At 44.0% G+C, this 105,028-nt stretch overlaps 1 protein-coding gene across 1 annotated transcript; it reads left to right on the forward strand.

Annotated features, from left to right (window-relative positions):
- Positions 1-640: 640 nt before the first annotated feature.
- asah2 (N-acylsphingosine amidohydrolase 2) lies at positions 641-96,552 on the forward strand. Its single transcript, XM_078222924.1, has 21 exons — positions 641-746; positions 3,694-3,762; positions 6,167-6,255; positions 14,634-14,780; positions 19,578-19,754; positions 24,213-24,340; positions 27,806-27,883; positions 30,522-30,642; positions 34,280-34,405; positions 35,155-35,241; positions 36,282-36,386; positions 38,914-38,995; positions 39,210-39,325; positions 40,666-40,760; positions 42,432-42,471; positions 46,533-46,631; positions 56,794-56,889; positions 59,540-59,692; positions 63,055-63,114; positions 65,329-65,417; positions 95,988-96,552. Exons 1-21 carry the CDS (start codon positions 641-643, stop codon positions 96,169-96,171), a joined length of 2,247 nt encoding a protein of 748 aa, XP_078079050.1. The 3' UTR covers positions 96,172-96,552.
- The last annotated feature ends 8,476 nt before the right edge of the window (positions 96,553-105,028 follow it).

Genomic DNA, 105,028 nt, shown 5'->3' on the forward strand with positions numbered 1-105,028 from the left:
TCCAGAGCCCTGGGCTAATGATCGGGGATGTGGGTTCAAATCCAATTGAGTTCAAATTCAATTAAGGAGGAGCTAGGCCTGTAATAAGGATTCTGTGCTGGCTTTAGTTTCAGTTTTAGAATGGAGTTGCTTGAAGTCAGAGGTCTAGTGCAAGCTTCTGAAACTCATTCTCTCCCCCTCTCTCTTTGAAAGTTCCAAGACTATTAACAAAGGTATGTATACATGTATTTTGCTAATTGTGTTTAAAGTGCCTTTTTAAGTCTATAAGAGAAATTTTGCTTAATTGGAACTGAATGGTGATAGGTTAGCAGTTGAGTTGTTTTTCATTTTAAGCATTGCTCAACTGTTAAATGTTAAGCGAATTAATTTTTTATAGTTAGATTTTGTTGTTCGATAAAGTTTGTTTCGATGACAGCTCCCTAGTTTGTCAGTAGAATCATGCCTGGAGCGAAACATCATATTCTCACATTTATGCCAAAATGGAAAAATTGTTGGCTTCACACTATACATTGGGGTTTTGATTTGCACCCTAACACTATCAGTCATTGCAGAGTTGTAATGTAAATTGCCCTTTTTTGGGTGGATTAGGTTGCTTCATAGGATCTAATTGTTTTATTTCTCATCAGGTTGGATCTGTGGAATGGGTTCCAAATGTACAACACTGGAGATTGTGCTGAGTGTGCTGTTTACACTCATGACATTAGTGGCTGTGGCCTTCATTGCTCTTTTTTTGGTCAATGATGTGGGTAAGTAGGTTAGGGAAACCATTCTCTTAAAGTGTTTTGACTATCATGACTGGGCAAAAACCCAACAGCAAATTGTGCTACAAAGTGAAAAACTAAATGTTTGCATCAGGAAGCTATTCCACCAATAGTTAATACTGTATTGTCTAAGAAACAACAAACCTGCATTACTACAACATCTTATCAAATCCTGAGAACATTGCAAAGTGATTCACAAACAATTAGTTTGGAAGTGCAGTCACTGCTGATATCAATGGACACACAAGCCAATGTACTCAAAGCAACATCTCACAAACGCAGGAATGAGTGACCAAATCATCGATTTTTGTTTGTTGGTTGAATTTTACTCTGAAGCTAGTTCCGTAGAATGTTGTAGGTGCAACAGGTGATCAAGAAGGCAAATGGGATGTTGGCCTATATCGCAAGGGGGATAGAATATAGAAGCAGAGATGTCTTGCTGCATCTGTACAGGGCATTGGTGAGGCCGCAGCTGGAATACTGTGTGCAGTATTGGTCCCCTTATTTGCGGAAGGATATATTGGCCTTGGAGGGAGTGCAGAGAAGGTTCACCAGGTTGATACCAGAGATGAGGGGTGTTGATTATGAGGAGAGACTGAGCAGATTGGGTTTGTACTCGTTGGAATTTCGAAGGCTGAGGGGGGATCTTATAGAGACCTATAAGATAATGAAGGGGCTGGATAGGGTAGAGATGGAGAGATTCTTTCCACTTAGAAAGGAAGCTAGAACTAGAGGGCACAGCCTCAAAATAAAGGGGCGTCAGTTTAGGACAGAGTTGAGGAGGAACTTCTTCTCTCAGAGGGTGGTGAATCTCTGGAATTCTCTGCCCACTGAAGTGGTGGAGGCTATCTCGTTGAATATGTTTAAATCATGGATAGATGGATTCCTGATCGGTAAGGGAATTGGGGGTTATGGGGATCAGGCGGGTAAGTGGAACTGATCCACTTCAGATCAGCCATGATCTTATTGAATGGCGGGGCAGGCTCGAGGGGCTTAGATGGCCTACTCCTGCTCCTATTTCTTATGTTCTTATGAAGGTTAATCGGGGGTAAATAGGGAATGTCGAAATCAACACCGAGATCAGCCATGATTTTTTTTGAATGACAGCATTGAGTCGAGAGGCTGAATGGCCTACTTCTGCTCCTATTTCATGTTTGTATGTTCAGGAAACAGGCCGTTGTGTTGATGAATACACTGGAATCTTCAGTTTGCCTTGCCCAGTAAAGATATTCAGATTCCCAACTTTGCATTGGGCTGAGCTCATTTGCAAGCTTCTTTTATTTGTTTAAACTGGAAACTGTTGAATCATTGAAGTGGTCTGCCAAAAGGTCAGGTGACCTTTGCTTATTCAACACAAACTATCAAGCTTCTGGAAAGTTCCAAATTGAATAAGGATTGGTGGGGGCCTCCCTTTGGAATGGACGTGCCAAGATGAATGTTATCTGTGGAATTTACTGCTGCCATTCTTCGAAGCTTAGTCAAAGATGCAGAGTCAATGGACTCCCAGACTCTGTCTCCAAACTCACAGTTTAACAGAGGAAAGCTGGCGAGACCAGTTATCCACAAGTTAAGAATGATAGGGCATTGGGGGGAGTTACAGAGCAAAGAGATCTAGGGGTTCAGGTTCATAGCTCCTTGAAAGTGGAGTCAAAGGTGGACAGAGTGGTGAAGAAGGCATTCGGCATGCATGGTTTCATTGGTCAGAACATTGAATACAGGAGTTGGGATGTCTTGTTGAAGTTGTACAAGACATTGGTAAGGCCATATTTAGAATACTGTGTACAGTTCTGGTCACCCTATTATAGAAAGGATATTATTAAACTAGAAAGAGTGCAGAAAAGATTTACTAGGATGCTACCGGGACTTGATGGATTGAGTTATAAGGGGAGGCTAGATAGACTGGGACTTTTTCCTCTGGAGCGTAGGAGGCTGAGGGGTGATCATATAGAGGTCTATAAAATAATGAGGGGCATAGATCAGCTAGATGGTCAATATATTTTCCCAAAGGTAGGGGAGTCCAAAACTAGAGGGCATAGGTTTAAGGTGAGGGGGGGAGAGATACAAAAGGGTCCAGAGGGGCAATTGTTTCACACACAGGGTGGCGAGTGTCTGGAACAAGCTGCCAGAGGTAGGAGTAGAGGTGGATACAATTTTGTTTTTTAAAAAGCGTTTAGACAGTTACATGGGTAAGATGGGTGTAGAGGAATATAGGCCAAATGTGGGCAATTGGGATTAGTTTAGGGGTTTTAAAAAAAAAGGGCAACATGGACAAGTTGGGCAGAAGGGCCCGTTTCCATGCTGTAAACATCTATGACTATGAAAGACCACCATCTATCTCCAATTGAATATTGATGTTTTTTTGCCTTTTCTTACCCTTGGAGTGTGCATTCCAATCAAATAATGCAGCAGTAAGCTTTTGTGAGTTGAAAATAAAAGGTTATTTCTTCTCCAGCACTCATCCTGAATTAACATCGCATACTGCATACGGATAATAATGGTGCACTTTTACAGATTAATGTTAATCCAGTCTCTGATGTACAATTTCCCATCTCCCTCATGGCAGGCCGTTGGCTTCTGGAATGGATTTGATCATTTAAAGTTGAAGTGAGGATCTCAGGCCTTGTGAAGCACTGGTTTCACAGCAATTTGTGAGGTTTCTTATAGTGGAATATCCAGGAGGTTAGTTCTCAGGTGAACTTTGAAACTGGAGCAGTTTAGGTACTTTGGCTACTTGACGGTTGTGTAGTCAATTTCAGAGTCTGATTTTTCAAACCATTCTAGCTGGACAATGGCTGATGAAAATGTGAGCGAAACTGACTTTTGATACTGAGATCCTTTATTATTTCAAGACCCTGAAGAGACCTGGGCAAACTGCAAAAGAACACTGGCATGACAGCAGCTGTAATGGAAATCTTTGTCTTTGTCTTTCAAGAACCATCAGTTGTCGGCCAGTCTGACAATCGGGCTCTGAAACTAACTACACAACTGTCAAGTAGCCAAAGTACCTAAACTGTTCCAATTTCAAAGTTCAAACCAACCTCCTGGATATTCCACTACAAGAAACCTCTCAAAGTGAAACCAGTACTTCACAAGACCCGAGACCCTCACTTCAACTTTCAAGCATCAAATCCATTCCAGAAGCCTCCGGCCTGCCATGAGGGAGACAGAAAATTGTAAATCAGAGACTGGATTAACATTAATCTGTAAAAGTGCACCATTTTTATCCATATGCAGTGTGTGATGTTAATTCAGGATAAATGTGTGAGAAGAAATAACCTTTTATTTTCAACTCTCAAAAGCATTAATTGATCGGAATGCACACTCCAAGGGTAAAGAAAGAAACCCCTCTTTCCATATAAAACATATGGGGTAAGAAAGGCATGTCTGCAGCAACCTGAATACTCAAAGCCCTGTTGGTGTCGTCAATTAAATCCTGTACCAGGAGAAGCCTGCATTCCTAGTGAAAACCACAGCCCTCTGCCTCACAGTTCACAATGTTTTGAAGTTTCTTATTATCTGTAAATTTTGAAACTTTGCCCAGTACACCAAAGTCAAGGTCATAAATATATATCAGGAAGAGCAAGGGTTTGAACTCCACTGCAGTCCATCTGCTAGCCTGAAAACATCTATTGCGTTACATTAACCATTTCTCTTTGTTTCCTGTCACTCAGCCAATTTGTTTCCATATTGCTATTGTTCTTTTCATTCCATGAGCTCTAACTTTGCCCACAAGTCAATTGTGCAGCATTTTATCAAATGGCTCCTGGAAGTCCATGTATATCACATCAACTCCATTACTCTCGTCAACCTTCCCTGTTCATCAAAAAACTCCAGCAAGTTAGTTAAACCCGATTTACTATTCACAAATCCATGCTGGCTCTCCTTAATCAACCTGCATTTGCCCTAGTGACTAGTAATTTTGTCCTGAACTATCTTTAAGGTTAAACTGACTGGCCTGTAGTTGGTGGACTTATGAACAAGGGTGTAGCATTTGCAATTTTCCAGTTGTTCTGATCCTAGCTAGACCTCCAAATTGTTGACAAGATCTAGTTCAAGACCAATAACATTTTGTTTAAAATACACACAGTTTAAGATTTAAGACACTTACTCAATGAATAGAACCTGAAGATTCTATGGGTTTTGAACAAACAAAAATGAACTTCACTGCGCAAAGTCAGAAAGATAAAAGAATTTACAATATCAAAATTATACTCTAATATTCAGGACTAATATGTGTACAAGCAAACTGTGGTCAAACACATCATACTAACTACACAATAAATGGCAGATCCGACCAAGACAGAGGCCATGGATTTCTCAACAACCGCCCAGACGTTAGTAACACTGAGTCAACCAACCTCGCTGAAACTCTGTCTCTCTCTTGAGAGATTCCAGTCTCCATCTTCGAAGATCTAATCTTGGAATGCTCTCTGAGTCCCTCCAATTCAGATGCTATCAATGTCGGCCTACCTCACAGGGTTTCAATCTCGTCTCTCTCTCCCCTGCCTGAGACGCTTGCCGACAATTGCGTTCCACTCCAAGTTCCTGTTCCTCTTCCTGGACTGGTGTGCTGGGCTCAAAACATGTGAAAATGTCGAACTGCACATGTGCCACTCACTCCTGATCTGTGCAATAGCTCCAGGATCCACTGGAACTTGATGTTCCTGACCTCTGCTCTCAACCACCAAGGTAAGTTTGGTCTTCATGACACAGTCCTCTGGCTATACCCCATGTCAGTCCAGAAGAATAACAGCAGGGCAAGTGGAGAATTATAGCCAGTGACTGAGTATATGAGCTCCATCTATGATTGCTTCATTGAGGAATGCACCACAAATTGACCAGCTTAGCTAGTGTTTCCTTTTGCAGCCAGAATGACCTTGAGCTGTAGAAGGTCTGTGTTACAGATTGCAGTCAGTACTGTTTATGCCAGAATTGTCTACAATCCTTGCTGGTGAAGTGAAACAGTGAGACTCAAGTATAATATTTTTGGTCCTGTTCAGTTCATATGGTCTCTTAGGTCACCTCCCCTTCTTCATTCTTTTCCTCCAGCAGCAGCAGGTCTCTCTGCACTGAATGTAGTTGCTCCGACTGGCCCTCCAGCCAGGAGTAAAAATTCAATATTATCAGAGCAAGTTTGTTCAGAGTCTCTGGGCAGAAGCACAAATCAGTCTGGTATAAAGTTGTAGTTAACCACTGAAATATTTATCCTTTCAGTTTTCCCTCTCCTGTCGGGGGTATTCACAAATTGGTGACAAAATGCGATTCAGAAGATCTGTAAGGTACCTGGAAATGCACTGTACTGGATTACCACATGATCATCTTGGAAAACTGATCAGAATTCAGAGATTTTATTGAAATTAATATCCAATATGATGTCCTTTGAAATTCTTCATCTTGTGTTGCAGGTTCAAAACCAACAGAAGTACTGCAAAGTTATTATCAGATTGGTGCTGGCCGTGCTGATTGCACTGGTCCGATAGCAGACCTACCTTTGGTATGTTAGTTTGTTTGAACCACTATTTGTTCACATTAACTATTCTATAACAATATAGGCTTCCCTTTCACCTCTTGCAGACTCCCAATGCCATGTGTCCAATCTGTGTACCCTCCAATCTGCTCCATGCATGATACGCAGTGATTCTCTTCCTCTGTTGGAAACGGTGGCATCTTCCTCACTGCGGTTAGCTACCTGGGTGTGTGGTGAACCAAACACTTGCCCTACTGACCTTGTTCTGTTTTCCTTCACCAAAGGAAATAATTTCCCTTCATCTATTCCAGTGCATCTTTCTTTAAAAATTCATTTTCAATATCTACATTAGATCACCCTTAATCTTTTACAAGCCACATGTATACAATCTGTTTCATAATTTAACACAAGGTTCTGCTATATATCTGCACTGCATGACCTCTAAATTCAGTGAATCCTCAGTTGATTGAGTGTGGTGCCCAGAACTGAACATAATACTTCAGATGGGGATCTGACGAAGGCTGTTTGCAACGGGGGTCTCTCTTCCTCCCCATTGTATTCAAACCCCATTGAGATTTGTCCCAACACTCCTTTAGCATTCTTGATTGTCTTTTGTAACCATAACTTCTGGGGATTCTGCCCCCACCCTGCCACATCTCGCTATTCCTCCTCACTCCCAGTTTCTCAAATATAGAACATACTCCGATTTCTCTTACCTGACTGTGAGGCAGTTCTGGCAACTCCTTTAATCTTTGTATATGTCCGCATGTATCTTCTTCCCATCTGCAACACTTGCTGTGCGTCTTTATATAGTGTCATCTACAAACATGGATATACAATTTTTTATTCCTTCATCAGGGGAATTAGCAGAGTAAATATGTCAGGTTATGGGGTTAGGGCCTGGGTGGGATTGTTGTCGATGCAGACTCAGTGGGCCGAATGGCCTCCTAATTTATATATGTGGAAAAGTTGACGCCCCATTTCAGATCCGCAGGAATGCTGCAAATTACATGCTACCAATCAGCCTATTATTCCTACTTTGTCTCCTACCTTCCAATCAAATTCCACCTCGTATCACAAGGCTGCCTCCAATTCTGTACATTTCCTTCCTGCTCATAAGTCAGAGAATTTGAGAGCGAAGGACACCATTCAAGCATAACACCAGTGCTTGCACTATCTAATATAAGCCCAATTCGTTCCCATTTTTCAACGTATCCTTTCCAAATGCTTAACCAATTTTGTTTTAAATAATGTTCTGGTCCCAGTTTCAATAGCTGCGTGTGATTTAAAAAAAAAAATAACAGCACATGATAAAGCATTGTATGTTCTAATAACACACCAGTGTGGAAACATCTCTACATTCTGGTCTGCTCCAGCGATAATCCAGGGTTATACAACCTTGTCGAACATTTGTGAAAAGATTTTTTCACAATTTATCCTCTTAACTTGAGTTATAATTTTGTAAATCTCTATTGCCTGCCCACCCCATCCCACAGCCCACTCCCTTCAACTTTGCAATCCATCACTTAACCTTTTCTGTTCCAGCAATAAAGACTAAGGAAATTTGGCATGTCAGCAACTCTTTCCAACTTTTACGGATGCACCATAGAAAGCATTCTTTCTGGTTGCATTACCGCTTGGTATGGCTCCTGCTCTGCCCAAGACCGCAAGAAACTACAAAGAGTCATGAATGTAGCCCAGTCCATCACAAAAACCAGCCTCCCATACATTGATTCTGTTTACACTTCCCGCTGCCTTGGAAAAGCAGCCAGCATAATCAAGGACCTCACACACCCCGGACTTGCTCTATTCCACCTTCTTCCATCAGGAAAAAGATACAAAAGTCTGAGGTCATGTACCAACCGACTCGAGAACAGCTTTTTCCCTGCTGCCGTCAGACTTTTGAATGGACTTACCTTGCATTAAGTTGATCTTTCTCTACACCCCAGCTCTGACTGTAACACTACATTCTGCACTCTCTTGTTTCCTTCTCTATGAACAGTATGCTTTGTCTGTATAGCACGCAAGAAAAATACTTTACACTATATATTAATACATGTGACAAGAATAAATCAAATCAAGTCTTATTTTTGTCACTGCCATTGTCTCTTTCCTACTTTCATTCCGGCAAATTCTTGTACAATCCCTTTGACTCTAGAATTGTTTTATTTGAGATACTGTGGCCTGTTCAGTTGCTTTATACAAAATTTAGTTTATTTCCTTGTTTTTTTATTCATTGTTTGTGTATAAACTCAGAATCTCAGTTTTTCATTATTGTTCTGGCCGCCTTAACTCCCAGTTTTCAAACCAAATGTTTCCACACCTCCAGATCCTACTGCCCCTTCATTCTGTTAAGATTCTGACCAGGCAGTGTATAGGCGAACCTTTGTGGCTAAAAAAAAAATGAAGTGATAGCTTATACATATTTCTCTGCATTGGGTGGCACGGTAGCACAGTGGTTAGCACTGCTGCTTCACAGCTCCAGGGACCTGGGTTCGATTCCCGGCTTGGGTCACTGTCTGTGTGGAGTTTGCACATTCTCCTCATGTCTGCGTGGGTTTCCTCCGGGTGCTCCGGTTTCCTCCCACAGTCCAAAGATGTGCGGGTTAGGTTGATTGGTCATGCTAAAAATTGCCCTTGGTGTCCTGAGATGCGTAGGTTAGAGGGATTAGTGGGTAAATATGTAGGGATGTGGGGGTAGGGCCTGGGTGGGATTGTGGTCGGTGCAGACTCGATGGGCCAAATGGCCTCTTTCTGTACTATAGGGTTTCTATGATTTCTATGATTGTACGGGATACAGCATCTGTCAAGTTTGCTATCCTCCTGCGTTCTTCCTCACAGTTCTTAGTTCCGTAAATTTAGCTAGCATTATGTTTTTGCAGGGTCAGGGTGACTCCTTGCCAGAAACCTTGGATTGTGCAGGTGTAGTGAGGCACGGGGCATGTTGGACAAAGGATTAGGGCAATGCATGGTTTCTCCACACAGTAAATATATGAAAAAAAGATGTATTGGGGCATTTACAGAACTGAGCGAGTGATGTTATACATGCTATGCTTGGAACTGGGATAAGCACCAGGATGTGAGGGATCCTTCTTTGTGGAACATTCCAACTAGCCACCCCCTAGTTTAATATAATCAGCAAGCCATTATTCCTTTTGCATCTACATCCAAAACAGAGAAGAAAAGCCCTCATCCTTTGTCCAGAAGAAAAGACGTTGTGGAACAGCTTCTTGAGATATTCCACTAACTCCTGCTGCTCTTGGCTTGTGTTTTGTCCTTTTCTCATTGCTCTATCCAAGTCATTACATTCCTCTAAAGCTTTTATGGTACCTTATTAAGTGCCTTCTGAAAGTCCAGGAAGAAGAGAGACATTGCACTTGCTTTATACACTCTGCTTTGAAAGTTTCGAGTAAACCAGTCCAGCACAGGCTACTCTTTACGGTTCTGTGCTGACTCTACTGGAATGGCCCAAACCTTTCCACATTTTCACTAATTTCAAACAACAACAAAGAACAATACAGCACAGGAACAGGCCCTTCGGCCCTCCAAGCCCGCGCCGCTCCCCGGTCCAGGATTGAATCCTGAATCCAGGATCCCCGCCCAATTTTCCAGCCTATCTACATACTAATATCCTATCCCCGAGCTGTCCCTCACAGCTATGATGCTTTGTTCATCACAACCTATTAGCTCACCCCTACCCCCCCATTCCAGACCATGCGATCTCCAGGGAGAGGCGAAAACCCAGAGTGAAAACCCCAGGGCCAATATGGGGAAAAAAAAATCTGGGAAATTCCTCTCCGACCCCCTGAGGCGATCGAAACGAGTCCAGGAGATCACACTGGCCCTGATCGGAAAATGCTTCCCAACCCTATTCATTTCCACTTCCACGAACACCATATGAATTCCCTGCCCCCGAGACAGGTTCCCAACTATCCGCAGTCTCGCTCTGTACTGGCACCAGCAAGATGATCATAGAATGAAGCCTTGAAACGAGAAACAAAGAACAATTAGCCCGCGCCGCTCCCTGGTCCAAACTAGACCACTCTTTTGTATCCCTCCATTCCCACTCCGTTCATGTAGCTGTCTAGATAAGTCTTAAACGTTCCCAGTGTGTCCGCCTCCACCACCTTGCCCGGCAACACATTCCAGGCCCCCACGACCCTCTGTGTAAAATATGTCCTTCTGATATCTGTGTTAAACCTCCCCCCCTTCACCTTGAACCTATGACCCCTCGTGAACGTCACCACCGACCCGGGGAAAAGCCTCCCACCGTTCACCCTATCTATGCCTTTCATAATTTTATACACCTCTATTAAGTCTCCCCTCATCCTCCGTCTTTCCAAGGAGAACAACCCCAGTTTCCCCAATCTCTCCTCATAACCAAGCCCCTCCATACCAGGCAACATCCTGGTAAACCTCCTCTGTACTCTCTCCAAAGCCTCCACATCCTTCTGGTAGTGTGGCGACCAGAACTGGACGCAGTATTCCAAATGCGGCCGAACCAACGTTCTATACATCTGCAACATCAGACCCCAACTTTTATACTCTATGCCCCGTCCTATAAAGGCAAGCATGCCATATGCCTTCTTCACCACCTTCTCCACCTGTGACGTCACCTTCAAAGATCTGTGGACTTGCACACCCAGGTCCCTCTGCGTCTCTACACCCTTTATGGTTCTTCCATTTATCGTGTAGCTCCTCCCTACATTATTCCCACCAAAATGCATCACTTCGCATTTATCAGGATTGAACTCCTTCTGCCATTTCTTTGCCCAAATTTCCAGCCTATCTATATCCTTCTGTAGCCTCTGACAATGTTCCTCACTATCTGCAAGTCCTGCCAGTTTTGTGTCGTCCGCAAACTTACTGATCACCCCAGTTACTCCTTCTTCCAGATCATTTATATAAATCACAAAAAGCAGAGATCCCAATACAGAGCCCTGCGTTTCATCTGATATAATGGTCTGGAAATTACTCGATACTTAGACAAGCTGAACGGGCCTACATTTTCCTGGGTTATCCATCTCTCCTTTCAGGAACTGGCGTTTAGCACTTGCTGCTGCTATAGGGGCAATTCATCCTTAGGAAGATTTTTATGGTTTATGATTCCTGCCTCTACTATCTCCTCCTCAATCCCTCTCAGTCATCTCTAGCAGCGCGGTGGCACAGTGGTTAGCGCTGCTACCTCAGTGCCAGGGACCCAGGTTCAATTCTGGCCTTGGATGACTGTCTGTGTTGAGTTTGTGTCTTTGTGGGTTTCCTCTGGGTGTTCCGCTTTCCCCCCCCTCAGTCCAAAGATGTGCAGGTTAGGTGGATTAGCCATGGGGTTAAGGGAAGGGGCCTGGATAAGATGCTCTTGGAGAGTCAGTGCAGACTCAATGGGCCAAATGGTCTCATTCTGCACTATAGGGATACTGTGATTCTGTATGGCTTTACCTACACTATATGGACAATAATTTCAAGAATGTAGCTCACCGTCACCTTCTCGAGCAATTAGAGATGGATAATAGATATTGGCTTATCCAGTGACGCCCACATCCCATAAATTAATAGAAAAAGACACATGTTTAATAACATTTTGATTTTCCTTTCCATTTTTAAAAAATAACTTCATTTTGAATCTTAATGTTCATTAGTGGCAAAGTTGTAGCTGTCTCAGTCACCCACTCCCACACTCCTATTGAAAATGGAGGCAAAGTACATCACTCAAGTACTAGATACTATCCCCAGATTGTCCCACCCCTTCTTTGATGTCCTTTTACTTGTATTCTTAAAAAGCCCTTGTCCTCCCCACCCGCCCCCACCTTTGTTGCCCACTATTATTTTCACGTGCTGTCTCTTTGCTTTCCTAATCTCTCTCCACTTTGCATCTCTATTGTGCTGCTTTTTACTCTAATCCCCCTGTTTATCCAGGGAATCCCAGCTTTTGACAATCCACTGCACTGATTACTCGGAAGTGTTTACCCTGCCCTATATCCATCTGGTTATTAAATACCTCCCCCTGCTGGTTTGCTGTTTGTTCCAATCAATGATTCTGGGCAGTGTGCTCTTTCACATCACAGAAATAAACTCATTCCCAGTTCAGTAGAGTTATCTTGACTTTGTCTTTTCCTTTTTGTATTTCCGATGTGAATCTAGTTCTCCAATTATCTACCCAGTGGCCTCTTGTACGTCCTGTTTTCTGAGTATCAAATCTAACATTGTATTCTTCTTCTCAGATGTATAACGTGATTAAGGTAATAATCTAGGATGCATTCTAAAAACTTTTCCTACTTTGACCATAAAATTTGCTTCCAAAATAATACCCCGGCCATCACTGTGTTAATTCTATACAGATGGACTCTATCTGAGCAGCGTAATCAATTTAAAACCATCCTTTTAATTGCTTTATCAATATCCTTAAATATCCAGGCCATCATAACACCCTCTCCCTCCCTTGAAACTTATTTTGCCAGTTTAGTTCAGTCCTGTCTTGTTTCTGCCACCTTTCTACAAACAGTATATTATTTTTTAAAGTTTATTTATTAGTGTCATAAGTAGGCTCACATTAACACTGCAATGAAGTAACTGTGAAAATCCCTTTGTCGCCACACTCCGGCGCCTGTTCGGGTACACTGAGGGGAGAATTTAGCATGGCCAATGCACCTAACCAGCACATCTTTGGACTGTGGGAGGAAACTGGAGCACCCGGAGGAAACCCACGCAGGCACGGGGAGAATGTGCAAACTCCACACAGACAGCGACCCAAGCCAGAAATAGAATCCGGGTGCCTGGGGCTGTGAGGCAGCAGTGCTAACCATTGTATCCTGCTCTTGCAATTAGTGTCTCTTGTTCTCTATTTCTAACATTTTCTTCATAAATACATAAACACTGCTCAGTGCCTTTGCTTTATTCATTCATAATCTTCCATCTCAACTCTTTATCTACATTGTCAAGGTTCATTTCTTTCCTGTAAAACATTTGGGTTGACTGTTTCAGACTCTTTCACCCTTTCACTGTACCTATTTTTAAATGCTTGCTGCGCGGGGGTCTCTGACATACTCTGAATTTGGTTTAAAACTCCCATCCACACCTCTCTCTATTCCTGCTGCTAGGTTACTGCTGACAGCTTTGTTCAGGTGGAATCTGCCCTCTTTATCTCTTGATCTTCTGTACCAAATGTGTCCACTGATTTGAGACCCTTGCTCCCTGCTTCCCTCCTACAATCTTTTTCAACCATGCACTCAGCTGCTTCAGGATAGCCTGAGTGCAGTTTTAAACAAGTCATTCCGTGTTTGGAAGTAGTGAAATTACCCTGTCATTTTGGGCAGAAGATTTCCATTTTCAGTCTTTGAACCTAATCAACACTGCAAACGTACACATGCTCACATGTGTGAATCGGCATGCTTCTCACATGAGAGTATTGCTTTTAAAATAAAAATACCTCTTGCTTTAGACTCAAACCCTGCCAGCAACTCCTCTGACAATTTCCAAGCTCAAATCATGTCCGATTCTTCCAGTTGTCGGAGACGTATGGGTTGTGTTGAAAGCCATGTCAAGGAGGGGGAAGAAAAGTGTTTCTCCCACTATTGCACCTCACACTGTTATAGCCCCAGCTGATGCACACGGAGCCTTTGAAGCTTGATCGGCAATGGGCAAAAATGTATTACTTATCCGATACAGGGTTCTCTTAAGTTTCCCAAAGCTTATGTAGGGTCCATTCATTCGTTTGAACAGACGAGAGGACAGCACTTGATATGAAATTTTGAAATTTATTTTATTGAGCGGAAGTTAAAAGAATTAAATTAACATGACCGAAGCAGAAAAGAAAAAGCAAACTTGGAGAGATTGGCTTTTACTGTCCGCTCCTGTACTGATCACGCAGTTCCAAACTATATTTTAATCCTTGTCTTGTTATTGTGAGTGTCCTTTGCAGTCTGTCTCGGTCTGGAGAAAACGGGTCTTGCAGCTGATGTTATCAAAACTTGTTTGCCTGCTGTGTACTCTCAGGACTGCAGTGAATTTGCAGCTAATCTTTAGCCTTCTGAGTTTTAAAATGTAATCAAGCTTAACAAGGTTAGTTAACTCCTACAGTCTAGCTTTTAAATGTAATTGCATAGGCAGAAATATCTTAAAATGAAGTCTTTGCATGAATGTAGCAAACAGGGCTAAGCATACATAGGATCTCTCAGCTTACGAAATAGATTTCTCTGAACTTCAATTAAACCGTTCTGTAAATACCAGACTTGCTACACTTGACAGGAGCGCAGGTGACAGAATCAGCTTTTTGCACTGGCAGTGAGAACCACCAGGTGAACAACAACTACTAACAATATGAAAGGCCAATCAATATAATTCTGATGTGATTCAAAGGGAAGTGCCTCATGATTTTCATGCTGTAAACACTTGCTTTTGCTACTGTGTAGATGGGATATGCCAATCCGGAGCAGACAGCTGCAGGCCTCCATAACCGCCTATACAGTCGAGCTTTTATTGTTGCAGACCCAAGCAACAAGAGAGTTGTGTTTGTCAGTGCTGACATTGGAATGGTATCTCAGAAGCTCAGATTAGAGGTAAGCATGAACTCTTGTACCCATCTTGACTGAAGTATCTCCCGCTTCCTTTCTACCTCTGCAACCTGACCTCAACTGTACTTTAATGATTAGTGGGCCTTTCAGAGAAAGGTGAGCAAACCTTTCAAATGTTCAATTTCTGTGGTACCAGGAGAAGCAGAAGTGTCAGAAGAGTATTGCAGGTTGCTGTTGGCCTGGGCTCCCCCCCCCCTTTGAATTTGCCTCCATCCTCATCCAAGATCGAGTGCATGGGCCATAGAGTCATAGTGTTTACAACACAGAGAGGCTTTTTGGCCCATCATGTCTTCACTGGCCATCAAGCATCTATCAATTTCAATCCCATTTTCCGGCACTTGGTCTGTAATCTCGTATGATATGGAGTTTCAAGTGCTCATCTAAATGCTGCTTAAATGTTGTGAAAGTTCCCACCTCTACCGTTATTTGAGGCAGTGTGTACCAGATTCCCACCACCCTCTGGGTGAAAAAGATTTTCCTCAAATCCCCTCTAAATCTCCTGCTCCTTACCTTAAATCCATGTCCCTTGGTTATTGACCCCCTCCATTGAGGGGAAAGTTTCTTTCTACCTACCCTATCTATGTCTTCAAAATTTTGTACATCTCGATCATGTCCCCCTTCAGCCTTCTCTGCCCTAAGGAAAACAACCCCAGTTGAACCAACCTCCCGACATAGCTGAAACGTTCCAGCCCAGGTAACAACCTGGTGAGTCTCTTCTGCATCCTCTCTGCTGCAATCACATCCTCCTTATAGTATGATGACCAACTCAGAATTGGAACACAATTCCAAAACAATATTTCTCAGGGTAGTACTGGCAAGCTGCATTAATTGGGACACCCAAGTGGTGTCCAGAACTCACTGGTATTGTACAGATCAGGCCCCAGGCTAATGACTGGCAGTGGAGCTCCATATCTTTAAAAAAATAATTTATGCGGTTTGTGCGTCACTGGCTAGGCCAGCCTTAATTGCCCTTCCCTGATTGCCCTGGCCAGATTGCGCCACCCATTTTCTGCTGGAACCTGGAATGAGTTGAATTTCTTTCCCCAGCATTTCTACAAGTTCAGATGTGGCCATCACGGGATATTTATCTGTTTCTAGCATTGATACTGTAAAGGCTTCATGTGTTTTCATCTTGCCAAGCGGGTAGAACAATCTGCTTCATCTTTTCACTGTAGTTCGTGCATTCATTGATATTAATCTTGGACCACACTTTGGATTTTTAAATATATCCCAGAATTTCCTGCGCTTTTCCTCAGAGCTATTATAGACCTTTATCTGCTGAACAGTGTGAAAGTAGTCTTTATTGTGTCACTGCCTAAACATTAACAGTCATGGTGCAAAATACTGAGCTTGTCTTAGCAACTCTGAGTGCATTGTGCATTTACACCTTATTTTCGATGTTTCATGCTTGTTAATGTATGTATTTAGCTATTTTCCTCAACTATTGTTGTATTACATCAAGCAATGTCACTTATAATCTGGATCTATATACTCTGTTATATGTTTCTGGTGATCCATTCATAGAATCCCTACAGAGCAAAGGAGGCCATTTGACCCATTGAGTCTGCACCAACTCTCTGACAGAGTATCTTGCCCAGGCCCTCTCCCCACCCTATCACCGCAACCCCACATATTTACCATGGCTAATCCATCTGACCTACACATCTTGGGACACTAAGGAGCAATTTAGCATGGCCAATCCACTAACCTACACATCTCTGGAGTGTGGGAGGAAACTGGAGCACCCAAAGGAAACTCTGCGCAGACACAGGGATAGAGTGCAAACTCCACAGAGACAGTGACCCAAGGCTGAAATTGAACTCTGGTCCCTGGAGCTGTGAAGCAGCAGTGTTAACCATTGTGCCACCGGCAGCTGAATATTCTGGGGTATAAGTGTTTTAGGCGAGACAGAGGAGGGGCTAAAAAAGGTGGAGGAGTAGCGGTATTTGTTAGGGAGCATATTACAGCGGTGCAGAGGGTGGACAATTTAGAGGGGTCATATAATGAGTCGCTGTGGGTGGAGCTCAGAAACAGGAAAGGTGCAATCACTCTGCTGGGGGTATACTACAGGCCACCCAACAGCCCACGGGAAGTGGAGGAATGGATATGTCAGGAGATTCTGGATATGTGCAGAAAAAATAGGGTTGTTGTAGTGGGAGACTTCAATTTCCCTGGTATAGACTGGAAAGTGCTTGGGACTGGGGGTCTGGAAGGGGAGGAATTTGTAAAATGTGTACTGGAAGGTTCTTTGGAACAGTATGTAGATAGCCCAACTAGAGAGGGGGCTATACTGGATCTAGTTCTGGGAAATGAGCCCGGTCAGGTCGTCAAATTTTCGGTAGGGGAACAGTGGCAAATAGTGACCACAACTCTGTTAACTTTAGGATAGTAATGGACAAGGACAAGTGTTGTCCTAAGGGTAGGGTGCTAAATTGGGGGAAGGCTAACTATAGCTGGATTAGGCAGGAATTGGTGGCCGTTGATTGGGAGAGGCTGTTCGGGGGCAAGTCCACATCTGGCATGTGAGAATCTTTTAAGGAACAGTTGATAAGGCTGCAGGACAGGCATGTGCCTGTAAAAAGGAAGGATAGGAAAGGTAGGATTCGAGAGCCATGGATAACCAGGGAAATTGAGGATCTGATCAAAAAGAAGAGAGAGGCGTACGTTAGGTCCAGGCAACTGAAAACAGATGGAGCTCTGGAGGAATACAGAGAGAGTAGGAAAGAACTCAAACGGGGAGTTAGAAGGGCAAAAAGAGGTCACGAAATGTTCTTGGCAGACAGGATTAAGGAGAATCCTAAGGCATTTTATTCATATGTTAGGAACAAAAGAGTTGTCAGGGAAAAAGTCGGACACCTCAGGGACAAAGGAGGGGAATTATGCTTAGAACCCAAGGGAATAGGGGAGATCCTAAATGAATACTTTGCATCGGTATTCACAAAGGAGAGGGACTTGTTGACTGGGAGTGTCTCAGAGGGAGGTGTTGACCCGTTAGAGAGAATCTCCATTACAAGGGAGGAAGTGTTAGGTTTTTTAGGTAACATTAAAACTGATAAATCCCCAGGGCCTGATTGCATCTATCCTAGACTGCTCAGGGAGTCAAGAGATGTAATTGCTGGGCCTCTGACGGAAATCTTTGTCTCTTCATTGGACACAGGTGAGGTCCCTGAGGATTGGCGGATAGCGAATGTGGTACCGTTATTTAAGAAGGGTAGCAGGGATAACCCGGATAATTATAGGCCAGTGAGCTTGACGTCCGTGGTAGGGAAGTTGTTGGAGAGGATTCTTAGAGACAGGATGTATGTGCATTTGTAAGAGGGAGGTCGTGCCTTACAAATTTGGTGGAATTTTTTGAGGAAGTGACAAAAACGGTTGACAAAGGAAGGGCCGTGGATGTCGTCTATATGGATTTCAGTAAGGCATTTGACAAAGTCCCTCATGGCAGGTTGGTTAAGAAGGTTAAGGCTCATGGGATACAAGGAGAGGTGGCTTAATGGGTAGAAAACTGGCTTGGCCACAGGAGACAGAGGGTAGCAGTCGAAGGGTCTTTTTCCGGCTGGAGGTCTGTGACCAGTGGTGTTCCGCAGGGCTCTGTACTGGGACCTCTGCTATTTGTGATATATATAAATGATTTGGAAGAAGGTGTAACTGGTGTAATCAGCAAGTTTGCGGATGACGCGAAGATGGCTGGACTTGCGAATAGCGATGAACATTGTCGGACAATACAGCAGGATATAGATAGGCTGGAAAATTGGGTGGAGAAATGGCAGATGGAATTTAATCCAGATAAATGCGAAGTGATGCATTTTGGAAGAACTAATGTAGGGGGGAGTTGTACAATAAATGGCAGAGCCATCAAGAGTATAGAAACACAGAGGGACCTAGGTGTGCAAGTCCACAAATCCTTGAAGGTGGCAGCACAGGTGGAGAAGGTGGTGAAGAAGGCATATGGTATGCTTGCCTTTATAGGACGGGGTATAGAGTGTAAAAGCTGGAGTCTGATGTTGCAGCTGTACAGAACGCTGGTTAGGCCACATTTGGAGTACTGCGTCCAGTTCTGGTCGCCGCACTACCAGAAGGACGTGGAGGCTTTCGAGAGAGTGCAGAGAAGGTTTACCAGGATGTTGCCTGGTATGGAGGGTCTTAGCTATGAGGAGAGATTGGGTAAACTGGGCTTGTTCTCCCTGGAAAGACGGAGAATGAGGGGAGACCTAATAGAGGTGTACAAAATTATGAAGGGTATAGATAGGGTGAACAGTGGGAAGCTTTTTCCCAGGTCGGAGGTGACGATCATGAGGGGTCACGGGCTCAAGGTGAGAGGGGCGAGGTATAACTCAGATATCAGAGGGGCGTTTTTTACACAGAGAATGGTGGGGCCTGGAATGCGCTGCCAAGTAGAGTGGTGGAGGCAGACACGCTGGCATTGTTTAAGACTTACCTGGATAGTCACATGAGCAGTCTGGGAATGGAGGAATACAAACGAATGGTCTAGTTGGACCAAGGAGCGGCACAGGCTTGGAGGGCCGAAGGGCCTGTTTCCTGTACTGTACTGTTCTTTGTTCTTTGTGTCGCCCATTTGTTCTGTATTGATAAAATTACAGGAAACTCTAAAATTAACTAGATGCTAGTGTCTTATAAATTCAATCCCAGAAACAAGGAATTACGTTTGCTCTTATTTTGCTTTTAGGTTCAAAAATATATCACCAACAGGCTACTCAATATAATTTCTTTGAGCTAGTTATGTCATATCTAATCTAATATGAATACTGTTGTCTATTTTAGGTTCTAAAAAGACTGAAGAGCAAATACAGGGATCTGTACAGACAGGACAATGTTGTCTTGAGTGGTACTCACACCCACTCAGGCCCTGCAGGCTACTTTCAGTACACACTCTGCCTAATCACAAGTAAAGGCTACATCAAACCATCCATCAATGCCTTAATCAATGGCATTGTAAAGGTTAGACATTTTCCTCTGTGTTTCAGTGTGGAGCACTGGTTATATTTAAGAGTAATATGTTGTACAAATACTAACAGTAAATAATGGATGTTGATTAATTTAGTCAGATGTGGATGTACAGTACAAAACGGCACATTCCCCGATGGAATTGCTCATGGATAAAGGAGGAACATTCCAAAAAAGCATCACAACCAATTGATTACTTTTGAAATGTTGTCGCTACTGTTTGGCAGCAAGTTTGTACGGCCATGTCTCACAAACAGTAAATGAATAAATCCTCTGTTTTTCATGCTGTGAGTTGAGGGTAGAATGTGGGCCAGGGCATGAGAAGACCTTTCTGCTCTACTTCAGATACTAGCATCCAATTGAACAGACAGACAGGACGTCACATTAACATCAGAAAATGCAATGATCACTTTCATTGCAGTGTTCCTTGAGATTATGTGGACAGGTCTGTCGCACCACTTGAGCTCTCAACTTTCTGGTAAGGGGTTTACAACGTGCAATTAGGCCATGCTTGTATGTTGCACTACAGGCTGCCCGCAGACCTGCTACTTTCTGACCCACATGATTGCAGTGTGCAGATCAGTGCGAAACACATTTCTGAGTGTCTGCATGCCTGAGCAGGTGAACTAAAATTGGGAGAGGTCAGTTGCCAGCATTGCTTATAACCAGCCAGACCATCGTGAAGGGCCTTCTCTGGAGGTCCCCAACATCACGGGTGTCAGTTTTCAACCAATTGGATTCACTCCATGTACTATCACAAAATGGCTGGAGGCACTGGATATCGCTATGAGCCTTGACAATATTCCAGCTATAGTCCAGAAATTGCCACGCTCCGAGTCAAGTTGTTCCAGTACAGTTACAGCACTGGCATCTACCTGGCAATTCTCCAGGTATGTCCTGTACACAAGAAACAGGCCAAATCCAACCTAGCCACTTACCGCTCCATCAGTCTACTCTTGATCATCAGTGAAGTGATGGAAGGGGTCATTAACACTGCTATCCAGTGACACTTACTCTGCAATAACTTGCTCAGTGACGTCCAGTTTGGATTTCACCAGGGCCACTCAACTCTTGACCTCATTACAACCTAGGTTCAAACATGGACAAAAGAACAGAAATCCACAGGCCAAGTGAGAGTGACTGCCCTTGACATCAAGAGCACATTTGACTGAGTGTAGCATCAAGGAACCCTAGCAAAAGTGGAGTCAATGGCAATTGGGGGGAAAAACTCTCCACTTGTTGGTGTTATACCTAGCACAAAGGAAGATGGTTAGAGATCAATCATCTCAGCCTCAGGACATCACTGCAGGAGTTCCTCAGAGTAGTATCCTAGACCCAACCATCTTCAGCTGCTTAATCATGACCTTCCCTCCATCATAAGGTCAGAAGTGGGGATGTTCACTGATGACTGCACAATGTTCAGCATCATTCACAACTCCTCAGATACTGAAGCAATCCATGTTCAAATCCAGCATGACGTAAAAAAATGGTCAGGCCTGGCAAGTAACTTTCCTGCCACACAAATGCCAGGCCATGATCATCTTCGAGAAGAGAGAATCTAACCATCACCCCTTAACATTCAATGGCATTGCCATTGCTGATTCCCCGCACCACCAACACCATTCTCAAGAGTTCTAAAGAAGAATCATGCGAACTCAAAACGTTAGCTCTTTTTTCTCTCTCTACAGATGCTGCCAGGGCAGCTGAGTTTTTCCAGCATCTTCTGTTTTTATTTCAGATTTCCACAGTATTTTGTTATTGTTTAGTTTAACAGTTATGGATAAGGTTTGGAGTGTTAACTCGAGATATTTTCTCAGTTGAGCGCTTGCTCCCTATCAGCCAGGGTGTGTGTCCTTTCCTGTCCAGTATTAAGGTATGGAGACCAAGGATCCAACAGGAAATCCTTCTTTCTTAACTTCAGTTTAGAGCACATAGCAAACTCCCACCAACAGCAAGATAGTAATGACCTGATATTCTGGATGTGGAAGATCTCATGACAGCATTTAAAGAAAAGCAAAGGTGTCTTCTCTGGTATTCAATATTTATCCCTCAACCAAAATCTCTCAAACAGATTAAAAACAAGTTATTACCATATTGCCGTTTGTGGGAGGAGCTTGCAGTGTATAATTTGGCTTCTGTGTTTCCCACGTTACAAAGAACAAAGAAAATTACAGCACAGGAACAGGCCCTTCAGCTGCAAGCCTGCACCGACCTGGCTGCCGTCTGAACTAAAACCCCCCACCCTTCTGGGGACCGTATCCCTCTATTCCCATCCTATTCATGTATTTGTCAAGATGCCTCATAAAAGTCACTATTGTATCTGCTTCCACTACCTCCCCTGGCAGTGAGTTCCAGGCACCCTCTATGTGAAAAAACTTGCCTCGTACATCTCCTTTAAACCTTGCCCTTTGCACCTCAAATCTATGCCCCCTAATAATTGACTCTTCCACCCTGGGAAAAAGCCTCTGACTATCCAATCTGTCCATGCCCCTCATAATCTTGTAGACTTTTATGAGTGACTATACTTCAAATATGCATCATTAGTTGTAAAGTGTTTAGGAATATCTCGAGATTGTATAAAGCTCCCGAGAAGTGAAAGTGCTTTAATTTGCTTTCTTTTTTCCTCTCAATCTTTGTGGCAGTTTGCCACTGACAATAAACGGGATCTCCCTTTGGCATGTTTCTGATATTTAGTAGACTACCCAATGTTTGCAATACCCGATAAGAAATAATTCTCAAAGCTGACAGAACATAGGAAACTTAAAAATGCGTGGCTCAAACTTGGAGAGGTGCCAATCAAACATTGGCAAACATGGCATAAAATGCCTGCATTTCCCTTGAATGGCATACCCTCTTAAGATGCTTGACCACACACAAGAATTATATTTGTACCTATCGTATCAAACCAAGCTGGGCCATTTTAAAAAGTAAAGTTTATTTATTAGTCACAAGTAGGCTTACATTAACACTGCAATGAAGTTACTGTGAAATTCCCCAAGTCGCCACACTCCGACGTCTGTTCGGGTCAATGCACTTAACAGCACGTCTTTCAGACTGTGGGAGGAAACCGGAGCACCCGCAGGAAACCCACGCAGACGAGGGGAGAATGTGCAAACTCCACACAGACAGTGACCCAAGCCGGGAATCGAACCCGGGTCCCTGGCGCTGAGAGGCAGCAGTGCTAACCACTTCTGAGAGTGCGGCTGCTTTTTAACCCTGTGACTGCAGTGTTGCAGAGTGAAGCAAGACGTATCATGGGCAAGGTGGTCTCATGTTATGCCACCTACTTTGTCGGTCAGATGATGGCAACAACAACCTTCACTTTGTAATAAGCTAAAGGAAATTGTGTTTCTCGGATGACACTTCCAGAAAAGGAATGCAGCCTCAAACATTTTAAATGGAATCTTTCCTTAATTACCCATTGCTATCATCACTCAGAAAAATGATGATGGAACCAAACTGTGCTTCTTAGATATGGGAAAGCTTTCAATAAATTATATGCTAAATGGAAAAGGCTTATTGAGTCTAATGGCCATTTCCTGTTCCTACTAATTTGTACGTACATTACAAAAGTTATTTTAGATATAAAATCATCATTGTTTTTCTCAACAAAAAATATCTTGGAGAAAAGTCATCCTGATGGATGCAATTATATGGAAGGAAATTAGTTTTCAAATATGGTATCTTGCCAAATATGAATTGCCGCCTTCTCCGGAGTATCTTTTACGATGGAGACAATTCTCTAATAGAGAGGGCACGCACGTTGATTTTTTTTCCTGATCTTCAGTCACACCTCTGTTTTTCCAGCTAGTGGGGACTGAGGTGGGTGAGAACAATATGGATCAACTTTCCCTTTGATTGTCACTCCCTCTCAATTGAGGAGACTTTAAACACCTCTTGAAGCCTCGCTGAAATGTGAACCCTTTAAATATGGGGATCACAGGAACAAACTTCCATTCCTAAACACTCTGAACATCATTTCCATATGTCCAATACATCAAATGGTGTAACCTGAGGGCAATTTTGATCTTCAATGCATTAATGTAGCACTGTGGTTAGCACTGCTGCCTCACAGCGTCAGGGACCCGGGTTCAATTCCAGGCTTGGGTCACTCTCTGTGTGGAGTCTGCATGCTCTCCCTGTGTCTGCAATGTTTTTCTCAACAAGAAATATCTTGAAGAAAGGTCATCCTGGTGGATGCAAGTATATGGAAGGAATTTAGTTTTAAATGCTCCGGTTTCCTCCCACAGTCTGAAAGATGTGCTGGTTAGGTGCATTGGCCATGCTAAATTCTCCCTCTGTGTACCCAGCCGTGTACAGGCGCTGGAGTGTGGTGACTAGGGAATTTTCACAGTAACTTCATTACAATGTTAATGTAAGCTTACTAGCGACACTAATAAATAAACTTAAAGCGTGTTTTAAAATATATCTTTTCAATTCCTATTTCCTCAGAGCATTGATATTGCACATAAGAACATGAAAGCGGGAAGAATATTTATAAATAAGGGAAACGTTGAAGGCTGCAACATAAACCGGAGCCCCTATTCTTACTTGCAGAACTCTGCAGGGGAACGAGCCAGGTACCCAATGCAAACAGCAATCAGCTGAATACTAGGCTTAGCTACAATTGATAAAATAAGCAGTCTCACAACACCAGGTTAAAGTCCAACAGGTTTATTTGGAATCATGAGCTTGCGGAGCACTGCTCCTTCAACAGGTGAGTGGAGAGGTAGGTTTTACAAACATGGCATATATAGACAAAGACACAATTGCAAGATAATGGTTGGAATGTGAGTCTTTTCAGGTGAACAAGTCTTTGCAGGTACAGACAGTGCGAGTGGAGAGGGAGATAATCACAGGTTATAGAGGTGTGAATTGCCTCAAGCCAGGACAGTTAGTAGGATTTTACAAGCCCAGGCCAAATGGTGGGGGTTACACGTAGTGTGACATGAACCCAAGATCCTGGTTGAGGCCGTTCTCATGCATGCAGAACTTGGCTACCAGATGATTCCAAATAAACTTGTTGGACTTTAACCTGGTGTTGTGAGACTTCTTACTGTGTTTACCCCAGTCCAATGCCGGCATCTCCACATCACAATTGATAAAGAATTGGGAAACCTATATATGTGGTGGCAGCAAGGAAAATACTGTAACCATTGTAATTGTAACTCCAGGTCAATTCGTTAATGATGCTTGAGATAGCTATTTAGTAATCCATTAAAATGACTTTTAGATTTTTTTATCATTATAAATTTATATGAACGATACTAATATTGTGTGTGAAGTCTTTGTACATTCATTGGTTTCTTGATGAGCAATAATGTCCCTACCTGAGTGAAATTCATACCCCACAGGTTTTCAAGCCTATGGTGTAATGGACCAAATTATTTTCCCTTTTTTCGAGTTATTTTCCCTCTGTGGTCACTTGTCACTAACATTGCTCAGAACAGCAGGCCATAGCTCCATCTAGTGAGTTAATATTTAATATCTGACAATATAAACAACTTCTGTATTTATTGCTATTCAAAAATTGAACCCATTTCATTGGAACAAGATTTCCAAATTATTTACTTGTTTTGGAAAGTATTACATTTGAAAATGCGGACATTCCAGTCTTATGCATTAGAGGTCAGGATGTGTTGCATTGTATGTATTAGATGACATAGTAACAGTCAGACAAATCTGAGTCGAACACAGGGTCGGTTTAGTTCAGTTGGCTGGGCGCTGATTAGTGATGCAGAGCAAAGCCAACAACGTGAGTTCAATTCCTGTACCGGCTGAGATTATTCATGAAAGCCCTGCCTTCAGAACCTTGCCCCGCGCCTGAGGTGTGGTGACCTTCAGGTTAAATCACCCCCAGTCAGCTCTCCCCTCAAAGGGGAGAGCAGCAATTGGTCATCTGGGACTATGGCGACCTTGCCTATGTTCTGAGCAACTCCTAGAATCATCACTGCCTCATTCATGATTTAAAAGAAAACTAACTAACTTACACTGCCATTTAAGTTTGTCTTTACACAGGATCTTTAGGTGTCAACTGTGGCTCAGTCAATAGCTCTGACTCAGAGGTTGTGGGTTCAAATCTTACTTGAGCATCAAACTCAGGCTGAAACTTGAGTGAATTTTCCTACAGTACAAGAATGGCAAAACTTTAAAGGCACTTTGAGACACCCTGAGATCATGGAATACGCAATACAAATGCAAATCTGTCTGCCGCCTTTCTCATTGCTGTTTGTGGGGTGCTGCCGACACAGAATGGCCCTCATACTTGTTCAGTTAACATCAATTCACTTCAGAAATAATTTGGTTTTTCAGCATGTTGAGTTGCTTCCCCTAGCACTGCATTGTAAGGTGTATGGGAGCACCAGGGTAATTCACCACTCTGCTGCATTATAACTTCTTTTCCTAAATGTGGGACAGGATTCTCCGATCTTGTCTGTGGTCACCCCGTTGCCAGTCAGAATGGAGAATTTGAAAGTTCCAGACAAAACCCCATTCCATTTCAGCGGCACCAGAGAATCCCAGCCACGAATGAGGATGGAGGCTTTCGGCCGTGGTCTGTGTCTTCTTGCTAAGTTCCAATTGTATTATCCCCTCCAAGGTCTCGAATGTACCTGATCTGCGGACCAGTTCGAGGGCCCTCATAATTAAATGGTACCATAACCCCCCTGTGTGGGGAACCTTAATGTGGAGATGCCGGCGTTGGACTGGGGTAAGCACAGTAAGAAGTTTCACAACACCAGGTTAAAGTCCAACAGGTTTATTCAGACTCTTCACTCACCTGAAGAAGGAGGAACACTCCGAAAGCTGGATGGACTTTAACCTGGCGTTGTGAGACTTCTTACTGGAAAATCTTAGACAGCTCTGTACCATCATTTGGAAACTCTATTTCCATTGCTGCTGCTTCTATGCTCCACAACTGGGAGTAGTTTCAATCAGGAGTGGAGTAGGGAGAGTGGGGTGGGGTGCAGGTCGGAGAGTGGGGGGGAGGCATGCAGTTTCATGGATGGGGCATGTGTGGGGGGTGAAGGGGTGTGATTGAGTGCGAGAGAGAATGACGTTTTTCATTGTAATAGGGATGAAGCCCCACAGCATGGAGATGGGTTGGGGAGGGAGGGGGGTAGGGGCATTTAATAAAGCCCCAGTACCTGGAAGACGGATTCTTGGCTGCAGCTCACATTGACCCCTCCTTGGCCACCACTACCACCCATCCTCCCCTCCCCCACCCACAATTGTGGGGTGGCACGGTGGCACAGTGGTGAGCACTGCTGCTTCACAGCTCCAGGGACCAGGGTTCGATTCCCGGCTTGGGTCACTGTCTGTGTGGAGTTTGCACATTCTCCCCGTGTCTGCGTGGGTTTCCTCCAGGTGCTCCGGTTTCCTCCCACCGTCCAAAGATGTGTGGGTTAGGTTGATTGGCCATGATAAAAATTGCCCTCGTGTCCAGAGATGCGTAGGTTAGAGGGATGAGTGGGTAAATCTGTAGGGATATGGGGGTAGGGCCTGGGTGGGATTGTGGTTGGTGCAGACTCGATGGGCCGAATGGTCTCTTTCTGTACTGTAGTGTTTCTATGGTTCTTTCTAATTGAAGTCCCATCTTTCCTGGCATTTTCTCCCGAGGTGGGCTGGCTCGTCCAGGAATTTTCCCAACTCCCGTGCAAGGTAAAAGTAAAGTCACCATAGTCCCAGATGACCGTAGGCTGCTCTGCCCTTTGAGGGGGAGAGCTGACTGGTGGTGATTTAACCTGAGGATCACCACACCTCAGGCAAGGGGCAAGGTTGAGAACCTTAGCTGCTACAGGAATTGAACCCATGCTGTTGGCGTTGCTCTGTATCACGAACCAGCCGTCCAGCCAACTGAGCTAAGCCGACTCCCTCAACTCCCACGACCCACCTTGAGGATGAAAATCCAGCCCAACATTTTTCTGTGTGGGATGATTGAAGACTCAGATAAAGTGATTGATCTTTTTAAAAATTAAATACATTCAATTAAATATTTTTAAAAATAAAGTCTGTCATAACTTATTTAAATGATATCATTTCTACAGATACAAATCAAATACAGACAAAGAGCTGGTTCTGCTCAAAATGGTGGATCTGGATGGGCATGGCATTGGAACTCTCAGGTACAGGATTTCCACACCTTTACCGTCACATTCAGTTGTACTTTGAGACAGATGGTGACTGCAATATTCAAAATTCAATGCTCTGGATCAGCACAGACTTGATTTTAAACTGGTTGAAGGTTTATTTATTAGTGTCACAGGGTTTACATTAACACTGCCATGAAGTTACTGTGAAAATCCCCTCGTCACCACACTCCGGCGCCTGCTCGGGTACACTGAGGGAGAATTTAGCACGGTCAATGCCCCTAACCAGCACATCTTTCGGACTGTGGGAGGAAACCGGAGCACCCGGTTTCCATGTAACTATCTAAATGCTCAAAAAGCATTTAGATAGTTACATGGGTACGATGGGTTTAGAGGGATATGGGCCAAATGCGGGCAATTGGGATTAGCTTAGGGGTTTTAAAAAAGAAAGGGCGGCATGGACAAGTTGGGCCGAAGGGCCTGTTTCCATGCTGTAAACCTCTATGACTCCCGGAGAAAACCCTGCAGACACGGGGAGAACATGCAGACTCCACGCAGACAGTGACCCAAGCTGGGAATCGAACCCGGGTCCCTGGTGCTGTGAGGCAGCAGTGCTAACCACTGTGCCACCGTGCTGCCCTGCTTGACAGAGTTTGTTTATGGAATTATGTTCTGAGCTTGGTTTCTTTTAGCTTAGCTTGGTGCTAGCACTGTTCTGGCTGTGTGAGGTTCAATCTCCCATGATAGGATTAACCTGGAGTGAGACTCCAGTGCAGCATCGAGGAATTGCCACATTCTCCGAGACTCTGGGCTGGATTTTTTGCTGAATTACCACGACTTGGGCATCCTTTAAAAGTGGTTGGTGGGACTCAATTCCAGGGTTCTGACCCTCATTCCCATTTCTAGCAATTTCCGCTGGTGCAGTGTCAAGGACAGGCAGTTAGCCCACATAGAGGGCTCACACCCTTGTCAGCTCCATTTCGGGGATGGGCAGTTTAAACACTGAAAGGGGGCAGTGCCAGGATGACATGGCAGTGGCAGGGCAGTGCCATGGGGATGTCCCTTTCCCCCAGGGGCTATACTTACCTGTGCGCCTAATTCACATTTTGAAAAAGCAGTTGTAAACCTTGCCAACGTGATATGCCAAGAGGGGAATTCCTAACGTTGAGGTGGGGTGGGCACTTAGTGCTGCCAACAAGATTATAATTTTCTGCCCCTTACAATATTTTGCGCCCATGCGCTGTTTACGCTCGCAGTGAATGCGGGTGCAAAATCACAGCCTGGAGCTGAAGCATGGAATAGACATTTCAAAGCACGGTCAATAAAACTTACTGCACACATAGAGACTAATGTCATCCCTGCACCACTCTGAGATGTATAAACTATACGACAGTGAGATCACTGTGAGTATCCTGTATTTTAAATTTCTAAGAATAAGGTAGTTAGTCATTTCTACAAATATCATTTATTTGTTGAATTTAAATAGTTATTGGTTTAATTATAGATTGACGGTGTATATTAGAAACATAGAAAAACTACCGCACAAAACAGGCCCTTCGGCCCCACAAGTTGTGTCGAACATATCCCTACCTTCTAATAGAAACATAGAAAAACTACCGCACAAAACAGGCCCTTCGGCCCCACAAGTTGTGTCGAACATATCCCTACCTTCTAATAGAAACATAGAAAAACTACAGCACATATTCTCCTCCCTATTAAAGATGAAGGATCACATGGTGACGCGATAGATTCCAATAAGCTGGAGAACAAAGACAATGTTTGGTTAGAGCTTGGGGCTGGCTACATTTAGCAACATATTGAATAGGTATAGACACACTCTGATTTATAGGGCATGAGGTTCATGGCAGCAGCAGTGATCTATCTAACCGCTCAAACATGTTCTGTTGCTGTTCAGTCAGACCTGTGACTCCATGTATCTGCTTGTGTCCTGAATCCCTCCTTAACATTAGTTACCAGAAATCTATCAAGCTCGGATTTAACATTAATAATTAACCCAGAATCAACTATTTGTGGAAAAGAGTTCCAAATTTCTTTCACCCATTGTGTCGAGAGCTATTTTCTAATTCCACTCCAGAAATGCCTGCCTCTAATTATTTAGACTATGTGCCCTAGGCTTATACAGAGTTCCTCTCTTCTTACCCTGTTTTATTCTGTTAATCTCTAGTAAATTTTGATCAAATCATCTCTTAATCTTTTCAACTTCAGGGAGCACAAGCCTTAGTTTTTGTGATAGATCCTCAGGTTTTAACCCTTTGTGTCCAAGTATCTGCTAATCAATCTACACAGTATTCCCTCCAAGGCCAACATCTCCCATAGAATCCCTACAGTGCAGAAGGCCCATCTACACTGATTCTTCAAAAGAGCCATTCACCTGATGAAGGAGCAGCGCTCCGAAAGCTCGCGATTCCAAATAAACCTGTTGGACTTTAACCTGGTGTTGTGAGACTTCTTACTGTGCCCACCCCAGTCCAACGCCGGCATCTCCACATCATGGGTACATTGATATGTTCGGGGAGAAAGTAGCATCCGGAAGAGACCAGAAGCATAACGATACAACTTTACCTTTCAAACTCAGTTTGGAATCCCTATCAACAGCTACACTTGTTAACCATTTTCAACAATCACTCTTTAACTTCCTTTTGATTTATTGTAGCTGGTTCGCTGTCCACCCTGTCAGCATGAACAATACCAATCACCTGGTTAGCAGTGACAACATGGGATATGCATCTTACCTGTTTGAACAGGAAAAGAACGCAGGAGATTTGCCCGGGCAGGTCGGTACAACTGGAGTGCGTCAATGCTCTGCGGTGTTTCTGAAGGCAAATTTTAAGTTGGGAACCTTAAGGCAAATTTAGAGACACTGGGGTGGTGGTGGTGGTGGTGGGGGGTGGTGGTGGGGGGGGGGGGGGGGGGGGCGTTGGGGGGAACGGGGGTGGGAGGGAGGCGGGGCCGTTGGGGGGAATGGGGGTGGGAGGGAGAGGGTGAGGCGGTGGAGGGTGCTTTCCCACTTATCGGCAAAAGCTGATGTCGGGTGGGAACAACGGCTTTGAAGCCGCTGACGGCAATGGCGGCTTTATTCGCCATATCGTCCAGGACTTACAAAAAAACTTCAAGAGACAAGTCCCATGATGCATCACTAGTGAGGTGGCCTCTAATTTGCCCGCCTCCCCCACCCCCCAGCAACTTAGAAACACGAGGATTGGGGTGTCATTTTTAAAGGCTGCACAGTGCACGGCGACTAAACTAGTTAACCCTGGAACCCACCCGGCACTATCCAGGCACCCCCTGGCACCCCTTGGGCATTACCTGGGCATCACCCAGGCAGTGTCCGGACAGTGCCCTGATAATGCCCAGACAGTGCCAAAGCACCACCCAGGCAGTTCCTAAGCATGACTCTCTCCCACTGAGCGCTGCACTCGCCTGAGTTCCGCCGGGCGGTCTGCAGGCTGGGCGCACGCCTTCGGGGGGCCTGTTGAATTTCACACCGTCCTGCCATGGATGGATTATTTGACGGGACGGGGTGATGATTCTCGCATACGAGCCTGATAATTATAGGTTACTGTATTCAAGTGAGGAACCCAATGTCGAACGGGAGGAGGGGACAATCGCTTCATGCTTTGATGCTGCGTAAAACACAACTTTACACTTCTCGTGATATTTTCCTCAGCCGCCGCTGAACCCGCCCAAGGCAAACGGGAGTGGAACATCCTGGCCACTGTTAGTGGTGGATCAGTGATGGTGTCCTTGGCCCTCAATCAGATAACTCTAGATTCAAGTCCCACTGCAGGGACCTGAATGCAAAACCTAGGCTCATGCTCTTCTGCAGTATTGAGGGAGTGCTGCACTGTCAGGGGTGCTGTCTTTCAGATGAGATGCTAAACCTTTATTTATTTATTATTTTTTAAAATTTATTTTTCGATGGGAATTGAGGGTCATGGTACCCGGGAGGGTAGGGGGTTTTAGTTCAGTCGGGCAGCATGGTCGGTGCAGGCTTGGAGGGCTGAAGGGCCTGTTCCTGTGCTGTAATTTTCTTTGTTCTTTGTTCCTGGCCTGGTCTGCTCTCAGGTGGATCTAAAAGATTCCATGGAAGTAGAAAAAGAAGAGGGAACGACTTACCAATGCTTGTGAAAGGCAGTATATAAATACATTTCTGTCTGTCTTTCACACAAACAAAACATTTAAACTCCCACCCCGGCCTCTGTAATGGTTCAGCTTAAGTGCATTTCCAAAAATGAGGCTGAACTAATAAAGTAGGAAGATTATTGGCTCTATTTCTGGCATGCAGGGCGTTATCTTGTTTCAGCCTGTGTGACACCTGTGCTGCTATTGGCTTTGATGCTTCAGCGTTAGGGAGGGAAAAATCCATCCATGGTTCCATAGGATGTTTGATATTATCTGAGCACCCATATTGGCAGGTCAGAGAGACCATGGACCACACACCACGGTCAGTAAACCACAAAGTGGCAGGAGAGACCTACCCAGTGCCTCACTCGAGTCATATCCACAGTTATCAGCCTCACCAATCCATGGTTCCCAATACTGTGCTGCCGCCTTGAGAAATGGGAGGTGTGAATTGCAGCCTTCGGCTGTGCTTTTCATCTCCCTCCCTGTAGCCAAACCGCCCGACAATCCTCTCAATCTCTGCTCCAAAATAGAGACCGAACATACAGTGCTCAGAGACTCGGGGTTGACACCGACCCCATAAGCGGGCCCTGTGTGTGTGTCAATATCTTCAGAAAAAGAAAGGAGAAAGAGTAAGGGGACGATCTTACCAATAGAAATTCTAAGTGCTGAATGAGTGTGAAAACAGGAGAGAATTGTGCCGGTTTTTTGAAGGAGCTCCCAGTTGCAATCGTATGGCACGTAGTTTTTTAAAAAAATGTGATTCTCGCCAGTAGAGTGTGGGCAGAGTCTTTTCTCACTGGAAAGCCAGCTGTGAGCTCTAGGGGTGCCATTGCGCAGGCACCCGATCTCCCAGTGCACTGTGTATATCTCCTGCCACGCCGATCGACTGGCAGTAAGATCACCCCTTTAACAGTCTGGAATCCTTTGTTTGATGGTCTAACTATTAATAACACCTGTATAAACCTTAAGCAATTGTTTCCCTCATGAGTACACTATAAAAGATAATGATTAAAGGACTCCATTATGTTGTAAAACACCCTAGTATCTGAAAGGTGCAACCAGTTCTCACAAGCCAAGCCATTGCTGTTTAGCTGTGATGAGTTGAAGGCATAGCTATCACTATGTAGTAATCTATAACACTGTGTGTATTCTAAATTGCTCCCCAACACAGGAACTTGTCTGTTTTTACAGCACGATATGAATTTGTTAAATACATTTCAAAAAATAATAATTTACCATACACTGTGTGTCCTGCCTTACAAACTGCTGTGACTAGGGAGAGTTGAGCCTAATCTCTTCTTTAAGATTGTGGTTCCAGTGAACAGGCACGGAGGGCTGAGGATGTTATTCTCTTGACCATTTAGATGATGAGCTGTTAGTTGAGACCTCAGAGATTTTTGCACCAATGCGTAAGGTTGCAATGGGTATATCACAATTGTGATATGGCACAAGGTCGCTTTCCAGGAAGGGGAAATCGCAGGCGATGTCTTCAAGATGCTGCAAGTGGTTATGTGGAATAGTTTTGAAGTTTATTTATTAGTGTCACAAGTCGACTTACATTAACACTGCAATGAAGTTATTGTGAAAATCCCCTAGTCGCCACACTCCGGCGCCTGTTCGGGTACACTGAGGGAGAATTTAGCATGGCCAATGCACCTAACCAGCACGTCTTTCGGACTGTGGGAGGAAACCGGAGCATCTGGAGGAAACCCACGCAGACACGGGGAGAACGTGTGGACTCCACACAGACGGTGACCCAAGCTGGGAATTGAACCCAGGTCCCTGGTGCTGTGAAGCAGCAGTGCTAACCACTGTGCCACCGTGCCGGATAGCCCAATATGAGCAAATAATAAAGCAAACCTGAAAAGGTGACCTATTCACTCAAAATCCCAATGAGGGATTAAGCGGAGCCAGAGGGAGAGACAGTTTATAATTGGGGCTCAAGGAGCCCTCAATCCCTTCTTCACTGGAATGTGATGAAGGTTTTAGCAGCGTCTAAGCCAATTCTGTGCTTCCCTCTGCTTCTGTTTCTGCAGTCTTAATATGATTTGCAAATTTAATTATTCCTTCCTATAAAGCATAAAATATTAATCGAACTAATATAAATTATGTACACGATATTAACGTAAGTCTCTGAATAATTCAATTGTTTAAATGTCACTTATGTCCTTGGTTATTCACAATCCTCCCCCCCCCCCCCACACCACCACCCCTGTTTGCGGTACAGAACAAGTCAATTTGCACAACAGGTGAATCATTATTCTGACTTTATGTTCACATACACAGGGACCGTTTGTTGCTGCGTTCGCCTCCTCCAATCTGGGGGACGTCTCTTCGAATACATGGGGCCCTCACTGCGTGAACACAGGTGAAATGTGTGACAATCCTGACAGCACCTGCCCTATAGGAGGGGTAAGTGGGATATTTGCACATTTCTGAGCGCACATATTGGCAGATCAGTGAGACCATGGACCGCACATCGCGGCCAGTAAACCACAAAGCGTTCAGCAAGGCCCACCCACTGCCTCACTCGCAGTCATATCCACAGTTATCAGCCTCAGCTATTCAATAACATGTTCTCTCCCCGTTGCATCACTCAGCCAGCCAAATAAAAATAAGAAAATGGTCCTTACTTAAACAATCAGAGTTTATTTGTATGCTCAGTATGTATTTAAATATTTTTTGTTAGAGCTTACTAAGGTCTGGAATTCAACAGCCATGAGTTTGTGCTGAACTTTGTTCGTATGGCGGAGTTATGGCCCAGGAAGCCACTCAGTTCAGGGACAATTAGGGATGGGCAATAAATACTGGCCCAGCCTGAAGCGCCCACATCCCATCAAATAATTTTAATAAAATCTCTAGCTCCTCAGCCCTGTGACTGCTGTTCAGTTAATCTGATTTTAAACCAAGAACAAAGGCTGGAATTTTACTGGCCCGCCCGCCACGGGAATCGAAGTGGGTGAGGGGTGGAGCACGGGAAGGTCCGTTGACTTTGGGCAGGATTTTACGGCTTAGGGACGAGCGAGGCCATAAAATCCCACCCAAAGAGTTCCTGTTTTCTTCAGTTATCCCTCATTCTAGATCAGGCTTGTGCACTGACCAGTTTTGTAAATTCATCATTTGTGCTGATTTGATGCATGCTTTCACCTCTCATTTTACAGCCTTCAATGTGCATGTCTGCAGGTCCTGGGAGGGACATGTTTGAGAGCACGGCTATCATTGGACGCCGTATCTACGACAAAGCAAAGGTGGGTGCTCAGTGAGATTACAGTCCAGCAGCACAAAGTAACGTGAAGCAAATATCACAATATTGTTGGTCAAAGATAAATGGCCCGCAAGTAACCAGGCGGAAGAATTGCACTGTAACATTTTGGAAGAACCAACACGACGCTCTGATACCTGACCTGTGTTATTGAACTCAATAAGATTGCCTTATTTTCTATCAGAGGCACACTCTTCTGATGCTTTCGTGAAAGTTTTTGCAAAACTAAAAGGGAAGCACATACACAAATCTTGGTCAAACCCACTGACATCAGTGTTGTGGAATAGGAGCTGCTGCTCCACACTTCCTTTGTGTTAAGTCACTCTTCTGTCTGGCATTCTTAAAGGGTCAATGACCCTACTGCTTGGGGGAGGCACGTAACTGGGATTATGATCACTCGAGTAGAAATAGGTTGCTAAAGAAACACTGCCGGCGGTTAGCACTGCTACCTCACAGCGCCAGGGACCTGGGTTCGATCCCGGCCTTGGGTGACTGTGTGGAGTTTGCATGTTCTCCCCGTGTCTGCGTGGGTTTCCTCCGGGTGCTCTGGTTTCCTCCCATCGTCCAAAGACGGGCCAGTTAAGTGGATTGGCCATGCTAAATTGCCCCTTACTGTCCCACGCTATATAGGTTAGGGGGATTAGCGGGTTAAATAAATGGGGTTATGTGGTAAGCCTGGGTAAGTGTTGGTGCAGACTCAATGGACCAAATGGCCTCTCTCTGCACTGTAGGGATTCTATGATTCTAGACTCAGTTGGCAAGCAGGTACAGTATTGCAGTTTGTGGCACGATTCCTTTACATTTAGGAGAATGCCAGCAGTTTTCTGTATTCTCAATTGAAATGTTAGTTGTATGTTCTAGAATACAATGTAACAGTGATGTAAAGAATATCTTGTATATTTGAAAAATAATCCATGAATAAAAATATACATACAATCCATGAAGTTGCAGGCTCTGTGAATGAAAATAGAGAATTGCTGCTATCTTGTTTTGGAATTCCTGATCTTGTGTGTATTTTATTTTCAGGAGCTGTCCAGAACAGCCACGAGAGAAATTCGAGGTCCTATCAACTTTGCACATCAATGGGTCAACATGACGGATGTCACCGTCCAATTCAATTCAACACACACAGTGAGCACCAGGCTTTTTGTTTCATTTGCTGTATTATATATGGTTACCTTCACTTCGTTAGACAGAAGGGTCTTATCTGTTGTCACTAAGTTAAGTGAACCTTTATAACATGACCCTGGAGGGAGAAATGTCAGGGGAAACCCAGTGGGCATCAAGAGGATGAAATCATAGAATCCCTACAGTGCAGAAGGAAGCCACTTGACCCATTGAACCTATCCCGACAACCATCCCACCCAGGCCCCATCCTGGTAACCCCACGTATTTACTCTGTTGATCCCCTGACACTAAGGGGCAATTTAGCATGGCCAATCAGCCTAAGCTGCACATCTTTGGTGTGTGGGAGGAAACCCACACAGACACGGGGAGAATGTGCAAACTCCACACAGACAGTTACCCAAGGCTGGGAATTGAACCTGGGTCCCTGGCGCTGTGAGGCAGAAATGCTAACCATTGCGCCACTGTGCACTGAAAATCATCATAGCAAAAGATACTTTTTATCACAACCTGTTTATGGGATGTATTGGTTGAACTGCAACCTCACACCACTCAGCCTGACCCTGATGTATGATTTTGATGCTTGTCTTGTCCAGTGATAAAAATGAAGTCATTTAAGAGGGTCGAATATTGAACCTCAGTGGTTGTAACCTGTGAAGCAACAGGTTGAGGAAGAAGGAGACCATTTGTGTGGTGAGTTTACAGTGAAGAAGGTTAAAGGGGAAAAAAAAGAGCTCAAGGGTCTAAGTTCCAGAGATCCTTGTTGGTGGGGAATCTTTGACAAGGCAGGATTTCCGAATGTTACCTGTGGCCACACGGCCCGATTGTCCAACCGAGCTACTGAATTAGGGTTAGCTTATAAGTAGAGAGCGGGCGCTTCAGATGGGGAGGGTTCAGGAAGAGGGAAAACTGTGCGGTATCTTGCTGCTGTATAGTGTGTCAGAGTGCATGCAATTACAGAGAGTGCACATTACAGAAACAGGACATTCATACTGGTCTATGCTGGTAGTTAAACTTAATGCACATCCTTTACCAACCTCTTTACCTCTTCCTACCCTTCCCCAATATTTTATTAACTTGTTTTGGCTAGACAAACTGACTTTTGAAATTTGGAGTTCCTCCCTGGTACTCTCTTTCCTTGGTGGTTCTTGATGGTCGATGTTGCTTTGGTACAAATGATGGGAAATATCTCTCCTATTGAATTATGCCCAGTGATACTTACTGTGCGAGATATGCTCTCACGTGGCATCGAGTGTACTGGAGCTAGCAGGGACAGACAGCAGAGGTTTGACCCTCTCATTTCTTTAATTCCTGTTTGTTGCCAAAACTGACCAGGTTGAAAAAGAAAAGTTCTGTTTTTCTGACACTGCTGTTCCAATTTTAACAGACCTCCATTCAAAACTCCCATCTCTTTGTCCAGTGTTTGTCCATTAGATTTCTAATATTAATTTCCAAGATGCCTTTTAAATTTATAGATATGACTCTTAACCATATTTATATAACGCAACTAAGGCAGACATTTTCCACGCATCCCTTGATGAATTTGGACTGTCAGGCAATAATTTCATGATCTTTAGCTAAAAATTGGATGGACCTTTTTCTGCCCAGTTCAAAGGATTTAGCACAGCTATTGATACGGGATAGCAGAAGAAGAGGCGATATAACTGAGAAAGGGATAGATTCAGGTAGGACATAGGAATGCATTACTCCGCTGAGGGAAGTTAATTTTGGGGAACGAGCCTGTATAAGGACAAGTATCTTCAATCTCTTTAAGGTTGAATCACTGTGACTGCTCCAGAATTTAGAGAATTCTGGAAAACCACAACCAACGCATCCATTATTTTTTCAGCCACCATGTTTAAAAGCCTTAGTATGTATGCCATCAGGGCCAGAGGATATGTCAACGTTTAGTCCCATTGATTTCTCCAGTACTTTTTCTTTATTAGTATTAATTGCTTTAAGTTCTTCACCCTCCCCTGACCCTTGATTACCAATATTTCTGGCAAGTCTTTTTGTAATGTCTAATGGCAAAACAGATAGAAAATGAACATAGAAACATAGAAGATAGGAGGAGGCCATTTGGCCCTTCGAGCCTGCTCCACTATTCATCACAATCATGGCTGATCATCCAACTCAATAGTCTAATCCTGCTTTCTCCCCATAACCTTTGTTCCTATTTGCCCCAAGTGCTATATCCAGCCGCCTCTTGAATACATTCAATGTTTTGGCATCAACTACCACTTGTGGTAATGAATTCCAATGCAATCATGAAAATCTCGCTGTTGCGTTTTAATGCTGTCCACCACTTTTTTGCACTATCCCTTGGGATTTAATACCTGCCTGACTCCGTCCCCATGGGTAATGGAAGTAAATGTGGTGAGACTCAGTTTTAATGAACATACAATAAGAATGTTATCAACCACATGAATGAAATTTCCAAAGTGAGACTTTGTTGTTTGAAAATGTTTGCCCGGTGTTTAGGCAGTGAATATTGGGATCGTAGCAGCATATTTACGGAGCTTTTACCTTGCAGGGTCAGACGTGTAAACCTGCCCTTGGGTACAGCTTTGCTGCTGGAACAACCGATGGAGTGGGAGCCTTTAACTTTACACAGGGTAAGTCTGGGACCAAAGGCAGGAGTTTTCACACTGCTTTAAACCCCCCCCCCCCCCCCCCCCCCCCCCCCCCCCTCACTGTGGAAACAGCAAATGAAAAATTCGGCAGTCTGTCACATATATAACACAACGGGCAGGAAGGGGCTCGAAAATTCCACCCAATGACTTCCTCAGAGAATTGGTTGCGACTTGCATTGTGATGATGTGTCCACAGGAACAGTTGAAGGAGACCCGTTCTGGGATTCAATCCGTGACATGCTCCTGGGAAAACCCTCCAATGAAACTCAGGATTGCCACCACCCCAAACCGATTCTTTTCAGTACAGGAGAAGTAAGTTTCATCTTTCCTTATTTAATGTCCTGAAAGTTTGTATATTGAAAGATTTTCTCTCTCGCTCAATGTTTGCATACGGCATCACCAGTGTTTGACACACCTTAAAAGAAATTATGTTGGGCAACAATAAAGTGCAAATTATTAACCAAATTAATAACCCACATTCAACAGAGGGGTATCTTCAATCAAAATGTGCTCCCACTTCCAAAAGAATAAAGAAAAACAAAGTTCTATGTTTATTTATTAGTCACAAGTCGGCTTACATTAACACTGCAATGAAGTTACTGTGAAAATCCCCTAGTTACCACACTCCGGCTGTTTGGATACACTGAGGGAGAATTAGCACAGCCAATGCAACTAACCAGCACACCTTTTGGACTGAGAGGAAACCCACGCAGACACGAGGAGAATGTGCAGACTCCGCACAGACAGTGACCCGAGGCCAGAATTGAACCCGGGTCCCTGGCACTGCGAGGCAGCAGTGCTAACCCACTGTGCTGTCATGAAGTTACAGGAAGGATATTTAAAAGATCTAATCCATTCTTCTAAACATAAGTCGAGCTTTGCAAGGATTTCCTTCCTTTTACCAGCCTTCTGGAAACCAATTTTGAAAAGATGCAGATCAATCCCAATGTGTACTGGGAATTTAACATGTCTTTGCCTTTGCGCTTCTGGAGGCCAAGCCTATTAGATGCAATCTTGCATCACAGATACTGGAAACATTCATTCTGGAGGATGTGCAGATAGTTGGAGCTTCTTCGTCACTTTTGGCATTCCCACCTTGACAGATTTCCAGCTCAGGGTAGTTGTAGAGGTGAACTCTGATGGAGTGCTCCGAGGTCGACGCTGCAGACATCAATTTACATGAAAATGTAATCGTATAATTTCTGATTTGAAGTCCATTGAAGCATCGTAAAGCAGTAATCCCAGAGGGTGCCTCTTTCACACCAAGTCCCCTCCTTGACCTTGAGAACCGATTTTCCACAAGACTGGGTCGTTGAGAAATATGTCTTGGTTTAATGACCTTGTATTAAAGAAATAGACCGGGAATATAAACCTCCCTTTTGTTTAATGCTCTGTAATTAGATCTCACGATTACAAGATTGCTATTACTACCTCCACCCCAGCCCCCACTTCATAAAGACCTTGAGAAAATACCCTAATTTTGATGCAGTGAATTTGTTCTTCAATTATGAATTCATCTTGCCAAGTTATTTCCACTTGCCAGTAATTCCTCTCCATTTTTATGTGCAGTGCATGACTCTTCCTTCCCTTCAAATGTAACCTATTTCACAGCAGTGTCATATTTAACTGGCTGCTGCATCCTCACCTTTCAGATGATGAAACCTCTGCCTTGGCATCCAGAAATTGTGGACGTACAAATTCTTACTCTTGGGACCTTCGCGATTGCAGCTGTTCCTGGGGAGTTCACGTGAGTCGCCGCTAAGTTTCATAAGGCCACTTCAGACAGCAGTGGAAGGAAGCTCATGGTTTCAGCTGCTGTGTGATTCCTTTTCATACTTATTCTAGTAAACTCTGTTGTCCAAGACTTACACTCACTAACGTAATCCAGTTCCAGTAGTATTTAGCCGTTGGGTTTGACAAGATTCCCTTTTCCTGTCTGGTTACTTTTTAAAATGTATTTTTATGAAAAAGGTGGCACTTTTGTTTGTTTCTTAGTTGATGACTCTGGGGAAACCCAGTATATTGTATATATTGTATATTGTGCTAGTATGTAACAGTATATTGATTTAGCACTGCTGCCTCACAGTGCCAGGGACCTGGGTTCGATTCCCGGCTTGGGTCACTGTCTGTGTGGAGTTTGCACGTTCTCCCCGTGCCTGTGTGGGTTTCCTCCGGGTGCTTCGGTTCCCTCCCACAGTCCAAAGATGTGCGAGTTAGGTGGATTGGCCATGATAAATTGCCCCTTAGTGTCAGGGGACTAGCTAGAGTAAATGCACAGGGTTATGGGGATAGGGTCTGGGTGGGATTGTGGTCAGTGCAGACTCAATGGGCCAAATGGTCTCCTTCTGCACTGTAGGATTCTATGATTCTATATAGGAACAGGAATATGCCATTTAGCCCCTCGAGCCGTTTCTGCTATTCAGTAAATCAGGCTGATCTGTGAGCTATCTCCACATGCCTGCCTTTGTGCAATATTCCTGAATACAAAAAAATCAATCAATCCCAATTTTAAAACTGACACTTGATCTACCAACAGTTACCTAAGATAGCACCTTCCAAACCCACAACACCTATCATCTAGAAGGACCAAGGGTGGCAGGCACAGGGGAACAACACCACCTGGAAGTTCCCCTCTGAGCCGCTCGCTACCCTGACTTGGAAATATATCGCTGTTCCTTCGCCATCCCTGGGACAAAATGCTGGAACTCCCTCTTGAACAACACTGAGGGTGTACCCAAACCACATGGGCTGCAGCAGTTCAAGAAGGCAGCTAACTACCACCTTTTAAAGGGCAATTAGGGATGGGCAATAAATGCTGGCCTATCCAGCAACTCCCACATCCCGTTGGGGGATTTAAAAGAAAATTGTGGGGAGAGTTCCAAATTTCTACTACCCCTTGCAAGTATAAATGTTTCCTTTTTTCACTTGGACTATGCCCTCCAGTCCTGAAATCCCCAAATAGTGTCTCTCCATCTACCCTGTCTGATACCCTTGACATCTTGGGGGAAATAAAGGGGGTTGAGGGGGGGGGGGGGTGGAATCTCTTGTTTACGGTTACCTTAGAAAAGGAATAATCCTTTGCCAGGCAGATTGCGTCTGCTCTGTTGCAAGTGCCTGTGTTTGTTTTCATGTTGTCCATTTTAATAACACTCCCTCAGTGGCACTTTCCTATCATTCGCTGATGCTAATGCTGCCAGATAGCAGTCAAGTGAAATCAATTATTTGGATTGATTGTTTGTACATTGGGTGGAGAGGGAAGGTGGGGGGAGGGGTGTGATGGGGTGGGGGGGGGGGGTGGGGGGAGGGGTGTGGTGGGATGGGGAGGGGTGGTGGGGTGGGTGGTAGTGGTTAACCATCCTTGTGAAAAGGAGTGTTTTTAAAGTTCTCCAAATTTCTCTCTCTGATTTCTTTTCCCTAGCACTATGTCAGGAAGAAGACTGCGAGAAGCCGTGAAGCATGTAAGTGATTAATCTATGCCAAGTAACGCCAAGTACTTTAGACATGTTCAAGGGTGCTTAAGCTGAGAAGTACATCAAAAATAGCTCAGTTATGAGCTCCCCAATGATCCGGTGGATAAAGGCACAATTGATTGCGGCATTAAGCCAGACAGGTCAGAGAGTCCTGGGTGTGATTCATGGCCTCTGCTTTATCAGCTGATCTAAGCCAAGGGAGCATTTAAGGCATTTTATGCACCAAGTACCGAGTGCAGGTTAAAGGAACAATTAACCCAAGTTTCCTCCTAATTGCTATTCAGCGGTACTTGCCAATAAATGGCCAGTGTGAACGTGGGATGGGAACGGGATCAGGCACAGCTGTGATGCCCTCTGTGGTCGAATAGCTCACTGACACTCTGGCGAGACTTGAACAGGAGGGAGGGCCATGTGACTGAGGTATAGAGGCTGGAAAAAAACAATGCATTCATACTCACTGGGTATACAAAATCAAATCGCGGTGTACATCGATTCCTTATGGATTGCACACTATCCTTGCATACTATTGCATTCATATTTTCTATGTTGTCTCTGACACTTTATTATTGAAAAGGCCCATCCTGCTGAGAAACAGCGGTCAGTCTCCAGACCCCGCACTGCTTCTCTATTCAATCGTGTAAAACCTTTACAAAAATGGCCTGGAGCCATCTGTGACATTCCCCACCTCGTAAGTGCCTCTGCATGGTGCCTGTAACCTTAAACATGCTACACGAGACTTTCACACGCTGTCACTCGAGCCAGCTCCTTGAAACTCTAATACTACGCTTTGCATCAGTACATCCTCCACTTCAGTTTATTTTCATTGCTAACATAAACTGTCCTATTAAACCCTTAAGTGTTCCAATAAAACCTTCAAAATGTTAAAAAATCAATTGATAAGAAGAAACATCATGGCCAAGATTTGCCCCCAACAAAACAAGTGTCATAATAGTGAGAATAGTGGAGTGATGCATGGATCGCAATTGTCCCACACAGTCATTTTTTTCAGTTGCACATCAGTTTTGATGGGGTGGGTGGGTGGGGGTTGGTGGGAGAGGGAGGGGTGGCTAAACACACCAGTGAGCCTGGCTGCAAGCTGTTCGGGGACCAGTTTGAGAAGGCGCCCTGATCTCTCAGTACACTGAGGGGTCCCCTTCCCTCTCCCAATGGACATCGAGATCCCCCCTCATCGGTGGTATGTTTCTCCATATCCTTCCTGACAAAGATCGCTGGCATTGGGGCCTTCCATTGGCTCCCCTTCATGACCTCTGACATGCACCACCCCACTCATGTCCCCCTATACACTCCCCCTTCATGCTCCACCTCTGCATTGCCAGAGTGCCAGGTGGGTTCTGTCAAGCCATGCCCCCCACCACCGAGGGGCTTCAAAGTCCTCCGAGCTTCCTGGCATGGCCATTATGCCTGGTCTCCACTATGGAGACCAGTAGTGATTCTCACTGGTCTCGTGCCACGCCCAAAGATCAGAATGTCCCGGGAGTGGGAGAATCTGGCATCAAATGGGCTAAACATATTTAAATACTACTTAAAATATGCTAATTGGCATCGCTCCCTTCCTGGACGCAATCCGGTTTGCGGCAGTGGAAAGGGACTGGGACAATTGCAAACCATCTGAGCTGGGTGCAGAACCAATCTTTAGGCCTGCACACTATTGTCCGGGGTCGGTGTGCTCTGTGCCAGGTACGGCGAGGTCGGAAAAGCACCCCCTATGTTTTCTACAACCTCTAGAAATTCCAGAGCATCGTTTTTTTAAAGTATAGTCACTGTTGGAATGTAGCCACTTTATGCACAGCAAGCTCCCACAAACTGCAATGTTCAAATAACTATTTTTCATGGTGTTTGGTTGAGAAATAACTATTGGCCGTGGCACCAGGGACAGCTTCACTCTTTGAAATAGTACCATGGAAACCATTACTTTGAGTGGGCAGACAGCAGGGTCTCGTTTTAATGCCTCATTCAAAGGATGAAGGTGCACCCCTCCCTCAGTGCGGAACTGGAGTGCCAACCTAGATTTTGCGCTCAGGTCGCTGGAACAAGTTTTAAACCCCGAACTTTTGAGCACAGAAGGAAGAGGGCTACTCGCTGAGTTAAAGCTGACACCTGAGTTAAGTGTTATTAGGAATTATTACAGTTGACAAGTGTTCTCACTCAAGCAATGTTTTCTCTGGGACTCTGGTGTTTCAACAGACTAATGGATTTCTCGGTTCTCAGCCAAGCCTCATTGTGTCTTCTTGGCTGAGAGCCCAGACATCCATTAGAGTACTAAAACACCTGCCATTACTGCCCTCAGATATAGCTGCACTGAAAAAGTCACAAACATGAAGCTTCAAGTAGCATCTTTTTTAGTATTTTATTTTCCATTCTCTCTTTCAGCAGGTTCTGTCCCATTCTCCCAGAGTAAACATTAGATGGAATATCATTTAAATTTATAGGTGACACGTGCAGGGAATCTTCAGCAGGAGGAGATAAAATCCAAAAACAATCTTAAAACAGTGACTACACTTCAAAAACTACAAGTATTTAATTGGTTGTAAACCACTTTGGGGCCTTTTGGGTTGTGAAGGGCACTATATGAATGTAAATCTTCCTTCCTTTTCTACAAATGCCGAGTTTGTATGCGGCATAGCTCCAGACTCAGGAACGTTTCCTGGGTATCTTTATGTTCTTATTGGCTAAACAAGTGATTCTAATTCGATCAGATTGTAGATTATTCCAGTCCATTCATACAGATTCAGTCCTGTCTCAAAGTCACTTTTCCTTGTTGCTGCATCCTTTACAAATATACTAAATATCAAACATCAACCAGCTCGCCTCCCCGAACCCCAGTCGATGAACTTCCATGCTCCCAGCGACTTTTCTTGTTCAATGCAAATATTGGGCAGGATTTTTCTTTTGTGCACAGGCTGATTTCTGAATCTCGACCCTGCCTGTTCTCAGTGTGACACACCCAATATGATTTTGAAAGGAATTGGCTAATTCGTGAACAGAAGGAAGGTTTGCTGCCCAATTAAAGATGTTGGACAGGCTCTCATCATCCTCGCTCAAGATCTGGGTGCCCACTCAACACTTTCAAACTCTTTGAAAGTTAACAGAGCCACAGGTGCGAGACTGCATTTGCCAAGGAGAAAGCCTCCACAGAGCAGTTTGTGGCTGCAGCCATGTTTCTGGATTGGGTAGGGGTGGGAGGCTGGTTGAAAGCCCATCCTGATTGCTCGCTCCCTCAATCTGCTGCCAGGAGGCTGCAGCTGTTGTCCCACCAACCAGGCCTCCTTGAAAAGGGCCTGGAGGAGGCAAGCTGTTGGCTAGCCAGCATACTGCTCTCTGGCAGCAACTTCTCTGCCTGGCCACCTCTGCTTCTGCCTCTAAAATATGGCCCATTGAACCAGAAGAATGGAGGGAGCATACAATCCCTGACTAAAACCCAACCCTCCCTCAATAAATTCCCTGACTAAAACCCAACCCTCCTCCAATAAACTCTGATTAAAATCCAACCCTCCTTTAATAAACTTCCTGACTAAAACTCAACACTCCTTCAACAACCTTCCTGACTAAAACCCAACCCTCCCTCAATAAACTTCCTGACTAAAACTCAACCCTCCTTCAATAAACTCCCAGACTAAAACCCAACCCTCCTTCAATAAACTTCCTGACTAAAACTCAACTCTCTCTCAATAAACTTCCCGACTAAAACTCACCCCTCCCTCAATAAACTTCCTGACTAAAACTCAACCCTCCTTCAATAAATTCTGACTAAAACTCAACCCTCCTTCAATAAACTTCCTGACTAAAACTCAAACCGCCCTCAATAAACTCCCAAAACGTAAATCTCTGGGGCTTTGTATTATGCGTTGCCAGATATTATTTAATCATGTTTAGCATTAGAAGTTGCCCAGAAGCTTTTAAGACACCAATGAATGAGCATGAAGTGAATTAATTATTTAGCATTATTAATATTATTGTATATTATTATGAAACCAATTGCACTAATTGGAGCAGCACTAATAATAGATTACTTGCTTTTTCCCTGGCAGGTACTTGAATCCACTGGGTCTTTGAAGGATGTTGATGTTGTTGTTTCAGGCCTATGTAATGTTTATACACATTATATCACTACATATGAAGAATACCAGGTATGATGCCACTTTGTCTTCAAGAGGATGATTTAACAAAAGATATTCTTTCCATGTGGAAATCTAATTCATATTAAAGGAGTTTCCCAGGAGCACTCTATAGATACTTTTTTCTTTCATGATTTTCCTATTATAGTTTTTCCTATTTCCCATTTATAGTTATATTCAGGGTTAAAATCTGTTGGTGCCTGCAGATTTTGCCATGGAAAGCAACAATTTGACCCCAATGCCCACACCATCCAAAAGGCTCGAAACTCCACATGGAGCTCATCCTTCACAGGATTGAATTGTTGGCTTTCATGCCTATTCGGGAATGTGGAGGGCAATAGGAGGGGACTCTGGGTAGGCCATGGCTTTCGGGTGTACTGTTCAGCAGAAAGGAGCATTATTCCTCATTCTGGCTTGACATCTAAACTTAGAAAATATGCCTTCATTAGACATCTTTCTAGAGATGGCTGCTTGTCTAGTCCCATTCATGCCTGGACATCCTGAGCAGAGCAAAGTAGATGCTTTGTCTGCTCTGGATAGCCCAGTTTCCATGAGATGTCCTGAGATAATAATTGGGCCCCTTATTAGCACATGTAGGGGATTTAATGTTTCAGATGCTCATCCCGAGGGTCTAAAGCAATATTGCCAATTCAGTATCTTTGTGAAGGCAGGACAGTATAGGTCACTGACCTTTGAAATTGACCTCTGCAATTTCCATCGTTACTTCCCTCAGGAACCTAGGATGCATGCCATCCAGACCGAGTAACGTGCCTACTTTAAGGACCACTAGCCCTTTAAATATCTCCTCTTTATCTATTGTTATCTTGTGTATTATTGCTACAGCCTTCTCGTTTACCCATAACATTGGCCATGTCCTCTTCTGTAATGAAGGCAGGTGCAAAGTACTCATTTAGCAACTCAGCCCTATCTTCCAGCTCCAGTGAAGACTTATTTTGTCCTTTGTCCAACTCTCCATTTGACTACCCTTTACTATTTATATGTTTATAAAAGACTTTTGGATTCCATTTTGTTTTGGCCAATAATATATTCTCATATTTCCTCTTTGTTTAATTCTCCAATGCATGTTTTCTCTTCAGCTTGCTTTGAGTTTGCATCTATAATATTATTTAAATGAGGTTCAGTGAAGTAATTGGCAAAGAAAGAATTTAAACGGGGAATGGGGAAAGGCCAGGGTTGAGAATGGATGGCATCAGTTGAAGACCAAGCATCGGAATGATGGGCTGAATAGGCTATCTTTTCTTTGTCATTTGTGTAAATATGGAGAATACATGACCGACATCTACCACATAATTTCTTTACCCAGTGATGCAATTAGATTTAAAAATAATTGAGAACAACAGCAATAACTTTTATTAATAGCACCTTTAACATAGAAAAATGTCCGAAAGTGCTCCACAATTGTGTAATCAGGCAAAAACTGAATCCAAACCGAGAAATTATCATATTGCTTGGACAATATGATGCACCGGATGGTAAGGATTTTAAAAACTATTACATAGGAAATAGCATTATATTCAGACCATTAAGATGCCTGACAATTTAGGTGACTTATTCCCAGGAATGAAGTTCATCTTTATGCTTCAGCAAATAGAATAGATGGCCAGCTTGTTCAGAGTTGGATTTTATGGAGGGATGAGAGAGCGATGGGGAGGCATCGAGAGGAAATTATGGAGCATAAGGGCTAAGATAGCTGAAGGCACAACCGCCGATAGTGGAGTGAAGGATGCACAAACAGAGCTGGAGGAATGCAGAGTTTTCAACGGACAGTGGGTCTGGAGGAGATTCCAGAGATTGGGAGAGGGAAAATCCAAGATGAGGAGCAAGTGCTCATTGCGTGAGACATGACTAAAAGAAGACTTGATAAATTAAGATGGAGTGAGTTGGTGATCTCAAGCTTTTAAAAGCCTGAAGATTATATGAATGCACATGGGGTAGGAAGATATAAGACATAGGAGCGGAAGTAAGGCCATTCGGCCCATCGAGTCCACTCCACCATTCAATCATGGTTGATTTCAACTCCATTTACCCGCTCTCTCCCCATAGCCCTTAATTCCTCGAGAAATCAAGAATTTATCAATTTCTGTCTTGAAGACGCTCAACGTCTCGGCCTCCACAGCCCTCTGTGGCAATGAATTCCACAGACCCACCACTCTCTGGCTGAAGAAATTTCTCCTCATCTCTGTTCTAAAGTGACTCCCTTTTATTCTAAGGCTGTGCCCCCGCGTCCTAGTCTCCCCTGTTAATGGAAACAACTTCCCTACGTCCATCCTATCTAAGCCGTTCATTATCTTGTAAGTTTCTATCAGATCTCCCCTCAACCTCCTAAACTCCAATGAATATAATCCCACGATCCTCAGACGTTCATCGTATGTCAGGCCTACCATTCCTGGGATCATCCGTGTGAATCTCCGCTGGACCCGCTCCAGTGCCAGTATGTCCTTCCTGAGGTGTGGGGCCCAAAATTGCTCACAGTACTCCAAATGGGGCCTAACCAGTGCTTTATAAAGCCTCAGAAGTACATCCCTGCTTTTGTATTCCAAGCCTCTTGAGATAAATGACAACATTACATTTGCTTTCTTAATTACGGACTCAACCTGCAAGTTTACCTTTAGAGAATCCTGGACTAGGACTCCCAAGTCCCTTTGCACTTTAGCATTATGAATTTTGTCACCGTTTAGAAAATAGTCCATGCCTCTATTCTTTTTTCCAAAGTGTACGACCTCGCACTTGCCCACGTTGAATTTCATCAGCCACTTCTTGGACCACTCTCCTAAACTGTCTAAATCTTTCTGCAGCCTCCCCACCTCCTCAATACTACCTGCCCCTCCACCTATCTTTGTATCATCGGCAAACTTGGCCAGAATGCTCCCAGTCCCGTCATCTAGATCGTTAATATATAAAGAGAACAGCTGTGGCCCCAACACTGAACCCTGCGGGACACCACTTGTCACCGGTTGCCATTCTGAGAAAGAACCTTTTATCCCAACTCTCTGCCTTCTGTCTGACAGCCAATCGTCAATCCATGTTAGTACCTTGCCTCGAATACCATGGGCCCTTATTTTACTCAGCAGTCTCCCGTGAGGCACCTTGTCAAAGGCCTTTTGGAAGTCAAGTATCACACACATGGAGACACATTCCAGCGTAAATCTGTTTATACTGTGGTTATATACGGATCCTGAACATTCTAAAAAAAATGAAATAGTTTGGCAGCAGGTGGGAGAGATGCATTAATATTGGATTCCAAGGCAGATGGTGAAGTATGGAATTCAAAGAATATCTTTTCTTGATAGTTCCTTTGCTTCCAGAATTACTTCTGTCTGCCTCTTTCTTTCTAACCCAATCCTCTTTATAAGTCTTCAAAGTTTTTAATCAAATAATGCCCTTCACTTGTGTATCTAACTATATAATTAACATGCACTGGCATTATGTAACCCAACGATCGGTCTATGCGCAACTTGCCTTAATCTTATTCTTTTGGAAGTGATTTTATTTCTGCTGGTCAGTTTCAGTTATTTGGTTTTGTGTGGGTATTTCCCTATTATTGTTGACAGAGTTGATGAACGGATGTTAATGTACTATACAATATCCTGTAGAAAGGTCAGGGTTCTGTTGATGTACGATACAATATCCTGTAGAAAGGTCAGGGTTCTGTTGGTGTACGATACAATATCCTGTAGAAAGGTCAGGGTTCTGTTGATGTACTATACAATATCCTGTAGAAAGGTCAGGGTTCTGTTGGTGTACGATACAATATCCTGTAGAAAGGTCAGGGTTCTGTTGATGTACTATACAATATCCTGTAGAAAGGTCAGGGTCCAGTTGATGTACTATACAATATCCTGTAGAAAGGTCAGGGTCCAGTTGATGTACTATACAGTATCCTGTAGAAAGGTCAGGGTCCAGTTGATGTACTATACAATATCCTGTAGAAAGGTCAGGGTCCAGTTGATGTACTATACAATATCCTGTAGAAAGGTCAGGGTTCTGTTGATGTACTATACAATATCCTGTAGAAAGGTCAGGGTTCTGTTGATGTACTATACAATATCCTGTAGAAAGGTCAGGGTCCAGTTGATGTACTATACAGTATCCTGTAGAAAGGTCAGGGTTCTGTTGATGTACTATACAGTATCCTGTAGAAAGGTCAGGGTTCTGTTGATGTACTATACAATATCCTGTAGAAAGGTCAGGGTCCAGTTGATGTACTATACAATATCCTGTAGAAAGGTCAGGGTTCTGTTGATGTACTATACAATATCCTGTAGAAAGGTCAGGGTTCTGTTGATGTACTATACAATATCCTGTAGAAAGGTCAGGGTTCTGTTGATGTACTATACAATATCCTGTAGAAAGGTCAGGGTTCTGTTGATGTACTATACAATATCCTGTAGAAAGGTCAGGGTCCAGTTGATGTACTATACAATATCCTGTAGAAAGGTCAGGGTTCTGTTGATGTACTATACAGTATCCTGTAGAAAGGTCAGGGTTCTGTTGATGTACTATACAATATCCTGTAGAAAGGTCAGGGTTCTGTTGATGTACTATACAATATCCTGTAGAAAGGTCAGGGTTCTGTTGATGTACTATACAATATCCTGTAGAAAGGTCAGGGTCCAGTTGATGTACTATACAGTATCCTGTAGAAAGGTCAGGGTTCTGTTGATGTACTATACAATATCCTGTAGAAAGGTCAGGGTTCTGTTGATGTACTATACAATATCCTGTAGAAAGGTCAGGGTCCAGTTGATGTACTATACAATATCCTGTAGAAAGGTCAGGGTTCTGTTGATGTACTATACAGTATCCTGTAGAAAGGTCAGGGTTCTGTTGATGTACTATACAATATCCTGTAGAAAGGTCAGGGTTCTGTTGATGTACTATACAATATCCTGTAGAAAGGTCAGGGTTCTGTTGATGTACTATACAATATCCTGTAGAAAGGTCAGGGTCCAGTTGATGTACTATACAGTATCCTGTAGAAAGGTCAGGGTTCTGTTGATGTACTATACAATATCCTGTAGAAAGGTCAGGGTTCTGTTGATGTACTATACAATATCCTGTAGAAAGGTCAGGGTTCTGTTGATGTACTATACAATATCCTGTAGAAAGGTCAGGGTTCTGTTGTACTATACAGTATCCTGTAGAAAGGTCAGGGTTCTGTTGATGTACTATACAATATCCTGTAGAAAGGTCAGGGTTCTGTTGATGTACTATACAATATCCTGTAGAAAGGTCAGGGTTCTGTTGATGTACTATACAATATCCTGTAGAAAGGTCAGGGTTCTGTTGATGTACTATACAATATCCTGTAGAAAGGTCAGGGTTCTGTTGATGTACTATACAATATCCTGTAGAAAGGTCAGGGTTCTGTTGATGTACTATACAATATCCTGTAGAAAGGTCAGGGTCCTGATTGCGCACAGACTGAATGTGCTCAGCAATCAGGAGCCTGACCTTCCGGTTGCTGTGATGTGGAGATGCCGGCGTTGGACTGGGGTAAACACAGTAAGAAGTTTAACAACACCAGGTTAAAGTCCAACAGGTTTATTTGGTAGCAAAAGCCACACAAGCTTTCGAGGCTCTGAGCCCCTTCTTCAGGTGAGTGGGAATTCTGTTCACAAACAGAACTTATAAGACACAGACTCAATTTACATGAATAATGGTTGGAATGCGAATACTTACAACTAATCCAGTCTTTAAGAAACAAAACAATGGGAGTGGAGAGAGCATCAAGACAGGCTAAAAAGATGTGTATTGTCTCCAGACAAGACAGCCAGTGAAACTCTGCAGGTCCACGCAACTGTGGGAGTTACAAATAGTGTGACATAAATTCTGATTCTAGGATCGCATGATAAAGACTCAGGAGGAAAAAAGCAGAAATATTTATGTGAAATAGTGTGACATAAACCCAATATCCCGGTTGAGGCCGTCCTTGTGTGTGCGGAACCTGGCTATCAGTTTCTGCTCCGCGACTCTGCGCTGTCGTGTGTCGCGAAGGCCGCCTTGGAGAACGCTTACCCGAATATCAGAGGCCGAATGCCCGTGACCGCTGAAGTGCTCCCCAACAGGAAGAGAACAGTCTTGCCTGGTGATTGTCGAGCGGTGTTCATTCATCCGTTGTCGCAGCGTCTGCATAGTTTCCCCAATGTACCATGCCTCGGGACATCCTTTCTTGCAGCGTATCAGGTAGACAACGTTGGCCGAGTTGCAAGAGTATGTACCGTGTACCTGGTGGATGGTGTTCTCACGTGAGATGATGGCATCTGTGTCGATGATCCGGCACGTCTTGCAGAGGTTGCTGTGGCAGGGTTGTGTGGTGTCGTGGTCACTGTTCTCCTGAAGGCTGGGTAGTTTGCTGCGGACAATGGTCTGTTTGAGGTTGTGCGGTTGTGAGGTACACGGTACATACTCTTGCAACTCGGCCAACGTTGTCTACCTGATACGCTGCAAGAAAGGATGTCCCGAGGCATGGTACATTGGGGAAACTATGCAGACGCTGCGACAACGGATGAATGAACACCGCTCGACAATCACCAGGCAAGACTGTTCTCTTCCTGTTGGGGAGCACTTCAGCGGTCACGGGCATTCGGCCTCTGATATTCGGGTAAGCGTTCTCCAAGGCGGCCTTCGCGACACACGACAGCGCAGAGTCGCGGAGCAGAAACTGATAGCCAGGTTCCGCACACACAAGGACGGCCTCAACCGGGATATTGGGTTTATGTCACACTATTTCACATAAATATTTCTGCTTTTTTCCTCCTGAGTCTTTATCATGCGATCCTAGAATCAGAATTTATGTCACACTATTTGTAACTCCCACAGTTGCGTGGACCTGCAGAGTTTCACTGGCTGTCTTGTCTGGAGACAATACACATCTTTTTAGCCTGTCTTGATGCTCTCTCCACTCCCATTGTTTTGTTTCTTAAAGACTGGATTAGTTGTAAGTATTCGCATTCCAACCATTATTCATGTAAATTGAGTCTGTGTCTTATAAGTTCTGTTTGTGAACAGAATTCCCACTCACCTGAAGAAGGGGCTCAGAGCCTCGAAAGCTTGTGTGGCTTTTGCTACCAAATAAACCTGTTGGACTTTAACCTGGTGTTGTTAAACTTCTTCCGGTTGCTTGCCATTTTAACTCACGATCCTGCTGCAATGTTCCAGTGAAGCTCAACACAAACTGGAGGAACAGCATCTCATCTTCTGGCTCAGCACATTACAACCTTCCGGCCTCAACATCGAATTCAACAACTTCAGTTGATTAGCTCTATCCCACCTCGACCTCTTTGTTTCCATTTTATTTTATTTTTAACTGTTCCCTACGTTTTATTTCTTTATTGCCTTTATTTTTCTTTCCCCCCCACTCTTCCCCCTATTTTATCCCTCCTTTTTTACCTTTCCTCCCCCTTTGCTTCCCTTCCCCCTTTTTCTTAATTTTACCTCTCTCCCACCCATCTCCCTCCTCCCCCCACATCTTCATCTGTCACAGTTTGCCCTCTGATTTCAGCTTCTCTGTCATTTGGCCATTCACACCTTCTATTCTCTCTATGGACAGCCATTAGCACCTCTTAGTCTTTCCCCTTGGTTTCTGTGGCTATGACTCATCTTTCATTCCCTCCCCCTGCAGTATAGATATCTCCCACTTTCTATGCCTTTTAGCTTTGACAAAGGGTCATTTGGTCTCGAAACGTCAGCTCTTTTCTCTTCTTGCTGCCAGACTTGCTGAGATGTTCCAGCATTTTCTCTTGTGGTTTCAATTTCCTGTAAAATACTCAGGCCACTAGCATTTAGTGGCTTTGATGGTTAGCACTGCTGCCTCACAGCACCAGAGACCCAGGCTCAATTCCGGACTCGATCTGTGTGGAGTTTGCACTTTCCCCCTGCGTGGGTTTCCTCCGGGTGTTCCGATTTCCTCCCACACTCCAAAGATGTGCAGGTTAGGTGGATTGGCCGTATTAAATTAACCCTAGTGTCAGGGGGATAAGCAGGGTAAATATGTGGGGTTACAGGAATAGGGCCTGGGTGGGATTGTTGTCGGTGCAGACTCGATGGGCCGAATGGCCTCCTTCTGTACTGTAGGGATTCCATGATAAACTCTCCATTAACAGCTGATCTGTAGCTTTAAGTAGTGATTTGCCGTAAAGGTGGGGCGATTGGTTTATGCGCAGAATCCTCGCAAACTGGATTTTCTAAATGAATTTTCTTCCCGTTTGGTTTCCTGCCTATTTCCTGGAGCTTGCTTTTTCTTCAAAGTGAGGAAGGGGAGATTAGGCTGTGGATTTTACCGTGAATCCCAGCCTGTGAGTTTCAGAAGTGTCAACACTGGGGAAATGGGATTAAGGTTTATGATGTGTTTGATTCCAAGAGAAAGTCCCTTCGAGTATGGGAGGGTTTTTGCTTTTCAGAGTGCAATTGTCACATCAGCTAACAGGTATTGTAATTTTAATGTGGCTGTCGCCCACAAACACCTTAAAATTTATGTTTGCTAAATTGTTTAAGTGCCATTATCAAGTGAAACTGAATGGGTCTGAGATGCCTCAACAAAGGTCTGCTTGTAGAATGGAACAGTCATTTCATCCCTTTCACTCAGCATCCTCTAGCTCACTCCAAGCTGGGATGCTGAAGAGCTTTGCTTGAGCACAGTGCTCCATCTAGTGGTCCAGCCAGAAGCTGGCAGGTTTTGCCCAGTCCACATGGAGGCTGAGCTTTCAGGCCAGGAGCCGAAGACATTGAATGCGATTTATTTAAATGACTATTCGGCAAACACCTTGTTTTAAATTCTGTTCAAAGTTTGAACCCGTGTTTCAAATCTAAATCCATGCAGTATAAATCACAGAGCTACCTACCTGGCCCAATTGTGTCCCTTATTGAAACTCAATGGGCGGGATTTTCGGGCCGCACTCGTCCCAAAACAGGAGAATCTCGCCTGAGGTCAATGAACCTCTCCATGGTCTGTCCCACGCCCACTACCATTCCCGTGGCGGGTTGAACGGGAAAATTCGCCCCAATGTTCAATACCCTTTTGATTTGATTTATTATTGTCGCATGCATTGGGATACAGTGAAAAGTATTGTTTCTTGCGCGCTATACAGACAAAAACATAATGTTTCTTAGGAGAGCAAGGAAAGGAGAAGGTGCAGGATACAGCGTTGCAGTTACAGGTCGGGTGAAGTGAAAAACCCTCGATCTACACTTTGGATTTTATTGCTGAAATCATGTTTCTCCAGTCTGTGTGAATTGCTGGGGTCGGGCTATGACTTGAGGAATGACTTCTTCAATGAAGCTGTGTATGATGCAATCTGAAGATCATTCCAACTCAGTTTTTGGCAGATGTTGAAAGAGATTTTTTTTCCTCCTGATGCAATTGAGATTCTGGCCAAGAGCCAGACCTGTTTTTCAAGTTCAAAATGGGCAACTTGACATTCAGCATGGCGGAGGGGCGCTTGCACTCATTATGGGCCATGGGTGCACCGCTCAAACGTACAATCCCTACAGTGCAGAAGGAGTCCATTCAGCCCATCGAGTCTGTACCGACCACAATCCCACCCAGGCCCCATTCCCGTAACCCCACATATTTACCCTGCTAATCCGCCTGACGCTAGGGTCAATTTAGCATGGCCAATCAACCTAACCTGCACATCTTTGGACTGCGGGAGGAAACCGGAGCACCTGAAGGAAACCCACGCAGACACGGGGAGAACGTGCAAACTCCACACAGACAGTGACCCGAGGCCGGAATTAATCCCGGATCCCTGGCGCTGTGAGGCAGCAGTGCTAACCACTGTGCCACCGTGCCATCCATCATTCAGTGAAGGCCAGGACCAGCCTCTGAAATGGGTGGGTGGGGGGGAGAGGGAGCTGCGGGGGCAGCTCTTTGTAAATGTCAATCAGGGTCCTAACACTTGTTTGAAGCTTCTTTTAGGAAACTGGGCTGCCCTGACCACAGCTGATGATGCTGAGCAAGCTGCCTGGAGATGCCCAGCAGGGTAACTGTAATCCACTGCCCTTAAATAAATGAGGCCCAAAGTTTAATATCAGAAAGATAATGGGCCAACCCACTCTCCAACCAACTCTCAACTTAGTAACAAAGAGAGCTGCAGCTTATTTTGAAGTTGCACCCATTTGGGTTTATTAATTAATGTTCATTTGTCCACAGGTTCAACGCTACGAGGCTGCATCAACAATATATGGTCCTCACACACTCTCTGCCTACATCCAGCTGTTTAAAGGCCTGGCGAAGGCCATCGCAGAGGTCAGCATGAGTGCTTAGTGTGTTTCATTTTCAAACCTGTTTGGTCTAATCCCAGAATGAAATGGAGTACCAGCCGCAGGGGGGGTGAAGCAAATACAGATCAACCTCTTTCAATCATTGTATTTTATTTACACAATTAAAATGATCATATAGATCTAAATCTCTCATCAGTGTAGTTAGTATATATTTAATATTATTCCACCATTGGCTGGTAGCTTGTGGAAAATTGCTCTTTTGTAAACTTATGGGCCGTGATTGGCAAGAAAACTGGAGCAATTCCTGCCTTTTCGACGCAGACCGGGCTGCAATCGTCCCACACTTAGTCATTTTTTGGGAGAATGTTGAGTTGCGTGCCGGTTCTGGGAGGGGTGGAACCTAAACACAGCCATCAGCCCAGCTGCAAAGCAATCAGGCGTGGTTTTGAGAGTGTGCCCTGAACTCTCTGTGCATTGGGACACACACATCCTCGCCCCTCACCCCGCCCATGGACATCACCCCCCACCGCTCTTATCAGTGGCACGTTCCTCAACCCCTCCTGGTATCAGGACATTGGGGCCCTCTAAATGGTCCCGCTTCACGACCCCTGACTTCCCCTCCATGGTCAACGACATACTCCCCATCATGCTCCACCCCTGCACAACCACCTGCCCGAATAGCTTCCCCCTCCCCCACTGAAGAGCTCTTTCCCCCCCCCCCCGCGGAGCTTCCCTCTTGGCCCCCTCCCCACGCGCAGCTTCCCTCCCCTCTCTCCGCCCCCCCCCCCCCCCCCCCCCCCCCCCGTGCAGCTTCCCTCCCCTCGCCCCCCCCCCCGCGGAGCTGCCCCCCCCCCCCCCCCCGCAGAGCTGCCCCCCCCCCCCCGCAGAGCTGCCCTCCCCTTCCCCCCCCCTCCCCCCTCCCCTCGACCCTCCCCTCCCCCCGACCCTCCCCTCCCCCCTGCGGAGCTGCCCTTCCCCTGCATAAAGATGCCCTGCCGCAGCTGGCCCAGCAACAACCCCCTCCCCCTCCAGCCCCACCGTCATAGGCCCCCCCCTTTCATTTACCCTCCGGGCCCCGCCCCCTGTTAGGCGCCATCCTTGCTCAGGCCCCACCCACTTGGCCCTGCCCCAGCACACTGGCAGTGCTCAACTGGCCCTGCCGGGGTGTCAGGTGGGCATTGCCCAACCATGTGCCTGACTACCAAGGCTTCAATGTCCTCTGTGCCCCCCGGTGTGGCCATCATGCCTGGTTGTCGCAGCTGGGACCAGTCGTGATTATCATAGTTCTCCCTGAGCTGAGGGTCAGATGATCCTGGGAGCTGAGAGAACCCAGCGTCAAATGGTCTATGCATATTTAAATGCTACTTTAAATATCCTAATAGGCCTCAGTCTTTCTGGGTGTGATCTGGTGTGCACCAGTCGAGAGAGACCGGGATGATTGCAAACCATTAGGCACTGGGGGCGATACTGTTTTTTAGGCCCACGCACTGTTCTCCGGGGTCAGCATGATCTGCGCCAGGTGCAATGAGGCCAGAAAAACGCCTCTGTGATCTTATTGTACATAATGGTAACGATTACGGCTGGATACACTAACACTGTGCTTGGGAGAGTAGAGTTTATTCTTATCGGAATTGCTCGAGTACAATCCACATTTTTGATTCATGCAATACAGCATTCTAGCCATTCCAGGCATGTTCGGCTTTGTGGAATAACTTGAAAAAGACCAAAAGAAGTTTTACAAAGAAATTTACTTTTCAGTACAGAGAATATTGAGTATAAACTGGATGGATTGCAACAGGGACATTAATTAAAGAAAAACCTCGAATGCTTTGTTTAAAAAAAAACTTTCTCCAATACAACTTGGGGAAATTATGAATTGATTCAATCTTTTCAATTACTGATGGTGGATACTCAAGTACAGACTTTACATTTATTAACTTCAAGCCCTGTCTGTACTCAGTTTTTCTTACATTTTTTAAAGCTTTTTATTTCACAACTGATTAATATGTTTTCCGAATCAATTCAGTCTAAACTTGGGGCGACACGGCTCGCACTGCTGCCTTACAGCGCCAAGCGCCAATTCCCGACTTGGGTCACTGTCCGTGTGGAGTTTGCACGTTCTCCCTGTGTCTGCGTAGGTTTCCTTTGGGTGCTCCAGTTTCCTCCCACAATCTAATGATGTGCAGGTTAGGTAGATTGGCCATGGTAAATTTGACCCTTCGATGGATTAGCCATGGTAAATGTGTGGGGTTATTGGGATAAGGTAGGGGAGTGGGCCTGGGTAAGATACTCTGTCAGGGAATCAGCGCAGACTCGATGGGCTGAATGGCCTGCTTCTGCATTGTAGGGATTCTATGATTCATTTGACAGTGTCGTGTGTTAGCTATTGATTCACAAAGCACAACATGATCTTGTACCGTTCTTCAGTTAGCACTTTATAAATACTGTTTTTCAGTGCTAATCTCTGGGTTTAGACAATCTTGCTTGAGCATTGAGAAGTGAACTTGCTTTTGACTCTTTATCCTGATCCAGGATCCAACTTCATAAATGATACTTCCGTTCGAGTTTATGAGAACGATACGTTACCCAATTTTCTAAATTGGTTTCAGAATCCTATCCTTCCTGCTTCCACCAGAAAGTTTATTCTAATCTGTAATTATTTTTTGATGTTCTAGAATTCTGTTGATCAGTTGCCTAAGGGCCCAGAGCCACCCAACTTTTCTGACAAAAAGCTGACCTCACTCCTGTTCCCCAATCCAGTTGATAAAACACCATTCAATACGTCATTTGGTGATGTCTTAATGGATGTACAACAATCATACAGACTGGTAAGTAAAGCATGTTTATCCATGTTTCCTGTTTTATATACATCCACATTTTATTCATGTATTTTTCTCTGGAAAACGGAGGGAATTACAAATTGATCCATCCTTGAAACGACTGGTACAGATTTTGGCTATTAGTCATCGGGACACGTGTTACACATCCTTTCTAATTTCCCTCTTGATTTTCTTTGTTCACTGCCTTTGCTGATGCCACTGGATTATTGCTGGGGAACAAATCCCTCTGATATCTCAACCCTCCCTGAAGTATATGTCAGTGGAGTTGGGCTATTGCACTGTGAAGAACAGTCACTGTTGAACTTGGCCCCCTGTCCAATGACTAATTACATGTGTGTAATTGTAACCAGGGTCACTGAAGAGTAACTGTGGTTTTGTACCATTCTACCCCAAGAAACAGGACAATAGCCAGTACATCACGGTAACATGCCAGGCAGTGCATTTACCCATCACCACAACATGTCACGCAATGCATTCGCCAATCACACACTTGGAGAGCTGCCAGAATGATGTTTAGAATCACTTTCTGAATGCTGGCCATGTCTAAAACTAAGCTAAGTTTGTCCAGCGTGCCATTGCTGACATTTGTACTCATCAGAGTCTTGCAGCAGTGGATCATGCACAAAGCAGCAGATTAAATCGGAGTATTAGCTTTGGACTAATTTATTGCACAATGATTTATTTGAACATCGTGAATTTCAAAATTTATTGCAAAATTCAAGTTGTTACAAGCTATGAGGCATTTTAGCAGTTTACAGAAGCAGGCTACATTAAAATAGTCCAGTTGAGAATTGATGTTGTTTCATACATTTTAGATACACAAAATACTTTTTAAGGATTGTCTTGTGAATTTAATGGTGATATATTTTAACCCAAACATAAGTTTAAACAAGTTTGTGGGTCACGTTCCATTTTGTAATTTTATTTTTCTCCTTCCATCGTTCCAAATATACTGGTGTCAGCAATTGAATAGAGATTGAGATGGTTAATGGTTGTAACATTAATATGATTAAACTGCACTATGGTGATCCAAAGCAAGGCAATGGGCCTGTTACCAGGCCTCAGATAATGCCACTCTTGTTACAAGGACCATGGAGACAGTTTGCGGTTCCCAGCAATCTCATTTTCACTTTGTGTAGGATAGTAGGTGACCGATGTCTAATCTCACTATCTGGCCTGAGAGTGGGAATTAGATGACGGGTCCAAAATTTAGACATTCTCTCAGACGCGGCAATGTTGTTCATTTGCGTTAGTGGCTTAGCCGACTTGCCTCAAGAGATGTGCCTACATTATCCAATATCTTGCCATATAGTAGCATAGATTGAGGGGAAAATTGTATCACTTGTGCTGTGAACCGAATGCTCATGTTGTGACGACACTGTGTCTTTAAGAAATGTATTTTAGTTGTGTTTCTATGCAGAATGTTTCTAGCAGTCCCTTGCATTTCATCGGATCCATTCTGTCTACAACCGGTATCCTGTATTGTTGCTGCAACTTAATTGCTTAACCTGAACTAATGCTGTTCTGCTGTTTTTGGTGTTCCCCTGGGATTTTGCAGAGTGGTGTTTGATTGGGATGATTGACAAGTATGGTCCTGTCACAGGATGAAGCTAGGCTTACACAGAGAATTATAGCTTAGTTGGTTTTTAGATGCTGCCTTTGAGTTGATAGAGAGCAGAGTCTCTCTCCCCCCCTCTCCTAAGTTTGGAGACTAGGAGCTCCCAGAGAGACTAGGTTCACTTCTCTGAAGCTTTGCTGTTTTGAGGATATATCCTTCTCTGAAAACTGCTGTCTGGATCCCTGTTCAGAAGTGTTAAGAAGTTGGAAATCTAGCATCACAGAAGCATTTTTTTGTTTCTGTGCTAACTGATTCTCCAGAAGAGATTTATGTCTTTGGGGGAATACTGTTGAATTGGGACAACAGAGATAGCTAGCTGTTAAGAATTATATTTTGTCATGTCTAAGTGTTTTAATTAGTGGAAGTTATGCTAATTCTTTTTGTTATATTCTAACTGTGTTCTTAAATAAAGTTTGTCTTGATAAAAACTTCCTAATCGGTCACTTGAATCATACCTGGAGTGAACCACCTTCTGTTCACCCTAATCTCAAAATCAAATAAAGAAGTTAGGGTTTAGGCTAACTTCACAAAATACCTTGGAGTTCCTGATCTGGTCCTTAACAATGTCTTTTGCATATAGCTGCCCTCCTCTCCAATCTTTTTGTTGTGAAACTGAGAAAGCATCTGGCAAGGTGAGGTCAGATACAAATCTTTAATCTACCGTTTTTTACCACAGCAAATGAACCTACAGAACAAAATTATTGGTCGAGCTAACTGAATCCTACAGTACAAGTTGATTTCAGGGAATAATGCAAAATAATAAGTATGCGACATATCCTCATATCAGATGATCATTTTATCTAACTTAAAACAAAATGGGCGGCACTGCTGCCTCACAGCGCCAGGGGCCTGGGTTCGATCCCCAGCTTGGGTGACTGCCTGTCTGGAGTCTGCACGTTCTCCCGTGTCTGCGTGGGTTTCCTCCGGGTGCTCCGGTTTCCTTCCACAGACCAAAGGACATGCTGGAGAGGTGGATTGGCCATGCTAAATTCTCCCTCGGTGTACCCAAACGGGCGCTGGAGTGTGGCGACTAGGGGATTTTCGCAGTAACTTCATTGCAGTGTTAATGTAAGCCTACTTGTGGCACTAGCAACTAAACTTAAAAACCTAAACCCGAAAAACTTAATGCTTCTGTCTGCTCTCCTGCGTACTCCTGAATCTGCTGAACACTTCCACTTAGAGCTTTCTGTTTTTAAAAACCCGACTACCGGTGAGTGTTGCTGCCCTCAGTGTTTATTTCTTTGAGTTTACAACCTAAGCGAATGAACTGTGTTGGACAACCTCCCCTGAGTGCCTGAGACCAGGGACCTCTGGACTCGATGCGGGGGGTTTTCCATCCCGTCCACCATGGGAATTGTAGCGGGCAGGGGGCAGACTATGCAAAGGTCCGTTGATCTGGGGCAGGATTTTCCGGTTTTGGGGTGAGCATAGCCGGAAAATCCCGCCCAATGGGTGTGAGGTGTTTACCAATTTGCGAGGCAGGTCTCTTGTCTTGGAACAGGGCCCTGGTGAGATCTAAACGCTGACCTTGGAATGAACATAATAACACCAGCCAACAGCTGGACAATATTTTGTGATTTGTTTTGTTACAACACTTGGTGAGCATGAGTAAATATGCTTATTTTACACTATATTTAATCTGCCTAGGTTTAGAACGAGTGAAATTTGTTACAGTGAAGTGTTAACCTGGATCGATACAAATCACAATGATCTTATTTTGTATTTAATGTAGGGAGATGTTGCGGAAGTGAAGTTTGTGAGTGGGAATCCCAGGAACTCAGTTACTTCTATGGTATGTCATTCATTCGGATTTTTGGAAAGAGGGATCGGCTGGAAGAATTTCCTTGAATGAGCATGTTGTTTTCTGAAGGTGTGCTACATTTCTCAATCAAAGATTTCTTTTAACCCTTCTAATGCAGGTCTGTTTTGACCAGTATACAGCCTTTATTTAAGGAGAAGTGGGTGCAAATTCCAATAAAACATCACGCCATATGGTTGCCGTATGATAGATTCAGGAATACCATAAAATCTGAATTTTAAACTAGGGCTGTGCTCACTCAAAGTGGCAGTAACCTCACTGGCAAAGGGAAGGGGAGTCTGTCCTCTGATTGTTCTGAGGTAACCCCTTCGAGCAGACAGGAGCGGCTCGGTGGCACAGTGTTTAGCCTGCTGCCTCTCAGCGCCAGAGACCTGGATTCAATTCCAGCCTCTGGTCACTGTGTGGAGTTTGCACGTTCTCCCCATGTCTGCATGGGTTTCCTCCGGGTGCTCAGGCTTCCTCCCACAGTCCAAAGACGTGCAGGTTAGGTGCATTGGCCATGCTAAATTCTCCCTCAATATACCCGAACAGGTGCCGGAGCGTGGCTACTAGGGGATTTTCACAGTAACTTCATTACAGTGTCAATGTAAGCCTACTTGTGACTAATAAATAAACTTTACTTTATTATGTATGCACCTATTGACTTAGGGTGCATAAAGAATCACGAGGTAGGCTTGGTAACTTGAACACTGGGAGCTCTTTATTAGAGGTGTGCACAGTTCCACAGTCAGGCCTAAGACTGCACAGCTGGGTGCCACACTGGGAGGAGCTAATCCCCTAGGGGGTCACCTGACCACTCTTAAAGGAGCAGTACGCACCCCAAACCCCAACATACATTGTATATATAATATCTCTCAGGCTATCTTGCTGAGAGTATTAGACCAGCAGCAGTGCTGGGTGTGAAACCCTACATCCATCTGAACAGCAGCTTTCAAAGCCAGCAACACCCACTCAACAAGTGCCCACATTCCAACCAGCTGGCACATGGGGGTGAAAAGTGGAACGCCGGGGGGGGGGGGGGGGGGGGGTGGCAGGGGGGCATTCCAGTCCATTCGGAACGCCGGGGGTGGGGGGGAGGTGGCAGGGGGGCATTCCAGTCCCTTGAATGTAGATCAGGGCTGCTTTTTTTTAATTCATTCATGGGACATAGCGTCGCTAGCTGGCCAGCATTTATTGCCCATCCCTAGTTGTCCTTGAGGGGCAGTTGAGAATCAACCACATTGCTGGGGCTCTGGAGTCACATGTAGGCCAGACCAGGTAAGGATATTAGTGAACCAGCTGGGTTTTTCCCACAATCAACAATAGTTTCATGGTCATCAGTAGATTCTTCATTCCAGATTTTTTTTATTGAATTCAAATGGCAGGATTCGAACCCGGGTCCCCAGAACATTAGCTGAGTTTCTAGATTAATCGTCGAGCGGTAATACCACTAGGCCATCGCCTCTGTATCTTAACTCTTCAAGCTGCATTGGTTTTATAACCTAATGCCCTCACCTAATAATCTGTCAATTTTAAGCTTGACATTTTCCGTTGGTGTAGTCTCAGCAGCATTTTGGGGGAAGAGAGGGTTCCAGTTCTCCACTTTGCTTTGTGTGGGAAGGTCCTTTCTAACAACAGCCTCTGAATGGCCAAATTAGAATTTTTAAGCCATACCCCCTTGTTCTGGACTCCCATCACTGGAAGAAATAGCTTCTCTGTACCTATCTGATTAAATGCTTTCACCATCTTCAACACCTCAAGTAGGTCAGCTCTCAAATACTCTTATCCAGGCAGGCTTGATTTAGATTCAGTGATTCCAATGAGATTGGTGAGCTCTAATCTACAGGTCAGGTCATATGTAGATCAGTACATACTACCTGTAACATTCCCCTTTGCAATGGGAAGCCCATGGTTGGTGTTACTGCTGGGGGAGCAATTTTAACTTGGCTTGCTCTGTCCTGTAGCAGGTCTGGGGCCTGGACTCCAGGGGCAAAGCTGTGATCTGACAGATGTGGTTAACCAGACATTGCAGAACCTTACCACTGGGAGAAAGATTCCTGCAGATAATCAGGAATGGGAACGTGGATAATTGGGATTCCACTGTCATTTGGTTTAGCTATTAAACTGGTTCCCTGCCACATTTGTGCATTCATGACATTGATAACTTAGCCTATTTTTGATACTTGTTCAATATTGTGTCTGTTTTAGGCTGGTGGAACATTTCTGACTGTGGAAAAGTATGAGAATGTCACTGGCAATTGGGTTGTCATGTCCAATGATGCTTCCTGGGATACCAGGTAACTCTCCTTTATCATTTTATTGTTGTCCACTGTCAGGCTATCATTGGAATTAACTCTGGGCCAGATACATTATTCATTAGCGAACAAAATGTTCCCATCAAATCAATGCACTCTAATTCAAAGTAATCTTTTTTATTCATTCATGGGATGTGGGCATCACTGGCTAAGCCAATAGTTATTGCCCATCCCTAATTGCCCTTGAGAAGGTGATGGTGAGCCTTGAATTGCTGCAGTCCATGTGGTGTACTTACACCCACAGTGCTGTTTAGGAGGGAGTTCCAGGATTTCAACCCAGCGACAGTGGAGGAACGGCGATATGTTTCCAATCAGGATGGTGAGTAACTTCAGGGGAGCCTGCAGGTGGCGGCATTGCTGCCCTCGCCCTTGTAGATCAGGGTTTGAGAAGCCCCAGCCGGGGGGGTCAGATCCAGCCCATTGCATTTTTTCATCCAGGGAGATTTCAAAATCTGGCCCCAGCCCCCTGCATGCAGCTTCCAGGACCTGCTGTCACCATGTCTGATGCCTGAGCCTCAGACACAGTCACCACAGGCCTAGGCTGTGAGGGAAAAACAAGACCCGAAATCCAGGAGCTGGACCACAGGGAAGGGATGGCAGGCTGCTGGCTGCCGATTGGGTGGTAAAGTGCGAGTTAGCCAGCGTAGGGGAGAAGAGGAGCAGGACGTATGGCTGCAACGGTGGATCAATCCCCTCCCCCTCCCACCTCCAGTCGTGTCCTAAGACAGGGGCTCAGCCCCTGTAAACTGAGGAAGAGGCCTCGGATCCAAGTGCAGCCTTGGGCTGTGAGTGGACTAGAGTCTCGGGTTGTTGAGTTGCTGGCCTGGGCTGGTTTGGAGGTGAGACAGAATGGTAAAGGAGAGGGAGAGAGAGAGGCAGACAGAGTGGAGAAAGAGACAGACAGACAGATCCAGACCAACCATAGAATCCCTACAGTGCAGTAGAAGGCCATCAGGCCCACCAGGATTGCACCGACTCTCTGAAAGAGCGTCCCACCCAGTCCCTCCTCCCAACCATCCCCGTAATCCCACGTATTTATCATGGCCAATCAACCTAATCTACACATCTTTGGACACCAAGAAGTAATTTAGCATGGCCAACCTGCCTGACCTGCACATCTTTGGACAGAGTGGGAATGGTGAGAGAGAGGGAATGGGAAAGGAAAGGAAAGAAAAAGTTGAGCTGGATTTCAGGAGCGCTGTGATTGGCACACACAAGCTGTGCAACTTATTTAAGGAAAAGTAAACTTAGCCATCACATTAAAGCAGCAGGTGAGTTGAATGTTTCTGTATTATGTCTTAACAGCAAACTTAATTCATCTTTTTAATGCGTGTGTGGCCCACGACTAATTTTGGCCCTTGATAAGAAAAAGATTCCCCATTCCTGTTCTAGATGGTAGTGGTTGTGGGTTTGGAAAGTGCTATTGAAGGAACCTCGGTGATTTCCTGCAGTGTATCTTGTACATGGTGTACACAGCTGCCACTGTGCATTGGTGATGGAGGGAGCGAATGTTTGTGGATATGATGCCAATCAAGCGGGGCTGCTTTATCCTGGATAGTGTCGAGCTTCTTGAGTGTTGTTGGAGCTGCACCCATCCAGGCAAGTGGGGAGTATTCCATCACACTCCTGACTTGTGCCTTGTAGGTGGTGGACAAATATATAAAAACAGGATATGCTAGCACTACTCAACAGATCTAACAACCTCTGTGGAGAGAAAAATAAAAATAATGGGCGGGATTTTCCAGCTGCACTCGCCCCAAAACCGGAAAATCCCACCCAAGGTCAACAGACCTTTGCATGGTCTGCACCCCCGCCTGCTATGATTCCCATGGTGGGCAGGATGGGTTAATTCCCCCCAATGTTTCAGGTCATGGACCTTTCATTAGAACTGGAAAAAGTCAGAGTGTGTAACAGATTTTAAGCATGACTCTTTTCTAACTCGGTATGTATGAAGTCCTGGAAAGAAGGATTCACGACTGTACCCGATAATGAACCGGAACATGTACGAGGAATAAAAGTGGAGAAATTTCTAGGCATTAATGATCATACATTATATGATTTAATACGGTTTTAATTCTTTCGTGGGATGTGGGGGTTGATGTGAAGTCCAACATTTGTTGCCCATCCTTAATTGCCATTGAACTGAGTGGTTTGCTTGGCCATTTCAGAGGACAGGTAAGAATCAACCATATTGTTGTTAAATTGGAGTTGCACAAAATATCATAGAATTGCTGCAGTGCAGAGGAGGCCATTTGGCCCATCAGGTCTGCACTGATTCTCAGACAGAGCATCTTACCCAGGCCCTATCTCCGTAACCACACTGATTTACCCACTAATCCCCCGAACCTACACATTTTGGGACGCTAAGGGGCAATTTAGCATGGCCAATCTATCTTGTACTTCTTTGGATGTGGGAAAAAACTGGAGACCCGGAGAAAACCCAAACTCAAACAGACACGGGGAACATGCAAACTCATCACAATGCTGGTCCCTGGCATTGTGAGGCAGCACTGTTAACCACTGAGTAGGGAAGGCAGATCTCCTTCCCTAAAGGACATGAGTGAACCAGACAGGTTTTTACAGCAATTGATAGTTTCATGCTCGCCAATACTGAGGCCAGCTCTATATTTCAGATTTACAAAGTCAATTCAAATCCCACTAGCTGCCAAGGTGGGATTTGTTCTCGTGTGCCAGTGCCCCAGTGCATTAGCCTGGGCCTCTATTATTAGTCAGAGTTTTAACAACACCAGGTTGAAGTCCAACAGGTTTATTTGGTAGCAAATGCCATTAGCTTTCGGAGCGCTGCCCCTTCGTCAGATGGAGTGGATATCTGCTCATAAACAAGGCATACAGAGACGCAAACTCAAGTTACAGAATACTGATTAGAATACTGATTAGCATTCTAATCAGTATTCTGTAACTTGAGTTTGTGTCTCTGTATGCCTTGTTTTGTAGCGCTCCGAAAGCTAATGGCATTTGCTACCAAATAAACCTGTTGGACTTTAACCTGGTGTTTTTAAAACTCCTACTGTGTTCATCCCAGTCTAACGCCGGCATCTCCACATCATCCTCTATTATTAGTCAAGTAACATCACCATTATTCTACCATCTCCCCATGAGGAATTGACTATTGAGAAAGATATAAATGTGACAAAGACCAGGGTAGTAATGGGCAACAAGTTGATTTTGAGGGGGCGTGAATAGAACTAAAATAAACAACAATATCAGCAAACAATGATGTAGAACAGAAACGGGAAACATTTAAAATTCTGTTCAGTAGCAATCCAGAAAAATATGTTCTAAACAATAATGAGACGCTATGGATGAATTAAAATATAAAGGAAAATTTGCGGGCAGGAAAAGAGGCATACATTACTTACATGCAGAGTGGTGAGAGCACGAGGAACATTGGAAGAGATTAGAAGAAAAGTTGGCAAAAGATAGTAGGATGGCAAAGAAAAACTTTGAAACTAAATTTTCAAGAAGCATAAAATCAAAATACTGAAGTATTCTAAAGATAAAAGAAGGAAAGTTGAGATGGAAACAGGGCCATTAGGACTGGCCAAGATAAAATATGATGCCAAATAGCAGAAATATTAAGGCATGATTTAGCTTTGGTATTTACCAAGGAGAGGGAACGAGTGGACGTTGCCAATGTTCCCAATGAGCTGTGCGAATGCATGATTGGCAGACTGTGCAGGGAAGAAATAAGTCTCGGACAACAATGTTCCTTTGAGGATGTGTGCACCACTGGCCTTAAAGATAATATCCAGCACAATAAGCAGACTGCACTCAAGCAAATAGAAATTGGAGGGAACATTGGACATGACATTTGAAGGTGAAAATTGTATTGCTATGACGACATTTTAAATAAAAAGAGGAGAGATATAAAATTTGCTGTCAACTCATAGAGGATAAGACCCCTGGTATGGGCGGATTGTATTTTTAAAGATGAAATAGCAAAGATCTTATATTACACATACTAATTATTTTTAGAAAAGGTATGGTACAAGGGAACTGGTAGATGCCCAATATTATACCTCTAAATAAGGCAGATAGAACATAATTGGGAACTGTAGTCAGGTTGGCTTCATATTGATAGTAGGAGAGAATATGGAATTCCTACTAAAGGCGGAAATAGAAAAACATGGAGGGAATTTTCTCATTTTTTCCCGAAGTATCAACTCAGGCGGGAAAAGTGGTGTGTAGCCCATTGGCTGTGCTGCTGGCTTTTCCCACCAAATTTTTAAACACCCTAAAAAATCCTGCAGGCGACACCCATAATGTGATGTTGGCAGGGTGGGCTCAGAATGAGTCCACCCCACCGACAACCTCATCTCCTGACAGAAAAAGGATTGACCGATGTTTAAAAAAAAAACTTCAAAGAGGAACCCTCCCCTCCATTGACGTGGAAACTCCCCCCACCCCCCAAAGCCCAAGGGGACCACTGCCCCCCACAGAGATGGAACCTTCACCCCAGGGATGTCCCCCCCCACCCGCCAAACACGAACATGGACCCCCCTCAACCCCAACCTCCCTGTCGGAAGCCCCCTCAGGGACAGCTAGTGCCAGGGGGTGGTGCAAGAGTACTGCCCGGACATTACCTTCTTCCCCTTCGGAGCTGTACTTATCTGCACGCTCCTCGTGGCTTCTGTTCACCGTTTGTAAAAACCTAGCAGCAACTTTTGTACATGGGGGATTTTCCAGCAAGGAGGCCCACTACTTATATTTAATGAATTCAAATGTGGTGCCCATCATTATGTAGTGGGAACACCGTTACATCAGAGCTGGGGACAGTCGATCAGATAAAACCCACTGGTGGAAAAGCTGTTTTGGGATCTCCATCCCTTCCGCCGTTCTCACCTGCTGAAAACAGGGATGGAAAATCCATCCCACCCCCCCTCCCAGAAACCAAAAATAATGTAGTGAATAGTCAACATGAGTGCTGAAAGCAAAAGTTTTATCAATCAACCTCTTTTAGTTCTTTGAAGACCTAACAGAGTGTTGTACCTGTTAATTCTCAGATACTTTCGACCAGTTTGCTTACTCCAAGGTTTTACCCCGGTGCCCTTATTTGCAAGATGGACAAAGGACAAACACAAGTAAAGGTTCAATAAGTTTATTAATAATAAAATTATTAGCCCTTAAATTACCCACATAAAATAAGAGGATACCGCAGATTCAAGTATACTACCCGCAAAGATGGTTTAGTTAAACTGCAGGCTCGATTCTCTGAGTCCCCCTGGTCCGTCGTCATGAAGGTGAGTCTCAATGGTAGCTTCTTCCTTCCTTCCTTCTCTGGTCAGTCTTCTGAATGGTCAAGGTCGCCTCCCTCATCGAGTCTTCGCTGCTGATGTGTCTGAGATGTGTACCTTTATCCCCCTGCCTGCCTACCTTTCCAGAAACTTCTCTGGTTTCTGGCCAATGAGTTCCCAGGAGAGGGTTCCAATACCCAGTGGATTTCTTGATGTCTGCCTGACAGGACAACGGGGCACACCCCCAGGTGTCCATCTCCATGCTGTTGTTTACATATAACCTGTTGCCAGATAAGGTAACTGCTGGAACTCTAGGTGACAGAAAGTCTGGGCTTCCAACAATAGGCCGGTGCATTTCAATGGGATGCGATGATCTCCTGCTGGGTCTCAGTAAAGTGCAATGATCTTTGAAGGGTGATTGATGGGCCAGGCCCAGACATGTTTGTGTATTTGTACAATTGGCCTGCCCGAGGTTTGACTGTGTTTGATTTTAATATGCCCAATTCTTTAATTTAGGATATCTAATTTAATCAGCCTTAAAACTAGGCCCTGATTATATTACCACAAGAGTTGACAAGGGTGGGTGTAATAGATGTAATATATCTAGCTTTCCAACTAGTCTTCAAATGGTACCACTTTATGGGCTCATGACCAAGATCAAAGCATGTGGATCGGGGACAAGTTACAAAATGCACACATTGCTAGGTTCAAGAGAAGGGGGTAGGGGTAAAGGGTAGCTATTCGGAGTGGCAGAAGATAGGAAGTGGTGTTCTACAAGGATCTGATCTGGAGCCACTATTGTTCCCAATTAAAAATAACAATTTAAACTTTGAAATCTTAAGCCTAATTTTTAAATTTGCAAATGACACCAACTTGGGAGGAATAGTCACTTCTGAGGAGGATTGCACAAGTTAAAGAAGACATGAATAAACTTAACGAATATGTATATAATTAGAAATGAATTTCATCATGGAAAAGTGTGAAGTATGACCTGTTGATAAGAAAAATAAGGAGGTTGCATACTACTTGAAAAATAAATAAAATAGGGTAGGGGAGCAAAGGAATTTGGGAATGCAAATGCAAAAATTTGTGATACAGTTTTGTGATACAGACCAATAAGGCCATCACAAAATCAAACCAAAGACTCAGGTTAATTTGGAGAAGGATAAAGCTGTTGCCATCCATGAACTTATAGTTGATGATTGCATTGATCTTATAAATGGATAATGAATGAGAGACTAGATTATGAATGTGTAGTAAGTCAGTTCCAGCAGTTAAGAACAAACTATAGATTAGATTATCTATTATAAACTATTAATTATTAATGAACAACAATTATTTACAGGGTGATGCAAATTCAATGCTCCAGACATAACTCTAGGATCTCATTGCTGGGACAAGCCCAGACAATTTGGAGTGAAGCTTCAACTTGGTTTCCGATTGTACAGCCCTGGTTATGTGACCCTTTTGGAAGATTGCCCATTATAGGAGCCAGGCACTACATCCCTCCCCCTCTGAGTTCCTTTATACACAGAACAATAGTTGACTCATACAGTCCCCCAGAATTTACAACAATGAATATTTTTAATCAGTCCATCAAAAAAAACTCAGTCTCTCTGGTGGCTTCCTCATTCTCATAGGGCAGGGCAACTCCAACGTCTGGGATGCTTCTGCTGGGGCACTTCATGTAGAATCTGATCTCTCTTCTTGTCCTGATGCTTCAACCACCTCTGTTCCAGTTGGAACACTACTTTCGCCTGTCACAGGTTGGTTTAATGTTTCACTTCTCGGGCAGCCAACAACACTGCCAGCTGGCAATAAAGAATCAGGCTCTCAGAATGACTCTCATCCATGTAAATGATCCACCTGTTTCCTCAAGATCCTGTCTTGCACACTTATTTCATAAGACAACAGTCCTGCTTTGGCCACGACAATTCCTGGAGCCCAGCTTGGGCCACTTCCGAAGGTTTTCACATAGACTGTGTCATCTATTTCGAATGATCTTGCATTTTTAGTTGAATTGGTTCCTCTTTTGGTTGCACTGTCTTGCCTTTACCCTCCTGATAAATTTGGGAATATAAGGTTAGCCTGGTCCTTAGGCAATGAACCATCAATAGTTCTGCTGGAGATATACTGGTGAAATGCGGGGTTGTCCTGTAAGCTAAAAAGAACCAAGGTATTTTTGCTTCCAAAGATGCAGCTGAATGTTTCTTTAAACCATCCTTGAGACAGACCATGGGATGAGGGATGATATGGTGCACTCCTTATGTGCTTTATCCCATTGAAAGACATGAAACTTTGAAATTCAGCACCAACACTCTTTCCCTCAACTTTTTAAAATTAATCTGTTTCTGCCAACAACTTCCTCTGTATAGCCTCATCATTCACTCCCTAGACCAATCGATCCCTCAACATGTTATTTAGTGTTGTCCTCAAGTCACAATGCTCTGCAATTTGCTGAAGCCTTGCTATGCAGGTTGCAATGGTCTCTCCTCAGGCTCTCCCTGTGGAATTGAATTTAAGTTGTTGCAAACTCATGGATAGCTTTGGGTGGTCGTGCCCTTTTACCAAATTCACAATCTCTGCAAGCGAGCTTTCATCGGGCACGTTAGGGAACGTTAGACTACAGACAATTTATAGGTTTGGGTCCCACACGCACTTAATCTTCTTTCCTTCTCCTCTATTCCAATTTCTTTGAGGAAATGTTATAATTGCTCACCATACTGTACCCACTCTTCAGATGCATCAAAAGGGTCCACTCTGCAAAAACAGGCATCTCAGTTCTACTTTGCAAACTTGACTTCAAATGGACCAGGTTCTGTGCTGATGATCTTGTAATGGCATTTGTTGCTTTTTAACCTCGTTACCAAATGTAGTAACTTAGCTACGCCAGTTCAAGACCATCTTTATTAATGAACAACTATTCACAGGGTGATGCAGATTCATTCCTTCCAGACATGTCTCTAGGATCTAACTGCTGGGACAAACCCAGACAAGTTGGAGTGAAGCCCCAACTCAGTTCCCGATTGGTTAGCCTGGGTCATGTGACCCTTTCAGAAGATGGCCCCTTAAAGGGTCCAAGCACCATAGAATGTAAAGTCACAAAGAACATATTTTAGAAACAGTAAAAGCTTCCAAAAGTATGTCGAGAAGAAATGTTTGTCTAAAACAAATGCGGGTCCACTACAGACACAGTTTGGAGAATTTATAACGAGAAATAGAAAAATGGCAAAGAAGCTAAATGATTACTTTATGTCTGTCTTCAGTGAAGAAGATACTAGAAATCCTCCCAGAATTAGAGATCCAAGGGACTGGGGAGAATGAGGAAATAAATGAAATTTATATTAGTAAGAAGGTTGTATTGGATAAATTAATGGGTCAGAAGGTTGCTTTGGACCAGTCAGGTTTCACTTTTTAAAAAAAAGTTCAAAATATGTTTTCATTTTAAACACAGATCGATTTTCCTGCCTGCTTTGATGCATTACAACAGGAAGGTGTTAGTTGTTAATTTATTAAAGTTTGCAATGCGTCTGCACCACCAGCAAAACAAACATCCAAATTCAACCCACCACCTCCCAAAATGGCATCAACCTCTGAATCGTGGTCAGTCACTTGGAATATCTTGAGCCGATAAGGGTCAATAAAAATGGAAGTGCAGTTTTGTAAATATTGAATGTTCTCTCACTGCCACCCTGTTCTGCTTTTTGCCATGCAACTCCTCTGTACTGTTGTGTAGAAGCTCAGAAATTTCAAGGCAGTATTGATTACAGGCAACTGCTGCCCCACTAGAGAGGTGGATTTGGTTGGAATGGCTCAATCAAGTCCTTATAGGTTTTTCTATGTTAAGCTTTTCTCATCTAATCTAGTATGCGTGCTTTATTACAAGAAATGGCCTGTATAAATTAGTTTGCCAATAGTGAGGGAGTGGAAGTGACAAGCACCTACGAGATAGAAGTTCATGACCTGACTAGAAGTCAGCATCTGAAGTTACTGAACTTTGAACTTTTTAAGGCCGTTCCAAAGCTACCTGCCATTGTTGATAAGCTGAATGCTTACTTATCAAAATTGTTAGCTCTGCTCAACGTGGTCAAACTGCTGGAGTGAGAAATGATTCACTCCATGAAGCTAATGCTGATTTTGTGTCAGGAAAATAATTTTCTAATTGAAAGAAGACCTGCACAGTAGAGCAATTGATCATGTAATGTTCTGGAGGAGGTGACTGAGCTCCATCGATTCCATAGTAGACAGGCCTGTCTTTGTACGACTGAAGAGAGGAGAGTTCGATCCTGTCAGATCCTAATATTGAGTTCATTTGGATGTTTGAACAGCTGGTTGACTGCAAGTCTGTGTGTTTGAATTGATGGGCAGTATCAGTTAATGTGCAAGAGTTAGGGAAGTGACATTGCATGATAGGCAAGTCAGTGACACAATCGGACTATGAGCTACCTGGAATGTAAAGGGATACGTCAGCAATATTTTCATTTGCATACTTGGTCTTTCACTCATAGCTGAACGGCTTTTCAGGAAACTGGAGCACCCGAAGGAAACCCACGCTGACGTGGGGAGAACGGGCAGACTCCACACAGACAGCGACCAGAATTGAACCTGGGTCCCTGGAGCTGTGAGGCAGCAGTGTTGACGTGCCACCGTGCTTCTTGCCCACTTTCACTTAGGTGCATTTTCTAAAAGCCTTCCTGTGCCCCCACGTATTACCAGGCAAAATTCATGTGACACAAATAGTCCAGACTAATCGCTGTCCGCAATCTTAAAATTTGGGCAAAGTAACAACAAGAGAAACCAAGAAGCAATCTTTGGAGAGGGTTGTGAGAAGGTGGCATGTACTGCCCCTGGTGGCCATAGACCCAGAAGAAATTGAGATGTTTAAAAGGAAGATAAGATATAGTGAAGCTCTCCATGATTGATTCAAGAGTTTAATTGTTGATTCAGCACCTCAGGTGCCTGCACACTGAGTGCCCTCAAATGCCCAGTAGCCTGAGGTTTCAGCTGTCACTCAATACACCTGAAGAACAAGCCGTTGTTCTCCTTTCCCCTTTAAAGATCTCCTCAGGATGAAAGCATTGTTGGTATTTCTAAGGACTGCCGCATAATTTTATGAAGGAGGTTGCCATAAGACATAGGAGCAGAAGTAGGCCATTTGGCCCATTGAGTCTGCTCCGCCATTCAGTGAGATCATGACTGATCTGATGCGATAATCCTCAACTCGACTTTCCCGCCTTATTTCCATTACCCTTGATTTCCTTACTGATTAAAACTCTGTCCGTCTCAGCCTTAAACATGCTTAATTCAGCCTCAACAGCTCTCTGCTGTAAAGAATTCCACAAATTTACTAACCTAAGAGAAGAAATTCTTCCTCATCTGTCTTAAACGGGCAACGCCTTATTCTGAGGTGATGCCCTCTGATTCTAGACTCTCCTACAAGGGGAATTAATCTCTCAGCATCTACCTTGTCAAGGACCCTGATAATCCTATATATCTTAATAAGGTCACCTCTCATTCTTCTAAACTCCAATGGGTAAAGGCCCAACCACTCTGCACAACAGAATCTCTCCATATCTGGGATCAACCCAGTGAACCTTCCCACCATACCTTTCCCTTCGACAAGGAGACTAAAGCTGTTCACGGTATTCCAGGTGTGGTTTAACTACATTTACATATTGATGGAAGATATTCTTTTTGTTCTGAGCTTGCCATAGAATTGTTGGTTGTACAAATGCCTTACTGCATACAGATTATGATGCTCTATGTCTTGGGAAAGCCATTCATGTGAAGAATTACCACTGCCTCCTTTTCTGCTGCTGCTCAAACTGTCGCAAGGTACTTTATGGTAGGTTGCAGTTGACTTTTCACTGACTGGTGTCTGACAAAGCAGCCAACTCCTGAGATGTTCAATATGATCCTGAACCTCTCATCCATTGCACCGCTTGTCATGTCAAGGTTACTGATTTTGTTGCAGTGGAACACAATGGCTGAATTGATTTGTGGCATTAGGGGGTTTTGCTTGATTGCTACGGAGCTATCAAGAGACCCACGGTACCTCTTTTCCGGAAGGCTCACAGAGCTATAAGCCAATCAGGCAATGGCAAGGCCACCTAATCCCCTGGAATCAAGACCCTAGAGGCAGAGGTCCCACCTGGCAAGAGCTGTCAGCCAATCAGAGGACACCCCAGGGGTCCCAGGATTGGGGAGGACCCAGGCTACAGGTACGTTATGTGGGAAGGTGGGTGTTGAGAGGAGAGGGAGCAGGAGGTTCAGAAGCAAGTAGAGAGATGGCTCTGTGCTCCCTGCCCCCACTTCCTGATGTCCAGTTCTTCGATCCGGCATCAAGCACCTTTATCGAGGGGAGCAGGGTCCAGGTACATTATCCATCTAATTACATGCCTGTTCTGTTTCTAAGTTGACCACTAAACAGCACAGAAGAGTCCTCCCAATGGCCTTTGCTTAATCCTAGTCTGAGCTTCCTACTTTCCCTAGCTTTCTGGTCTCCCTTTCCTCATTGTGGCCCTCTGAGATGTCCAGTTATAGCTGTTTCCCCATTGCCTGAGTGCAGAAAACTCATTTGCGTGATTCACTAGTTTCAGTGGAGGTCTTGTGTATCAGTTGGCAGCACCCCTGCCCCCCAGAGGAAAGGGCCCGGGGTCAAACTCCCACAGAAGGAGTGTTCACAGTGTGATTGAACCGACTGTTTTCCAGCACACTGAAAATCCTTTTCACACTCAGCACCGTGCCCAAAGGATAGAGCATAGAACAGTACAGCACAGAACAGGCCCTTCGGCCCATGATGTTGTGCCGAGCTTTATCTGAAACCAAGATCAAGCTATCCCACTCCCTATCATCCTGGTGTGCTCCATGTGCCTAGCCAATAACCGCTTAAATGTTCCTAAAGTGTCTGACTCCACTATCACTGCAGGAAACCCACACAGACACGAGGGGAATATGCAAACTTCACACAGACAGTGACCCGAGACTGGAATTGAGCCCGGGTCCCTGGCGCTGTGAGGCAGCAGTGTTAACTACTGTGCCATCCTTAAGTGATCACCATAGTGCATTGAAGGACTATTAATCTCCAACCACTCTCTGCGTAAAGAACCTACCTCTGATATCCTTCCTATAACTCCCACCATGAACCCTATAGTTATGCCCCCTTGTAATAGCTCCATCCACCCGAGGAAATAGTCTTTGAACGTTCACTCTATCTATCCCCTTCATCATTTTATAAACCTCTATTAAGTCTCCCCTCAGCCTCCTCCGCTCCAGAGAGAACAGCCCTAGCTCCCTCAACCTTTCCTCATATGACCTACCCTCCAAACCAGGCAGCATCCTGGTAAATCTCCTCTGCACTCTTTCCAAGCGCTTCCACATCCTTCTTATATTCTTACAATTCTCTTGCCAGCGGGATCTTTGAAACCTTCTCCAGTGAAATGGAAATCCCCAAGAATAGTATTTAAGCAAAGTATTCCCCACGATGTAGAAGAAGATACGAAACTCAGCGTGTTTGTTTGTTTGGATGGTGCAGTAGAAACATTGTACTGAAATTCCAGGGCGTGGGAAAGTAGAATTCCTGGCTCGCTGAGTGTCCCAAAACTAAGGAATTGTTTTAAGAGTCCAAGCTGGTAGTCCAATTATTGTAAGAAGTTTAACAACACCAGGTTAAAGTCCAACAGGTTTATTTGGTAGCAAAAGCCACACAAGCTTTCGAGGCTCTGAGCCCCTTCTTCAGGTGAGTGGGAATTCTGTTCACAAACAGAACTTATAAGACACAGACTCAATTTACATGAATAATGGTTGGAATGCGAATACTTACAACTAATCCAGTCTTTAAGAAACAAAACAATGGGAGTGGAGAGAGCATCAAGACAGGCTAAAAAGATGTGTATTGTCTCCAGACAAGACAGCCAGTGAAACTCTGCAGGTCCACGCAACTGTGGGAGTTACAAATAGTGTGACATAAATTCTGATTCTAGGATCGCATGATAAAGACTCAGGAGGAAAAAAGCAGAAATATTTATGTGAAATAGTGTGACATAAACCCAATATCCCGGTTGAGGCCGTCCTTGTGTGTGCGGAACCTGGCTATCAGTTTCTGCTCCGCGACTCTGCGCTGTCGTGTGTCGCGAAGGCCGCCTTGGAGAACGCTTACCCGAATATCAGAGGCCGAATGCCCGTGACCGCTGAAGTGCTCCCCAACAGGAAGAGAACAGTCTTGCCTGGTGATTGTCGAGCGGTGTTCATTCATCCGTTGTTCTGTTTGTGAACAGAATTCCCACTCACCTGAAGAAGGGGCTCAGAGCCTCGAAAGCTTGTGTGACTTTTGCTACCAAATAAACCTGTTGGACTTTAACCTGGTGTTGTTAAACTTCTTACTGTGTTTACCCCAGTCCAACGCCGGCATCTCCACAGTCCAATTATTAACAGGCATTAATCAGTTAAATTTACTGTTTTTGTTAACATCGTTGATGTGTTTTGGAGGGGAAGGGTTCCTTGGAGATTAATAGTCCTTCAATGCACTATGGTGATCACTTAAGGATGGCACAGTAGTTAACACTGCTGCCTCACAGCGCCAGGGACCCGGGCTCAATTCCAGTCTCGGGTCACTGTCTGTGTGAGGTTTGCATATTCTCCTCGTGTCTATGTGGGTTTCCTCCGGGTGCTCCGGTTTCCTCCCACAGTCCAAAATGTGCAGGTTAGGTGGATTGGCCATGCCCAATTGCCCTTTAGTGTCAGGGGGACTAGAAGGATAAATATGTGGGGTTACAAGGATAGGACCTGGGTGGAATTGTTGTCGGTGCAGACTCGATGGTCTGAGTGGCCTCCTCTGCACAGTAGGGATTCTATGACTTAAACAACAAGTATTTATATAGCATCTTTAATGTGGTAAAACATCCCAGGCTTTATATGTGACTATTTTATTGCTAAAATAAACAAGGCCGAAGTCTCTGGCTTCTCACGTATTACTGAGATTTACAAAGTGACCTTTGTAATTTTCAAATCTGAAGACTTTGTCCTGAAGTAAATACCTCCAAAAATATAATTAGAGCAATGACCTTTCTATTTCCTTACAGAAAATGTTCCTTTCTATCATGTTTATATTTCAAATCTAATTTGTTTAGATGCAAATAACTTTCAACCCATGGACAAATTTTTATGGTTACAGTAAAAAAAAACTTCAATTTCTATAGCGCCTTTCACAGCCTCCAAAGTGCATTCCAGCCAATTAAGTATTTCTGAAGTATTATCATTGTTGTCATGTAGGAAATGCAGCAGTCAATTTGTACACCGCAAGCTCCCATAACCAGCAGCGGAATAGTGACCGGGTAAATTGCTTCACTGCTTTCGGTTGAGGGCCAGGTTGGCGATGACAGCCGGGAGAACTTCTTCGAGATAATGTCGTGGGGTCTTTCGCCCCCTCCTGAGAGGTTAGACAGGGCTTTGGTCTAATGTCTTGTATGAAAGACAGCAACAGTTCAGCATTTCCTCAGCACTGCACGGGAATGGAAGCCTAGATTAGATTAGAGCCTGTGCTGTAAGGTTCTATGATCATTTATAACAAAATGTCATTCGCATTTCCCTGTATGCCAAATTTGACAAGATTCCAGTTAGAATCAGGTTGTTCAAAATCGTTAGTCTACTTAACTGACTGACTCTAAATCAACCTTGTTCTTGTGACTGCTTTGCTGCCAGATTAATCCTGTGTCCCTCGATGCCCATGGACTAAAGCAGTCATGTTGATACTTGAATATCAATGGAACAGCTGGCCTTTCTACGTGTAACTTTTGGCTTGTGTGGGCCTATCATGAAATGTCATAGGAAACATCCTGGGATTGTTACTGATTCTATTAGGTTCTTCCATCTGTAGGTCTATTTGCTAACCTTGATTTGGTTTGTATACAGTTAAATTCATTGTACTAAAGCTTCTCCTTAACTACTCCACCAGTCAGGCATCGGGGAACAGCTCTTTATTAGGTCCACTTGCTCCACACTCCAAACGTTGACTGCCCACACAGGGTGGTTCCCAACAGCTTACCCCACACCCAAGTTCACATAACCCATTCCCTTAAAGGGGTTATGCCCCAACATACATAACCTATACACATGTTCCATTGAACGAATAATGTTAATGGCTGCAAGTTCGGGAAGCTTTTTGGTCCCACTATTCAATTATCAAATTAATTTGAAAACCTGAACTAATAATCCGGAGAACACGAGTTCAAATCCTACAGTGCCAGACTGAGAATTCAGTTTTTTAAACATATTTGGAAATACACAACACTTCTCAGCAAAAGCGATCAGCTGCTTGTTAAGAATGCAACTGCTTTACTCTTGTCATTAAGGAAGGAAAATGCCATCTTGTGGTTAATATGTGATTCCACTTCCACACCAATATGATTGACCTAAAGTCAGCCAGTCATATAAAACCACTAACACCATCTGAGGGCAACGAAGAGTGGGCAATAAATGTTGGCATTTCCAAAAACACTCTCCTCTCAAGACCAAAACCCACATCCTAAGACTCGTGCATAAATCACAAAAAGCTAGCATGCAAGTTCAGCAGGTAATAGGAAAGGCAAATTAAATGTTGACCTTTATTTCAAAGGAAATAGAGTATAAAAATAGGCAAGTCTTGCTAAAACTATACATGGCACGAGTTAGACCATGCTTGTAATGTTGTGAACAGTTTTGTTCCCTTATCTATGGAAAGATACACTGGCATTGGAGCTAGTCCAGAGAAGGTTCACTAGGTTGATCCCAGGTATGGACTGATTTTCTTATGAGGAGCGGTTGAGTAGGTTGGGCCTTTACTCATTGGAGTTTGGATGAATGAGAGGTGACCTTATTGAGACATATTGGATTCTCAGAGGGCTTGACAGGGTAGATGCTGAGATGTTGTTTCCCTTCATGGGAGAGCCTAGGACATGGGGGCATAATCTCAGAGTAAGGTGTCCCCCATTTAAGACAGAGATGAGGAGGAATTTCTTCTCTCGGAGGGTAGTGATCTGCGGTATTCTTTACTGCAGAGGGTGTAGAGCTGTTCAGGACTGAGATAGACAGATTTTTAATCAGTAAGCGAATCAAGGGTTCGGGGGATAAGGTGGGAAAGTGGAGTTGAGGATTGAAATATCAGATCAGTTATGACCTCATTGAATGGCAAAGCAGACTTGATGGGCCAAATGCCAAATTTTGCTCCTATATCTTCTGGTCTTATGAATAAAATTAATTCTGACATATTCATTTCTGCAGCTGCATTTTTCTACTTTTAGATGGGGCTTAATAAGCCCCAGGGGCAGTACATTCCCATAATATATTTATATATACAGCTGCCAAAGCAATATTGCACTTGGTGGAAAATTTGTTTCATTCTGACCCTGGAGAATGCTATGGAAGGTCCACTAGTATTTGCTGACAGTTTGGGGTTTGACTTTAATGTTGGACTCTGTGGGTCCGATTTTACCATTTTGATTCTAAGTGCTGAAACTGGGAGTGTTTCAGATCCGACTTTTAGACCCGTTCTCCGGCGCCCCCATACGCACTCTGCCTGAATAAAAAATCAGTGATTCCGAATCGCGCTGCAGAAGCCTGTGGGCGGGGCTTATCATGCCCAGAACGCTGGGGCTCCGATCGGAGCCTTCAACTCCGCATGCACCGTAACAAAAATAGAAAAACGCTCCCTGCCACATCGCTCCCAGGCCCAATAATGCCTCCCCGGCCCCTACAGATATTGCCCCACCCCCACAACATAACTGACCCCCTTATCCACCCCCCCCCCCCCCAACCTCACCAGCCAGGCCGATCGCGGCCCCCTGCCTCCATTCCCCCCACCGATCGCACGCAGAGTGGCAGCGATCCCACCCGGCCCCCCCAACAGAGTGATCTGACCCACCTCCCTCCCTCCCCCCCCCCCCCCCCCCAACAGAGAGCGATCTGACTCTCTTCACCCCCCCCCCCCTCCCCTCCACTGCCACCACCAATCTGAGTCAGAGCCGCCTGAAACTCTGAACTTACCTCCTCAGAAGCTGGAGCGTCCAAATCGGACCTTTGCGCACCATGTCTTCTTCGCGCCAGGTCTGGACGGGCGAACACGGTGCAAGGGGGGAAGTGCTGGTAAGTTTGGATGTGCAGTCCATTAAGTCAATTTAAATGCATTTAAATTGATGTTGCACCCGTTTCGGGCGCGGTCCAGACGGCGGCCATTTTCGGCCATTGGTGAAGGGGGAACGGGCACGGAGGCGGGTGCAGATTGCGCTACTCGCCTCATGCCCGGCTTTACCAAGTTTTCACGCCTGAAAACGAGCACAACTTGATGGTAAAATTGGGCCCTGTATGTTGGATTTCTTAGTGGATCAACAAATTATAGAAACTTTTCTCGAATCGAGTGTGCACTGTCTAGCTCAGGTCGTTAGCGTACGTCCCCTGTACACTCGAGATTGAAGGTTCAACCCCTAAATTAGTACAATCTGCGACTTGAACAAGTTTGGATTAATGAAAGAAAGCCAACACGAATTTCTTAAAAGCAAATTATATTTATCCAACATCATTGAATTTTTTTAAGTGAGTGTAATGGTGGTTGATGTGGTGTTATGTGGACTTCCGGAAGTGACACACAAAAGGCGTCATAGAATCCCTACAGTGCAGAAGGAGGGCACCTTACCCAGGCCCTATCCCCATCTTTGGCAGACCTGTGCAACCAATTTACCTACTCTGACCCATTCTATTTTCTCAGACAGCAGCTTTTAAAACTTCATGAAGATGATCAACTTGCACAATAGAAATTCAGGTACTGGTTTGCCAGGTTAACAGTTGGGTCAGCAAGTTTGCATTCAGGGTTCCACAGAAGCTACGTGGCAACCAGCCGAGGTGACAAGGATTTGTTCAGAATCAAGCTCCTACAAAGTCATTGCACACACAGACATAATAGTGAGGCATCACCAAGGACTGATCCATTCCAGCTCCTCAGCCACCATACAAACCGACTGCATGTAGGACAAGACCCCAAATGTAACCAGGAACAACATCCAAGAATGGCAATCTCACACATCACTGTGAATAACTGAAGAAACCAAGATTACCATTGCAAGATCAGGACATACAAAGATTACTTTTATGCTTTTGAGATCCTAGATTAATTTCTATACATCTGTATAATGGTAACTAAACATGAACATGTATTGGAGGGAAGTATAATTGAAAAGAAATTGGGGGGGGGGCGGTTGTAAGATGACTTTAAGGGATCACAGTATGACATCAAGGGGCGGCACGGTGGCACAATGGTTAGCACTGCTGCCTCACAGCGCCAGGGACCCGGGTTCAATTCAGGCCTCAGGTGACTGTGTGGAGTTTGCACATTATCCCTGTGCCTGCGTGGGTTTGCTCCGGTTTCCTCCCATAGTCCAAAGATATGCAGGTTAGGTGGATTGGCCATACTAAATTGCCCCTTAGTGTCAGGCAGATTAGCAGGGTAAATACATGAGGCTACGTGTATAGGGCCTGGGTGGGATTGTTGTCAGTACAGGCTCGATGGGCTGAATGGCCTCCTTCTGCACTGTAGGGATTCTATGATCACTAGAAGAGAAATGTGTCCTGTGATCCAATCTCAGTTTCACTTTTACTTTGAGCAGACCACAGCACAGACAGCTCTGCTTATGTGTCTTCAAGCTTTATACTTATATTACAACTGTTCTGAAGTACTTAATCTTAATAAATGACCCTACAAGGTGTTTACCCAATCCCTGAAGAGCAATCATTGCCTTGTGTCTTCTGCGGTAAATAAGCCTAAGATAGTGGACCTTTTTGTCACGTTATTACAATGATATATGATATGATATATGGTGGCACAGTGGTTAGCACTGCTGCCTCAGCACCAGGGTTCCAGGTTTGATTCCAGCTTTGGGTGACTGTGTGGTGTTTGCACGTCTTCCCTGTGTCTGCGTGGGTTTCCTCTAAGTGTTCCGGTTTCCTCCCACAGTCCAAAGCTGAGCAGGTTAAGTAGATTGGCCATGGTAAATTGTCCCTTAGTGTCCAAAGATAGATGGGTTAGCCATGGTAAATGTATGGGGTTACAGAGATAAGGCAGAGGGGAGGGCCTGGGTAGGATATTCTTTCGGAAAGTCGGTGCAGACTCGATGGGCCACATGGGCCCTCTCTGCACCGCAGGGATTCCATGGTTATTCCGTGGTTATATATATGAATGGTTTGAGAGAGAAAGGGCTTCAGCTGCTTGATCAATTGGAGGTGGTGTGGTTGTTCTTGGAACAGAGGGGTGAGAACAGATCTGATTGATGTGTTTAAATTCATGAGGGTAGACTGGGAGAAACTGTTTCCACTGGTGGAAGGGTCTAAGACTGGAGGGCACAGATTGGCAGACATCTAAAGGTGACATGAGGAAAAACCTTTTTGCACAGTGAGTGGTTAGGATATGGGCACGCACAATTTAAGAATATTGCGGAGGCAGATTCAATCGTGCCTTCCAAAAGGGGGTTATCAATAGATAAAGTACTTGAATGGAATAGAAATGCTGGGTTATAGGAAAGGAGCAGGGGAGTGGGAATAATTAGATAACTCTTTGAAAGAGCCTGCATGTGTACTATGACCCAAATGGCTGCTTCTGTGCTTGCATGATTCCAATGTAAACACAGGTGGAATATTTCACAGAGAGAAGTAATCTGTAGGCCTGGTGGCAATCCTGTTTGAGCAATAATTGTTTTGATGTGATTCAGAATTCAATTCTAATGCTGCCCGTGTAACTCAACTGCCTCATTCTTAGACAATAATTATATCTTAAAGCAGATTTGGTCTGACTGCCATTGACAGTTATTGTCATTAACTCACAAACCGATACCCTCCCAGCTGTACAGCGTGTGAAGTCGTGATGGTACAGTCCTGAAGTTGTTTATCTGAATGAGTTACTCTTGCAAAGTCTCTTTCTCCTTTAGTTCAGCATTGGGAAAACATCAACAACATTGGGCAGCAAAACCCGACTGATGAAGTGAAGACTGAGCTTATTTAATATGTTAACAGTGCAAAATCAAACAATAGTCTCACAGAAAAACTCTGGGTTCTAATTGTGATAATGAAACAGGGAATATTTGGGACAAAGAATGGTTAGGCCATTCTGCTCCTCTGCAAAAAGAATGGAGCGAGTCCCATTCCCCAGCCCTTTCCCGATAGCCCTGCCATTTTTTACCTTCTGGTGATTGTCCAATTCCCTTTTGAAAGCCACAATTTAGTCTGTCACCCCTCTTTCAGGCAGTTCATTCCAGATCCTAATCACTCACTGAGTAAAAACAGCTTTTATTCATGTCACCTTTAGTTCTTTTGCCAATCATCTTATACCTGCATCATCAAACCTTTCGCCAATGGGAACAGTTTCTCTCTGTCAAGACCCCTCATGATTTTGGACGCATCCATCAAATCTCCTCTCAACTTTCTCTGGAGAGCAGTCCCAGACTCTCCAATCTGTCCTTGTAACTGAAGTCCTTCATCCCTCAAATCATTCTCATCAATCTTTTCCCTACCCTCTTGAAAGCCTTCAAATCCTTCTTAAAATGCAAGAACCAGAATTGGACATGCTGTACCAGTCGAGTTCAGCCAGTGTTTGGGAAAGGTCATTGTAACTTCTTGTCTTTATTTATAAAGTCCAAGTTTCCATGGGACTTGAGCCAATTCTTGTTGATAATGAAAATCAAACTTAAAACTTAAAATATAATTGTAACACAATGAGAGGGCCCAGGAGATATTCCTGCCAGAAACAAATTGTCAAAACCTGCTGTATTATTTATGGCTCTTTTGCTGTTTACAGATTCTTTTGATTAATCTATGGACTGACTTGATAGTCTAGTGAAAGCAATGGATGGACATTGAAGACATTATACCACCCATTGCAATTTTCCCTTTGCATGAACCACAGTTGATGTTATAGATAGTATCATATTCTAGGTATTATCATATCCAACCACTCGGATAAACCCACAAGTGTGTATTTCAAAATAGACTTTATTTACACTTTTAATTTAATCCCGTGATGTCCTACACATATCATTAGTGAGTTATGGGTATATTAACGATATAACTAATATACCTGGAGTAAAAACTCAATAGAATTGCTATTGTAATGCGAACTGCACACTGTGAATTCTACATTATGCAGCATTCAAAAATATTGCCATGGCAACACATTAAAGTTGATTTGTTTTGACGCAGACCGGCCATCAATTAAACATCTTCCACCTTGCTCAGGATAAGTATTATTTAACATAAAATAAAATTACAGTGAGTAAATCAGCTTACTCTGAGGCAGTCATCACTACAGCTTCTTATTAAAAGACACTTTGTATTATCCTGACCAAATGTCTCCAGGTGGTACTTATCATAGTACATAATTAAGTCCCAGACATATTGAGCATGTTATTCCCCAAGTCCAGACCTTCCTGCCTGGAGCACTGTCTATGGAGTCATTTCAATCAAGGTGAACCCATATTTCTGCAGCCCTTGTATTAGTACTGATTTGAACAGAAGACTGAATATGGCTCATGAAAATCTGCAAGCATGACTGTAAAGACACAAGCTGTGTAGAGTAGATAAAAGGATGTCTAATTAGCGAAAATGTTATTGGTCTAGTAATTGCTCTTTAGGTGAGATGTCAAGCCAAGGTCCTGTCTGGTGTGACAAAAACATCTAATTTCATAATTGAGCAACTTTTAGCTATGGGGAAATTGAATTTTGAAATGTAAGTTAAGTGGAAGAAAGTCTGGCTTCGGGGAATTGGTAAATGCCTTGAAGATAATTACTATTCAAACGATAGTCCATGTTTACTTAATGAGGTCAGAGTTGGAATTGGGAAAGACTGAGCAATAGAATGAGCTTGGTGGAGCTGAGGTGCCTGCATAATAAGGGGTCTTAATAAGAGATTTAAATTGTTCCCTGTTGAAAGCAAAGGGTAAACAAATGAAGATCTTGAACTATCCATGTAACTTTCAGAACAAAACACAAGTTTGGAAGTGGAAGTTATTTGGTTGAAATCTTTACGTGGGGCTTCCTCACTGGGCCACGTCGGGGTAGATTGCAGGGAGGGAGTCTTTTGTGTTGGGTTTGTTTGTATGGTTTCTCACAGAAACAAGTGAGTGAGCTTGGAAGGCTGTGAGAAGGCAGTTGAGTATTGGAAGACAGCCTGAGCAAGGAGCATAGAGGCCATTAAGTATCAGGGGTATTCATGGGTTGGAGACACTGAGTGGGGCTTTTGTTCGGAATGAAAATTTCAAATTCATGAGGAATTAAACTTTTCAGATCTACTCGGTAAAACTAGTGGAAGAAATTAGTAGTGGAATCCTTGCAAAGTGAGAGAGCTCTGGAAATCTAAATGCCAGACTGGGAAACTGAGGAGAGTCAAAGTGAATTCCTGAGAGCTGAGGCACACCTTGGTTTGGTCCCAGGAGAAATTAAAGAACCTTCAAGATCCTGGAAAATAACTCTTAGGTGGAATTAAAAACAGAACAGGAAGCAATTTGATAGGATTAAGATTTACATAATATTGTGTTGAATTAAGAATTTGTTTAATTCTTATACCATACAAGTTTTTGTTTAAAATGTGAAACTGTGTGGCATAGTTGTTTCAGGAAATAGCTGGGAGTTATTCAGGAAATGACTGAAAGTTTGAATTTATTTAAAGCAGCAGTTTTAGCAGTGACGGGTTAAACCACCTGAAGAAAATTCTACTGGTGTAAGGCTACAGCAAGTATCTGGCAACTAAGAATGAAGGTTCCAGCAAAAGGACCAAGAGAGAGATGCAGAGAATTGTTACCATCTGGACTGCACTATCTGAAAGGTTTCTGAAAACTGATTCAGTAACAACTTTCTCAAGGGAATTTCAGGCAACTGAAATTATAAAATTTACAGGGATATGAAAACTGAGGGATGTGAAATGGTTCCACATTTTATATTCCATTTGCTGAAGACCACTCACTTAACCTGTCTTCGAAGCTTCTTTGTGTCCTCCTCACAGTTTACTTTCCCACCTAACTTTGTATCATCAGCAAATGTAGCTCAATTATACTCAGTCCCCTCACCTAAGTCATTGATCTAAGTTGTTAATAGCTGAGGCCCAAGCATTCCCCCTTGTGGCTTCTCACTAGTTACAGCCAGCCAAAAAAAATGACCTGTTCATTCTGTCCATTAACCAATCCTCAACCTGTGATCATATATTAGCCCATCCCATGAACCCTAATTTTGTTTTCTCTTTCTCTCTTTTTTTGAAGAGTGGGGTAACACTTCTTACCTTCCAGTTCTTGGAAACTGCTCTAGAATTTACAGAATTTTGAAAGATTAAAACCAATACACCCAATTCCTCTGCAGCTATTTACTTTAAAACCCTAGGGTACAGGATGTCAGATCCACAGAATTCACTGCCTTTAAGTTCTCCAGTGCTATTTTTGTTACTAATAGTAATGTTCTTCATTTCCACTGGGCCTTTAGATCCCTACATTTTTTGGACTATACTTTGACTCCTGCCATGAAAACATGGTAGATTTCAAAACGTGCTTGCCAGAGAGGGAGCGCAGCGAAGATTCACCAGACTGATTCCTGGGATGGCAGGACTGTTGTGTCGACTGGGCCTGTATTCACTGGAATTTAGAAGGATCGAAAGGGGATCACATTGAAATGTATATAATTCTGACAGGGCTGGACAGAGTAGAGGCAGGGATGTTTTTTCCTCTGGTTTGAGGGGGCTTGGAACAAGTGGTCACAGTCTTAGGATATGGGGTAAGCCATTTAGGACTGACATGAGGAGGAATTTCTTCACCCAGAGGGTGGTGAACCTGTGGAATTCTCTACCACAGAAGGCTGTGGCAGCCAAGTCACTGAATATGCTGAAGAAGGAAATAGATTTCTGGACTGTAAAGTATGGGGAGAGTGCGGGAGCATGGCATTGAGATAATGGATCAGCCATGATCATATTAAATGGCGGAGCAGGCTCAAAGTTGATGTACTCCTAATCTTATTTTCTATATTGCTAACAGATACAAATATTCATTGCAGGTACACAGTTACTGGCTGGAATTTTACCGCCTCGCCTGCCCCAGAATTCAGCATTTTCCATTGGCCTCGGGCGGGATTTTACGAGCCTCAGGCAGATGAGGTCATAAAACCAGCAACTCTCTCTCAGATTTCCAGCAATTGAAGGCCCAATGTTGTGGCGTTGTTTCTCTGCCTGAGCTTGAGGATTTTTAATGTAAACTGACTTATCGTCATGTATTGACGTTCAGTTTGCCTGGCCGGCTGCTGCTTGCTCCGATGTATGTGACAAACTCCAGGGGCTGAGACTCTTTATTGCTTCAAAAAGTAAACTTCAGCGTACCGACCCTGTGAGTGAAGTAAGCCATGGAGGAGTACATGCACTTCTAAATGGCTTGTCTGCCTCTGTTACAGTGTCCACACAGATCATTTACTCAAACTCACTCTCTCCCCCCACCGCCCTCCCCGAGCCTTTTAGGTATCTTGAAACCAGCATGATGAACTTTACTTGAATGGATTTTTCCTCCTTTATTTTAAATTCCTGCAGTGATGAACTTTAGCAAATGCACCCCCTCCGCTCCCCCCACCCCCCTCCTCCCCTCCTTTAAAAGCAAATTCTGCGGTGAAGCGCTTTTCTGACTGGATGCTAAAATGGAAATCATTACGGGTTGACAGGATAAAATATTGGAAGGTAAAGACCAGGAGCGGAGCACTGTCAAACCATTTTATCGTTTGCTTTGAACTTCAATCTGCTTACAAGGGAGTGAAGGGCGCACAAACATCAATTAAAACTGTGCAAAAGGTGTCTGGCGTGAGGATTTAAAGGAATTCTAAAAATAAATGCGAGCTGCTGGTTTGAGTGTATGAAGGGAGGAATTGGATGATTTGTGCCGTGGCTTCATACTTCTGACCCAGTAAGTAAGTGCAGTGACGTAAACCATAATAAAATCATAGGTATAAATCCAACATCTTTTGGGGAGATGGCGGGGGGAGTGGTTCTGTAGTTTTAAAACTAATTTCACCCTCAATTGGTCACAGGCCAGTTTAAATGCATTTGCAATACAACACATGACCCTGAATTCGTGTTGCCCTCTGTGGTTACCGTGGTAATTTAGAAGGAAAATGTCTTTGTAAATATATGTCCGTCGGTCTCAAAATGAGAACTTGAAGCGTCATGTTGTTGCCTGCGTTTTTCTTAGCTGTGAGCATTGTATATCATTGGCTGTAGGCATCTGAAGCAACATTATCTCATTTATACCAGGCGGGTTTTAAAAATAGGAACATTAGAACTTGTCCCTGGCCTATTTAAATAGTCCCAGTGCAATGTTTACCAGCATTATCTAAAAGGTTTGAACTGATGTTGAGAAACTGTAGTCCAGATGCCCCATGGAACCTGGCCTGCTGAAGCTGGTTCAGTGACCTCTGACAATCCTCCTCTGACTCAGGGGTCTGTAAGGGACTTCCATCACAGAGAATATTAACACAGTCTGATTGCTGAGACTGAGAGCCACTGTTATCTTGCATTGATAATAATTGCTAGCAGTGTGAATTTGAACAGACTTCAGAAGATTGTCACCATTCAAACCATACTCTGCATGGCGATAGGGATACGGGAAGTATGTTGCAAAACTAGAAATGATTTAAGATGCAAAATAAATGTGCTTAAAAGTGCAGTTAGAGTCATAAAGTCAGAGAGATATACAGCACGGAAACAGACTCTTTGGCCCAACTTGTCCATAAAAACATTGAATCTATTCAAGAGGCAGCTAGATATAGCACTTGGGGTGAATGGATCAATGGTTATGGATTGAAAGCAGGATTAGGCTATTGAGTTGGATGATCAGCCATGATCGTGATGAATGGCGGAGCAGGTTCAAAGGGCCAATTGGCCTCCTCCTATTCCTATCATCTATATTTCTATGTTTCTATACCGACAAGGTTTCCTAAACTGAACTAGTCCCATTCGCCTGCATTTGGCCCATACCCCTCTAAACCGTTCCCATGCTTGTACCTGTCTAAATGTCTTAAATAGCCAGGGTGACCAGAATTGTATGCAGTACTCCAAATGTGGCCTTACCAATGTCTTGTACAGTTGGAACATAACGTCTCAACTCCTGTACTCGCTGCTAATCTTTGACTTGGTACATACGAGCGTATGAATTAAGAGCAGCAATAGGCCAGTCAGCGCCTCGGCTTGCTCCGCCATTCAATAAGATTATGGTTGATCTGATAGCAATCTCAACACCATGTTTCCGCCTACCCCTGATAACCTTTTACCCCCTTATTAACCAAGAATTTATCGATCTCTGCCTTAAAAATATTGAAAGACGATCCCACTGCCTTTTGAGAAAGAGTTCAAGAGACTCTCATCCCACTGAGAGAAATAAATTCTCCTCATCTCAGCCTTAAACGAGTGACCCCTTATTTTTAAACAGTGACCCCTAGTTCTAGATTCTCTGACAAGAGGAATCATCCTCTCCACATCCACCCTGTCAATACCCCTCAGGATCTTAAAGGTTTAAATATATTAAGTTAATAACGAGGGACAGCACGGCGGCACAGTGATTAGCACTGCTGCCTCACAGCGCCGGGGTCCCAGGTTCGATTCTGACTTTGGTCACTGTCTGTGTGGAGTTTGCACTTTCTCCCTGCGTGGGTTTCCTCCGGGTTCTCCGGTTTCCTCCCACAGTCCAAAGATGTGTAGGTTAGGTTGATTGGCCATGCTAAAATTGACCCTAGTGTCAGGGGGATTAGCAAGGTAAATGTGTGGGGTTACGGGAACAGGGCCTGGGTGGGATTGTGGTTAGTACAGACTTGATGGGCTGAATGGCCTCCTTCTGGACTGTAGGGATACTATGATTCTATGAAATGTGGATTTGTAGTTCAGTCATAGGAAGTTGTACGAGCTGATGGATTATACAGCTAAACTGAAAGTGTTCATGCTTTAATTGGTTACCACTTCAAAACCAACAGTGTTTGTGTAATGTCCGAACTATGTTAGGGGTTGTGGGGTTTACCAACAAGACAAGATGTGGTTTGCACATGTAGATTCAAACTAACGACAACAGATTTATTCCAGGACCTCTCGCCTATACAGAGAACAAACTGAAAGTAAAACCGCAACCTGTGCAACACCCTAATGACATCACCATCAAATCATGTGATCAGCTCTTAAAGCAACCTGCAACCCTCTTAAATATATAACTGGACTGCCGACAGAGGCAAATGAAAAGTTACCGAGTACTTTGGTTAGGGGTTGCCAACCCTTCCAGATTGCCCTGGAATCACCAGGAGTTGAAGTTTAATCTCCGAAACACTGCCATGAGCAAACCAGGAGAGAAATTATAGGCACGTTAATAAAACAGTTTTTCTTTCATTTTCCATTTATTAGTTTTAAAAATATTGGAGAGGTGATTAAAATGATGCTCATCTAACAGTTGAATATCATCAAATTGTTTGATCAGGAACCTGATGAAAGCTCTAGAGACATGTTCAACCACAATTAGAAACAGTTGACTTTCTGGTGCTCTCTGTAACCCAACTTATTAAAGTCAGTCATGTTAAAAAGGTTGTAAAAGGCGGAGTGGGTTTGATTAGGGAGTAGGATGGAGATTTATACAGAGGTAGCTGAGGTATTGCTGTCTTTACCAAGGAAGCCATGGGTGGAGATGCTGGCGTTGGACTGGGCTGGGCATCTGGAATTTGCAAAATCCTACTAACTGTCTCGGCTTGAGACAATTCATGCCTCTTTAACCTGTGATTATCCCTCTCTCCATGCTCACTGTTCGTACCTGTAAACTCTTTGATTACCTGTAAAGATTCGCATTCCAACCATTCTTCACATCCCAATCTGCAATTATCTTGCAATTGTGTCTCTGTCTATATATGCCGCGATTGTGAACCTACCTCCACTCACCTGATGAAGGAGCAGCACTCTGAAAGCTCGTGATTGGACTTTAACCGGATGTTGTGAGACTTTAACCTGATGTTGTGAGCTCATGGTGAAAGAAGTGGTAATTCAGACACTTGAAGGGTTTAGAATGAATATGAAGGAGGTATTGGCTCGGTTTTCTGTGCTTTTAAGTTGATAAGGCACCAGATGAGATGCATTCAAAGATACTGAGGGAAGAAAGTAGAAATTGCAGAGCCACTGGCCATAAATTTCCAGTCTTCCTTAGACTCAGGAATGGTGTCAGAGGTCTGGACATTTGTAACTGTTGCATGCTTTTCAAAAAAGATTATAAAGAAAAGTCCAGCAACGACATGAGAGCTGGTTTAATCTTGGTAATGGGGAAGATCTAGAAATGATAATTTGGTACAAAATTAATAGTCTCTTAGGTGAATGTGGGTTAATTAAGGACATTCAGTATGGATTATTAAGGGCAAATCATATTGAACTAACTTGTTGGAGGTTTGTTTTTGAATAGGTAACAGAGGGTTGATAAGGGTAATGATGTAGATGTGATGTAAATGGACTTCCAATAGACATTTGATAAAGTGTCTCACAAAACATTGTGGGCAAATCTATAACTCATGGAATAAAAGAGACAACAGTGACATGAATACAGAACTGACGGAGTGGCAGGGAACAGAGTCTTGATGAATGGTTGTTTTTTTGGACTGGAGGAAGGTTTCGAGTGCAACTCTCCGTGGGTTATTATTTCTGACCGAAACCAGGGCATAATTTAAAAATTTGTGGATGATATGAAATTTGGAAGCATCGTTAATGTGAGGAGGATAGTGTGGAACTTCAAGAGACATGGATCGGTGGAATGGATGGACAAGTAGGAGATGAAACAGTGCAGAGGAGTGTGAAATTATTTATTTTGATAGGTCAAATGCTGAGAGACAATACATAAGGGGCACAATTCTAAAAGAGGGATCAAAGGTGGATGTATATGTGCATACACCTTTGAAAGTGGCAGGATAGTTTAAGAGCGTAGTTAATATGGCAGACAGGATTAGAATAGTTTAGAATCCCTACAGTGCAGAAGGAGGCCATTCGGTCCATCGAGTCTGCACCAACAACAATCCCACCCAGGCCCTATCCCCGTCACTCTACATATTTACTCCACTAATCCCTTTAATCTTCGCATCCTGGGATATTCAGGGGCAATTTAGCATGGCCAATCAACCTAACCCGCATATCTATGGACTGTGGGAGGAAACTGGAGCACCCGGAGGAAACCCACGCAGACACGGGGAGAACATGCAAACTCCACGCAGTGACCTAAGCCAGGAATTGACCCAGGTCCCTGGAGCTGTGAGACAGCAGTGCTAACTACTGTGCCACCCATTCTAGGTTTTATTAATAGGGGCACAGAGTATAAGGGCCAGGTCATTTTGTTAAACTTGTTTAGAGCACTGGTTTGGCCTCTTCTGAAGCCCAGTTTCAGGTGCCACATTTTAGGAAAGGGGTGAAGGAATTAAAGAGAGTGCAGGAAAGATTCAGAAAAATGGTTCCAAGTATGTGGAAATTCAATCTTGTGGATAGATTGGAGTGGTTGCGACTGTTTTCCTGGGAGAAGAGAATGTATAGATGTGATTCGATAGAGGTATTCAAAATCATGAGGAGTCTGGACAGAGTGGCTAGGGAAACATTGTTCCCACTGGTGGACAGATCAAGAACAAGGAGCCACAGATGTAAGGTAATTGGCAAATGAAGCAGTAAAGACATGAGGAGAAATCTTTTCATGCAGTGCAGGGTTAGAATTGGGAATGTGTTGACTGAAAATGTGTTGGAGGCTGGGTCAATCAAGGCATTTGAGAGGGAATTGGATCGTTATCTGAAAAGGAAGAATGTGCAGGGCTACAGGAAGAAGGCCAGGGAGTGGCATCGGGTAAAATGTTCCTTCAGAGGGCCAGCGCAGACACGATGGGCCAAATGGCAGCCTCCTGCGCTGTAACGATTCTGAGATTCATGTATGGCAGACCGTCATTAATAAGTGGCTCCGACAGTTGTGGCTGTTGCATTGGAAGTTGATATAAACTTTCTCGGCAACACTATCTTAAAAACATTCAACCGCACATGGTGTTGCAGCGGTTCAGGAAGACAGCTCACTACCACCTTCTCGAGGGTCACCACCCAGGATGAATTTCTATCCCGGTGAATGCCAGTGGCACTCTCCCTGCGCACATTGATCAGCAAGCACTCTGCAGCTTGTTTCTCAATCCACTTAGTAATGTTAAAGTTGAGAGATTCTCTGCAGGTGACTGTGGCACTTCAGGTGATTTATTCTGTTTGCATTTTCTAACTGCAGTTTGTTTTTGTTTTCAGACTGTACTGGAACAAAGCACCGAAAGGTTATAGCAATGTCACAGTGGCCTGGTACATCCCTCACACTGCAGAGACTGGGACATACAAAATTCGTCACTTTGGCCATTGTAAGACACTCCAGTTACTGAAACCAGTCTTCACTCCTTACGAGGGCGTCTCTTCCCCGTTTGAAGTGAGAAAGTGAAACTCATAAACTATAACATCACCTTCTCATTTTTCAATTTACCATGGTGTAGGGCTGTGAATTTAAAAGATAAATCTGGGCATTATACCGATGGTCTGGTTGAATGATTCCCTGTTGACTGCCACAAAGCGCCTTCCTGGGACAGAAATAAGAAGGGAATTTTTGAAAAACATCGACAAATTGCAGTGACATCTGGAAGATTGCTTAACTTCCCCACGCTGAGTGTGTAGTTAATAATTAGTCAGTAAAATAAATGAAATAATAATATTGACAAAGCTGATTCTTCTCCCCCCCCCCCCCCCCCCCCCGCCTCCCCCGCAACACGCAGCCTTGGTTTTGATCAGGAATATTTTTCAATATGGTTTGTCCATTCAGATGAAAAGCAGATTTAAAATTCCTGAAATTATACTGACCATAACAAGTCATTATCTGGCATTCTCTTTGGTGATAATGGAATAATTGGTTGAATTCTTAAATAATTGGTATTCCCGAAGAAAGACTGTCAATTAATAAATGAAAATTAGATTCAATTAGATGTATTTGATTTGGCTTTTCTAATTGAAAGCACCAAATCATTAAACATGTACACAGTTATGTTACTGTTTAATTAAAATAAAACCGCATTAACAAAGCAAGTATGGCTTAGATTTTTAAACCTTGCATTAGCATGCTAATATTTAGTAGTTATTCTCTTCCTTCACTTATTATATTAAGCTGCCGTTGTGGTTAGGGTTGCAGACAGCCTCCAGTAAAAAGCTTAATGACTTCAGATGTGTAGATTAAAGGACATGTATAATTATTGACATTAAAAGGTGGGGAATTCTCGAGAGTTTAAGCAAAATGATTAAATGTAAATTTCTCAATGACGCATTATCCTTCTGCAGTATCTACTCGCAACTGTACAAGTGAAATGTTTTGGATTGAATTAAATAGTTTTCTTCATTATATTTGGATTAAAGAGGAACGCCAATTCTTAGTGGACAGATATCGTGCCAACCCTCACGATATTATAATGTGATCAAAACATAATATCACCACCTGGCCAACATTTTGCCAAAACACCGGGTGGGACTTTCTGGCTGCGCTCGCCCCAAAACCGAAAAATTCCACCCAAGGTCAACGAACCTTTGCATGGTCTGCCCCTCGCCCGCTATGATGCTCGTGGAATGGGAAAATTCCCCCCAACATGTCTGTGGCAGCCATCTTGAATTCATTGCCATATGTTCCAGCAATCGGTAATCATGCCGAGGTTTATCCTGATTTAAGTATGTTGATTGTTATCTCCTGACAGCACGGCGATTTCACCACCTTTCCAGTGAGTTTAAATTCAATCATCACTTTGTCATTGGTCAGATTTGCACGCAGAACTGATTTGTATGCTTAACCTTGCAAAAACTGGAAAATAAACCATTGTCTCCAGGGAAGAAACCATGTCCGAAGACCCTATTACCACAAATAAAGATTTAGTTGTGGGAAAAAAATGTACTGGTCAATCTGTTCTTCTAAAGAGTTGTTGCGAATTGACAGTAAATGTACAAATCAGAACGTGGGATTTCTGTTTGGAAGTTAGACGTGTACCATGAAACAATATTATCTCAGTTGGTAAACTCCATGTGCATTCTTAGAATCCCTACAGTGCACATAGAGGCCATTTGGCCCATTGAGTCTGCACCAACAGCAATCCCACCCAGGCCCTAATCCTGTAACCCTCACATATTTAGATATAGAACATAGAAACCCTACAGTGCAGAAAGAGGCCATTTGGCTCATTGAGTCTGCACCGACCACAATCCCACCCATGCCCTACCCCCATATCCCTACATATTTACCCGCTAATCCCTCTAACCTACATATCTCAGGATACTAAGGGGCAATTTTAGCATAGCCAATCAACCTAACCCACACATCTTTGGACTGTGGGAGGAAACCAGAGCACCCAGAGGTAACCACGCAGACACGAGATTGTGCAAACCCCACGCAGACAGTGACCCAAGCCGGGAATCGAACCCAGGTCCCTGGAGCTGTGAAGCAGCAGTGCTAACCACTGTGCTACCGTGCCGCCCCTGCTTATTTTACCCTGCTAATCCCCCTGACACTAAGGGGCAATTTACCATGGCTAATATTTACACTGCTAATCCCCCTGACACTAAGGGGCAATTTACCATGCCAAATCAACCTAACCCGCACATCTTTGGACTGCGGGAGGAAACTGGAGCACCCAGAGGAAACCCACACAGACAGTGGGAGAATGTGCAGATTCTGCATAGTCAGTGACCCGAGCCGGGAATCGAACCCGGGTCCCTGGTGCTGCGAGGCAGCAGTGTTACCCATTGTGCCACCGTGTGCTGCCAGCATAGGGTCAGTGTCTGCCGGGCAGAGTTCTGAAGTTGGCGTTGGGAGGGTTCATGGTGTGCAAGGCTGGGGAGGTTACAGGGATCGGATGGGACTAAACCATGGATCAATTTCAGCATGAGGGGACAGATTTTAAACTGTAAGCATTGAGAGGCCAGGAGCCAACGTACCTCAGCGAAGACTGCAGTGTTGGATGAGCAGGAGTTTGTGCAGGTTAGGATGCGAGCAGCAGGAGTTTACAGAATGTGGAGGAGGGGAGGTCAGCTAGGAAAGCATAAGAATAAGTGAGTCGAGAGATAACACAGGAATAGACGCTGTGTCCTGGGTATAAGCGCATTCATGAATGTAAAACCAAGTGCAGTCCTACTGAGATGGAGGATGGCATGGTTTCCATAATGAAGGCTGCAAGATAGGATGAGGAGAATGAACGCACAAACACAATTCAAGAAATGATATCTTAAGGCTTTGTTTAAAGACACCACATACACATTTTATAGGTCCTTGCTTCTGAGTTATCTTCTTTACACTGAGGCATTGTATGAATTTATATGGCACAATGTTTGTTCATCATCCCCTCACCTGGTGGGTTTTTATCAATGATCCACATGTTCTACATCCATTCAAGTACATTGAGGTGAGACAATGAGGGTGTTATTTGGAAAAACAGTTGGTTGTTTTCATTAACCATGATGTGGAGATGCCGGCGTTGGACAGAGGTGTGCATAGTAAGAAGTCTCTCAACACTAGGCTAACGTGCAACAGGTTTATTTGGAAACACGAACTTTCGGAGCGTTGCTCCTTCATTAGGTGAGTGGGCCATGAAACAAAGAGCAAAGAACAAAGAACAAAGAACAGTACAGCACAGGAAACAGGCCCTTCGGCCCTCCAAGCCTGTGCCGATCCTTGGTCCAACTAGACCAATCGTTTGTATCCCTCCATTCCCAGGCTGCTCATGTGACTATCCAGGCAAGTCTTAAACGATGTCAGCGTGCCTGCCTCCACCACCCTACTTGGCAGCGCATTCCAGGCCCCCATCACCCTCTGTGTAAAAAACATCCCTCTGATATCTGAGTTATACTTCGCCCTTCTCACCTTGAGCCCGTGACCCCTCGTGATCGTCACCTCCAACCTGGGAAAAAGCTTCCCACTGTTCACCCTATCTATACCCTTCATAATCTTGTACACCTCTATTAGATCTCCCCTCATTCTCCGTCTTTCCAAGGAGAACAACCCCAGTCTACCCAATCTCTCCTCATAGCTAAGACCCTCCATACCAGGCAACATCCTGGTAAACCTTCTCTGCACTCTCTCTAACGTCTCCACGTCCTTCTGGTAGTGCGGCGACCAGAACTGGACGCAGTACTCCAAATGTGGCCTAACCAGCGTTCTATACAGCTGCATCATCAGACTCCAGCTTTTATACTCTATACCCCGTCCTATAAAGGCAAGCATACCATATGCCTTCTTCACCACCTTCTCCACCTGTGTTGCCACCTTCAAGGATTTGTGGACTTGCACACCTAGGTCCCTCTGTGTTTCTATACTCCTGATGACTCTGCCATTTATTGTATAACTCCTCCCTACATTATTTCTTCCAAAATGCATCACTTCGCATTTATCCGGATTAAACTCCATCTGCCACCTCTCCGCCCAATTTTCCAGCCTATTTATATCCTGCTGCATTGCCCGACAATGCTCTTTGCTATCCGCAAGTCCAGCCATCTTCGTGTCATCCGCAAACTTGCTGATTACACCAGTTACACCTTCTTCCAAATCATTTATATATATCACAAATAGCAGAGGTCCCAGTACAGAGCCCTGCGGAACACCACTGGTCACAGACCTCCAGCCGGAAAAAGACCCTTCGACCACTACCCTCTGTCTCCTATGGCCAAGCCAGTTCTCCACCCATCTAGCCACTTCTCCTTGTATCTCATGAGCCTTAACCTTCTTAACCAACCTGCCATGTGGGACTTTGTCAGATGCCTTACTGAAATCCATATAGACGACATCCACGGCCCTTCCTTCATCAACCGTTTTTGTCACTTCCTCAAAAAACTCCACCAAATTTGTAAGGTACGACCTCCCTCTTACAAAACCATGCTGTCTGTCACTAATGAGATTGTTCCGTTCTAAATGCACATACATCCTGTCTCTAAGAATCCTCTCCAACAACTTCCCTACCACGGACGTCAAGCTCACCGGCCTATAATTTCCTGGGTTATCCCTGCTACCCTTCTTAAACAACGGGACCACATTCGCTATCCTCCAATCCTCAGGGACCTCACCCGTGTCCAAAGAAGCGACAAAGATTTCCGTCAGAGGCCCAGCAATTTCATCTCTCGTTTCCCTGAGCAGTCTAGGATAGATGCCATCAGGCCCTGGGGCTTTGTCAGTTTTAATGTTCCCTAAAAAACCTAACACTTCCTCTCTTGTAATGGAGATTTTCTCTAACGGGTCAACACCTCCCTCCGAGACACTCCCGGTTAACACGCCCCTCTCCTTCGTGAATACCGATGCAAAGTATTTATTTAGGATCTCCCCTATTCCCTTGGGTTCTAAGCATAATTCCCCTCCTTTGTCCCTGAGAGGTCCGATTTTCTCCCTGACAACAATATTATCTCGATTAGCAAACTCCATGTGCAAAATATGATTCATAGAATCTCTACATTGCAGAAAGAAGCCATTTGGCCCATCGAGCCTCCACCGACAACAATCCCACCCAAGCCCTAACATTATGACCCCACGTATTTATCCTGTTAATCCCCCTCACACTTCGGGGCAATTTACCATGGGCCACTCACCTGATGAAGGAGCAGTGCTCCAAAAGCTCGTGATTCCAAATAAGCCTGTTGGACTTTAACCTGGTGTTGTGAGACTTCTTACTGTTTTCATTAACAGTTATTGTTCTGGCAGCCTCCCTCCATTTTCTTTCAGCAGACCTCCTTGGTTCCCTCCACCTGGAAGTACAGGCCTTCCAAAACCTTGCCACATCACCTCATCTGTGAAGTGTGAGGTGGGGAGGATGTTCTGTGCATCCTAATATAGGGTTGCCTTATAGTTTCCACCAACTTCCTGTTTGGAGTTTGATGTTTAGCCCTTTAAGCTGTTTCAGGAATTGAAATCCTGCAGCAACAATCTGCCATTTTGATTACCGTGTCTTCTAAATTGAACTAGGGAGGTGTTGGCCTAGAGGTATTATCGTTAGACTATTAATCCAGAAACTCAGTTAATCTTCTGGGGACCCAGCTTCAAATCCCACCACAGAAGATGGTGGAATTTGAATTCAATGAAAAGTATCTGGAATTAAGAATCTACTGATGACCATGAAACCATTGTTGGTAAAACCCATCTGGCTCACTAATGTTCTTTTAGGGAAGGAAATCTGCTGTCCTTACCTGGTCTGGCCTACATGTGACTCCAGAGCCACAGCAATGTAGTTGACTCTCGACTGCTCTCAGGTAACTAGGGATGGGCAAAGAATTTTGGCCAGCTAGCGGCACCCATGTCCCACGAATGAATAAAAAAAACAATGCTGGAAACCACAGCAAGGATTTTATGTTCTGTTGAACAAGTTCAGAAAAAGATATCATGCCAATTGAATGTTTGTTTGTGAGGAGAATGGCATCGGAATTGTATTTTCCTTTTTGGAATGTATTTTCTTTGCTCATGGTTAACCTTGTTCTACTTTCTGTTCTGCGCCCAACCAAATGGAGATTATTTCTGTTGTTGGAACTGATGGTGAGGGCCAAGGTATTTGGTCTCGTCATATTTTCTGTTAACTTTCAATGCTGGGAAGAACATTTTGAACAAGTCCTCAATCTGCAATGGCAGCCGATACTTTCCAGGCTATTCTCCCAGCACTCTGTGGCCGAAACCGTGTGTGAACTACCACTGATGAGAGAGCTGCAACGAGCTATCAAGTGGATGAAAAACAACAAAGCCTGCGCCTTGATGGTGTTCCAGCTGAGGTTTGCAAAGCTGGTGCACGTTTGCTCATGTCAAGACTGTGGATTTGGAGGATAGTGATGTAACGCCATCCCACACCCCTCCACTTCAGCAATGCAATAATTGTGCCCATCCTCAAGAAGGGAGATATATTATGCAGTGGAAACTATTGAGATATTAGGAGGTGGAACCGTCTCAATAAAATATACCACATTGTGTAAACGAGAAAGGAGCTTTCCACGGAATGTAAAGTCTCTGTACGTTTTTTGTCATTTCACAGAATCATAGAATCCCTACAGTGCAGAAGGAGGCCATTTGGCCCATTGAGTCTGTACCGATCACAATCCCACCCAGGCCCTATTCCCGTAACCCCACACATTTACCCTACTAATCCCCCTGACACTAAGGGGCAATTTAGCATAACCAATCAAGCTAACCCACACATCTTTGGACTGTGGGAGGAAAGTGGAGCACCCGGAAGAAACCCACGCAGACATGGGAAGAACGTGCAAAATCCACACACACTGACTCAAGCCGGGAATCAAACCTAGGTCCCTGGCACTGTGAGGCAGCAGTGCTAACCACTGTGCCACCGTGCCACCCCATGCTTACCATTTCCTTTCTGCTCCTACATAATGATAACTAAAGATTTTTTACAGGGAATAAATTGAACTTTGTTATATCAAACAATCAGTAAGTTTATTGGGGGGGTAGTTTGCTTGAGATGAGATTCTCTATAAATCTTTGAACATGTGCCACTGATGCTTGAGAATATTCAGGTTACAATGAAGGCACTTAATAACACAACCTAACACAGAGCACAAAGTTCTAGGTAGCATCCATGACATTAAAGAACTGCTGTAATACTAGCAATGAGTGGTGCACATTAGTTGATCCAGTTGAGAGAGTAAACTGTCACAACTATGAAACAAAAACAATGGGAATGACTTGGAAAGATGGCTTTGCTTCTGCAATGTCAAATGTTCCTGTGTGTGAATTATTGCACAGGATGTGTAGAGCTATATTCCAAATGACCAGAGCAGAAATATGAGGAATTAAACTAAGTATTCTTCACATGTAATAGGAGAAGATGGGGAATTATAGTCTCCCTTTGAAGTCCAACCAACTCACCAAGGAAAGGGTCTGACCCCCTCACTCCATGTGCAAAGGGGCACTGGTACTCATCACAATGGCATAATTGGAGCAGGGTGAGAAGTGGGTACTTGCATTCTTGAAGATAATTCAATCACCTTATATAATTCCAGGGGGAAAATGTCATGTTCCTTTTGGTATTCATGTTTCCATTTTTGTCGACCTGTCTTCTAATTAAATGGTGGGATTGCAAGATAAAAATTCATCTTAAAAGATCTCCCCTTTTCCCCTTTCCCTTTTGTTTTGGAAATAACAAAATTTTGGCTTATTTTGTGTGAATTCAAACCTACTCAGTCAAGTACTTTAGGCTCCAGCCCCAAGCCATTTGGGTTTTGTTATAAATCTGGAACCTATTCAGTCATGTAGCTCAAGAGAGGATTCATAGATTTGACGGAATCCAGCATTTTGGACTTGACTTCAAAAAATAAAACCATAAGACCGTTAAAGGAGCAGAATTAGGCCATTCGACCCATCGAGTCTGCTCCAGCATTCAATCATGGCTGATGTGATTCTCATCCCCATTCTCCATTGCCTTCTCCCCATAACCCTTGATGCCCTTATTGATCAAGAACATATCTATCTCTGTCTTAAAGACACTCAATGACCTGGTCTCCACAGCCCTCTGTGGCAATGCATTTCACAAATTCACCACTCTCTGACTGAAGAAATCCTTCCTCATCACAGTTTTAAAGGAGCGTCCCTTCACTCTGAGGTTGTTCCCGCGAGTTCTAGTCTCTCCCACTAGTGGAAACATCCTCTCCACATCCACTCTATCCAGGCTCCTTAGTATTCTGTAAGTTCTATTAGATTCCCCTCTCGTCCTTCTAAGCTCCATTAAGTATAGACCCAACTGTTCCTTGTATGACAAACCCTTCATTCCTGTATCAGCTGGTAAGTTCAAAAATAGTTTTGTTTATCTGGCTTTAGTTTGTACATCAAAGAAAGATATTTTATAAACTTTAAAAACATTTTTATTACATTTATTTCTTCCATTTACCACTGCAATTTGCAGCAATTATTGGAAGCCATCATTCCAAGGAGGACATTTTTTTTTGTTCTCCCACCAAGGCCAAGAACCAGTGAGTTGGAACAACAACTTGCATCCATCCAGGGCCTTTTATTATTTCAAGTTGTTTTTGCAGAAAAGAAATGACTGCTGCCGTAGCAAGAGAAACATTGCTCAGGTGACACTGTCAAAAGGCGAAGATCTTGAAGGGGTATTTGAAGGGGGTTATCAAGATTGAAGGGTTTAGGGACAGTCGCACCTTGATAGCTGAAGGCGTGTTGGAGCAGGGAAGAATGTAAAACAAGCCTGGTTTGAAAGAGTGAATAACGTAACTTGGCACATAAGGTAGGCAAATGAAATGAAGGCTTGCGTTTATAAAGCACCACTGAGAACCCCAGG

The sequence above is a fragment of the Mustelus asterias genome, chromosome 11, assembly GCF_964213995.1.
Source record: "Mustelus asterias chromosome 11, sMusAst1.hap1.1, whole genome shotgun sequence".
In the NCBI taxonomy this organism is placed as follows: Eukaryota; Metazoa; Chordata; class Chondrichthyes; order Carcharhiniformes; family Triakidae; genus Mustelus; species Mustelus asterias.

What these genes read in the sequence shown, in the direction of transcription:
- asah2 (XM_078222924.1), top strand. Translation starts at nt 641, where the DNA reads ATGGGTTCCAAATGTACAACACTGGAGATTGTGCTGAGTGTGCTGTTT. An exon ending in TTTTTTGGTCAATGATGTGG is followed by an intron (nt 747 to 3,693) that starts GTAAGTAGGTTA and finishes TTGTCTTTCAAG; the next exon opens with AACCATCAGTTGTCGGCCAG. An exon ending in TAATCAATGGCATTGTAAAG is followed by an intron (nt 19,755 to 24,212) that starts GTTAGACATTTT and finishes CTATTTCCTCAG; the next exon opens with AGCATTGATATTGCACATAA.